This window comes from Stegodyphus dumicola, chromosome 2 (genome assembly GCF_044657685.1).
Source record: "Stegodyphus dumicola isolate Sdum_Otavi_A_Nest chromosome 2, ASM4465768v1".
Classification (NCBI taxonomy): domain Eukaryota; kingdom Metazoa; phylum Arthropoda; class Arachnida; order Araneae; family Eresidae; genus Stegodyphus; species Stegodyphus dumicola.
In genome coordinates this window covers 181,493,596-181,611,215 of record NC_140769.1, presented here as the reverse complement: position 1 = coordinate 181,611,215, position 117,620 = coordinate 181,493,596, and the positions used below count along the sequence as shown (strand labels likewise).

General features: G+C 33.4%; 1 protein-coding gene across 2 annotated transcripts; it reads right to left on the bottom strand.

The window, feature by feature from the left end:
- Positions 1 to 8,641: 8,641 nt before the first annotated feature.
- Psn (presenilin) lies at positions 8,642 to 61,330 on the bottom strand. Of its 2 annotated transcripts, none has more exons than XM_035360180.2 (12): positions 61,193 to 61,330; positions 51,879 to 52,073; positions 47,404 to 47,525; positions 35,813 to 35,971; positions 31,811 to 31,952; positions 31,601 to 31,668; positions 28,358 to 28,578; positions 25,436 to 25,534; positions 23,321 to 23,413; positions 17,859 to 18,029; positions 9,627 to 9,739; positions 8,642 to 9,349 (listed from the first exon to the last, which is right to left on the bottom strand). In XM_035360180.2, the coding sequence occupies exons 2-12, from the start codon at positions 52,068 to 52,070 to the stop codon at positions 9,194 to 9,196; spliced, it is 1,536 nt and encodes a 511-aa protein (XP_035216071.1). In that variant the 5' UTR covers positions 52,071 to 52,073; positions 61,193 to 61,330; the 3' UTR covers positions 8,642 to 9,193. The 2 variants fall into 2 exon arrangements, with proteins under 2 accessions (XP_035216071.1, XP_035216073.1); XM_035360182.2 differs by having other exon boundaries at positions 35,813 to 35,968.
- Positions 61,331 to 117,620: the final 56,290 nt, after the last annotated feature.

The following is a 117,620-nucleotide window of genomic DNA, read 5'->3' as shown; positions in this document are numbered from 1 at the left end:
TATAAAAAAAAAAAAATCACCTGCTTAATTTTTTAATTCAAAAATGTGCAATTAATTTTAATCCCAACTTAGTTTTTGAAAGTATAAATTATGATCTGCTACTTGACGGTTTTGTTTTCATGCAAAATGGCGCTTTTAGAGAAGCAATGGATGGAAGACTATGTTCTTTCCGAAAATAATTATTCCTCTCTAGTTATAAGAAAATGCTGTGAAAGCCATGGTTTTACAATATCTAAAGCTACGATAGGTAATGTTATCAACAAGAAGGGGAATAAAACTTCAAAGTTTGGCTTCAAGTGGAAAAACTGTTCAAACTACATATGCAAAGAAAAAAAAAAAAAAAAAATGTTTCGATTGTTGCAAAGCAAGATCTTTAATATTCTAAGAAAATCCGTCAAGTAAAAGAACAGTTTCAAAACCATTAAAATGCTCAGTGCGAACTGTAAACAAAGTGATTAATGCTGATTTGAATCTTAAAAAGGGGGAAAAAACATAATGTGCATCGTCTTTCTAACCGACATATCGCCTAACGCAGGATGCGCTGCAGAATTTTTTATGAGAAATATTAGGTATTTTTGGAAACAGGTAAGATGAAACATTAGCAATGCCTTCGCTGGGCGTCGAACCGCGGACTTGTGGAATACGCGCCCAGCATGCAGACCACTATACCACGAAGGCATGCCAAAATGGCGGGAGAAATACCTAATACATTTATTCGGGCAAACATCGAGAAAGTTGTCAAAATAGATGAATCTTGGGATCATTTAAATAACTATAATAAAAATAGATTCATTTATTATCATCAAAGAGAAGTAAAAAATCTTAAAACATAGTTCAAAGAATCCAAAGGAAGTTTTTCAGAGGGATTTATGCTTGTTCCTGATTTTTCACATAGCGGCAGATTATAAATAAAGAGAGTGGAGAACAAGGTCAAGATCAACTCTATATATTATCAGGAACATATTTTATAATCAGTTTTTAAATATGTAATACTTTATCCACAGTGCCATCAATCCGTAGGACAGCATATCAAGACAAAGCAAGCAGCCACACGTCAAAATCGAGTGTTAATTTCTTGAAAAAAAATGAAACAAGATACGGATACCTCCACTCTGTATCCCGACTAAATCTCTTGGTGTATCTATCAGCAAAGGATTTTTGCGCCTTTGAACTTTTAAAAAGCGGATTGTCGAAACGTCGACCTACAACCCTCCTTGGAATTTGGGAAGATGTTCAAGAGAAATGGGAAAAATACCCAAAAAGCTTTATTGTCTTGGAAATTACGGTGTAGAAAGAGAGTGAAGATTACCAAACAGAACATTTAAAACACAAAAATTTTAGGTAAAATACTTCTGTAAATACAATGAAAATTGTCTAAAAAATGTTTGAAGAGCCTCTGTATTTTGTCTAAATCTCTTTGCAAGGGAGTGGGACGTAAAATGTTTTTTCACATATCAGGTTTAAAACAGAACTTCCTACTTTTAAAATTAAACTTCCCAAGTTCTCTCGCGAGGGTTTATACTCATATGTATAAATTTTTTTTGCTATGAGATTGTCGGTGCAATAAATTAAATTGATAAATTAGGCGATATTTTAAAAAAAGGCCAAAGGTAAAGTTTCAAATACTGCATTTGCTGAATTCAACACTGTTTCGACTAAAAGCTGTGGCTTCCGAACTATGCGGAAAATAGCTCTCATCTTGACACGACAAGCAGACTCTTATGAAACTAAAGAAGCGTTAATGATAGGTGATGCAGTTTCATCAAGTAATTGCAGTAAATCTTAAGAGAAGATTCTTGCAATATAAGAACTTATATACAATACCCACCGGAAATTAAAATTACTTCCATTCAAAACATAGTATTTGAGTTTATTAAGCAGCTGATTTTAATAAATGGCAATTTCAATTTTGCAAATCACTGTACCAACTTTGAACTTATTAGTAAGAAAGTAACAAAAAATTCATCTAAAAATTAAAAATGTAATAATTAAATTATTAACAAAAATTAATGCTAAAATTAAACTATTTGTGAAATTTGGAAATTTTTTTTTATACAAAAATTTTATATTTCCACACATAATGGAATTTTCAACTTTTAGAAAGTAATGCTCTTTACGTTTTATTTCAATTGTATTTTGAAGTTCGTAATATTGGTAGCTTTTCTGACATCCACCTTTCAATTCAAGTGTTCTTAGACTTTCTAAGAATATTTTTTATCCATTAATTCTTGTTATTACAGTAAGTTAAAGGTAAATTCTTGACTTGTTTTGAACATAGAGATTTTCTTGCTTTTGTGGAAATAACCAATGCTTTCTTCTTAATTGTTGGATCCATATTGCACATTCATAGCCCATTAACTTGTTCTTTTAATTTCTTAATATCAGCTGCTGCTTCACTTTTAAACATCAATGTGTGCTCCGGTGATGCTTTGTAAAACAGACCAGTTTCATCTGTTTTATAAATTTCGTGTGGCTTGTATTCTTTTAGAAGTTCAGGTAAAGCGTCTTTTATCTACTTCTCAGCCAAATGATGATCTGCCCCTTGCTTCTCTACATGTAGTTTCCGATAAACACTTTTATTTCTCTCTTTCCATCTTGTAAGCCATTCCCTTGCTTCTCACCATGTAGTTTCCGATAAACAATTTTATTTCTCTCTTTCCATCTTGTAAGCCATTCCCTTGCTTCTCACCATGTAATTTCCGATAAACAATTTTATTTCTCTCTTTCCATCTTGTAAGCCATTCATCAGCTGACACAAAATTTTCTTTTAGTCAAAAGAGCTCTAGAAATTGGAAGAATTTTTAGTCTTATAGCTTGAAAACATTCTAGAAGACTGGTTTCAGAAATTCTCAATTTCCATCGATTTTGCGTTTCTTTGAGACATTTGCATTTTTTACTAGTTCTTTATCACTTTTATTTTTTTGTTTAAATAAAGTGCACAATGTTGTTTGAGAAATTCTCATTTTAAATGCTGCTTCTTTTTGGCTACATTTACCAAATACATCATAAATCTTTCAGCAATTTATCCTTTCCTTTTATGCTTAAATAATTTCGTTTAGCCATTTTCGTCATGTTACAAGTCATGTACACAGCAAATGAAAGATGTTTCTACCAGCGATTTGTTCAAATCCAAAATTTCCATTTCCAGCAGAAATATTGCACTTTTTCTGCTTAGTCAACCTGTCACTTTATGGTTAATACAGCTATAATTAATGCATCTTCCTTTTTGCTTCAGCCAAAAATAAAGACCCACTTTTCCAATCAAAAATTAATAGCGTAGGATAATGGAAGGAAACACTTCATGATTCATTTTCTGAGAACATTCTGCAAAATGTGCACAGGCACTTCTATGCCCTATCAGCTGGTATTCGAGAGAGTACCAGTGCTCACCTTAAGCACTACTTTTCCTTTAATCCTGGGAAACACTCACTCATTTACAATCAAAGAACTTGCTTAAATGTCTCTAGAATACTGCTTTTGTAAATAAGATAAAGATGCTCTGCCACTCTCAGCTTTAGTTCGGACATAGAGATTTACAAACAGTGCCTGACAGGGACTAAAGAAGGGCACTCAACACCCCCAAGTGATCTTGATTCTAAATAAACTGGCCAAAATTTCTGCTAAACCCATTTTATTGAAGCACTACATAACTGAAAGATAAATGAATGAACTACAATTAGCTTTTATCAGCCACAAACAGTTTATTCTAGATCTGAAGAATCAGTCTTTTTCAGTTTTAAGTTTCATCAAGTGTCAGAGGTAAGTTTAACAAACAGCAGTTTTTCCATTGATTCATACATATTTTTGTTTTGGTTCATGGAAATTTGAACATAATAAGCAGATGAATTTAATAAGCAACACGCACTGATAACAGATCCTTCACTTTCGAAATATCAAGCACTTTAATAATTAAGTGCAATTATTGTGATACATTGTGCAAGGTTGAACATTCAAAAAAAAAAAAAAAAAGGGGGGGGGAAGAAAATTTCAAGTGACAGCTATGTCTAATTATTTGGGTTTCGATCATATCTCAGTGTTTGTTAATTGTCTTGCGTAATTGTTTACATTATTATTTTTTATCATTGGGGGGTCTTTTTATTTTTAAAAGCATTTTTTTTTATTTTAAATGTATTTTCAGTGAATTTTTAGGTTATCAAAATCCAGGCTCTGCTCATAACACTTGAGCTCAGTATTTTATCCCTGTTTAGGGCAATATTGCTTTCAATGATCTAGTCCACATTCAACACATCAAATGCTAATTTAAAGTCCTTGCTTGTGTGATGCAAGGCACTGAGATACACCAACCTTCACCTTATATTTCTCTATGGTAACAACCAATTGTAAGATCTTTGGTTTCAGATATTTTTCCATGCTCTCTTCTGGGAAGATTTACACAATGGGAAGTGAATGCTTCATCCGCATCTGAAAAGTAGCTCCCTTTTGGCTTTAAATTAACTTTTGGCAAATTCGATTCAATTTCATATTCATCTGCATCAAGGGAAAGCCCCTTAACTAGTATTTTCATAGATCACTCCTCACTCCACTTATTACTGTTGGAAGTTAATGCACACTGTTAGTTTTCAAAAGCATAGCTGAATTCCGGAGACTGAAGATCACTGCAGATATAGATGGCAAGATGCAAATATCATATGTTACAACTAATCATGATTGACTGTCCAATCATATGCTAATTAGGCAGTTGTTGAAGACATAAGCATTCTGAAGAGTTTGAAGAGATTCATTTAAATGCTAGAATGAAGTGTTTATAACTTTGATAGGATAATTTTTTTTATGATAGTCGTGTTTCTGTGGCTGAAAAAAGACAAATGGCAAATAATGAGTGCTGGTATACTGCAGATGCATTGAAACAGGACAGTCAGTCACAGACATCACTCTTATTTTTGGCGGTGGTCATTCAAAAATTTCTCAAATAGTAGCTCCAAACAATTCATTGTCTAGAAACCTAAGCCCGGATGATTAACGGTTACCACTCCTTTCGAAGAACGGTATATTGCTACAGAAGTCAAGTAGAAATTAAAATAATATCTGCCAATACTTGTGTGCATGAATATCAAGTGTTTATGTTCCACTAACTGACGAATCCAGAGGGGCAAGATTAAAGAGATGTCATCAACATCTTAATAGCAGTTTTTCAGACTGGTAATTACTCTTTTCATGGATTCTTTTCTTGGAATCAGATGATAAATGTGAAAGGGAGTGGGGAGAATGAGGCATACAGAAACAGGAACAGACCATCATGCATTCAAATGTGTCAGCATCATAGTGTGGTCTGGAATTTCAATAAGGTATCGCACCCAGCTTAGAGACTGTTCTGTGGCAGCTGTGTAGCATTGGGATGGTTAGTCCTATACCTGAATCTGGGAATGTACGTTGCAGCTGCTGGTCCTAGCATTGCTAACATCTACAGTAATTGATCCTCTTATTCAAAGCAACAGCTGCTCCTGAATCCATTTGGACGATTTTTGTGCGAGTTCTGTAGTACAGATACTAGAAAGGACTCTTTTTTCCAAAACAGATTGTAAAATAGATTTAAAATGAATTTAAAAGGTTTTTTTTTTTTTTCTTTTTTTTCTGACGTATGTATGCATTCCACACAACTCAAAAACAATCAGCCATGGAACATTGAAATTTTGTATGTGGGACTGCTATAACAGCTAGTTGTGCGCTTCCTTTTTTTTTTTTATTGCAATCTTTCATTCTTCAATTTTTTCATTACATATATAGTATCAAACATATATATGTAATGAAAGCACAATTTTGAAGCATTGATATAGGAACACTGACGCATAGAAATACTGATAGCATAAATATTTAATGCATAGTGTTGACTCATATTAAGTCCAGCCAGATTAAATTCTGTTTTATTTAAATTCACATTTGTGGCTACAAATTCACTTGGCACTCCAATTGTACCTATTTCCCAAACATTGACATTTTTGATACTATGGCGATAAGAAGCAGCATAGCAAAGTATCCATGCAGCACAGAAGTTGAAGCTAAAAGTGGTGCATTTATTCAATATGCAAGCTCACCAAGAGGAAGGATTTGGTTTAGTTCAGAAAACGTTTCAGTTCTCAAAATTGTGAGTTCAGGTTCTAAATTAGATGTCATAGCGTAACGGAAACCGTGCAAGACGGATTGATCTAGAAATTATGCAATCCAGAGAAGTTATTACGATTTTTACAATAGAGAGGGGGTTAGTTTCAATTATAATTTTGATTTATATATTATCTCATATACATACAGTACAAAGTCTATCATCCGGAAGTCCATTATCCAGAATGATCTATAATCTGGACATCAAAGCCACAAACTTTTTTTTTTGGTATGCTTTACGCATGCACGTTTAGCACAAAAAACGAAGCAACTTAAACAACTTGCATTGAAAGAAATGTTTAATAAAGTAAACAAATAAATATTAAGCTTTTTTTTGTAAATTTTAATACCCTTTAGATCATAATTGCTCTTTATTTCATAAATTACGATTTCATATTTTAATTGTATAATTTCTGCATGCCATCTTACCAGATTTAAATTGATGATCTATAGTCCGGAATCACCGAAGTCTCGACGAGTACGGATTACGGATTTTGTACTGTATACAAAGGCTGGGTAAGGATGTGTGTTTATGATATACCATATACAGTCAAAAGTCGTTAATCCGGACTCATCGGGACTTCGGCGATTCCGGATTATCAATTTTTCCGGATTATAGATCATCAGTTTAAATCTCGTAAGATGGCATGCAGAAATTCTAAAATTAAAAATATGAAACCATAATTTATGAAATAAAGAACAATTATGATCTAAAGGGTATCAAAATTTACACACACACACAAAAAAAAAAAAGCATAATATATATTTGCTTACTTTATTAAACATTTCTTTTAATGTAACTTGTTTAAGTTGCTTCATTTTATGTGATAATACTTTCTCTTTAATTCTATAAACAGACATAATTTCTTGTTCAGTTACAAAGTCCCGCTGTTCAAGTCCCGTTAATTGCTGTGCTGAGAATACCGACTAACTTGTCAATCGAAATTTTTTCGTTTTCACTAACCTCTCTGTCATATTCTTCATGTCTTTATCCATTTTTTGCAGCAATTCCACTTTTTGTTTGTTGGACATCGAAACATACTTTCGTTTTGTAGATCCTTTGGAAGTTCCAGCATCGGAAATTCTATTTGACATAATCGAAAATTCAAATTTACTTTTATAAAATTGCTCTTACAGTCTGCAAAAAATAATAAGCGGGATCCAATTCGAAGATTAAGGAACAACACAATCATTAACATTAACTGAAATAGATAATTAGATAATTTTAGCTTACACCGTCCGTTATACATTAAATGCGCAGGCGAAAACGTACTCTGCCCTTGCGTACACGCATATGCGCAGTAGTCAAGGTCTTGCGCGCACGCGTAAAATGCCTGTGCGCATGTGCCAAAGCGGCACATGCGCAGAAAGTTTTTAGCTTTGAGATCCGGATTATGGGTGTCCGAATTAATGACTTTTGACTGTATACACATATATCCTTATCCAGCCTTTACTTTTGCAATCATTGGTCGTAGTCATATACTTCCAATAACAGTGTTTTAAATGATAAAAATACTCATGTTTTGGCAATGTCAAGTTTTTAAAAAATTAACTTTCTCGTTCATAACTATCTCGTTCATTTACGCTTTTATAGCTGAGGATGATGGTTTGGTAAAACCATCGAAACTTATCCTGCGAAAATTTGAAAATATAACGCTGATTTTTGTTGTTTGATTTCTGAATTAACTTAATATCAGTTTACTGTTACAAATATCAAACAATATTTAATGTCAGTTTATTACTGTTCTGAAAAGAATATTTCACAAGCCCTACAAGGAAGTCAATGCGGTGTTTTCAATAGATTTTGTTGTTATTGTTTGTTGTGTTTTAAAATGTCTAGTTACTCTTCTCACTGCATGTTGATCTCTTTGATGCAGATTATTACTATATCTGCTACATATGTGTATTGGTACAATAATATCTGGATTTGTGATAGGTGATATAGAATATAAGATTTCCAATAGTCTGGTGATATTTATTATTAAAAGGTAAATGATTTTCTTACTAAGTTACAAAAATATGTTTCCTGGATGTATTAGAGGATTTGGCTTCTTCAGGTTAGCTTATTTTTCTAAGATAGGACACCACTTGCATTTTTTAAAAAATTATTTCCATTTTGACGAAATATTTAGTTTTACCCAGATCTGTTAATTGACAACTTTTCCTTACATCTTTGATTACTTGAGAAATTGATGTGATGCTTTTTCACTAGTACTTACTAAAATATCATCAATATAAAAAAAAAAAAAAAAATCAATACCATAAAATATCATCAATATATACAAAATTTTTGAAAAGTTCAGTTATGTGCTTCCATTTCTTTAAGATTTTCAAGTGATGTACCTTTTAATAGTATAAGTTTTATAAAACTTAACGATTTGGTCTACTAGCAGCTGAGATGCTAAAACCATGAAACACCATAATATTACTACTGAGTGCTTTTACATTATACTGACTATATTTTATATATAAGTTTAATAAAAAGTGAATCCATACACACGGTTAATTAAATAAATTTTCTCAATGAAAGATTGACAAATATTTTATGAAATCCAATGTTATTACAATCTGCATAATAAATTATGTTACATGTGAATTAAATGAACATTTGCACAAATATGATATCTTTAAATATCAACAACATGAATGAAAACAATACAGAAATAGAAGAACACTGACTTCAAATGACCTAATTAAAAACTTGAAAATTAATAAGTACGAAAATGAAAAGCAATTTTAAAATTCGATAGTTTTATATATAAAATAAAATGCTTTGACGGTGTTAGTTAAGTTAAAAAAAACAGCATTCCTTTTAAACCATATTAATAGATTTATAAAGCTTGCCCCAAAAATTAAGATAATCAGGCAATTATTTTCACAACGAACATTTAATGCAGGTCATTTTTAAAATAAAACCGAGTCCCTTAATTAATTTATAAAAACTTCAATTATCTTACATCATGCTTTTACCATTTAAATGACCTAGGAAGTAAGAAAATAAAATACAGAAATAAATATGTTACAACATATTGACATTTACAGAAATAAAAAACAAAGTCCAGTTTCAGAGTTCATTTTAGATGTATACTTGTTCACTAGCTAGACTGTCTGCAAAGGGCTGCACCAAGGAACTAGTGGTAAAGTAAAATATTAAACCAAATGTAATGGAAATTGGAAGAGCTGGTAATGCCTTCTTAAAAATTGCCAGTAGCAACAATGTCAAACATAGACCCTAGAAAATACAGATCAAAATGTTTAGCTGAATCTTTTCTGAAACAACCCACAATTTAATATATATATATTCATAAAACAAAAGAAATTTATTTTGAGAATATCTTAATATATCATTAGGAAACTTTCTACAATATTTAATGCAAATTACTCTTTTACAATAAACAAAAAATACATAATACTGATAACTAATGTTTTATCATTTGATCAAGCTAAAATGTAATAAATAATGAAATGTGCTAAAACATATTTAACATGAAGTATCATTTCAGACTTACTATTAATATTGCAACAAAGCATGCCAGAGTTGTATTCCAGTCCCCATATGATGATGCTTTCCCAACTAGAACACTATAAAATATGAAATCACCAAGACCAAGTTTCACACCTCCTGGAAAAGTATAAATATTAAGTTATAACTAAATCTGTATTTTCCCCATTTCAAATACAAAAATTCTCTAATTTACATATAACACAATGCTTTATATTAACAGAAATGTATTAGAAATTATATAATATTGTAGGTTTTGCTAAATTGCTACATCTTTTGACATTTTATTCACATGCAGTCATATTTTTTAGGCCTTTCCAGCAGCATAAAATAAACAGTCTGAAAACCTTAAACATTTTAAAGAAAGTTTTATGAAGACAAAAAAGCTTAAAGGCACAGCACTGATGCTAGACCGAGAGCTATTTTTCTGCAGAGAAGTTGGCTTTCATGGAGGAATATTACAGGCAAATGTCCAAATTTATATATACGTGGGAAAAAAAAACCCATGAAAATACTTAACAAACACATTGTCTTACCAAGGTATAGAATGCATAATAAAACTGTCAGCCCTTTACAGTATTAGTCTAGTGACTACAAGAACCTTAAAGAAATTGGCTGCATAATAGCTTTTTAGCAAACTACTACAAATCCAGATTAAGCACTTTTGAAGTAAACCAGTAATATATTTAATAAAGCAACCAACAGTTCTCAGCCAACATTGCAATGAACTTGAAAGCTACAAATGCAATACACACTAATAACAGCAATTAAAATCTAATAAACGCAAAAAACAAGGAATTTCAATTTCATATGACTGTTAGAAATTTTACATTCATATCTAACCAAACATGATTCACTTATTATTCTTTAATTATCACATCACAACACAAATTAAAAATGTCTGAACAGGTAGGCTTTCATTGTTTATTTGATGAGTTACAGACTACAGCATTTTTGAAAACTAGAAATCATTAAACTCAAACTTACCGTCTTTTAATTTGAAATGCTCTTTCACTTAACACTGGACCTTATAGGAACAATCCCCAGCATTAAGTTAGGTCTTAATGTATATGGCTGGCAAAATGGCAACTGTCTATCTCGAAAGGTTGAGAGTAGAACTAGGTCACATGTATCTCAATTTGAATACTTTTGGATACTTTGCTCAAACATTTGCATCAGAAACTTTAACTTTTGCAATGGATTGTCCTTGTAAAGTACAGTGTACTCTTGGTTATATGAAAGCAGATTAGTCAGTTTTTGAATTATCATGCATGCACACTCAACACTATACATGAGAATGTATGAAAAACAAACACACACAAGTCTGAGCATTCTCTATAAACAGCTGAATTGCATCTTTGTTTAGTTTCAATGATTACCTCATGTAATTGATTTTGCATGTGCATAGTTGAAAGCACTGTTTCAGTTGATCACATGGATATTTTGTTTCATATGTATTTCCGTGCATATTTTCTTTTTTTCATTCTTTTAAAATTTATCTAAAATTTTAGAGCTAAAAAATTAATAAAGAACATGCTGGAAGTACTTAGTGTAAAAAAATTGCTTTTTCAAAACTTTTCAAAAAATCAAAAGATATGAATATGATGAACTGACGATAAAATTCAATGAATAAAATGGAATTAGAGAGAAAACTGTTAATGATATTATTAAACAAAAAAGGGGGGAAGAAATTAGAGGCCTTCACAAGAGATTATGAACCAGAAATGCGCAGAAATGTCAATCAGTGGTCAAATGTGCATGGAGAAATCAAAGGTCAAGGTCTTCCATGAAAAGTTGGGATTACAAGGCAACCTTAAGACCTCATCAAGATGGCTTACAGAATTTAAGCAAGAATATGGTATAAATTCATAATACAAGGAGAACATCTCAGTGGTTGCATTGAAACTGCTGATAGATTCTGCATTGATTTTCAAGAATATTTGAAACAAGAATATTTGCTACTTAATTGAATCTATAATGCAGATGAGACAGGCCCATACTGGAAGTGTCTGCCATGAAAAATGTTTGCTTCATCAAAGGAAAAGTCCACTCCCACGCACAAATAATCTAAAGAGCATATTACAGTCATGGATTGTGTAAATACATCAGGAACACATAAAATAAAATTTTTTATGATTAAAATAACAATGAAGCTTAAACTGAAATTAGGAAAAAACAGTCACCAATTGCATCCCTAAACAATTTGGCCTAAGGATCATAAACTTCATTATAACTTTAACTGAGCATATTTCAACATTCACAGTAGCGCTGGTAAAATTCAAATCAAACTTAATTCCACAGTATGCAGGTCAATGCAGCCAGGTCAAAATGTGTAGGTTAGTGCAACTATTCAAAATGAGATGTCCATACATAGTGTGATTTTGCCACTTTTGAATCGATGACTTTCACAGATATTTTCAGGCTTACTACATGTTTTACTCCCTCTAAATAAAAATGAAAACTTGACTCCAATTCACAAACTCCAATCATAAAGTGAACTTGATTTCTATTCATGATACTCATGACAATCTCTGCACCTATGCAAATGGGTTCATTTAGCAGTGCAAGTTAAGGGGATATAAATCATAGGTTTCCTAGCATATAGTCTGTCACTCATGGTACATCTGGATAGTCATGCTAAAATAGCTGCAACAAGCATCATTGCAATATAGGCTGATGTCAGTTGATCATTTTGTATGGCAGTCATCATACAAATAATGGTTCCAAGTGTTTATTACAACACGTTTTCAATTTTGACCAGTTGTCTGAATATGCTTGTCTTTTACGCAGTGTCTTTTAACCATTTCCAGATTAAAGATGAGCTTTGGGCTACTTTCAAATTTTTACAGACCTGTGTCAGTTTCTGTCCTGCTTCCATTCTCTCAATGGCATGCCATTCTCCACAATCCGTCAAATAATTTCTCAACAACATATTCTACTTACATGTGAAAATTTTATCCAATTACTTTTATAATTCTTGAAATTAGAATATGTTGTATGTTGTTAGAATATGTATGTATATCTTTCCACATATGTCCAAAAAAAAAAAAAAAAAAAAAAAAATTACAGAGTTTTGTGCAGCAAAGGTGAATTCCTTTAGACTATATGATAATACTGACCTTAAGCTACCCACTTCTTTTCACTGGACTTAACAGAATTTACATAAAGCAGCTTTTGAAGTTTGTTGTTTCTTTAATTTCCCCACTCATGCATATAATTATTTACTTCATTTATTATTTTCATAAGTTTCCTTTCATTTAGATCTCATTAGATTTAGATTAGATTTAGATAAGTTTCCTTTCATTTAGATCTCATTTCATTTAGATTTCATTAGATTTAGATATAGATTAGTATGATTTAAGCATATAAGAATATGAACTGTTGTATCATAAATTATTATACGACGTTTAGCTTAAGAGAGCTTCTCCTGACGCATGCGCCATTCGCGTTTATCCGCGCGGTGATGATGACGTAACTGTTCATTACGTATGTATGTATATGTATACCATTCTTACTTCTTTGCCCTTTTTCTCTGCTGTATGCAACTATGTTTAAGTTAATCTCTGTCATTAAAAATGTTCATTGATATTACAATCTATTTAGGCTCATTTATTTCTTCAATGGTTATGGGCCCAGGAACGTTTCAACTGTGCCTAATTAGCAAAAATTTAAAATGAACATTTTGAAGTTTTCAAGCATTGAACTCTTAAGCCTAATCCAGTACAAGAACTGTTACATCTAATCAACGGTAAGAACTGATCAGCGTTCAGTTAAGCCTATTTTTATAGTGCTCAATCTTTTTTTTTTTTTTTTTTTTTTTTGGCTGTGAGAGACTGTATTATATTATGTTGCATTTGACTACTATAGAAAAGCTCGGAAAAGATAATTTTGACAGTTGGAAATTACAAATAGAAGCAGTATTGATTAAAAACGACCATTGGGATTATGTGACCGGTAAAGTGCTAAAAACCTGCAGAAGGAACCGAAGACGAAAAGAAATGGCTCCAAGCTGATCAAAAAGCTCGCGCAGATATAATTCTTGCTATTAATCCTAGTGAACTGTGTCATATAAAGCATTGTGTGACATCAAATGCTGTGTGGAATAAATTCAAAGCCATATATGAATTGAAAGGACCTGCGAAGAAGGCTACATTATTAAAACAGCTTTTATTTAGAAAAATGGTGGAGAACATTTGAATAATTTCTTCGAAATAGTTGATAAGCTTAAACAAATGGAAATTGACATAGCTGATGATTTATTATCGATTCTTCTGCTCTATAGTATTCCAGAAAATTTTGAAAATTTTAGATGCGCCATCGAATCAAGAGATCAATTACCTAGTCTCGAATCTTTGAAAATCAAAATGTTAGAAGAATGGGAAACAAGAAAAGGGAAAACGTCTCAAGATTCAGAGAATGCATACTATACTGATTATAAAAGACGAAATCAAGAACAGAAGAAAAATGAAAAATGGAAGGTAAATTCAAACAAAAATTTTCCTGCTGAAAGAAATTTTCAAAACTTGAAGTGTAATTACTGTTCGAAAATTGGGCACAAGGCATCTGAATGCAGACAGAAAATAGCTGATATAAAATATGCACAATCAAATAAGGGAAATGAAGGTTCTATGATGGCTTCTAATTATGAAGAGCAGATTAGTTTAGCAGTAAACAGTGCTTAGAAGACCTCCTCATGGTGCTTAGATAATGGCTGTACATCTCACATGTGCAATGACAGAAGGTTATTTTCAGAATTTCACCCTCGAACGAATTCAACCATAAAGTTAGCAGTTGACAAAACAGCAAAAATTACAGGAATTGGAACTGTCCTTATAACAGTACCTAACGGAAATAAGACAATTAAACTTACGCTTAAAAATGTGTTATGTGTTCCGGAATTAAAATGTAATTTGCTGTCAACATCTAAAGCTACTGCAAATAATCGTTCAGTGATTTTTACAGAACGACATGCTAGAATAATAGAACCAAATGGATCTATACTAGTGCAGGCTATTCATCATGGTGATCTTTATTATTTACATCCAAGCACTGAAACAGCTGCAATAGCACAGGTAAGTGATTTTGTAAAGTGGCATCTTAAATTAGGTCATTTAAATGAGTCTGATTTGAAAAGACTTAAGTCTGATAACATGGTTAGAAATTTAAATTTTAATAACACTGAATCTCTAAAAGACTGCAAAGTCTGTATCCGAGGTAAACATACTGTGCAACCTTTTCAAAAAGAATCAAAATTTCAAAGTGATGAATTACTGAACTTGATTCACTCAGATTTGTGTGGACCTATGAGAGTCCCATCCATCCATTCGCGTTATTTTGTTACTTTCATAGACCACAAATCGCATTATGTCGAAGTCAGTTTTCTTAAAACTAAAGATGAAGTGAAAAATGCATTCATTAAATACAAAGTTGCGGTTGAAAATCGTCTAGGAAAGAAAATAAAAATCCTTTGGACTGATAACGGTTTCGAATATCGCAGAGAAGAATTTAATAAATATATTCAAGAATGTGGGATTAAAAATGAGAATTCTCTGCACCAATGACTCCTCAACAGAATTCGAGAGCTGAACGCATGAACCGCACTTTAACTAAAATGGCCGGATGTTTGTTACTACAAAGTAATCTTCCCCAATCCTTTTGGGCTGAAGCCTTGAACCGATCTGTTTATATTCATAATCATTGCCCGAATCCAAGCCTGGGAGTAAACAAAACACCTTATGATTTATTTTTTGGCATCAAGCCAACTGTATCTCACTTCAAAGTATTCGGACATAAAGTTTTGTACTTAATAAAAGGTCTAAAGGGAAATTCGATCCTCGATCAAAAGAACATATATTTGTAGGATACTCAAATGAATCGAAAGCATACAGGCTGTGGAACAAAAATTCCAGAAAAATCGTTATAAGCCGAGATGTTAGATTTATTGAAGAATTTGAAAACTGTACTAATTATGATAAAGATTTAGAAGTTTTATTTCTCGAAAATATTCCTGATAAAATGAAGGAAGAACCTCTGAATGTAAAGCAAATATCAGCTGATGAAATAACAGAAGACCCCTTAAATATGGCAGAAGCATCTGCTGAATCATCTGATAATGAAAATTCTGATTCCGAAGCACTACCTGAAATGCAGATTAAAAGGGGGCCAGGTCGTCCAAAGAAAGTCAAGACTGGGAAGCCAGGAAGACCAAAAAAGGAGTACCACAATATAAACATCGAAAAGGAAGAAGCACAAATTGCTGAAGAAGATACAAATCCAACATTAGAAGAAGCATTAAATGGAAGTTATGCTGAAGGCTATGCAAAGTGAGTATGAAGCACTTGTTAAAAATGGTGCATGGAAATTAGTAAAGCGACCACAGAACAAAAAGGTAATAGGATGTCGCTGGGTTCTTAGAACGAAATATAATGCAGATGGAACAGTTCAAAAGAGAAAAGCTCGATTGGTTGCTAGAAGATTTGCACAGGAACCTGGAATTGATTTTAATGAAACTTTTGCTCCAGTGGCCAGAGCAAGTTCTATAAGAACTGTGATTGCATACAGTGCTGAACAAGACCTTATGTTATATCAACTAGATTTTGTTATGGCTTATGTTAACGGAGATTTAAAAGAAGAAATTTTCATGGAACAAGCTAAAGGTTTTGAAGACCAAAATAATCCTGATTATGTTTATGCTTTGCAAAAGTCTCTTTATGGTTTGAAACAAAGTGGATGACAGTGGTATGAAAGATTAGACAAAAAACTCAAAAACTTTGGATTACAACCATTACAATCAGATAAGTGTGTATACAGGATGAAAACATCTCAAGGTGAGTTAATTCTAATTTTATATGTGGATGACTTAATAATAGCAACAAATAGCTGTGATTTATATGCTGAACTTAAAGGTTATCTTTCTAAAGAATTTCATGTTAAAGATTTAGGCAAACTTCATTATTGTCTTTGAATAGAATTTAATCAAGATGTACATAATAATTCTATTAGTTTATCTCAGCAGAAATATGTTGATAATATTCTACGAAGGTTTAATATGCAAGATGCAAAACCGGTAGCAACTCTTTTAGATCCTAGTGTAAAATTAAGTAAAGAAATGTGTCTGTCTGTGTGAGAAATGTCTTCTGAAACTGAAAAGGAAGAAATGAACAATGCACCTTATCGCTGTCTAATTGGTTCGCTTATGTATCTTTCTGTGTTTACTAGGCCGGATATTACATATGCCGTCAGTCACCTGAGCCAATTTAATAACAATCCTGGAAAATTACACTGGTTGGCTGCAAAGCACATTCTTCGATACTTAAAAGGAACTAAAAAATATTGTTTAAAATTCGAAAGACTGGAAAAGCACTTATTGGATATACCGATGCCGACTGCGTCTGATGTTAATACTCGAAAATCATATACAGGTTACCTATTCAAGCTTGCTGGAAATCCAATAACATGGGAATCATAAAAGCAACAAACTGTTGCATTATCAAGTACTGAAGCAGAGTACAGCAGCTTTTCAGAAAGTGCCAAAGAAGCAGTTTATTTACGTCGTTTCCTTAAAGAATTAAATTTTACTGCTGATTATCCAACCATTATATATTGTGATAATCAAGGTGCACAAAAGCTTATGAAAAATGCTGTTTATCACTCACGCACTAAACATATAGATATTAAACATCATTTCATTCGTGAAATTTATGAAAAAAATGAAATAGACGTTAAATATGTGCCAACACAGAAAATGCCTGCTGATGTATTGACAAAAACATTGACTGCTTCGAAACATTCTAAGTGCTGTAAATTAATTGGAATCACTGTAAATGATTAATGTTTATTTTTTTTCAGCCGCCAAACGTCGAAAGGGGGATTGTTGTATCATAAATTATAGTACAACATTTAGCTTAAGAGAGCTTCTCCTGATGCATGGGCCGTTCGCGTTTATCCGCACGGTGATGATGACGTAACTGTTTATTACGTATGTATGTATATGTATACCATTCTTACTTCTTCACCCTTTTTCTCTGCTGTATGCAACTATGTTTAAGTTAATCTCTGTCATTAAAAATGTTCATTGATATTACAATCTATTTAGGCTCATTTATTTCTTCATGAACTATTTGAATAACAGGGCTATATAAATCTGCTACGAATCTCACTGCCAGATTAAATGTGGCCCTATTGATCAGAGGATTAATTCTGAAAATGCAAAATTATAAATAAAAATAATATATCTTACTTTCATCTTCTTCTGTATGCACTTCTGTCTGAGAAGGCAAAGGGTGGCTCCCACTACCTGACGGCCAACCTGTGGCACGGCGACTTCTTTCAGAGGAGCGATTGCTGCCTTCAAGATTATGAGGTCCAGTCTCGTTAGGAATGTCAACTTCATTTGAAGCAGCGGCATTTTCTGACAAAAAATATTTAAAAAAAACCTAAGACTACACAGGTATATTTAAAATGAAAACTTATTATGCTGACTACCAATCATGAACTGAACTATCACATTTTAATTATGTAATTATTTAGGCTTTGATTTGCATATAAATAAAAACCACTGTTTGTGAATACCTTTCTTATGTATTAGTATTCATAGTTTTATTCAGTTCCCCTAAACTTGACACCAAACAATTTTGCATTATAAATCAATTCAGCAGCATAAAATTTGAAAATAAATTAAATGTAATCCACTTTTCTATTTTTCTTGCATTCTCTTCTATTTCTTGAACTGACATCACATTACTTTAGAATATTTTCTGACATTATATGTGAGTAAAATTATAAGTGTGTTTTACCAATAAAAAATTACTATTCCCACAGAAATTTAATAAGTACATAAATATCGAAATAAACCTATAATTTTGTATACAATTATTTATTGTCAAAAATGATATAACTCTGCACTAACAGGAATAAAAATGACAAATAATGGTGCACATAATAAACAATACACATGCCAGCAATGTTGACTGAAATGACTAAAAAAAATGTACTATTTCCCATAAAATTGCCACATCATGATAAAAAGTAGTAAAACCATATTTATTTTATGAAAATATCATAACAATACGAAAAATGACTAAAACTCAGGCAATTTTGAGTATGAAATAAATTTATTTCTTGAACTGACATCACATTACTTTAGAATATATTCTGACATTATATGCGAGGAGAATTATAACTGTGTTACCAATAAAAAATTACTATTCCCACAGAAATTTAGTATGTACATAATTATCGAAATAAACCTATAATTTTGCAAACAAATATTTATTTTCAAAAATGATATAACTCTGCACATAACAGGAATGAAAACGACAAATAACGATGCAAATAAACAATACATGTGCCAGCAATGTTGACTGAAATGACTAGAAAAATTTACTATTTCTCATTAAAATTGCCACATCATGATAAAAAGTAGCAAAATCATATTTATTTTACAAAAATATCATAATAACAAGAAAAAATGACTAAAACTCAGGCAATTTTGAGGTATGAAATATACAAAAATTAGTAACCTAGCATTACTTATCCATCCCTGGCCATAATAGCAGCTATTATATGACTAGGTATGGAAAACATTACAGATCTTGGATGACAGCTGCATATAGCCTTCAGGTCTACTCTACAGTTGCAATGATTCTTAACATTGCATTAGTTCATCTGTTGCAATGATTCTTAACATGTTGACTGCTGTGAGGGTAACCAGCACTCAACTAGGCTACAACATCGTGAGTGCCACCGGTGATCGGCACTGCGACCAATACCAAAATACATAATTAGAGTAAATATTGATACTGATTTTTAAATAGTAATCAGTAAACAAAATTTTAACAAGTCGATATTCTAAATTTTAAGCTACACAACATGTTTTGGTTTTATTAAGTTATTGGTTTGTTATTGGTATATTTTGATCAATTTAGTTTATCTGAATTTACATGAAAAGATTAGCTAGCATCGTTCTTTGTCCACTTCGCTTTCTCACTCAGACAATGGATATAGGTGACCAAGTAATAAACTTGGTTTTTCATGACCAGAACTAACTTAAACCTTTTGCGTTTGATATCATTAGATGTAAAAAAATTACATCTTTAATTTGAGATTACTTTTGGTTTTCTAAATTCAATTAAAGTTAAGTTATGGTTATTAACAGATTTTTGCAACGGCTTTTGTGATTTCAACTTTGGGGGAGGAAATTTCCCTTTCCCAGCAAAACGCTTAGTTTTTGGGTTCTTCAGTGTAGTTTCTCTGGGACGAAGTCCAGGGTTGTCAAGATTCCAACGTTCTCCCCTCTTCTAGGCATGGCCTTGCTGGCGGGTTTTGGCGAGTTGGGAGATCCATTGTAATTTCAAACTGATTGGTTTTGGTGGAAGTTTTGCATGCAGGAAGGTGAGTGTTATAACTGGTTTTCCCCTTGGCGGAGCGTGATTGATGCCAAGTTGGTGAACCCGCTCGTAACTTCAAATCGGGTGGTTTTCAGGCTGAGGGACACACTTCTTTCACTTTTCGTTACTCTATGATTGCTGCTCGATTTTGTCGCATGCTCTTGCACGCTCGGATTGAGTTACGAAATGGCGGTGGTTCTTCCCGCCGAATCTACGGGGCCATTCGCCCATAGCAAGATTTCACGGGCACTAAAATATTAATTGTTCCTGCTTCTCAAATTCAAGGCAATTACTATAATAGCCATGTTTAACAGTTTTTCCCGAGTGCATTTTCATCATCCTCCTGTCGCAGTTATTATTTATATCTACAGTCCATTACCATGTGTAGTAACTTAGAGAATCTTCTGACTCACTGTTAAATATTTGATAAGGGAGAACGACTAACCGATGAACACTTTCATGGAGCCGGTTCTAGGAGAGCTGTCTGCATCTGGATAATTTGATGAGACTAGCCACCGGATTGAACATCAACGCTGCAGAATTTTACCATCTATGCTGTGGAATCTCAGTCGTCCAAGTTTCAGCATTTTATCGTATGAGCTGAGGTATGCTCATGGTTGGCTTGGTCATCAAGATGGGTTGTTCTTATGGCCCAGTTCCGGGAACAAAGTTGATCCAGCTCCTGACGGAACCTGACATGATTAGATAAGTTTTTTTTTTTTTTTTTTTTTTGTTGTTGTTGTCAATTCTATTTTGTTAAATCATCACACATGTTTCTTCTGAAAATCAAAATCAGTTTCCCATAGAATTAATCACCTTAAGTCTGTTTTTAATTCTTGTATTTCGTTCTATTAAATCTTGGTTAGGAAGTATAAATGCAAATTTTTCTTAGTGACAAGGTTATTAATAATCGTGTTTTGTTACTATATGGAGCTGTAGGTGGGTTTCACAAATTGAATATTTTCTAAATCCCAAATATCTTAGTAATTATCAAATTCACCTTAAACGTAAGAGTTAGAAAATGTTTGATAAGAATTTGTCACGGTAAAATTTAAAATTGTTTTAACTCTAGAGAAGTGCTAAGTCTTTTCCATTCTTCATGAAAAATTGAGTTGTATGTGCAAAAATAAGTCCTGATATATTAACTCTGGTGTGAGAATTAATACTAAAAATTAATTATCTCTTATTGATCTGTTAACTATTCTTGAATGATGGAATCTAAGTGCTATTTGGCTTTTACTTCTAGCGTTAAACCAATTATAAGCAACTATTCTTCAGAAGCCAATTAATGCATTGTTACATTAGAAGATTAAATTTGTATCTAAGAATGTAGAACAACAGAAATGAGCAATAGTATAGTAAACTTATGTTTCCCCCCCTCCCTTTTCTTTGATTTTTTCTGGGAATATCTATTTTTTTTATTTGATTTTATCACATGATTATTTGAATTAATAGATGTTCATTTCTAAATAAACCAACTTATTTTCATTGAAATATTTAAGTGTATGTTTTATTTGATTTGTTCATGTCATTCACCAGGTCACAAAAGTTTGAATTAGGGGTTAATCTGGTAAGCATCAAACACAACACAATTTCTTTATTTGAATAGGAGTTAGGTTAGACAGCTAGGAAAATTTAAATTTTGTGTTTCTGTGCCTTTCCTAAAAAGGCACATAACATTCTGGTGCCACGAAAAAAGGCACATAACAATAGCATCATTGTTACTATAATGGTTTGAAGAATAATAAATCGTAAAAATTTAAATTATAAATCGCAAAATGGTCTTGGGGGGTCACCCCAAACATCTGTAGACCACCACGAAAAATGCACTAAGCACGATTATGTAAATCACATTATCTTCTGTAGATAATATTTCAACATAATATACATCGCATAATAAAAATTTCAAGTAGATGTCATAGGCAAACCACGTCAAATGCGCGTGGCAGTCAACGTGTTAATGCTGTCATTCCAGTCTCTTTGAAAACATTGATCAGATGCTTTAATTGGTGAGAAATTCGAAGAATATACCAACCAAAGCTGGAATCAAAACACGTTTTGTACTTAAGAACTGTAAGACTGTAAAAATTTAGTCTTGTACCGTCTTGTTGAAAAGTGGAGAGATGGAGACCCTGAAGATATAGCACGGCCATAGGCATTAAATTAACAATGGCTGGTCAAAGTACTGGATATGCAGACTAGAGGTGAATGAGATGGCACACAATATCATGAATCCAGATGCTGGGTCAGTATGATGTTGAAGAATGAAGGCTTCTAACATTCATTCTTCTCTGTGCTTCCATACATGGATATAGCCATCGTGATGCTGCAAGCAAAAGCAGGATTTATCAAAAAGTCAATGATATGTTCATGTGCATAGCTGAATTCATCATTGTAGGTCCTGATTCTTGTGCTGTAGCATCAAGAGAAGATAAAACTATGGTCACTTTGCTGAAAATCTGTGGCATGTAGTACTGCTATCATTTGCGCACATATTTGCTGCTGTTCAACACCCAGTATCGTGATCTAGGGTATATGATGTGACGGTATGATTTCTAACAGTGATGCAAAGATATCTGTCATCCCAAGTAGTAGTGTGTGACTCCTGTTCAGATTCTATCCATCGCTTGTGTGGCCCTTCTTGACTTGGTGACTGCACATTCTCATAATAGTTAATAAATCTTAACTAACATCAGCATCCACTGCACAATAAGGTCCCGGCAGGCTAACATTTTCCCACACTCCAATTCTTAAATGTGCTGATATGAGTTTCTTCTTACATGAAGCAGAACATGACTTCCAAAATAAAAATTGGTTAGTTAAAGTAGTTAAAGTTAGTTCAGTAAAAGTTTATTCTTGAATGAAAAAACAGTCTTTTTATACTTCTTTGAACATAATCATTACTCTTGCCTATAACATGTGCATTCCGTGAAACGCCAATCATCTGCATATCCCAGAATGTCCTAAATTTCATAAAAATTTTTGGTTTGTTGCATGTTCCTTCATATTGTTAACAATTTTAATGGCCAGAGGTATGATTAACAGGAGCGGAGTAACTAAAAATGAAATGTATAACATTTCAGTCTAAATAAAACAAATTTATAAAACTGACAATTACAATCTCTAAATGAACATAGATTTGGACCAAACCTGAATTTAATAGATAAGCACAAGTATATACAAAACAAAGATAACTAATGTTTGAAAAAAAAACATCTGAAAATAATTTTATAGCAAATTTGAATTCAGTACAAGTAATTCATAATTCTTACTAAGACTTATTATTATAAAAAACACGGTATTGTTAATTTACCTGGCTCATTAGGATTTCCGTCTCCATCAGAATGTCTTCTGTTTCTAACAGTATGATCACTATCACTCATTGTTACATACCAAGCCATAGCAGCTAATGTTGTTGTAAAACACAAAAATCAGAAAACTATGTAGATAAAATCAACCAAACAAAATTTAAACAATAGTAATATTATAATTTTTCTAAATTGTTTGCAACATGAAAACACTGTTTAAAAAATAAATAAAAACTATATGGGAAAATCTTGTACAACAGCTCTAGTTGAATTCGTAAAAAAAAAAAATACTATTCAGTCACCTTAAAAGTAGAATCTACTGAAATGCATTACTGTCATTTCTAGAAGTACTGAGAGAATAACCTCTTTTGGTTCCTGTCATAGATTAGCAATCATATTGTTTTGGATACATTGAATTGTCCAAAAACATCGACCCATACAGCCATATCGATAAAAAGAACAGTGGTGTCAACGACTGAATCTTTGGTGATTCACTCGTTGACATCACTGTTCTTTTCATCAATATGGCTGAATCCGAAACAGTGTCAAAGACCTGGCCAATGGCCAACGTGACAAGGTCTGTTTCATATCAAGGAAACCCAAGCATTTTTACTCAAAATATGACAACATGCCAAATGGGTGAAAGATAACTGCATGCTCATTTCCTCTAAAACATGAACAAAGTTGTCATTAATGGTGTCATTTTATACATTTCTGCTACAAAGAATATGCCAATACCTTTTAAGAGCCAAATTCATGCACAGCAAGTTTTATGCCCATGCACATTTATCATGAATGTTTTGAACAGATGTGTAGAGAGTTAATTATTTAGAATTGTGACATTTGGAAATTAGGTTAATTATTGTAGAATACACAAAGGACCAAGTGCCGCTAATAAATAATTTTTCTAGTCTAACCATATAAACAGAATAGTCTAAAAAACCTTCAGTAAACACTTGAAACATTTAAGTTTAGAAGAATTTGGAGTACGCTGGCCTTCATTTATTATGGTTAATCAGTTCCAGACTCTATTATGATAAGTGAATTTTCACAAAGTAAGATTCTTTATTTATAAATCGAATATTTTCATAATTAGAGCATAGAATACCTATTTACGATCTAAATAAGTTACTTTTAACATTATTAGAGTCTTTAGAAATGAAATAACACCTTTTAGTCAGCATTACACTTGTATTATCCAATATATTAGACAGTTTAAGAGACAATTAAACATACGATTAGACATTATAAAAACTGCACTTGAAAAAACTATGATAGAGTGAAGTTGCAAAATTTGAAACATGAAGTGGAAAGAGACAATTATATGCTGGAAACAAATTAGTACAGACATGAAAAAAATATTAGAGGTCTAATATATACTGAGCAAAAAGTTTGGCTTAGAAGCAGTTAGTTCCATCCAAATAAAGTACGTATAGACTACCCCCTCTCTCAAAAAAGTTTTTTACCTCTATTTCTTTTCTTGTTTGCTTTTGTCCCAAAATCTTGTAGAGTATATGTTAACAAATACTGATGTCCAATGATCTCATACTTAAAAAAACATTCCTGATGACACAATACTAAAGAAAACAGCAGCTGTAGCTTTGTCCCCTTTCAGCTAATTCCAGGATAGAAGGCATGCTTGCTGCTAGACTAAAGATAATGATAATTTGACCAACTTTTTTAGTTTTTGTTATGCTAAATTATTTAGAAAAACTTTAACTAATAAATTAGATGCCTTTGAGTTCTTTAACAACTGCTACTTTTCAGATAATGATTCTCAATCTGAACCCATTATGCAACACATATTTTTATTGCATTTACTTTATGAATCTGGTTTATTTGTTATAGATGATAACAAGAACCTTTCATCATATTAATTAAAACTTATCTATATGCAGGCATAATAAATTTTGCCAATGAAAAAGGTAAACCTTCTATTATTTTCTTCCAAAAGTCTTTTTTATGCAAAAAAAATTATGCTAATAAAATATTGAATATTATTATACACCAAAACTGACATACATTACCTATATTTATATACTTCGACATAAGGCTTCCCAGTACCACGAAAGAAACTACTCTTACATGAACAGAATATAAAACAAAAATTTAAAACTTACAAGAGTATATCAATGCAGGGAAAATTGGTTCATTTCGTTCTTGAGCAGTTTCAACTAAAATTCTTAAAGGTCCTTTAGGGCATAGCACAGCAATTAAATCTGAAATCAATACAACCAAAAATATTAGTTTGAAAAACATATAACTAATGAACATGAAGAACAAGTTTATTTTTTCTTTTTCCATTTTATTTTTTTCTTGTGTGATTATCTGCACTTTAATAGGTCTGAACTTATATTCACACAGAATTTTCTGATTGATAATTATTTTCAGAATAGGGATAACAGATGTATATAACAGTGTGTAAATTATATAAAGTACCTGCCACTTGCTTCCATTCCAAGTATATTTGATTTATTAAGCAGCAAGTTTAGTAAACTGTGATTTGTGCACTGCAAATTGTGATACAGTTATAATTTTATCTAACAAAATAATAACTAATTCAATAATTAGCCTGAAAATACTATTAAACTATTTATGCAATTTTGAAATTCATTTTTTAATTTTTGCTTTAAGCATTTTTATAATTATGTTCTAGATGAAATTTTATCTTTTCCAAACTTATGTTTGTTATGCATTGTTCATTAACAATTTTTCAATTATATTCTCAATTTTGTAAAAATCCTGATAGCTTTCTTGATCAGTACTTTTTAGGGTAAATGCAGTCTCCCTGGTGCAATATGGCATTTTTTTACAGATGAAAAGATAAAAATTATCTATCAGGTGCAAGTTCGTGGCTTTTGTACTTCTTTTTAGAAAGATTCCCAAACTATTGGTATTTATCATAAGTCAGCAAACATTATCAACATATGAAAAGAAAACATACTTTAGCAATTTAAAATACAAATATTATTAAATAAGGATTACATGATACAACACTTACATTCTTCCTCAAATCTTTCTGTAATTGTTTTGTGCTATTATTCTCTCAAAGTACATGGCGATCTGTTTTTGCTTTAAAAAAATCAGAGAATTTCAGAGATTTGGCTTCGTGCAACTCTCAGCAACAGCGGCTGTCAAGGAAACACATTTCCTTGTAGTTAGTTCCCTTTAGAAAATTTTCAGCAAAATTCAGTATTATTGTAGAAATTTTACCATAGTTTTTTTTTTTTTTTTTTTTCCATTGCTGGCAAATTCCACAAGCTTATATTTTAAAAATAAGGCCAAAAATATCACAATTTGTTTGTAAAAATGACTGGCTGGAAATGCAAACAAAAAAAATAAAAAAAAAAAAAAAAAAGGGGGGGGGCAGCGTTCCTTTACTAAAGTTAATATCTCACCCAGTAATTCTTTTTTTTTTTTTAAATCAGGAAAATGTTTTTTTAGGCCCACTTGTAAATTCTGTAAATGCTGTATTGTACATTTCAGAATATCCACATCAATTTTATCAGTTGAGCTTATAAACTCATGATGAGAGGAGAAATGAGACCACTTCTCCACTACCAACTCTCTTTTGTAATAGTTGCATTCACTTTATCTCGAACATAAAACAATGAAATTATTTGCCTTGCAATGGTAAGTTGAGATAATTTATAACAGAGAATATATCTAATAAATATGCCAATTTCCAGATTTCCAGTCATGTAAATAGTTTTCTTCTGAAATAGATCATTAAAAATAAATAAATAAATCTGAGAGCTTCCAGATTTTATACTGCTTCAGTGTCTCTGAAATTTTTATCTCTTTTGCATTTCCTTAAGGCATTTACATTTATATCAGCTTATGATTCCTTGTTTAAGTAAAATGCCCAGTGCTGTTTGGGAAATTCCCAGTTAAAATGCAGTTTTTGTGTGTGTGTGGCTGCACTTGCACATAATGTCAATACATTTTAACACTTTATCCTTTTATTCCAGGCGCAAGTTGTTTTGCTCTTATTTTTGATACGCTACAAGCACATGACAAATTTAAAAAAAGAAAAAGTTTCTTCTAGTGATTTATTCAGTTTCAAAACTCACGTTTTTAGTTAACATAAACCCTGTAATTTGTCTATTTAGCTGATCTACCATTTCATGATTACAGGCATGACAAATGCTTTCTTTGCTCTTTCTTGAGTCTACAGTTATCAAGTCTCTTTCCATTCAAAGAATATATATCAATGACAAAGCTATAAAGATTCTGAGATGTTTTTGAAAATTCTCTGTAAACATAATGAACATTTATATCAAAGAGAAATTTTTGAATGTGGAACAGTTAAAAGACAGGATGCAAGAGTTGCACTTCCATTTGTCTAATTTAAAACCTTAATTTACACATTCTACACTTGAATTTAAAAAACAATTTTTAGCAAATCTTGAGTAACGATTACTTCCATTAATTTTCACTTAAAAATGGTTGTATATTTTAAACCTTTTGCAGCGGCAGTGCCAAACAGGCAATACAAACTAAAAAACTCCAGACAAAACTGCCAATTGGTGAAACAGTAAATCTGCACGACAACCTTACGGGCTGATGGGGAAAGACGAGTTTTCTCCGGCAGTCTAGTCTGTGTAACTCTACTGTCTGTGCAACTTCTTCAGTCTTGTGCTTCACCAGAATAAATAAATTTCGACATCTGTGTTTGTGTGGGGACCATACTCTTTCTTAAGCCATTAATATATCTATGTTAATTTTCCTTATTAAATTTCATTACTAACTGTATATGCCTCTCTCAATTATGATTGCTGTTTTTCTAGGTTATGTTATCAATACTTTTGTAGGCATGTGTTACTCAGGCATACCTCACTTTTTTTAACCTTTTTTAAACCTTTTAGCATGTTTTCACCTTGCATAACTTCTGAAGTAAAATTTCCTTCCTCATTCACTTCATACCATGAATATACTTCAAATTAATGATAATGTTTTAGAATACTTATCTCTAACTTGACAAAAAAAATCAATATTTCTCATCACTTTCATAATTACAGAAAACAAATTGCAATGCATACCCCATACTGAAATGACTCCTAAAACAACCCATGCTGTCCAGTTGGGCAAATATTTGATGAACACCAGAGCCATTAGAGCAGAAACTAGAATGAGATAGGCTTGTTGCAAAAGCAGAGGTCCTCTCCAATGAATACATATCATTCCAACTACTCCGAAATTCCACATGATGATTGATACAGTAATATAATCCATAGGAATATTATAAGCTCTGAGTACCTCACTGTAATAATCAATAATCTATAAATGGCTGCAATATTTACATAAAATATAAAACTTCTTACACTTGCAAAAACATTAGGAAGTTTACTAATAATATAAAAAGAGATGAAAATTATTGGTAAATAAATTAATATCTTCATTTATGCAAATTTTTAAAATGATTATCTGGCTTATTTTAGTGAATTTTATTTTAAAAAATTATGCAATTGAAATATAATAAGTCTAAAATACAAAAATATGTCATGTGCTTACCATAACATCAATTAGTGTACTATGCATCGTTTTCATTCACAGCACAAAGTTGTAATGTCATTTATGTGTATGGCATAAAGGAATTAATGATGATTACACATGTATAATGTTAACTTCTAATTAAATGAGGTGAAGTATTATGACTAACTGATATTAAAATTCCACATTAGAAGTGTAGAAACATTTAAATTTTTAATGTCTGTGAAGAATCATTCTAAAAAATTACAATATTTGTTACAAAATTTCAAACCTTTGCTTTAATAAAATATTCTGAAATAGTAGATTAGTGAAAAAGCCTAACATTCAGAACTTGATGCAAGAAAAATCTAGTCCCCATAATATTCTAAAAATTTTTGATAATGGATGAATAAGAGTTTGAGTTCTGGAACAATACAAGTAAATGTGGACGGGATACCAAAATTTGACAACTGGCCACACAAGTATAGTCCCACTGCACTAATTGTCTAGTTTCGCCCCAATTTTGAGAGGGGTCTGAGGGTCTCCTACCCCTCTTCCTGTATACGACCAGCCTCTCGAGAGGTCTTTTAGACTGCCGTGTATTTTTAGTGCCCCCTTGCTGCATAGACACTATTATTATTCCATTATTTTTTCAGAATTTGAACCTGGGTCCATCGGCACAGCTGTCAGCACCACTAACCACAATGCAGTATCTGCCAACCTTGAAAACTGAGAAATTGTGTGATTTGTGTGTGTGTGTGAAAAGAGGGAGAAACTAGGAGATTTTTTATGCTTTATTTTTTATGGAGATTTTTTGCAGCAATGCAAGCGAATTTCAAACAAATTCCATGTGTATTGAACTATTAATAATACGAGTCTAGTGAAATATACAAATATTTAATTAGATATTCTAAATTTCCTGTTCTTTGACTAATTTTAATTATTAATATTCTTACACTTTTATACTAAGAAAATCCTGAGTAGGGAAAGAAAGCTTTAATTTATCAGAGTTTTAAAATGATGATGATGAAATTAACAATTAATGTGGAGAGTATTTGTGGATAAACTTTATAATGTACCATAAAGTAAAGTAAAATTAAATTAAATATGAATATTAACTGATTAAACATTGTTTGATCCTTCATATAAAGGTCTACAAATATCTATAGTGTGTTAAGACAATTTGGGATCAAATGAAATTTTAATAAGAAAAAGATTGTAAATGCAATAGAGAAAAATAATACAATTTACATGAAATAAAATTTAGGAAGAAAAATTTTGAAATTCACTATGGGTGCAGTTTGCACAATTTAAGCTTTATAATTTGTAATTTGTACAGTTACAGTTCTCACCGTAATTCAGAAACATTTTGCTTAATATCTTTCCTTAATAAAAGCTAAAACATTAAAAACCGGAAGATTCCAGGAGAGTTGGTAGCTATGCTGTTTTGTCTTGGCGGCCATGAAACAATACAAAAGCACATTCAGATTCTGTGAATCTTTCAAGCATATCCTTTGCTGACTATTTGACAAATTCAAATCCAAGCTTAATTACGTCAAGCCTAGATTTTGCTTTAATACTATATTTGACACCGTCGCTGTGTGCAAATGCACTTTAAAATATTATTCATATGTTTCTGTGATGGCACTTTTGATACAGACGACAGCTTTTGGCACTAGTCTATAATATATTGCAGTAGCCTGTCAAAGCAAATCCATGCCTGTGGGTGAGCTGACAGAAAATTTATAGATACATAACACCCCTGACAACCACTACTTGCCTAGTTTGCATCTAATGCAAGCTTTAATTGTTTATTTTGCATGACATATCCAAAAATTATCCATATCAGTGTGCAGAAGCTGCTGCAATCAATAAAAACCGATGCTTAGCTTAATTTCATCATTAAATGAAATTAAAAGCAATGTCTCTCACATTAATACTAAGCATAAGCAAGTCCAGATGAAGAACGAACTGATATAGCTTTAGCCAAAACAAAGGCATAGTGTAAACTCATGCTATGCTTTTGACAGGATTCATGCTATTCCTATTACACATCAGCATTATTACCAGATTACATTGTCAGTTACTTTGAATCTTGCTAATAAACTCAGAGAAATAAGTTTACAGAATTCCTTCAGGATTTTTACTTAACAATATGACTGCATATAGTTAGGATGGAAAAGTTTGTTTATCTATGATATAATACCATTTTCTGCTGAGAGATTACCACACTTTTCAATTGCTAAGCAGCAAACTTGAGGAATGAAGCTTGAAAAATCCAATTGAGATTACTTTAGTTAGGATGGAAAAGTTAGTTTATTTATGATATGATACACATTTTCTGCTGAGAGATTACCATATTTTTTCAATTGCTCCGCAGCAGACTTGAGGAATGAACCTTCATCAACAAAATCAACCTGAATGAATGGCTAAGTCTCAGTTTCTAAGCCTGTTCATTTCTAAAGGAAGAGAATCCAAAATTTCCCACAAAAGGTGGCAGAATGAATTATGGACAGTGCCTACTTTTTTCAGTGATCAACTTTTGATTTTCAGTGATCATTATAGATACAAATATATGATCCTTTATGTTTGCAAGATAGATAGAACTTTTCTGATAATCTAATATAATTACAGAATGTGCTAAATAACATATACTGCATATCTTAGTAGCTAACTTGATAGCATGATCAAACTAATGTTTCTGGGAGCAGAGAATTTCAATATATGTCAAAAAAAAGTTATTTTTCACAATAAAGAATACAATTTCAAAACAAAGAAAAAATTTTTAAATAAAATAAACATAACTTTCTTACCCCAAATAAATGTATGCAAAAAGAAACAACAACATTAAAGAAGAAACAATAAGCCATCCGTGAATAACCTAAAATAAAGGAAAACTATGACTATATGGTGGTGATACATATATTTCATATTTCTATCACAGAGAAAACTGCAATTGCAGTTTGAATGCATAACAATTTCATATTCACATCTTTATACCTTATACTCACACATGTACTTACCTTATACCAACGGAATTTATACAGTAATATTAGAAGTATGGTCATGCAAACAATGACACCCATTAGGATAAAAGCATTAGCAAAGGACTGCCATACTTTTGTTGGTGTGTCGACAGTTTGGTCAGTAAATGGTGTATATACTCTAAAAGGAATAAAAAATTCAATTTTAAATCAATATGCCATTATTTAAAAAAAAAAAAAAAGAGTTTATTTTAAGAAAAGAGAACATAAAGAGTATGAAATTACTTTAATGGTATTAAAAAGTAATATTAAAAATTAGATCAATATTATACAGCAATGTTTAATTTGAATAAGACATATAGAAGCAGAAATATGCATTCAAAAACACATAAAATTACAACTGAAATATAAATAACATATTACCTGCATTAAAACTTCAGACAATATACATGATCCATACACAACCCACCCCCCAAAAAATCTTAAGCCCTGACAACTGTAGAGACGTATAATACCTTAAAAATTCAAAACAAATTCAAGTTTTTGCAAGTTTTTTTTTTTTTTAAATATTTTTATTTTGACAGGCATTTTATGCATAACAAACTTGCACTTGCTCTTCTGCAATACAATACTGATTTTTCAGTATTGTAATTATTAATTTATTTTTTTAATATCGACAACTCCTTCCTATTTGTTATTATTATGATCTTTGCAAAGAAAGTACTTTAGAAACAAACTTCTCGGCTAGCTATACATCTAGACCAACTTTTCTTAAACTGTGGGTAGCAACCCCCACCTGCAGCAGGGGGTCGCCAAAAAATTTAGCAGCTTTGGTATTTCTTTTAATTATTATAATAATAATTTTACAATTACCAAATATTTTTACACAATGTATCTGAAAATAGATAAAGACAATACAGACAAAGAAAAACATTTCAATGCATTCTTTTTATAATAGAAACTTTTATTTTACTTGCTTTGCAAGTGACGCTGTCACTTCGTCTGTTACTTATTTAAAATTTACACATTGTTCTATGTCTTAAATTTCGAAATTAAAGTTAATGACATAAAACTGCAATAGTATAATACAGTACAAGTGAAAAAATTGACAGTTTCACACATGCGTGAGTCGGATTTGCGCAATGCTTATGGAATCCCACAAAATTTTCGGAAATATTAATGGGTCCTGGGGGTCACGAAAGAATCTCGGTGATAAAAAAGGTTGTGATTGAAAAAAGTTTAAGAAACCATAATCTACACTAACAGGTTATCAACATTTTTATAGCATAAATTGACCCAACTGCAACAAATGATTACTTTGCATAATATGCATTCCTCACAATATCTAACTCTAGCTTTAACATTTTTCTCACCAATTTAACAAAATATGGAGATAAATTCACCACTTATATACCAAATTTCCTCCCTTTATTATGTGCTTTTAAGTCTAGTACATCGTTTTAATATCAATCCGTTTCCTTTTATTTACATTTACTGATTACTTCACTAACATTCAAGGATGTACTTAAGGAATTTTTAAATACCAATGAAAAAGCAAAACCTTTTGTTAAGTTACTTATTTCAGAAAACATAATGGTCTTTCATAATTTATATCAATTCGAGAATAAAAAGTTTAATACAACAAATTGCAGATTAAGCTGTTCTTTTTTTAATTTCTCTTTCCTAGTTTAATAGGTAGTTCTAAAATTTTTACTTGTAACTTTTGCAAACACTATGTTATGCTGAAAACAATGACAAATCACATTCATACAAAATTTTCAATCACTTTCTCATCAGAAATAAATTTTAGAGGTTAAACATCAAAATTTTTAATGTAATCTTAATTTTAAAAATCTGAAATTTAATTCTTTTTAAAGAAGCACTGTTTTGATGATTATGATTAAATAACTCTTACATTAAAGTTCCTTAAATAATTAAAAGTACATAAACATTATATATCAAAAATTTTACATCTACCTCTGATTTTAACTATTTTAGTTATGTCAACATATTGTTGTGAGCAAGATAATGCCATCATACACAGGAGTAATGTCATAAAGCAGCAGATCAGTCAATACCAGATCAAAGGGTTAGAGTGGCCACTTGGATTCTGGATTGCAAGAGGTTTAAGTAAGGTGTGCTGTGCATATGTTAATGATAAACTATGCAAGTGCATACACATTAAAGAGCCAAAACATTATGACCACCTACTCAATACTACACTGCATGACCTTTGGCCTGCAAAACAGCTGCAACTCACTTTGGCATGGATGCCACAAGTTTTTGGTAGATGACTGGAGACATTCAAGCAGCAATCATGCAAAGTAGAGATATTCTGACATGGTGGTATTTGAGCTCTGAGCTGCCACTCCATGACATCACAAATGTGCTCCATTGAGTTAAGATCCAGCGAATTACGTGGCCAGGACATTAATCATTATGCTCCTCAAACCACTACAACACAATTCGAGCCTTGTGATATGGGATATTGTCCTGCTGGAAAATTCCATTTCCAGTTGGGCAGACCGATGCCATGTAAGGGTGCAACTGATCTGCAATTATGCTCAAATAGTCTGGAGCTTTCATGGTCTGTTGTACCATAACTAAGGGTCCAACAGAAACTCATGATAATGTCCTCCAAAGCATAATACTGCCACCACTAGCCTAAGTATGACCTGTTCAAAGGGAGGAGCAACTGTTCTCCTGGAACACGGCATACCCTGATATGACCATTGACGTGATTAATGAGAACTCATGATTCATCCGACCAGGCAAATGTCTTCCATTTATTCATGGTCCAGTCTCAATGTTCCTGGGCCCACTGTAAGCCTAGTTGATAATGATGCTTGGACAACAGAAGCGCATGAATGGGTTGTCTGCTGCACAGTATCATATCCAACAGTGTCCGCTGAACAATGTGTTCCGAAGCACCTGTACTTGGGCCTAGATTTTATTGGGCTATCAGCTGAGCCACTCTCTAGCACTGATTTTGCTGTACCAAACGGGACAGTCTCCAATGTACTTTTTCTCTGATGATGTGTGGACATCCAACACCTTGGCATCTACTGCTGGTTTCACCATCATTTATCCACTGGGCATAAATATTAATAATGGCAGATCATGAACAGCCTACCAGTTGCACAGTTTCGGAGATACTTGTTCTGAGTCTTCGAACCATTAATCTGCCCTCTACCAAATTCGCTTATGTCAGCAGCCTTTCCCATCATTTGCAAAAGTAAGTGCAAGAATGATTCCTTACCTTCTCCAGCAACAGTTAAATACCATTCCCACTTAATCACGTGCCCTCAACATAATCCAGAAGAGTTCAATGAAAAATGCAGAGATGGTCATAATGTTTTGGCTTGTCAGTGTAGAGTAATTCAAGAAAGCAATAAAGTATGCACATGATTATTGAGATAAAACTGCTTCAACAGCTGATGAATTCATTGCAGAACTGCATTTATTACCTTGTTGCAAATAAAAGATGACCCAATACTTATTAAATTAGCTTACTTCTTAAATTAGCTATTTTACTGTTATTTATTGCGAATTTAATGAGTTTTCTGGAATGACATTTATTCTGATGTAGTATGAAATTAAATTCTCAACAATACAAACACTGAATAGTCAAAATTGAATGTAAAAATGCCACAGATAATTTATTTAGAATGTTATGTAATGTAGAAAAATTGGTTTAGAAATAAAAAATTTGCTAATATATTGAAATACTTAAACGAGTGGAGATATGCAGTCTTGCAAGACTATTTTACACATTATTAAAGAAAACATTCAAATGAAATTCTTATTTAAAATTCATGCATATTTTAATATAAAATACAAAAATAATAAATAAATATATTAATGCAAATTTAAATACTTTCACATAGTCTTAGAAACTAATTTATCACATTAACCATAAAAATAAAATATTTGTCTCCGAAGAAAAAAAAATGACTGAAAAACATTTCAACAACACGAGTGTTTTAAAAAATGTCCTTTTTTTCAAATATCAGTTTTCAAAACATAAGGGAAGTTACTTACAGATATGTATTAGTTTGTGTGTAAAATGTTATAGAACTTGTAGTAGCAACCACTACCAACATGCACAGAGAAACAGGAATGAAGAGCTTTATTACATGCTTTGCACCATATTTCAATTCCTCCTCTTCATCTTCATCCCAAGATTGAAGATTAGGCCTACTGAATAATAATATTTAACAGATATAAAAGTATTACATATATACATAGAGTTTTAATTCTTTAATAACAACAAAAAATAACAAAGGAAGAAAAGAATGGAAAAATCAAATTATTATAAGCTGTTGCAATTAGTGAATATATACATCAGTGCTCCGCAACCTTTTCTCACCTGCGACGCACAAAAAATCTTTCTGGAATTTCGTGGTACACCAAAGAGTTCCGAGTTATCAAGGAAGTGCCAAAAAAATTCAAATGCTGACACACTTACAATCACACACGCAACCACACAACAGTGAAATATATAAAAACATTTAAAATAGACATTATTAAGGAAAAAAAATTGTCATTGTGTATTAAATACATGATAAAAAATTGCAAAATGTCAAATACATGTATTTGATTGCAGCACACATATATCCTACTCATGGCACCACCGGTTGCGAAACACTGATATACATCAAGGCCAAAAAAGTTCTTGCCAGACCCTTATTTTGACAACTATTGTTCATACACATACATTTCCAATAAAAAAAATACAAATATTCTTGTTGTAGCAATTTTAAATTTAATTTCTTATATACTTTCCCTCCATCTCTATATTTATGAAAACAAAGAGTCTGGATGCTTCTCTTGAACACTTTTTTTTTTTTTTTTCTTTTTCTTTTTTTCTTTTTCTCCCTTCTCAGTAGTTAATCATGCTCTAAAGTACATTGGATTAGTTATGTAAACCAAAAAGTAAAATTGCTCTAAATATTTACTCAAAGATGGATCTTTCCTTGTATGTTGTTAAGAAAGCAACACTGTCACACTACAGTTTATTAAAACTTATTGCAATGACATTCTACTGATTAAGCAAGTAAAGTTATTCTGCATACATTTTTATACTATACAAAATTTGTTCAATATGCAATTCAAAGTTTTGCACATGCTTGTCTTATTTCATCATATTTAAGAAAATATGCAACGTATGATTGAAACTCTCTTGTAAATTATTTCTTGCATTTAGAAATTCAGACTTCAGTCCATCCCTTTTTCTTGTCACCAACTATGAGAATGACATTTATTTTTAAACTACTTCCATATTTCTACAGCATATGTTGTCAAATCATCTGGTGTTACATGTGTGTATATATACATATACATGTGTGTGTGTATAATTTTCATTTCAACCTTTATTTATATATATATGTAATGATTTTTAAATGCGTAGGAACTTTAAAAGCTTACGATACTGCGTAGATGACCGAGAATATCGTAGTGGGTTGAAGGTGGTAGATAGGAAAGCAAGGAATTGAAGGTAGCATGATGATGCACTTTAGCACAACGTATCTTGAAAAATAATAATCTTTATTTTTTTTTATGCATATCAAATCATCCTTTTCCAGACAAGATGTTTCCTAATTATATTTGAATACAGTAAATTGCATTTTGAAGTATGATGTTGTTTTAAGCAAGTAAGCAGCAGCAGCATAGATAAAAAACATCTTGCCGGCAGGAGAGCTTATACGAAAAAAAGGGGGAAAATATTATAGCACTTCAGAGGAAAAAGGGTGGGACATGGAAAAGTTTCAGTTCAGAGTTTTGGTTTACAATTAATTTGATTGAACAAGAGGTATCTGCATTAAAACATTACAGAAGATAGAAAAATCTGGAACCTGTGAGAAGAGATGAATTTAGGGGCAGATCACCAAATTTAGAATGTTAATTTTGAGGTCGCCAATTATTTTTTTGAAAAAGCTATCATATTTTGTTATATCTTACATATATATATATACACACACACACACACCAAATAATGATGATCAGAATCATTTTTATATGACTTACATTTTTAATATACTTCTCGTAGTATTATTCATTTTATTTTCACAAATCACAAAATCATCTTTGTTACATTTCTTGGGTTCTACTACTGCTCTTACCGCAAAAGAAGCTCAGCATGCCAGTTTTTCGCCTCCCTTTCTGTGCCACAATCAACTGCTTAAATAGAGAAATTTTTCTTTACAGACTGAATACTGCATGCAAAGATTAGATCATTGAGTTAGATCAGTAATAAAGAACAAAAATAATTACTCCTTCACCTCAGTATTCTTTCCTTCAACATCAATTTAAATAGCATTTTTCATCATCATCATAAACTTTATTTAGCCAATTTCCAAAAACTATTGTCTATTTGAAGGAACATTAACCAGATCTTAGATTATTCAATTGAATTCTGCATTTTTAAAAATATTAACAGCAAAGTTATGAACATAAAAAATGTCTGCTACATTCTTCCAATCATGTTTCTGAGAAATTGTTGATACATTATATGAAAATATAAACCTTTCAGTTCTACTGAAAATTCAAAGTTTTGTATAACTGTTTGTAACAAATGCTTCTGCTCTCATTATTTTAGTTAGAAATCCCAACCGCATATCAGGAATACTAGCTTAACTTATGGTTTGCATATTTTCATGGCAGTTTTTCAAATGTTTCAATTTTTACTGCACTTTTGATTGAAATGTTGCTACAGTATTTGCACTTAACTTTTACACCCACATACTTAAAATCCATTGAAAGTTAGTATGCAACAAGCTTTTCTTCAGATACTAGTGCCATGCTTATAGATAGATGTATTAAAATCAGAACAAACAGCAATTTTTACTCAATATTTAATTTTTTTCTGATTATAAAATCAATAGTATTTTCCTTCCGACTAACCAGATAAGCATTAATTATTCTCAAACTAAAGAATAAAATGAAATCATGTGATAAACCAATGAACTGGAGTTTGTTAACCTTCCATACTGGGTTTCAACAAGCAAAAACAAACCATTTTATTATCAGTAGAGAGAAGATGAGAGGAGAAACAGAAGGTGAAGTTTTGAGCTACTTTTCTCCAAATGTAAGCAGAGTTTATTGTACAAGATAATTTATTTTCCCTCTTTATATATTCATTTTTATTAAGATGCATTGTTAGTTCTAATAAAAAATAAATGCATTGGTGGAAAAAAAGAGGGAATTAAGGAACATATTTTTGTTTTACTACTGTTGTAATGGAATAAAATATACTATACAGACACATTAATGTTATATGTTCACATTCTGGTATACTTTCATAAAAAGTTACACGTTGAAATATTTTGATAAGAATTCTTTAATCGTCAATTACCAAAGACATATCACAGATTAAATTTTGTTTCCTGTGACCTAAAAGAAATTTACATTTGAACAATAACTTACAGATCATATAAATATTGTGCTGATGATATTCTGAACAAGAGCCATAATGTCATTACCATTTTATTTTCAAAGCATACTGATAAGTACAGTACTGGAAATTAATAATGCAAATCAAAAAGAGGAAAAGCCAATAAGCCAAAAAAAGGCCAGATTTCTTACCAAAAAAAATTAATATAGTAAAAGCTTGACTATCCAGCATTCGAGTAGCCAGAAAGCTCAAGTAACTGAAATATTTAAGAATTTTTTAAACAAAAAATTACGCCTTTGAGAAACTTGTAAAAGCATTTTGCAAAAGACACATTTAAGACTCAGAATCCCACTTATAACATTTAAAATGTGAATGCAATTACACATTTCAATTTAAGATGTTGCTGTCAAATAATCATAAGATCTAAGTTAATAAATAATCATAAGTCTCTATATCTTAAAGAAGGATACCTGGGTTAACTGCTTTGACTTTCCCTTGCAGTTAGAAAATATGATTAGTTATGGGATTTTAGTATCAAGAAAAGTTGCATTAATCAGCATACTATGCAATTTTACTTCAAAATGTATAAATAGAAGCAATGCATCACAAAAAAAATTATAATAACTAATTTAAATTCTGTATACGACATATTCTTAACTCACATCTGTTAATCATCTATAAAAAGTGGTTTGTTTTTTCAAATTTTTGGCAGTATGGTTGGTGTAAGTTTGGCAGCATCTCCATTTGCTTTCATTATTGATGGAACTTTTACAATTGGTTACTGCTTTCAGTTGTTAGCAGAACATTATGACCAAATGTGAATTGGCCTATGAAAATACATCAATTTTTATGTCTAAAATGCTCCCCCCCCCAAAAAAAAAATCTTACATAATATTAAATGCAGGCTTTTAATAACAAAGACACTAATTTTATAATTTCAGACCAATTTTTTTTCTTCCATTCACCTGGCATTGCAATTTTTATACACTCCATTATTTGACATTTAGCATTTCCTGAAGTTGGTCAAACTTAGAATATAAATAAAAACCAGTTGGTGTAGGTTTTTTTAATAAGATCAGCTTTTGCACAAGGAATAATAATAAATGACAGTTTGCACTTAAAAAATGGTTGCATGCAAGACTCATCGTATACAATTCTATTTGTCAAGTTGGAAGGATTAACTGCCCCGATAATTGAAGACTTAAAAAGTCTATGTTATACTATCTGGTGTTGTTTTTCATGAATGCTACAATAAATGTATAGGTACAAGAATGTCTTTGCGCATTTGATACATAACAAGATAAAGTGAATATCTTATGGTTGCTTATCAATTATTCCACTTTACATTTCCAATTTTTTTGGCATCAAGAATCTTTTTAGTGGCAGAACATCATCAGTGACATTTTAGTTATCTTAATCAAATTATCTCTAACTATGAAAAGTTGTAATATTCTTCTTCATTTAAACAATTAGCATTTAACAAAAAGTAAATATATCATATAGATTTTGCTGTGATTAAAATCAGAAATTACAGTTAGAGATAGTTTGATAAAGGTTGCTAAAATGTCGCTGATGATGCTCTGTCTATTAAAAATTTTTGATGACAAAACTTTTTTGCCGAGAAAATGAAAATGTAAGCTAAGATAACCAATTGAATTGATGTACTGAAACTGCTTGATTGAACCAATGTAATTGAAACTGATGTATTGGAAGATCAGAAGAAATAAAGCAAGTTATTGTAAGCAGACTATCCCTTTTATAGCTCTCCCCCCCCCCACACACACACATACGGGAAAAAACTAGAGCTAAGAAACAGTTAAAGATTACCAAAATGAAACTAGAGAAGCACTGTGGCCAAACAAAATCAAAACACTACTTATGTGTTATCATAACCACCTTAGTAGAAGTTGGCAAATTTTCAGAATGAGCCAAACTCTGCAGCCATATGCATAACAATTCTTCAAGTAACCATGCTCCTGAAAAATCCTCTAGTCAAGCAACATTGCCATTTTCACATGTGTTCTTTCTGTTGTATTCCAACAGCTTTTATAAGGAAATCATATTTTATGCACTTGTGGAATTTACCAGCAGTGTAAGAATTGCAGTAAAATTTCTTCAGAAATGCAGAATTTACATGTAAAATCTCTAAACAGAGATGCCTTTGGTAGGTAGCCGATGTTAACGGAATTCGGGAGATGTCATATTTCTGTTTTTTTTTTTTTTTTTTGTGTGTGTGTGTGTGTGTAAGCAGATCATTGTGGGGATGAAAATAGTGCAAAAAAATGGGAGGAAAAAAAAAAAAAAAAAGTTGTGAAAATCAAAAACTTGCACTTGATAAGTAACTTTTACTTTTTCATCTGTAAAAAAATTTTCAAATTGTGAAAAAGGTGAATGAATATATATGCAACTACCAAAAAACATTCTGGCACCAACAATTTGTTGTCAGGCCTATGCTAGTTAGCATAACAAATAAGTATCCAAAATACTTTTAGAAGTTAATTAGACTGACAAAAAGTGCCCTTCGTTTTGCTGAACTTTGGGTAATATTTTAAACATCCTAGAAAGGATATCATCAGGACTAGGAGCAGCAGAAAAAATTTTAGGACTATCAAAAGAGCATTTTAACAGTATAGAGAGTTTCTGCACAACTACCACTTCCAATACATGTAGAATCTGAATTCCATGAAAATATTATGAATTATCTAAATGATATTTTAGCCGCTATAACATCAAAATAAATTAATTTAAATATAATTACATAAATACAACAAGCATATATATTAAATAACGCAGGAGGCTTTGGACAGCTCTAAATTCTTTGTTCTATGTTCTTCATTCAAAGTCATCACATTAAAAAATACAGTTTCTGTTTAAAAAATATTTAAAGAACTTTTTAAAATTTCAAAAAAGAAAAGATTCGAAATGAACTTCAAGGCTTGAAGGAGTAAAAGAATACCAAGAAACATTAAAATTTCTATACATGATTGGATGGTTAGGTTTGTAAAAAATTCATAAACAATATCTCTCTTTGAATTTGATATTTTAAACTTAAGTTGTTCTTGCTGAGTACAATTACAGTAAAGTAAGCACATGCAAAAGTGATTTCATTATGTGTTGCAGAATGCGTTATTCAGCAATTTTTATTTCATACATACTATCTTCATTTTCCACTTGCTTTGCTGATCACTTTCTGTGCAATATTCTTAGTCCATTATCAATAACATTTTATGAATCTACAATTTCTTCAGCTATTCTTTGTGCCAGGCTTTAGAAGAAAAAAGAATATTGCATAATTTTCCCCTTCCTTGATGTGTTCAGAGAACGAGCTTCCCTAAATTTCAAAATGGATTCTTGCTCATAACGATTGTTTTCATCTTACTAACAAACACAAACTCTTGCAAACTACCTCCTTATCTCACGCCGACCTTCACTTCTAATTGTTGAACTTTAATGCCAGCCTAATACAAGAACCAACCAATCATAAACTGACATCCAATCTGCAATTTCACTAAGTCAGCCAAATATTCACCTTCTTTAATTATTAATTCCTAACAGAACTTTATTTAGGACTGAGAATTCATAGTTAGAAGAAATTTATTTTGACGCGTGAGTACTACAAGTACACTGTAATGCGAAATTTTGGAACCATGGGGGAGAGAAAATAATCATATTTACATAGCAAAATTTTAATTAAATTTTTTAAGTTACTTGCAATTAATGGTGTCACATCTGCCAATACTCAGTTTAATGTTGATCCTAATTTGATTTAATACTTAAAACAAGAAGATGCACTAAGGAAGACAAATTTAGAGCAGACCAAGAACTAGAAAATTTCCAGAAACTGATATTGAACTGCTGAATTATGTGACAGTGGAAAAAAAAAAAAAAAAAAAAAAAAAAAAAAAAAAAAAAAAAACATAAGTGGCATAACTGTGTCACATTAAATGATATAAATAAAATTTAGAGATGAAGAGAAGAGAAGAAATTATATTACAGCCCAACAATTTAAAATGAGCAAAGGATAGATTAATATGTAAGAAACAGGTTTCTACTCTGTTCAACAGATGGTAGTGCTTATCAAGCACATTTTGTAATTTTACCTTGTTACTGAGCATGTACTGTCAGTGTCAATCGAAAATATATTTTAGTGGTGGTTAAGATATCGTAGCACGAAGCTTCATGCAAAATATGATCTGAAAATAAAAGTATTTACTTTTGTAAAATGGTATTCTTTATTCCCAAACATGATGCACAGGGTATGTGCAGGATCTATAATCTGTTCTTGAATACATTGTGGTAGTGATTACCATATTGTGAGATGAAACGAATTCAGTTTAAGGAGAAGAACAATGCTTACACAATGGCTACCTAAGGTTTGTGAAAAAAAGATGTTAGACTTTCTCAGGTTCAGGATCCAGCAAAAGATTACAATTACAGTCTTAGAAGCATAGGAAATCTAGATGCATAGAAACAAACTCTTGGATTAATTTACACTCTATAACAAAACAAAATCAACGGACCAAGAAGGAGTTGTCAGATGGAGCAAAAATTGGTGGATAGCAAGATTATGTACAGAATAGAAAATGATTAAATTTCAGAACAATTGAATGATTTATTTCAGAGTCACATAGTTACAAAGTACTATATTATGTACTTATGATAGTATGAGCTCAATAAGGTATTGACCCACCTCCAGCCTGAGTGCAAGCTGCCACACAGCGTGGCATAGATTGACAAAGCTCCCAGATGGTCTCCTGCAGTATTTCTTGCCAAATTTGCTCCAATTTTTGGGCTAGGTCATCAACATTCCCTGATAGATGCAGTAGCCTTCCCATCATATCCCAGACATGCTCAATGGGTCATTTTGCTGGCCAAGGAAGTGTTTGACAAGCTGTAAGACAGTTCATAGCAATACGTGCCGTATGTGGTTTGGCATTATCTTGCTGAAAAATAAGGCCAGGATACTGCAAAAGGAACAGTAGCAAAACGGGTCTCAGAATGTCGTAGACGTACCGCTGAGATGTAAGTGTGCTTCTAATGATGACCAAAGAAGTCCGGCTATCAATGGAAATGGTATCCCAGACCATAATGCCTGGTTGAGGGCCTGTGTGGCATGCAATAGTGAAAGCAGGATCAGCATGCTGTTTCTAAACACGTCTTCGATGATCATCATGACACAGTTGGAAGTAGGATTCATCGCTAAAAACTACATCCCCAGTCAGTGAGATTTCGCTCCATCAGCCATCTGTGAATGGTCATGGTGGACACTCATGTCTGATGGTTGCGATGAATCAGCTGCTGACAACCACTCTGCCCTCCCGATCTATTTTGGAACTAGGTCGACCATTATCATCATGACGCTGAAATCTGCTATTGTCTACCCATTCTTGCCAGCATCTTCTAATCGCAGCATCACTTCTAATCACTAATGTGAGTCAAGACTCTTATGTCAAGCAATTCTCCGATTTTCCCAAATTGCCTCTTTCAATCCAGTGATACGAACCATTTCAAACTCTAAAGTTGCTCGTAATGAGCTCAAATCTTGCAGGGAGGCATTTTTTCAGTCATTGAAAGGTATCCTAAATCACAATGCAAGAGAAATTTTTAACAACAGTTCAAGAACAGCTCCTTATATACATCTGCTGGATGTGCAGTTCCAATGCGCTGGAGATTGCATTATTCATTCATTGGACACCAAATTTTAATCAGTTGCATATTTGGTCAAAACATTTATGCATACAAAATTTCAGAGCAATTGGATGATTCCTTATTGGTGCAGCGATTTTTTTTTTCTTCTTTTTGTTTGTTTGTTTGTTTGTTTGTTATAGAATGTATATGCCTAATAACATTGTGGTTAATCAAAAGAATTTCCTGGAAGATGTTTAAAAAAAAAGAGAGAGAGCAGAGCATACACCATTCTGTCATTATTCCAGAAGGGCTTACTTCATTTCTGGAACCATCGAATGTATCAATGAATAAACCATCCAAAGACTATCTCTGAAAATTTTACAATGAGTGCCAGTAAGGTCAAACAATTTTACCAGAATTGGAAAAATCCAGAGACCTTCCATTAAACTGACTAGCTTGTGGATTTGGGGATACATGGGCTCTGATTTATTAAGCAATAATAATGAAGAGCTCTGACTAAATGGGGATATTTAATGCACTCAAAATCATTACATGTAGGAAGACAGATTTAGTGCTAATGAAAACAATGACAATAATAAAAGTTGTAGCAGGTGATGAGAGACAGTAATTCGAGCAACAATGAATGATTTGAGGTCTAAGGAGTAGCAAGGACAACAATAAGATACAATAAGGACAACAATAAGGCGAAATTCAAGTTACAGGGAAGTAAAAATGAAGATATTTTATTAGATACTGTAATGTTAATAATGTTTACTGGAATAAAGGGTACTATTTCGTTCTGAGGACCGTAAAAAAATTGCAGCGAAAATGTAAAAGCGCCAAATCTAGCAAACGCGCCCATTTAACAGCACACGAAATCTACCGTACCCGCTGATTTCAGATTGCGTAAGTTTATACAGTTCTATATTTCTTAAAACGCCATTGAAATGCTAGTTTAATTTTTAAATCCTTTTTTTATTTTAAATTCTTTTTTGATATCTTATGGATTTAACAATGTGGAAATTGGCCATGACAAAAAGTGTGCAATAGAATTTTGGGTAAAGTGCAGAATCACCCACTGCTCGACATGTTTTTAAGAATTGCACATACTCGGTATCCATGCACACATTAACCTACTTTCACTTCAAAAAAAAAAAAAAAAAATCCCAGAATTGCACAAAAATGGCACTGTGCACACCCTTGACTTTATCTATGTACACATCGACCTATTTTCACTTAAAAAGTAAAAGAAAATTGACAAAAGTCCAATTGTTTTTACCCTTGTAAAAAGCAGCAAACAAATAACTGGACGATTCTGCACTTTACCGAGAATTGTTTCAAAGAAAAGGCATCATTCATTATAGAAAATTATGTTTGAACAACCAACGAGATGAAACTATGCTTTAGCGATAACTTGGCAGCAAAATAGCAATGCAAGCATCCATTCAGTTATGTTTAGCAAAATAAATTATAATAATGATTTAAAATAGTTATTTACTCTTATGCTTTAATTCAGTCATGTTTAGCCTTCTTTATATAAATTATAATAATAAAAAAGTATTACATGATATTAACCTTTCATCTAAATTAAAACATCAATGTTAAATAGTTATTTACTATTATACTTCCTTTTTTGTGTTAGGGTTGGCGCAATTATTTTTGGCAGCACTGCCATCAACAATAGTATGCTGATTTTTTACGGAACTCAAAACCAAATACAGTTTTCTTTTAAAGAAATAATATTGTGATAAATATATGTAGTTTATATAAGCCCAATTTTTATTTGTTAGGTTATTACTGTAATTGCGTCCTTTGCAAATTAAACTATTCACATAATTTTCTCCTCTCAGTTTTTGAGCAATAATATTAGTAAAAGAAAGGGAGGAATATCTGTAGAAATACAGTAATACTTTTATATAATTTTTTATGTGGAAATTATATAAAAGTATTCATCTATACATTCATCTGCGAAAAAATTACAGCCTGTGATAGAACTAATGTACATAATACATTGGTTTATTATGTCCCTGTAAAAATTTTTTCATGGGTGTTAATCACGGATAAAACTAATATATTTATGTGCTAGGGTTATGTCTTAATTTCCAATATAAATTTTACATTAAAAATAACACTAGCTATTTTTCTACTTTTTGTTACCATTATGTTACATTACCTAGCATTTATTATTCAGATGAAATCATAAACCTAAAATTATTCATGCAGCCTGGTAAATGCCAGTTCTCAATGATGCTGTTATTTAACACTGCAGTACTTATTTATCTCTCAAATTAAAACTGTACATTGCTAAATTACCCAAGTGGGACAAAATACAAATCTTGATAATTTCTAACTTTATTTTTCAATATCTCTAATTGATACAATTTATGAAACACCTCTGCATCATTAGTGCAATACATTTAAAAAAAAAAAAAAAAAAAAAGATGTTTAGAATAACACAGAATAATCGTTTGCAAGCCATTTAACACAATTAATTTTTCATTAATTTAAATGATATAAAAAGATATATTTACAGCTTTTTTTCATTAACTAGCTAGTAATAAACATTTTGAACAATAAAACTGTATTCAATCTCACAAGAGGGAAAACTCACCTATGGACCCTTGGTGACCGATTCACCAGCTGAGTGCTGACTACAGAATCTTCTGAATGAGTGTGACTAGATTCTCCATCTCGAAAAGCCACGTCAACACTGGCTGGTCCATTTGGCTGATGCTGCATTTATATCACAAACAAAAAAAAAAACAAAAAAAGATTTTTACAATATCGGAAATTAAAATTATAGTAACTGATTCAAAAAAATCAAGATGCAAAGAGATCTAATTATCACCATGAAAAGCAAATTACTTTATCACAGTTGTACCGCTTAATAAAATCAATCACTTATTGAATCAAAACCCAAAGAACAAATTCAAATGAATACAGTATCATTATAAAATAACCACTTAATAAAATTACTTTTGAAATTATAAAGACAAACACCCAAGTTTGTGTTTCAAGTTTAGAGATTTTGCTCAAAGTCAATTCACTTTTGCACATGGAGGTGCAAATGCTAGAATTTCCTTATTTGGGATTGTCAAAAACCTTCAAGTCTGTATTTCAAGGCCAGTGATTTCATTCATGATTGATTCACTTTTACACGTGGAGCTGCAAATGCTAGAATTTTTTTATCTGGACCAAACATGGGTGGGGGTAGATTACAAGAGGTTTGTCAGAATTGGTTGAGACCAGCTGGGGGAAAGGAGAAATATAAAAAAAAGGCATGTGAGGAAGAATCTGTATAAAAAAAATTGTCTTTTTTTTTTTTGTTCACACAGTTCATTCATTTCACACATCCACATCATGCTTTCGGTTGTGCCTCAAAATGTCCAAATGCAAAGATTTGAGCATAAAAGATGAAGAATTGTCTGAAGCTGTCTGAAGGACATCGAGCATTTGCCTGTGACTTAAAACAACAATAAGAATACTTGGATGATAAACAATATTTTTAGTGATTTTCTTATAAAGTGGGATGGAGAACTTGAGCAAGAAAAAGTGACGCTCTTGTTAGATAATTACACTGCCCATCCAACTGATCTCTCGATGAAGAACATAAAATTAGTTTTCTTTCCTCCTAACACAACTTCCATTCTTCAGCCATTAGATCAGGGTTTATAAAAGCATTCAGCAACAAAGCATTCACAAGCATAGTTTATAAAAGCATTCACAAGCATAGTTTATAAAAGCATTCACAAGCATTCAGTCATTACAGGAAGGAAGTGGTTCAAAATATCATTAATGAAATTGATATGACTGATGTAGTTTATTTTTCTAAGTACACTATTAAGTCAATTTCTCTCTTTGATGCCATGCATGCTACTTTAAATATGTGGGATGAAGTAACTCCGTTAAACAATTTCGAATTGTTTTATAAAAGCCAGCTTCCATCCAAAGCAAATTTCTGGAAACTCTCAAGATGTAGCAGAAGAGAAGGATGAAGAAATGCTTGATGAGATCTTCCTCAAATATTTGAGAATCGATGAAAATACCTAGACTTGTTACCAAAAGAAGAAAAAGAGTGTTGCAGCGATCATTGAAATTATCAGAGAAAACAAAGGAATTGGTGAAAATGAAAGTGAGTCCGGAGATAAAAATCCCAATCCAGTACCAACAGCTCGACACACACTAAAAATGTTGAGAAGAATGCTTGAACTTAAATGCAGACATACAGACAGTTACAAGCAATGTCATGTCTTGCAAACCACTGTTGAAAAGCTACTAACAAGAAATATGTAACAAACTCGGATAAATTTTTAAATAATGTTTGACATGCTTACATATTGTATCGATCTGTGTAACAGGTTGAAATAATTGCAGTTTTTCTGAACAAAGAAGGCTTCTGTCATCCACGTAAAAAAATAATGAAAGTTTTATAAAAAAAAGGGTATGTAACTTGCATATTAAGCAGTACATTGAAAAAAAGTATTAATCTCAACAATATGGCCATATGCAAGGAGAGAGATGTTCAGCTATCATCTCTCTCCTTGCACATTTCATTCATAAAATTTTCATGAAATCTTACATAAAATAAGTCTATTTTCAAAATTTTTATTTTTATATCCCCCTCCTCTCAAAATATCCAACCTTGTACTCTAACCAAAATGAAATCCTGTACATCGCCCTATGCATTAAAATTGGTATGTCTCAGTCACTAAAACTAAAGTAAAAGTGTAAACAATAGTTTTAATGAATATTATTTTCGTTTCGAGAAATTTTTAATGAATTTTATAATTATTTTATTGCATCATTTTTAATGAAGTTACATTAATCTTCTTTATGTTACAGGATGTTTTTATTCGCAATATTACCATTAAATAACTAATACAATCTGAAAACTATAATCATACGGTTATATTAGTTAATCAGCTAATAAAATTGGGTAATATCATATTAAATTGTGCTGTAATTTATTTACGTCTATTAACACAAAACTGGGTTCTTCTGAAAATTTTTACTTTCAACAAGATATTATACAAACATAAAATAATTTTTACCATAAATAGAAAATATTTGAATATATAAAGTAACAGGGGAAATAAAACTTATAAAAATAAAAAATTTCCCTTAATTTTTTATTTTTGAAATTTACATTGCTCGTGTCCCACAACACGTTTTCTCTATAAATATCTATCAGTTGAAAAATTTGAATTTCGCTCCAATGAAATAGCACTATTTATTATTTATTCCAAAATGAGGAGAAAAGCATGTGATCACTCAAAGCAACCTTATTGGCTAGAGACACCGATTTTATTGTACACTAGTGAGCAGTGAACACTGGATCCGAAATCGTAGGAAAAAACATGATCGATTTTTGGCGCATGCACAGATCCTTAAAATTGTTGCTCTACAAGAAAGTCAGCTGGGAAAATCGCTACGTGTAGATGGGCCTTTAAAGATTCATTACTATAACTGATATTTTATTGCTACTACAAAGCATAGAGTAAAAATTAATTTTCAGATCGAAGGCAAATCCCGAAGAACAGGAAATTGTCTGTTGACAATACCAGCATTTTCCTTTTTTTTTAAAATCTAATTTGACAAAATGATGCCACATATTGATAGAGGCTTTTCTATTCATAACGGCCCACATTTTGTTCTGCTATCTTGAAAAAAATTATGTTTATAAATATATACTAATGCTAAACATTAAAGAGAAATTCACAGGGCTTGATTACAAGAAGTTAAAAAATAAGTAAATAAATAAATAAAAATATAATTTACTATTTTACATAAATATTACAGTAATATTGTATAATAAAAAGGTAATACCTAATATACATAGCTATACTATGACACAGCATTTAAAGAATCGAAATGAAACTCAAAGGAACAGCTCCAAGAAAGCGAAAAGAGCAAATAATCAAGACTTTGCAGAAGCCAGATTTGGAGCTAGAGCAGGAGCAATGAAAAGAGCGAATAATGAAGATTTTGAACTACCCAGATCTGTGACCACCTGATAGTTGGAAATCCGAAAAATTAGTTCCTATAACCTACATACTCTAAATAGATCCTCGCAGCGTCAGATGGGAAAGAAAAACTCCACACATTTGTAAATAGGGGTGGTTAGTTTATTTAATGTTTTGTTTTTTAAATACTACATGAAACACAAGTCAACCAAAAGCACAGATATATACATACATAAAACACACAAAAAAATAGGACAGAGACGTTTCTGGTAAATAATAAAGGAAAGAATGCTAGTGTTTGCATTAAGAGGAATCAAATCTTTTGACATGCTTCCTAACAACAGCTCTTGGTGAACTGTTAAAGAACTGCTGTTCTGTTTTTAGCGGAGTACTGATCCTTCATTCAATAATATGAATTGGTTCCAAAGTGGATCGTACATCTCTACACTGAATAAGAATGTTCAAGACATGAGTATACTACGTTTTGGAAAGTATAATACATACAAGAGAAATATCCCAACATAAAATTTGTTATTCAACCAACATTACTGACTTTTTCCTCTTCTTACCTAGTGGAATCACACTTTAAACAAATCAATAATTAACTATGGAAAACAAGAAATAGGTTGAATATTTTTTAACTAGGTGATTTAAAAATTTAGATAAGCAATCATAAGCCATATCCTAAACCACCATAGCCACTATATTTTTTAAAACATTTCATATTCGTGAGATTAAAAATAACCATAATATAAAAACAATAAAACATAAATCTGAAAAACATTTTTTTTTCAAAACTTTGTTCATATTTTTAGTCTAATGGTTATCTTTGAGGTATTTATTTATCTGTTATTATTTGTATTATGATTTGTCTTATGATGCTGTACATTATAGAGAAATATGCAAGGACATCAATGAAGAAAACCATTCTTTTAAAAGGGTTTGATGCAAGAAAAAGGTTGGGATCCTGATTTGCAGCATAATAGAATAAATATAAACAGCAAAATAAATTTTGAAAATAGTTTTGTGTATTTGGCATGAAAACAATTTATTACATGAAAAATTTTTAACCAAAAGCATACGACATGAGAAAACACATACAGACATAGAAAGAAATACATACATTCCTTGATGGAGAATAAAGTTCATTATGACCGACGGTTGAAGGATCAGAAACAGACTGCGGCATTCTATCTCTTGCTGAACCAGTTAATATAGATTGAAGACTACTATCAGTTTTAGAATATTGACTATTCACAAAAGATGTCATTAGTTTTGTATACTCAGTGGCTGAATCTCCGTCACTTTCATTCATATGCTGAAACAATAGAAATTTTTTAATAGTATGTATTTAGACAGTAACAGCAATCCCCTGAATTCCCCTACCAACCGACTTAAAAGTAAAAAACAATAATATTTTAACAAGACATTGTTATAGATTCTATGGTACTTTTCTGTTTTCAGGACAGGATTCAGAAATTTATGTATGTACATTGTGTGCATACACATACATACATACATACATTTCTGTGTTGTGCACACACATAATGTGAGTGTACAGACACATACATTTCTGAAGTCAGTCCCAATAACAAAAAAGTACCGATTTTGCTTACACTGATTCAAACCATAAAACATGCAAATGAATTTTCAATACTATATGCCAACTGTGTAAATAAACAATAATAATTAATATATATATATATATATATATATATATATGAACTTAAATCCATTTAGTGCGAATACAAATCTTGCCGACTGATATAATTCAAAGCCCCTACTGCCGCTAAGAATTTTCAGACACCCTACACTTCTGAGTCAGACACGAAGAGAACACACTACCAACTCCCCCACTAGAAAGAATGTAAGTTACTTAATACCTTTCTGGCCTTTATATCTTCATGTACATTCACTGATCTTATTTATATTATTTTCTATTTTATTTTTATATTATTTTTATATTATTTTTATGTTCTCTTTGATTTGTTTTTGCAAAGTTTGCATTATTTATCTTTTTTATAATCTTCTATGTTTATTTCAACTTTACTTTGATTTCGATTTCATAATGACAATTTCCAATGTTTAATTTCTACAAATAATATAGTACTCAAATACATAATGATGATAGTGTCGGGGACGATTACTCGAGTTTTACAAGATTTCTCTACAGTAATTGATTTTTACTCCAAATTGAATTGACTAAAATGCTTCATGAGAATCAGTTATTTGAGTAACAACTATTCGCGGAAATATTTGGCCTGACTAGAATTGCCGGTTTGGCTTTAATTTATAACTCGAGTAAAGACGAAACACTTTCATATTTACGTATTTCTATCAATTATTGATCATTGAACGGGAGTTGGTTTGTTCCCCTTGAAAAGTCAACTAATTTCCGATCAATGACAATAATTACATGTTTTAATTTCTACTTTTGCAATTGTAATATTATTCTTCGTGATGATTTAACTCCAGTCCCCGTTAAAACATTATTAACATTTTGCTTTCAAATTACTTCAAAACATCTTTCAAAATATAACTTACCAGTATGGATGCACACTTTTAAAATAATTCTACTTTAATTAAACTTAGGAGATAATATAATCAATTAATCAATACGGTTTAGGAAATAAATTATTATATATATATATATATATATATATAAAAGAATGAAAGTATCACAAAATAGAGAAGAAAATTAACCTCTTACAGTCGCATACAATTATTCTATAAATCAGGCATTAGCCATCATATGCAAATAGTTGAATAAAAAGTAACGGTACTTTTCCGTTTTGCCGGCACAGGCGATAAAGTTGCCAAAAATAGTACAACCAATGGCAAATGGAATATCCTCGCTGGTAACCTTTTACGCCTCACTTTCAAAACAGGTCGCAGCCATTTCTTAGCAGATTGTTTCTTTCAATAATGGCATAAAATTACATAGAATTTTTATTAGATAGTTCAATTGTATGCCCTATGGTCATTCGCGGTAGTTAAGTCAATTAGGATGCAATTACACTGCTCATCCGATGCCAAAAGTACAGAAAAGGCAAAGTAAAGGGTTAAATTATTCAATTCTAATACGAATGCACTAGCGAAGTAAAGCACTGCAGTTTTACATAATTTCTGAGTAAGCTATTCATACGAATTAAAATGATTCTTGCATTTAAATCCATATTCAGATTTAACTTGAAATTAATGTGGAATGAACAAATAACTGTATAACTTGAAATTAATGAGAGAATTAGATTTTTGTAGCTTAGTTTACATAAGATGAGATCTCTTCAAGTCACATGATATGAACCAGCGAATCAGGATGCTGTACCATGAAAGCATAGTAAATTCTTAAATTAATTTCGTTTTACAAATTAATTGTCTTTATTTATTGCCCTTTTACAAAATTTTAAATGATATTAAAATGTTTATGCCTTCAAAATAAAAAACCCTTAGAACTAACATTTGTTAACATGTTTTATATGTATACCGTGTGTTGTCGCCAATAAAGTCTGCTTGGCGAGATTTGTGCCGGCGAAACGGAAAAGTACCAAAGTAACTTTTACTGCAACAATTTAGCAAACTCTTAGAAAACAGACTTAGCTACTACTAACTTACTACTACTTAGACTACTGAAGCTAAATATAAAGAACTGATTTTGTATGCATAACAAAGTCAAGAGCAATTGTCGAATCAGAAGAGAAAAAAATAATGTTAAATAAAATTGCAAAAAGAATTAATTCTAATCATATTGCAAGAGATTTCGATACTCTTCTGTTATCAGAACTAGATTCAGTAATGTATTTATGAATGCTCATGTGTGTGTATACACAGACATATACAAGGTGATTTGCTACTAGACCAACACACCTGCACGGAATTACGTAGGGATGCAGGGTAGCAAAATTTTGTGGTAGACGGTGCTGAATGGAAGGTTGCATGAACACTGATCCTGCTGGGAGCCGTTATTTGCAATCTGTTTCTTGATGTAGTAGGATGAATGCATATTCAAATGATGAACTTGTCAATATGCGGATCATGTATGGAGCTGCGAATTGTAACAGACATGCCGCTCAGTGGCTGTACCAGAAATGTTACCTGAACAGGCATGCTCCACATCACACGACCATGACCTTTGCAAGCAGGGCTGTGGAGTCGGTAGGGAAAATGACCAACTCCCTCATAGACAAATACAGTCAAAAGTCGTTAATCCGGACTCGTCGGGACTTCGGCAATTCCGGATTATCGATTTTTCCGGATTATAGATCATCAGTTTAAATCTCGTAAGATGGCATGCAGAAATTCTAAAATTAAAAATATGAAACCGTAATTTATGAAATAAAGAACAATTATGATCTAAAGGATATCAAAATTTACCAAAAAAAAAAAAAAAAAAAAGCTAATATTTATTTGTTTACTTTATTAAACATTTTTTTCATGTTGTTTGATGTAAGCAGTTTAAGTTGCTTCATTTTATGTGATAATACTTTCTCTTTAATTTTATAAACAGACATAATTTCTTGTTCAGTTACAAAGTTCCGCTTTCAAGTCCCGTAATTGCTGAGCCGAGAATACCGACTAACTTGTCAATCGAAATTTTGTCGTTTTCACTAACCTCTCTGTCATCTTCTTCATGTCTTTATCCATTTTTTGCAGCAATTCCACTTTTTGTTTGATGGACATCGAAACATACTTTCGTTTTGTAGATCCTTTGGGAGCTCCAGCATCGGAAATTCTATTTGACATAATCGAAAGTTCAAGCTTACTTTTATAAAATTGCTCTTACAGTCTGCAAAAAATAATAAGCCAGATCCAATTCGAAGATTAAGGAACAACGCAATCATCAACATTAATTGAAATAGATAATTAGATAATTTTAGCTTATACCGTCCGTTATACATTAAACGCGCACACGAAAACGTATTCTGCGATTGCGCACACGCATATGCACAGTCGTAAAGGTCTTATGCGCACGCATAAACGCCTATGCACATGTGTCAACGCGGCGCATGTGCAGAAAGTTTTTAGCTTTGAGGTTCAGATTATAGATCATTTCGGATTATGGGTGTCCGAATTAACAACTTTTGACTGTATATATATATATATATATATATATATATACGTAAACATATATACATGGGTTACAACTTATTTTTTTAATATAAAAGAAGTAATAGATGCTACAGCAAAGAAATTGATGGCATAGCAAATTATTTATATTAATTAGCATTGATTATGAAATGGAAAAACTGGCATAGTTATTTCTAAGAAGCAGTATAGCTTCGGCAACACCTTCCTTGTTGGAGGGCCATAGATCCAATTTGATAAACTTCAGAACTGAGATGTCTTTCCACACCAACTCTAGTAGGAGGAAGAGCTATTACTGTTATGGCTACTTCTTTTAACTTAGATAAGGATAGATTTTTATAAGTTTTAAAAGAGGTGTCTTGCAAGCGCAATCATGTTTCACTATTTCTTCAAAGCCCGTGTAGAAATCTTTTTTCTATTTTTTCATTTTTATATCTAAGGGCTCTTGGTTCTTTATTTTCATTCACTTTGTCTTAAGCCTTTTCAATATTATCCAAAAATATTTCTCAAAATTTAATTCATCTTTGGAAGAGGATGATAGAGACTCAATTGCAATGTCTGTGGTTTGATTGTTCTGAATCGAATTCTCCAATTGTTCTGAGAATAATTTCATTCTTAATGAAAGTTCATAGATGGTGTTCTTTGCCTTTTTAATTTGTTATTCATCCAAGAAAATTCGGTGTTTTGGATCTACATATATTGAACACAGCAAGATCTCATTGTCTAGCAAACTAGTTTCTCTTTTCTTCATTGAAGAAATAATTTCTTCTGCAATAAACCCTCCATTTCAGAAAGAACAAACATCACATTCATCCATTCTAGGCTCCTGTCAATTCTTCAGATTGCAGCTTTTTTGTGGCTACATATGGTGTAGAAAGAAGAGTTTCCAATTCTGTAAGATCATTCCGCAGTCTTCCTGTTAGTGAAACATTAGGGTTATCTACATCTTCTAAAAAAGTTCTTAATTCTAACAAACTTTTCATCATCAAATATGTACTTCCTTATCGCATTGCTAGATCAATAATTGCTCCTTTTCCTGCTTGCTTTCTGAGAATGGCATCCATTTTGGGAGTTCTTGCTGCTATTGGTGCTTACTCAAATTTACCAGTGTGACTTGTAACTAAACGAACCACTAATGACAAATATCACATCCATCCTCCTCCATTATATTTATTAATATGTCAATAAAATAAAAAATAACTATTTATTAATGTATATAGTTCATAAATAAAAATAATAACTCAGCTTGTCATTAATTTTTTTCAATTCATTTTAATTTCATTTCAAATTCAAACTGTCCAACAAAACTGGAGTCGGAGTCAACCTGTTTTTAGCGACTCCAGCTCCAACTCCTTTTACCCCAAAATCTGCCCGATTCTGATTTCGACTCCATGACTCCGACTCCACAGCCCTGTTGCAACTGTGACCAAAAGGTTACATGAGACTGGTTGTTTAACAACAGCTGCAATGAACTGAGAGCGAAAGATGAGGACACCTCGCGATAGTGGGTTTATCTCAATCCATTGTCTGGAGGATACTCGGAGCAAACCAAATGAGCGCACACCATCTTCATCACATCCAATTATTAGAGCCTGATGATTATCCACTCCGGAGGATGTTTGCTACATGATTCTGACAACAGAGTGCTATGTTGGTATTATGCATACTTCACACCTGAGGTATGAAGCATACTTCACACTTGAGGGAGCCTTCAATCAGCATAGTGCCCCTATGTGGGCCTTGGAAAACCAACCCTCATCGTATGCAACCACTAGCAGCTCAAAAGCGCTTCTCAGTCAAATTTTGTGTCGGCATTCTTGGAGACTACCACAAATAACCGTACTTTTTGCCCAGTCCTTTCGACGGTAGGGCACACCTGATCTTGCAACAAGTCTTGCCCGAACTTCTTGACACAGCACATGTTCCTCCGTTGTTACGCTGCTCTATGCTACAATAATCATATCTGATTGCTGGAAATCATATGCATGTTTGAAGGATGAAGGTTTTCAACATCTTGCTGTGAACCATAAGTATCATTTTAAAGATCCTGAAACAGGCGCACATACGAATACAATAGAGGGCACGTGGAGTGCTATAAAAAGCGCCATTCCAAAGCATTGTGATAATGAGAATTTTGCTTTTTATTTAGCAGAGGAAGTATGGAGGAAAAATTCGCAGAAAAGAAGAATTTTATTAAATCGATTAGAAAATTTTATCCGCCACGCAATCAAGATTCTGAAGAAGATTAGGTAAGATAGTATTTTTTATTATTTGAGGATATTATTTTTATGCATTGTTCTAAATGTAAGGAGTAAATAAAGTAATATGGTATTATTGGAAAATTGTTATTAGCAATGATTTAGTTTAAAGTAATTAGGATTGTAAGCTAATTTTTATTAATTTAATGTATGTGCTTATTTATATTTTAAGTAGTGTTTTTAATTTAATTATATTTTAATTAAATGACAGTTATTTTGTGAATTATATGTTTGTAGGAATTTGGTATATGTTTCAGTGGAAGTAAACGTGCATGGCAATAATTTAAGTATTTGACACTAAGTATTTGCAACCATTTTTAATGTTTGCGTTATGAATTTGTTGGTGACGTTTATAATAGATAATTTAGAGGTAAAAGTTTTTGGATATTTTATTTATTTTATACGTGCAAATGTTCATCCTTGTAAAGGGTATATACTTTTTCGCGATCAGGTAATTTCATATATGTCCTTTTTACCGGATTTAAAGATTCACAAAATTTTCATGCATTTTCGTGAAATTTTTCTAATTTATGAGAAAAAAGCAGTGTACATGGATATAGTGAAGAGTGTGCGCAATGCCATTTTTGTGCAATTCTGGGATGTTTTTTTAAGTAAAAATAAGTCGACGTGTACATGGTTTAGTTATATTTTAATTAAATGATAGTTATTTTGTGAATTTTATGTTTGTAGCAATTTGGTATACGTTTCAGTTGAAGTAAACATGCATGGAAATAATTTAAATATTTGACACTAAGTATTTGTAACCATTTTTAATGTTTGCGATATGAATTCGTTGCTGACGTTTATAATAGATAATTTAGAGGTAAAAGTTTTTGGATATTTTATTTATTTTATACGTGGAAATGTTCATCCTTGGAAAGGGTATATACTTTTTCGCGTTCAGGTAATTTCATATATGTGCTTTTTACCGAGTTTAAAGATTCACAAAATTTTCATGCATTTTCATGGAAATTTTTGTAATTTATGACAAAAAAGCAGTGTAGATGGATAAAGTTAAGAGTGTGTGCAATGCCATTTTTGTGCAATTCTGGGATATTTTTTTAAGTAAAAATAAGTCGACATGTACATGGTTTATGTGTATGTGCGATTCTGAAAAACGTGGCAAGGAGTTTGCGATTCTGCACTTTTTCCGAATTTTGCAGTTAATATTTGTCATGATTAAGCTTCTGTCTTAATTATGATTATGATTATGTGTCTTAATTATGATTAAGCAGTTTTGTTCCATAAAATTTCTAGCATAAGTGTAATTCGGATAGCAGATTGTTGGAAAAAGTGTTCAGTAAATAAAAAAAAAAAGAAACATCTCTTTACTTCGTGAAGACAAAATGGCAGCGAAAAAAAAATAGAGGGTTGCTGTAGCAGAGTTCTATAATCCAAAGATTAACCAAAAACGGTTAAAAAAAATGCTTTCAAACAGATAAAAAAAGGTAGTCAGCAAGCATGACATGTAATTCATATTGGATGAAACTACTGATAAGCTGTAAAGACAATCTTGAATACTATACTGGTGTTTTGGTTCAATAAGTAACACCCGTATTTCTCTAGGTGTGTCATAGCAACAATAATACAAGGTTAGGTTACTTTATTCAAATAAAGCAAAGCACCCAAGGGATATCTTTATGTAGGACTTTCTAAGGGAAATGTATATTACACATAGAAAACATGAAAACTAACCAAGCAGCCAGCTCATTTGCGTGGGACTGAACCCGGGTTAAACTACCGATATTCAGAGGTCTTAACCACTTGGCCACTGGTGCAGCACAAGAATACAAGTATCACTGAATTATTGTATTGTAATGCAGTTTTTCCATAATTCTTGCACAAAGCTGTGGCTGAAAGACACACAGTACAAAAACATCAAGCTTGTGATAAACGATCAAGGTATTATATGCTTTTGATTTTCCAACAGCTGAAGGCATGACAAATGACAAAAATCAAGAGTTAAAACATTTTGCAATGCATGGCTTAATAAATACACTGATATAACTGAGTTTACAAGAAGAATGTATGGGAAGAAAGAGAAAAATAGAAGAAGTCAACACTTGATGAATGGTAGCAAACTATTTCTTACGAAAAAAAAAGTGAATCTCAACAGTAAACATAACTTTGGTATTATATTTAAGGCCTTTAGAGTGAAATTATTAATCAAATATTCTCCACATTTACCTTTTATTCTCGGTACACTTGTTTTTCTTTATTCTTCTAGTTCAAACAAGACAAAAAAGCAACAAACTGGTAAACTTGTTACCCTGAGCAAAAAAGGGGGAAAGTATAAAAGCATTACTTATAAACTAGCATATAGGGTTCTACCTTCCTGATTGCCCTTTAACACCTAATACACTGTATCGTAGCTAGCAATTAAATATGGTTTAGGAAAAAGACAATAAATTTAATATTGATGCTTAAAAATTTTTAGCTATAGAGCCATAAAAAAACTAGATAAATATGCCATTATACACTGTTTTGCAGTTATTATTATAAGAATTACTTTAGTTTATAATTACAATAGCAGCTTGCTTAGGTAATTGAGATATTTCTTTTAACATCAAACTACTACTGAAGCTTAATGATTTCAAAGTAAATAATTATTTAAAGTTTTATTTCGCTTTTAAATAAAATTTCTCTGCTATTTAAAAAGAAAGGGAGGATCTTTAACTTTTTTACTGAAATTGTGGTAGATTTACGTTTTAGAGAAATTAACGGACGTTAAGAAATAAGTCTTAAGAGAATATTACTGACCGTTTTAAAACTTATTCGTAGAAACATTGAGCGTACTTGATTCTGAACGCTGATCAGAAGCCAGAGATTTCTAGAGATAATGGTAAACTTAATACACCAATGCAAAAATGAAATTATATGGATTATTTTTCTACTCAGACAACAAAAATTCAAAAGTTCTGATTGATAATTATCACTACTTCATGACATAAAGTATAATGAAAGATACTTTCAGTACTGATGAATATATGTTTTACAAATAATAACAAACATAACTAAATCCGAAATGGACGTGCTGATGAAGTGTCCCTTCTAAAATATTATACGCGTATTATTTTAATAATAAATAGAAACTCACTTTTCAGTTGAATGCTTACTGACAACCCGTGTTTACAGAACTTTCGTAAAGTGACTGTTGCCAAATTAGCAGCTAAAAATAAAGCATGTGTTTCTCTTATCTCAAATCATGATGAATACAAAGAGATGAACAAATCCATGGCTATTATCTTTTCGAGATTTAGCCAAATTTTTCGAACTGATACAGTAAAAATGGAGCATCTTCTATTTAAATTCATAAAACTTCTTATTAATAGATAACTTACACAAAATAATGCATCCAGATAGATGCCGCATCATAAGCCGATACTTCAAGCAACAAAATAATTCTCAAAATCTTGACAGGAAATCGAGATCCTTTAAAAACCAAACTGAATTTATTTATTAGAATATATAGAAGTACACAAAGCTAAACTAATTAGAGCTATCTGTCTAAGTAAAGATACGTTGAAACTTGCTTCAAGCATATGGAGAAAACTACTAAAGAGGTTTATTACACATGGCTACAGTTCCTGCTAGACGGGACTTTTCTGAGCAACGAGATTCTTGTAGTACTGGTGTAAACAGAAGGATTCCTAGAAAAAAGAGCCCCGCCGGAAGCGAAGTCCCTTCTAGCTACGGAAGCAATGTTGCGGCTACGCGGGATTTTTTCAAACCTCACTGAAAATGTCTCGGGTCCCGAGTAGAGACAACTAATCAGACGAAAGTTCTGCTTCTGAAGGATCACGTGATACCGATTTGAGCGACAATCGATTACTGTTTGGCGTTCAAGTCTTTGTAGTAAGGGAGAATGGTAATCTAGCTACGTGTGTTTTCTGGAATTGTACGGGTTCTGAGAAATTTCCGAAATATAATATGATTGGGACCTAAAACATCCACGCAGCCAGGATTCAAACCCGGGCTGAACTATCAATGATCAGATATCTTATCCGCTCAGCCATCAGTGGGCCATGTACAAATACAAGAAATTTAAAGTAAAATAAAAACAATTTTTGCCCTGTAAATGGTGTTTCGTTTATGATATATCTGAACTATTACTATTGCTGTCGTACAATTGGAGTCTTCAAAAAGAAAAGAAAGTGGATTTTTTAGGACTTTTAGTTAATGTATACCCTTCTTCCCCAAGTTATCGTGTCGGTGTTAGTGACAGGAACTATTAATTTCCAGCTAAAGTTTCGCCAAAAGCACACACGGCATAATACGGGTTTATTAGCGACTTCTCAATCTCTTGATTTTTTATTCATCTTCTTGCGGATTGGAAACTCTGTGAAATAATGACAAATCGTATTTATTGTCTATCAAAAGCACATGATATAAACACTGATTAGGACGACAAATCCAGCACCATCATCATCATTGGAAATAAGTAAGGAGTCTGACCGCAAAAACAAATAGGTTTACTCAAAGAAGAATCAAGAGAAAAAGTAAGTTGTTACGAAACTAAATTTGCTTCATCAGCCTAGGAACTACAAAGCATAAGCGAAAACTTTGAAAATCAGTTTCTCGCCACACCTGAATCTAGTTTATTTGACTCCAAACTTGCAAGCTTAGAAATACAGATAGAAGTCAAGGCTCGACTCTTTACTAAAAAGCTCGACAGGACCTTTACCAAGCTCCGGGCTTTATCAAGCTCGACAAGAAATTTAATCTCAAAATGCAGAAATCTTATCATCAAAGCTCACAACCAGGGTTGGGCATTCCGTCGATCACCAAGTCATTTTACAGGGACCGCCTAAGACCTAAGTCGCGCATACTAAGAGAAACATATTTACAGAATACCGATGCCAGCTAGACTAGAGAATCGACTCTTCACAATCGATGAGACTGTGTTTTCTTAAGCAAATGATTCGATGAATTTGCAGACGACACATGTACAGTCGGTCACAAATGTATTCGAACGCTGAAATCCATTCAGAAAATATACTTTTCAGGTGAGAAACAAAATGGTGGCTCATGTCAATCTTGGTTAGGTTGGAAACAAACAAAACGGTTCAATCTGAGTTAGGTGTGGAAAAACACAAAACGATTACTTTAACCTAACTTGGTGAGGTGGGAAACAAAATGGTTGCTCAAACTATCTAGGTTTTAGAGCAGAGAAAACACAAAATGGTCCCTCCAACCCGTGTCGGTTCGAGAAGAGAGAAAAAACAAAATGGCCTCCCCAGTCGATCTTGGTGAAGTGGAAAACAAAATAGTTGCTCCATCTTATTTTGGTTCGAGAAGAGAGAAAACAAAAAATGGTCGCTCAAACTCATCTTGGTTCGAGAGGAGAGAAAACTAAATGAGTGCTCAAGCCAATCTTGGTTGGGAAGGAAAGAAAGCAAAATGGTTGTTGCAGTCCAACTCGGTGAAGTGGAAAACAAAATGGTAGCTCCAACCCATCTCGGTTAGGGATGAGAGAAAACACAACATGGTTGCTTCAGTCCATCTTGGTGAGGTGGAAAACAAAATGGTCGCTCCAACCGTTCTCGGTTAGGAATGAGAGACAACAAAAAATGCTAGCTCAAACTCATCTTGGTTCGAGAAGAGAGAAAACAAAATTGTCACTCAAGCTAAGCTTAATTGGGAAGGATAGGAAACAAAATAGTCGCACAAGTCTATTTTAGTTAGGCGGGAAACAAAATTTCTATTTAGTTCTCTCTTTAAAGCCTGTTTCGTACTTAAAAGTATTCCAACAAGTTTGGGCAAAAAAATGGTTGCAATTTCACAGACCATGCAGGAATCTGGAGTCATTATAAATAACCTTTCGCTCTTAGTCGTTACAGTCGAATAAAGTGCTTTTCTTTATGGATTTCGAGAGAAAATAGAATTCAGACTCGTCATGAGCCAACTCATAGCATTGGGTAAAAACACCACACGTGTAAAAAAGTAAAAAGTATTTGGTTGAGGGTCGAGTAAGTTTCATTAGACTAGAAAATCATTCAGTTTATAAAGATATCCGTAACAATGTTCCATGTTTTAGTCAAAATGTTTTTCCACATCTAAAAACTTCTATGTGAACAGCGTTCATAAATAGCACAAACACTTGTCTGTTGGGAGGAATCCAGACTGGAGGAGCATGTTGTAGTGAATCTGTCTTGCTGAAGAGCACGCAGCGATGTAATCCGTGAAGGGAAACAGGGAATGCTTTTATAGAGAAATGCTAAGTGGATTGTGAAAGCCAAGCCTTATCGGCTGGAAAAATTTTCGCAAAGAAAATCTCTGCTTAAGAATTTAAAAAAAAAAAATTTAACATTAATGATGTCTTTAGACATCATTAATATTAACTGTACACCCTTTATTGTTTGAATGATGTCTCAATATGTTTTGACATACTCTGACATCATTGAAACAAAAAGGGTTAAAGAGTTTGTAAACATGTTTTGGCCTTTACTTTCACTTTCAACTCCTCTCTTATCTATAAAGGCATTTCGAGTTTCAGTTCAGATCAGTGCGGGTTGTTCAAGATGCAACACGTCTCTCTCTATTCAATATAGATCCCATACCCATGAAGAATAGATGTTCTCAAGAGGAATTCTTTGGCCTGAAATTTGAAAGAGGATGACATGGCTATTGGGGCATTAGAATGAATGATGATTTTGTGTTATTGGAATGGGGCAAACCTTTTTAGATCGGTCCCCTTCTAAACATCCAAGGTATTGTTTAAATGGATGAGCGAAACAAAACTAAAAACAGATCCTACTCCTATGAATGCCGTTAACATTCACCGCGAAAATCGTTTCATTCGAACCTTTTGGAACCTCATCGATGTGGTTTGAAATGGAGTGAAACATGACGATCTGAGTGAGATGTTTGGGGATGAAGGAGAGAAGAACTTGTCCTCGAATGGACACAAGTTCAATAGGTAAGACATGTGACATGTGTTCTTTCAGAAGGGTATTAAGAAAATGCTGAAAAATATTTTTCTTAGAAAATGATCTGGCTTTGGCTGAAGCTCTTTCCATTCTGTAAATGTTTCTACCGAGTCTGAGTCTTTAACAGCCCGGAAAAATTATATTGTGGCCCGTAAAGTTCATTTTTGAGCCGTCTCACCGACTGGGAAAATGTTTCTGAGGTTCCCCAAAATGTTATCTGAAGGGATTAGGTAAATAAAACGGTTTGACACATTTCTGCAAAAATATTCCGATGTCTTAAAGAAAATCTGAAACACAAATGAAGAAGACGTGTCTTCTTTTAGAAGGGGAGTCATTTTAAAATTCGGTTGGAAGCTATTCTTAATAATATTAGAAAATTTCTGGCTCGTGTAGCATGACCTCTCAACACGTCTCTCATACCTTTCTAAACCTCAAGAATGTTGTCTGTACTGGAAATGGAAATTTATATTACGGACTGTCCCTCACACCTTAACTGTATGGTTTGAAGTGGAAACTGAAGTGGATAACATGGTCTGTCTCTCTGACTTTTCTAATATCCAATGATATGGTTTCAAAGGGAAACGGAACATGGCCAATAAATCTTTAACCACCCCAATGGTATGGTTTGAAATTTTCCAGCCGACTTGATTAACGAGACATTCCAATTTCTTTTTAGAATGTTCTCTCGCTTATCTATTTAAGTTATCCAAGTTTCAGTTCAGATCGGTGCGGGCTGTTCAAGATGGTCTGGAAAGAACCCCCAAGAAAAGGGATTTTCTTAAAACGAATTCTTAAAAGCGACATTTTAAAGAGAATAACGTCGCTATTGTAACAGTGTTGTTTGAAGTGGAAAGAGAAATCCTGGCAAACCAATCTGTAAACACCTCAACAGTATGATTTGAAAGGGAAAGGCCAAACAAATCTGTTGACACGTCAACGGTATGGTTTGATAGGGTAAAGGAAATTCAGAACATGGTAGACAATTTGTCTCTCACACCTCTCTCAAACCTTAATTATATGTTTTAAAATGGAAAGGGCAAGGAAATCTGTGAACACATCAATGGTATAATTTAAAGTGGAAAGAGAAATCCTGGCAAACAAATCTTTGAACACCTCAGAGGTAAGATTTAAAGTGTAAACGGAAATGACCAACAAATATTTAAACACTTCTCAAGTCCTCATCCCTTTCTCAAACTTCAACGGTTATGGTTTGAAGTGGAATGGTAAACTAATCTTTGAACATCTCAAAGGTGTTGTTGGAAGTGGAATCGTGGCAGACAAATCTGTAAACACTTCTCGAACAACCCTTCTCAAACCTCGACGGTATGATTTAAAGTAGAAAAGGAACATGGTAACAAATTTTTGAACACTTCAACAGTATGATTTAAAGTGAAAACATCTCACCGACCTGGAAACCTTTGAACGCGTTTCCTGTTTCTCAAACCACCACGGTATGGTTTAAAATAGGAAACGGAAATCGGTAGACAAATCTATAAACACTTCTCGAGTCACCTTTCTCAAACCTCAAAGCTATGGTTTTAATGAGAAACGGACATGGTAGACAAATCTTTGAACACGTTTCCAGTCTCAACCACAACAGTATCCACTCTTTTCGAGTCACTCGAAAGCTTTCATCGTTCATCACCCATCCGGACACTTTGTCAGCGGTTAATCTACCCCCTCTCAGGAAATGGTAATCCCGGTACGAAACATTTCTTTAACTCCATATTTGAAGATGGTGTCGAATGGTGAAATTTTAAAATCCATTGACTAGAACAGATGATTCTGATAAACGGATTCTTTGATCCAAAAGAATTTGAAGATAGTGTGTGTCTTTAAACACAATGGCATCATATGCCAAATGTTGAAGGAGTTTCTTGAACTGTGCTGAAATCCATAGCATTGGATAGAGCAGATGCGGTGGGTTACGATAAACGGATGGTGATGAAACCATTGGCTAGAACGGATGCGGGAGATTCCAATAAATAGATGGTGATAAAATTTCAGACCATTGGCTAGAACAGATGTTGCAGTATAAGTGCGGACGATTCCGATAAACGGATAGTGATGAAATTTCAGAAATCCAGACCATTGGCTAGAACAGATGTTGCAGTATAAGTGCGGGCGATTCCGATAAACGGATAGTGATGAAATTTCAGAAATCCAAACCATTGGCTAGAACAGATGTTGCAATATAATCGTTCATCTGACAGTTGCTGACAAATGATGGGAAAAAGGGGCATTTGTACAAGACCACTCAGGATTATATCATTTACAGAATCCTATGCGAACATGAAGTGGACCAAGTTCCAACTATTTTTGTCACGGGTCCTTATTGAATAACCTTTCCATTCAAGATGCTAGTGTCGCGCCACGATCAAACTGCATGAGAGGTAAGTTTCTCTGTTACGGAATGGCAACGAGAGAGATTGTTGTTCAAAAGATGGATGATCGAACTGCGTCGTAACGATCATTTTTGTGGATGTTGCGTATTGTAAAATGAACCTATTACACTGTGCTAAATAGTATTAAAATGATATATATTAAAAGATCTTTCATCTGATCTAAATTTTAACAAACCGCTCATTATTTTCTCTTAAACTCACAATGGTCACGACATTTCTGGCGCCCCCGGGTGGGCGCGTTTGTTGGAAACATGTCGGATGAAAGAATAGATAGGGTAAGTTGATTACCTTATACTTCCGTTTTGAAGTTATTGATTATTGTTTTACTGAAGTTTAAAATAATATTCTTGCCTAATTTTTATCTGAATATTTTAAACTTAAGACAAAATGGAAGTGATGAAAAGAAACAAAACTGCGCAACGTTCAGCTTTTACTAAAGCATATAAAAGACTAAGTGAACTTTTAAATGATGTTAATGTTGATTATGAAGAAGCAGAAATGTGTTTTTATTTGTTCAAGAAAAAGGCAGAAACATTAGAATTGACGCACAGTGCTTATTTAGATACTATAACTGATGATAAAGAATTCGAAACAGAATTTGAAATAACAGAGGACTATCGAGAAAAGGCTGTTAGGATACAGTTAAAATCGGAACGATTTCTCGATAATATTAAGAGCAAATTAAACGAAATCCAAAATACATCGTCAGAGAGTAGTCAGAAATTAGTTACTGATGAAAATACATGTAAAACTTTGTGCCAACGCCTACCGAAAGTAGAACTTTATAAGTTCGCAGGTGATTTAAAAAATTGGCTTACGTTCTGGAATCAGTTTAAAAACATACATGAAAATAATAACTTAACACTAACAGACAAATTCCATTATTTGATACAGTCAACAAAAATTAAATCAGAAGCTAGAGATATTGTAGAATCTTTTCCTGTGACGAACGAAAATTATCCTTTGGCTATAGAAAGCCTCACTGAGAGATATGGCCTTAAAGAACTGTTAATTGATTTTTATGTTCGACAGTTAATAAAACTTGTTTTGGATAACGCAGCGAAAAAGAAGCAGGATTCTTTGAGTAGTTTGTATAACAAACTTTCAACACAACTTAGAACCCTGAGCAGTCTCGGTGTGACAACTGATCAGTGTGGAACAATTTTATACCCTCTTGTAGAAAGTGCTATTCCTATTCATGTATTGCGATGACTTGAAAGACAACGAAAAATTGTTGAATCTGAACAAAACATTTCGAGTCTTGATGCAATAATTGAATTTCTGAAAAGCGAAGTTCAGTCAGAAGAAAAAATAAAATTAAGCAGAGCGGATATTTTTTCTGTGTCTGATCGTAAGCACTTGGCAACTAGCCAAAATATTCCCTCCGCGTCGGATTTGATGAATCATGAAGCAATACCTTCTTGTTCGTTTTGTTTAAAAGATCATGAAATGCGTAACTGTAAAAAGGCGTTTTATATTCCGTTAGATCAAAAAATGTCTGCGGTAAAAAAGAAAGGTTTATGCAGAATATGCTTGGTTAAAGGTCACCTCAGTAACCGGTGTCGATCAAGTGTTAAGTGTCAGATCTGTTCTAAAAGGCATTTGAAATTTTTTTTGTCCTAGTCTTGAATGTAATAAGTCTAGTAAAATGCATAACCAGGAAAATGATGAGAAAAAAGAGAAAACAATCGATTCTTTGCATTCGCGTGCTAGGAATGAAGTTTTCCTTCAGACCCTAGTTGTAAACATAGAGGGTAAGAATAAAAGGCGTGAAGTTAGATTAATGATTGATACGGGTAGCTCAAAAAGTTATGTTTTAAAGTCTACCGCAGAAGAAATGGGTTTTGACTTGCAATGGGAGAAAGAATTTAGTCACTCTTTATTTGGTGGAACGAAAACTGAAATTTATAAACATAAATGTTACAAGATTTATTTGGGTAGCCTTGATGGCAATTATTCGTGTAAATTAGATGCTGTGGACATGATGTTATTTGTAATGATATTTCAAGCATAAGATACGGTTCTTGGATTCGCGAATTAGGAAATAAAAGAATACGCTTAACTGATACCCAAGGGAATCCAGGACCTATTGAAGTATTGTTAGGGGCAGACGTTGCAGGGAAGTTATTTACTGGCAAACGAGAAGAACTAAGAACAGGTTTAGTGGATATAGAAACAAAATTGGGTTGCACTTTGATGGGTAAAGTACCTCAATGCGAACATCAGCACAATGTAAATATGACTATAGTTTCTATGTTATCTCAAGAAGACCTGCCTATTTCATTGTTGTGGGCCTTAGAATTATTGGGTATCCGAGATCCTGTTGAACAAAAAATTACAGAAGAGTCGAGAAGAGCTGTTATGGTTCATTTTCAAGAAACAGTTCGTCAATTAGAAAATGGTAGATACGAGGTTGGTATGCCTTGGAAGAATGAGCATGCAGTCTTACCTCACAATTATGACCTATCTTTGAAAAGACTCGAATCTACTACGAAGAAGTTGGAAAAAATCGGATATCGTGAAAGGTATCATGAAGTCTTTAATGAATGGCTGCAGGAAGGAGTGATTGAAGAAGTTCCCCAAAAGAAGTTGTCTTTACCCGTTGTTCATTACCTCTCACATCGTCCAGTCATTAAGGAAACGTCCTCACTATCTTCCATGAAAATTAGACCTGTTTTTGATGCTTCGGCAAAGCTTCCTAATCAGCCATCTCTAAATGATTGCTTAGAGACTGGAATTAATTTGATTGAAAATATTCCCTCTATTCTAGCAAGATTTCGCTTACATGAAAGTGTGATTTCAGACATCAGAAGAGCTTTTTTACAGATATCTCTAAATGAAAGAGATCGAGATTTTTTACGATTTCTTTGGTATGGTGATGATGGTAGAGTGAAGACATTTCGTCCGACACGTGTGGTATTTGGCATTACTTGTAGTCCATTTTTGCTGATGGCGGTTATTGATCATCATTTATCCAAAGAATCGTGGAAAGAAAAATATTCTGAAGAGCTTCTTAAAAGATTACAAGATAGTTTTTATGTCGATAATTGCGTAACTAGTGTACAAAATAATGCCGAACTAGAAATATTCATCGACTCTGCAACTAATGTAATGAAAGAAGGAATGTTTGATCTCAGAGGATGAGAAAGTTCTGGCATTCCTGCATTTTCAGAAAGTACAACATCACCTGTATTAGGACTGATTTGGGACAAAGATTTAGATACCTTAGAAATAGACACCGAATTTTTGAAATTTGATGACAGAGAGAAGGTAACTAAAAGGAAAATACTTTCACTAGTTAGTCGAGTATTTGATCCCATAGGTTTCCTTGCACCTGTTATGATTCAGCCTAAGATTTTGCTGCAGGCCGCTTGGAAGAGCAAAGAATCATGGGATGATGAAGTGAATGATGAAATAAAGAAGAATTTTTTTAAATGGGGAAAACAACTGAAGTACCTCAAAAATATAAAAATTCCAAGATGGTTAGGTGTGATGAAGGAATCCAATTTAAGTATCCATATTTTTGTCGATGCCAGTAAAACTGCTTATGCGGCATGCATTTTCTTAAGAAGTGAATCCAGTATGGGTTCTGTGACTGTTCAATTACTTCAAGCCAAATCACGAATAACTCCAACGAAGACTATTACTATACCACGTCTTGAATTAATGGCCGCTACCATAGGTGCTAGGCTGTTTAGCTCTGTGAAGCAAGCTCTGAGATTTCCCAAAGTCAAGACTTACTTTTGGACAGATTCTTCCACAGTTCTTGTGTGGATAACTCGTCTAGAACAGTGGTCGGTATTCGTTACAAACAGAATAAGTGAAATTAGAAAATTGACAACTTTGGAAGATTGGTTCCATATTTCAACTGACCAGAATCCAGCAGACATTTTATTAAAAGGTTGTGGACCTAGGCAACTTCAGAAACGCAAGTGGTGGCAAGGGCCAGCATGGTTGAAGAATTCGAAGGAGCAGTGGCCAAAGTCAGCTGTAAATATTAACGAGAAAGAAGTAGAGATAGAGAAACGTAAGTCAATCATCTCTGCTAGTAACACAGAGCTAGAGTCAATTTCATTGCAGTTAGCCAGAAGATTCTCTAGATTTTCAAAGATGATTAGGGTTATGGCTTGGATACTGCGCTTTCAACCAAAGGCCAAGGACTTAAGGAAATGTAAGGAACTTCAAAATGAAGAATTGTTAAATGCACAAAGGACTATCTTCCGTGTAATACAAAAGGAATGTTACTCTAATGAAGAAACACGAAAAAAATTTGAAAGGTCTTCTAATATTTGAAGATGAAGAAGGAATTTTACGATTGAAGTCCAGATTGATAAATGAGGAAGAATCGAAAGATTTTATTTCTCCAATAATTCTACCATCGAAACACCTGGCAGTGAGAAGATTTATAGCCCAAGAATATATTGCTAACAAACATGCTGGGACATTAACTCTACTGACTATTTTACGGGAAAGATTTTGGATAGTGAAAGGAAAAAGAACTGTCCGGAGTGTTATCAAAGAATGCTTAACATGTAAAAGGCAAAAGGTAAAACTCCTTGAGGTACCTTTTCCGTCTCTTCCAAAAGACCGAACAGAAGTAGCAGCAGTTTTTCAAGTATCAGGTGTAGATATAGCTGGACATCTGTTGACTAAATCTAAACAAAAAATGTGGATAGTACTTTTTACTATCGCCGTCTTTAGAGCCGTCCAACTTGAGCTAATACCTTCACTGAGTACCAATGACTTCATCCAAGCTATGCGTAGGTTTATAGCCAGAAGAGGACGAATTTCTGTGATGTATTCAGACAATGGTACTAATTTTACAGGACTAAACAAAGCTCTGAAACAATTAGATTGGACTACAATTGAAAGAGAATTTAGAGTCAACGAAATTCGTTGGAAGTTTAACCCAATCTCCTCTCCATGGTGGGGAGGCTTCTGGGAACGCTTGATTGGGATTTTGAAAGATATTTTAAGAAAAAATCTTGGACGCTCCTGTTTGTCTTACGAGGAATTGCAGACTCTCGTCTGTGAATGCGAATTTATCATGAACCGCAGACCATCAACTTACATATCCGAGGAACAAGATCTGAAGACCTTGACCCCCTCAATATTTCTTCAGGACATTCCATTAAATGATGTTCCTGATTTAGATCAAATTGAAAAGACTAATATTGTTTTGAGCTGGAGACATATTCAAAAGGTTCGTGAAAATCTAAAACGAAGGTTTAAAAGGGAGTATCTGGGTTTCCTTCGTTCTTCAGTTAGCAAAAGAGAAGATAAGATACATGTAGGTGACATAGTGTTAATTGGTACAGATGATAAAAAAAAGGCACCATTGGCTGCTAGGGAGAGTACTGGAACTCTTTCCAGGAAAAGATGGAATCATCAGACTTGTGAAACTGCGAACTGAAAAGGGAAACATATTAAGACCAATTCAACGACTGTACCCTTTGGAATTGACACCAAATTACAAGCAAGTCGTATCGGAACCTCAGAAGGTTCCAAAATTGGTAGCTGAAAATCCTGAGCTTAAAACTGACTCTAATGAAACTGTTCGCGTGTCTCGCTCAGGACGAAAAATAAAACCAGTTAAAAGACTGGATTTATAAACTTCTAAACAAACTTTTGAACTTTCTGTGTTTGAACTCTAAAATATTGATTTCAATTTGCATTCTAATATTTTGAAATATTTCTATTATTATTATGTACGTTATTGTTATCTCAAAATTGTATGTATGTATTATCATTATGTTATTGTTTTGAGTTTGTATCCCCAAACTCAAGGTGGGGAGAATGTCGCGCCACGATCAAACTGCATGAGAGGTAAGTTTCTCTGTTACGGAATGGCAACGAGAGAGATTGTTGTTCAAAAGATGGATGATCCAACTGCGTCATAACGATCATTTTTGTGGATGTTGCGTATTGTAAAATGAACCTATTACACTGTGCTAAATAGTATTAAAATGCTATATATTAAAAGATCTTTCATCTGATCTAAATTTTAACAAACCACTCATTATTTTCTCTTAAACTCACAATGTTCACGACACTAGTCATTCAAATTTTTCCACGAGATTGCTATCACTACTGTGGGTTATTTTAAAACTAATAAGGTCCGTCGTAACAAAGAAAAGGGATTTTCAGACCCATTCACTTGAGATTGTGTTGGGGGATGGAAAATAGAAAGGGCTCCTTTTTTGATATCAAGACCACGGTGAAGTGAAATGGTGAAATGGATAAAAGAGTCTTCAGCGCTATTGTTTGGAATAGAATCCGCTGCAATGTTTTCTAAATGATCTCCTATGGAATCCATTGTGTGGACCTTTGTCAATTCCAATGGTATTGTTTAAAGCGGTAATGAGTAGACAAATATATCAACACTTCTCAAGTTCTTTCTGAAATGATGTTGTTTGAATGGAAAAACCAATCTTCTCGAGTCCTTTCTAAAACCTCAACGGTATTGTTTCAATTGGCAGACAAATCGATAAACATTTTTCGAGTCCTTTCTAAAATCTCAACGGACACGGAAATGGGCAGATCTCTCACAAATTTCTAAAACCGCGACGGTGAACCGACATGATATACAACACTTCTCGGGTAAAACCTCAACAGTATGGTCTGAAATCGTAGACAAATCTCTAAACACTTTCAAGTGGAACGTAAAAGAGTTGAAACGAAATGGTAACATACCTTGATAGAAATCCTTTTGATAATGGTGAAGCTTGTATCCAGGTTGGTTCCCCGCACGGACTGAACTGAAGCGAAACTCGGAATGCTTAAAAAAATAAAGGAAAGTCCATTCTAAAAAAATTTGAGATGTTTTGTTGATCGAGTCGGCTGGAAAAAATTTCTGAGCTCAGAGAAAATCTCTGGCACAGAATTAAAAAAACCCACCTTTTTGTTAATTTTAATGATGTCTTTAGACATCATTAAAATTACTCCATTTTTGTTTGAATGATGTCTAACCATGTTTCTAAAAATACAACATTACTCATTCGTTTCTTGGAAATCTAGCTTTAGAAACATGTTGAGACATCACTCAAACAAAAAAGGGGGTAGAGTTAATATTAATGACGTCTAAAGACATCATTAATATTAACAAAAGGTTTTTTTTTTCTTTTTTTCTGAGCCAGAGACTTTTTTCCGAGAAAAATTTTTTCAGCTGACTCGTTCGACAAGTATCTCTTTCACAATCATATCAGCGTTCTTTATAAAAGCATTCCGGGTTTCACTTTACAGTTCACATAGCTATGTACCTTCGTAAACTCCACTTTCAATTTCTCTCTTACCTATAAAAGCATTTCGCGTTTCAATTCAAATCAGTGTGGGCACCCAATATGGAATTAGGTCTCAAAGGGATTTCTTTCAAGCGACATCTTAAAGAGGATAACGTGGCTATTGTCACGAACGATTTTCTGATGCCATTGGAATCTTAATGGAGGAAAAAAGGCCCCTTCTAAACATCCAAAGTGTTGTTTATTTGGGATGACTGAGGTGAAAAGACTCTGAAGAATCTCTTACAAATTCTCAACTTTAGACATTGAAATGACGAGCTGGATTTTCGTATTTCGAAGCAATTTTTCAAAGGAGATTCCAATGGAATCGTTTATGGATTTTGAACATGTCGCCTATATATCTATTGAAGATTGGAAAAAAAAATGTCATTTGAATCGATACTGGAACGCCCCGAGATTGTTCAAGCCAAAATCGTTCTAGGATTAGAATGCTTTTCGAGATCTAATCCTGCTTTCGCTTCAGCGTCTGGACAGAAATGATTTTCATGAAAGGTATGTAACATTTCCTTTTCAAATTTTTGCTTAAAGTAATCTTTTAACCACTTCCGAATGAAGCATTGTAAGATTTCTGTTTTTAATGGACCTATAATAATTTTATTTCCTAGTGTTTTCATATGTCAGTTCATATGTTTCACTATACGTTTTAGATGGGATAGAAAAATATACATGAGTCTTAAACACGTGTTTCATGTAAAGAGTTGAAATCGTGTCCCCAAATGAATTATCATTTTAAAACATGTGTGTGTGATGGCTAGCTTTCTCTCTTACCAGACAGTCTTGATCAATTCTCTTCTCCATTGAACCACGTTATGTTTTTATATCTTCTCCAACGTCTCGTGGAACACGTTTTCCTGAAATAGGTCTCAAGCGAAACGAAAATTGAATGGTTTTAGACTAAAGTTATTTCCGTTCTGAAGATCCAGGTTGGAGGCTTCCCTTTACGTTAACACCACAAGGAGCAATCTATATTTCAAAGCTGTTACTCGTCTTCTGGAAACCATTCACGAACACCTTATCAGCTACGAGGAAACCAAGCATCCTGAGCGCCGATCTGAAGAGAAATTCGGAATTGCTTCTATCGATAACGTTGAGTTCATTCTTTACCCATTTCTAAAGGATTTCAGAGGCGGGGTTACTTTGATATTTGGTTGAGAAAATTTTCTGAGCTCAGAGAAAATCTCTGAGAGAAATACATATATTATATAATATACCTTAACTTTAACCATAATATTATTTTTATATGAAGACATACAGTGTGTCTTTTTTGTGTCTTCTCCATTGAACCACGTTATTTTTTGGATATCTTATCCAACTACTCGTGGATCCCTGAAATGGGCCTCAAGCGAAACAAAAATTGTATGGTTTTTGACTAAAGTCATTTGCGTTCTGTAAATCCAGTCTCCCCTTTACTCTGCGAAGGGAAGAGTTGCCATCCAAATTTCAAAGCTGTCACGTCTTCTTGAAACCATTTATCGTATCAGCTACGACGAAACCGTTATCCAGGCAGCTGCGATCTGAAGCGAAACTCGGAATGCTTCTATAGATAACGTTGAGTTCATTCTTGACCCATTTCTAAAGGATCTCAGAGGAAGGGTCATTTCGAGATTGGGCTGAAAAAATTTTCTGAGCTCAGAGAAAATCTCTTAGAGAAATATATCTTCTCCAACGTCTCGTGGAACACACTTTCATGAAATTGGTCTCAAGCGAAACGAAATTGTTTGGTTTTTGACTAAAGTCATTTCTGTTTTCCAGATCCAGGCTTTCTTCTACGTTAACATCACAAGGAGCTATCTATATTTCAAAGCTGTCTTCTTGAAACCATTCACGTATCTGCTACGAGGAAACCGTTATTCAGGCATCTTCAGCAGCATGCTCCATAGAACGTTGAGTTCATTCTTGGCCCATTTCTAAAGGATCTTAGAAAAAATTTGAAACGCAAATTTTCGGAAAGCACGGTCATTTTGAGACTGGGCTGGAAAGATTTTCTGAGCTCAGAGAAAATCTCTCAGAGAAATACACATAATATATATATAATTTAAAGTAAAGTAGATAGAACAAACGATAAAAGACCTATGTATAATATATACCTTAACTTAATAACCTTAATATTCTTTTTATATGAAGACATAGAGTGTGTCTTATTTGTATCTTCTCCATTGAACCACGTTATTTTTTGGACATTTTCTTCAACGTCTGGTGGACACTGAAATGGGTTGCTCTTTCAAGCGAAACGGGAGACGCCGTGAAATTTCCAAACTGTCACGCCAACCAAATGTCAAAGTTATCTTGACCCTCTTGCCTACCAACGGCAGTTATACATCGATGCTTTTTCCCGATCAAGGCAAGTTTCTTTGGCTAAAAGAATTGGACTCCAAAGAATGGGATCACCAGATTGTCTTGAAATCGAATGCAGCCGCTTACGTCGCCCAGAAAGCCCTGCGTAACGAGCTCCTCTTCCCTTGGATGTGTAAGATCTTCATGGAACCTCTCGTCGTGGAGGATGGTGAAACTTGCATTGTCCTAAGAGACACTGTGGAAGATGAACAATTAAAAAGCCCATCATCTTCCTCACTCAATTCAGGGTCCCCGAAATCATAAAGAAGCAACAAGAATGAGGTGATGATGCGCAATGGTCTCCAGTCGATTGGTGAAAAGGAAAGCTTCTCCACTTTCCCTATTCAAAAGGCTGGAAAGCTGAATCTCGAGACCAAAAAATGGGTCTTGGAAGGAATGCGTGCATGCATTATATTCCTTCCAAGACTCATTTTTGGGGGTCACTCTCTTATCCAGTCTTGGAAAAGAACTTTGTCCTATTTCTATACACATTCGAATGTAAACAAATTTAAAAGACATCTTTTTTGGGATATGGTTGAATTTGTATAGGAATATACCAGAAACAGACTCTGAAGCCCGTTTACAGTATATGGCTATACAAATTCGGCCGTAAACAAAAATAAAAAAGACATCCTTTTTTTGGATACGGCCGAATTTGTATAGGAATATACTAGAAACCGACTCTAACGCCCGTTTTTCAGTCTATAGCTATACAAAATTCGAACGTAAACAAAAATGAAAAAGATATTATTTTTTGTTGACGGTGGAATTTGTATAGGAATATACTGGAAACTGATTTTACATAAACGTAAAATCAAAACACCGCAAGGTTTGTAACATTAGTCGTAAAAATAGAGAATAAATATCAAAATAAATCATAACTCATCGCTTGACGACCGCTTTTTCCAAAGAGTTGTAAGAAGTCGAAAAGTTCTTTATAGACCATCCACTATGGTCTATACAGTGGCGCCCGAACTAAAAGGGTGTTGGATGATGATTCTCCTCACCCAGGATTTGGCGATTGGGTCCCCTAAAAATCCCAGTCGCCCTTTAAAAGGAGGAGTATATTAAGTTATTTCTCCCGCCTTCCTAGCGTGCCTTTGTGGTGTAGTGGTTCTGTACACTAGGCTGGTGTTCCAGATGTCAGTGGTTCGATTCCTGGCGAAGGCGATTGCTAATTTTTCCGCTCTGGCTTCGAAAAAATCCTAATATCTCTACACAGTGACTGATATTAATGACAGTTTTAAGTTTTTGCAGTATATACTTCTTTTTAAAATTCATTCAAGTCTGCAGTGGAAGAAATTGTTAATGAAAAGCATTGTTTAATATGCTGACTTCGAAGGTCCAGTTCTGTATACCAAGTTTTATTATTATTTTTATATTCTATACACAAATTAGGATGACCTCTTTGAAGAATTTAAATTAATCAAGATCCATTTCCTGCTTCCAAAAACGACTCCTTTACTGCAGCGCATGGACAAGCAAATCATTCCAAATTTGAAAACATTTTACGCTAAAGCTATTTTCGAGTGTTGGAGTTGACTGAAGCAACCAACCTTACTCCCATAGAGTTTTGGAAAGACCATTTTCACATCGTTGCGTTCCTCAAGATGATCGACTAGGCATGGGAGGTTGTCACTGAGAATCATTATTTCTGCATGGAAGAGGCTTTGGCCGGATAGCTGTGCCGAATGTGATTCCGGGGGCTTTAAGCAAGTACCTGTGGAGCCTGTATTCGACAATATTGCGTCTCTGGCCAAGATTATGGGGCGAGAGGCGGATTTCAAAGACACTGGTGAGCTAGTGGAAGAGCATAGCTAGGAGCGTATAGATCTGCAAGAAGAAGTCCTGTGTCACAGCAAAGAAGTTGTGGAGGATTTCGTCAGGAGAGGAGAAGATAACAGTCTCAGCAAAGCAACAAACCTTCCCCAGTAAATTAAGGAAGATGCTGAAAGCACGATGCTCGTAGACTATTGCATCGTATGCCGAAAAGCATCACTAGTATTTAGTCGCAAAGCAATTTTATTTAGTGATAATGCTGCCTCATTTTCGTTAAATTTTAAGGCATAGGCAAAAACAAATGTCTTTAGATAACTTTCTTGTAAAAAAGGATGTATTATAAATAAAAAATTACATTATTATAATTTTTTTTTGAATGGACCGCATTATTTTATTTATATTGATTCCTAAGGAAACACTATTTCGCATAAGGAGTGTTTCGCATTACAAGATTCGGGAAAAAATTACACCCGTTAAGCGAGGTTCCACTGTAACGTACTAAGGGGCAACAATTGCTGCTATGCTTATTTAGACGACATCCTTTTTGCTTCTAAAATCTTCACGATTTTAAATTAAAAAAAATATATGAAAAATTAAGCAAATTTATATTTTGAAACTTTTAACACAAAGTGTGTTTCTTAAAGTTTGTATTTACGAAAAATGAAATTTAACAAATGATGTCCCCTTTCGTAATAACAAATTAGAAGCTCTTTTTAGCACATCTTCCATCTTCGCAGTCTTTCTGCCTTTCTTGGGTCTCCTACTGATCCTGTTTCTCCAAATTTGGCTACAAGTTGCAATATCGCATGGTTAGAAGGAGCATTTCTGATGTTAAAAAATCGGAAGTTTCTCTGAGTAGAAATAACGCTTTTCCGTTTTTATTTTGTAGACGTATATCGCCCCATATCGAAACTCCTAAGCATTTATTTTAACCTCAAAAAGGAAAACTCTGTAAATATTAATTCCAGAAAGAATTATTGAAATTAAAATTCATAAAAGTACTTTTGCCCCACCCCGTACTAAGAACTTATAAAGGTCGATCTGGAAAAGGTATTTAAACGGTTAAGCGAATTTCGAGTAGTTGTCAGTTCAGACAAATGCGTCTTTGGACAAAAATTATAATCTATATATTTTCAGTTGTGCACTAACAGTATATCGCCCTTTCCAGACTAGGTTAACTTTGTAGGATTATCCTTTACCGTCAGCTATTGTTGGGTTACGACTTTTTTTAGCAAGTTCAAATTTTTATCACTGGTCTATCCCCATTGCTGCTCAATTATAAGTTCCGTTGTACGCTATGCTTAAAACGATAAAACACAACTGATTTGGTCTACGACCGCAAAAATTTCCTTTGCAGCATATTAAAATTCGATATATAATGCTATTGGATATCGTATTGCAATCTTAAATCTAGGTTGTATCTTTTTACCATAGCCGAAGCTAGGTGTTGTGAAATGAGCTGAAGTAATAACCGGCGCGAGGTGCTGCTGTTTGTGACGTCAGCCTGCGCGCTGAGTGTTTCGAATGTTTTGCTTATAGACGAACGAAAGCTGATCTCGGAAGAGTGATACTGTTACGATGGAAATAAAGAATGACTTATTAAGAATTTTTTTGTCTTTATTCATAATGCATCCAGCCTCGGGTAGAGGCATCCCGCAACTGAACGAACTGTTTTGAATATATTTGATTTATATATTTTCTGTGTTCTTCGCAACATAGTGGTACCCTCGGCAGGACCGGGTGCTATGAATTAGAATTTTCCGATTTTGAAACTTTTGATTTTGAATTTCGATTTTGAATATACTTTGAAAATGGATTTGATCGCTTTAAAGGCCCAAAGAAAAGGACTTAGAATTGCGTTTTCGCAAACCTCAAGGAAAACCGAAAGTGAATTAACTAAAGAAGTAAGAGATTTAAAAATACTTTCGATTTTGAAGTGTCAACTTTGTGATAAATTCCAGAGACTTGACATATGCCAGAGTGCTATATTGCAGCAGATTTTGCAGACTGAAGATGGAGAAAAATTATTTAGTGATGATTTTCAAGAAGCGGAGGATTACCGAGATAAGTTTCTAGAACAGTGTGCTCAAATAGATGCGGAAATACAAGCCTCCTCTCTTTCGAGCAATTCCGAATCTAGGAAATTTAAATTGCCTAAAATTGAGCTTAAAAAGTTCAGTGGTGAAGCTAAAGATTACCTGACTTTTTGGAGTCAGTTCCAGAAAATCCACGATGACAAAAGTATCGCCGATTAAGATAAAATGCAGTATCTATTGCAGGCCATGGAACCCAAATCGAAAGCAGAACGCCTAGTCCTTAGCTTCCCGGCAACAGCAGCTAATTATCCTAAAGCCATCGAACAACTAAGAGAGCGCTTTGGACGCGAAGATTTACTTGTGCAAATCTATGTGAGAGACTTGTTAAGCCTAGTGATGAAGAACGCTGCAACCGGACGAGCAAAAACGGATCTACCCTCCCTGTATGATGAACTAGAAGGAAAATAGCGAGCGTTGGAAAGTTTGGGGAGAACCCAAGAAAATATGGGGATTTTTTCACCCCGTTAGTGGAAAGTTGCTTACCAGAAGAAGAATTGATGGCATGGGAAAGAAGCAGAAATCATGACTCCATTGAAACTAAAGGGAATCGATCTTTGAAACATTTAATGAATTTCTTAAAACAGGAAGTTAAGGGGGAAGAGATGGTTCTCCTCGCAAGAACTAGTTTCGCTTCCCAACAGAACCATCGGAAGAAAGATTTTAACCACGAACAGGTAAAGCAAAATGAACCCGTAACAGCTTCAGCTCTAGTAAGTCTTGAGAATCCAGGTAAGAGTGTTCCGAACTGTAATTTTTGTGAAAAGAAACATTTTAGTGAAAAATGTTACTCTGCAAAAAAAATGACTTTAGACTTTAGATGAAAAACAATAATTATTGTTGAAAAAAGGTGCTTGTTTTTCTTGTCTGAAAAGAGCGAGTCACATTAGTAAATTTTTTCCTTTGAAAGGTAAGTTAAGTTGTTTTATTTGCAAAAGTTGTAATCATTTTGATGTAATGTGTAATCAAAAGCTAAAAAATAATGATCAGACAAATGTTTCAAAAGAGAGTTCTCTTTCTAACTGTGGCAGAAGCGAAACTGTATTTTTGCAAACGCTTTGCGTTCGAATTCGGTGTCAAGGTCGCGAGAAAATTATTCGCTGCATAATTGATAGCGGAAGCCAAAGCAGCTATGTTAGTGAAGGTATGATGAGTTAGCTTAAAGCATCCCCACTTCGGGAGGAGACAGTTATACATGCACTGTTTGGAGGGGACGAAACGAAACCTAAACAACATGAAGTGTTTTCGGTCGAGGTCAGCAATTTAAAAGGAACGTTTGCATGTAGTTTTGAAGCACTTTCTGAAAAAAAGATTTTCGGTTTTATTCCTAAGGTTAACGATAAAGAGATTTTGAATGAATTAAAAGAAAAAGAAATCGAATTTTCTGATCCATTGCGAAAGGAAATTGAAATTAACCTTTTAATCGGAGCAGATGTTATAGGAAAATTATTGACCGGAAATTCTATTGAATTACAGTCGGGGATAACGGCTGTCGAAACGAAACTTGGGTGGACGGTATTTGGAAAACGAAATTCGGGTGAAAAGGATAATATTTTGAAAAAATTTTCAATGCATGTCAGGAGAATTCCTCTGAATGAGTTATGGAAACTTGAAAAAATAGGAATATGCGCTTCAAACTAAACTGTTAAAATGAATGAAAGTTTTAATTTATCTGAATTTGAGAATAAAATGAAAATTCTTCCAGGTAGAAGATATGAAGTAGAACTTCCGTGGAAATGTGATACGACACATTTAACCGATAATAAAGAATTATCCTGGAAAAGGTATCAAAAGATGATCTATAAACTCAGATGTAGTAAATTTTTCGATGATTATCAAAATGTGTTCAAGGAATGGGAAAGGTTGAATATTATTGAACGCGTACCAGAAAACGAACTGAATAATGAATGTCATTAATAATGAACTGAATAATATTTGCCGCATAAGCCTGTAATCAAATTAGGAAGTGAAACCACGAAAATTCCTTCTGTTTTTGACGCTTCTGCATCTGAGAAAGGGAAACTCTCTTTGAACGAATGTTTGTGTAAAGGAATAAATCTTATTGAATTAATACCTGATATTATTGATCGTTTTAGGATGTATCCGGTAGGTATTAGTGCCGATATTGAAAAAGCTTTTTTAATGTTATCCGTCGCATTTAAAGATAGAGATTTTCTCAGATTTTTTTTTCCATGCAATGAAGGGCAATTAATTTATAGGCATTGCAGCGTTGTGTTTGGAGTTTCTTCCAGCCCCTACTTGTTGGACGCATCTATAATGCATCTATTAGAAAACTGTCCACGTCAATATAGTGAAGTTGCTCAAAAATTGAAATCGTCATTTTATGTGGATAATTGTTATCTAGTGTTTTTAGTATTGATGAACAGTTTACATTTATTGAACATTCCAAATTAATCATGTCAAATGGATGTTTTAACTTGCGCGGTTTTGAAAGCAATGTGGCTGGTACAAATGATGACAAACATTCAGGGGATACTTCCGTTTTGGGGGTAATTTGGAATTTGGATAATGATACGCTGAGGTGCTGCACAGATACAGATACATTGGCCAGTGATACGAAAATCAGAAAGAGGACGATTTTGGCAATTGTGCAGACAATTTTTGATCCAATTGGTTTATTAACGCCAACTACATTGCTTCCAAAACTGTTGTTGCAAAAAATTGTGGAAAGTGAAAATTGCATGGGATGATGAATTGTCTCCAAATGATGCAAATATATTTTTGAACTGGTTTAAAGAACTTAATGTTTTGAAAGATGTTACTTTGCCTCGATATTTGTTTGTCAATGACACGTCTGAACTACATGTATTTGTGGATGCTTGCAAGGGGGCGTATGCAGCGTGCGTCTTTGTTCGATCAGTATTTAATTCTAAAGTAAAAATAAATCTCGTACGGGCGAAGTCTAGAGTATCGCCTTTGAAATCTTTAAGCATTCCTCGCTTAGAATTAATGGCCTGTTGTATAGGTTCTAGACTTGCAAATTCTATTATCAAGGCTCTCGGTTTGCCCGATTTAAAAGTTACCTTCTGGTCTGATTCAACCACTGCCCTTTGGTGGATAACACAGCAAGAAAATTGGTCCGTTTTCGTCGAAAATAGGGTTAAAGAGATTCGAGAGTTGACGCGAGGTCATTCATGGAGGCATGTCCCAGAGAAACTGAATATTGCTGACTTGTTATCGCGCGGATGTTTTGCGAAACAAATGCTTCGGTCTAGATGGTGGGAAGGCCCCTTGTGGTTGCGAGAAAGCCCTGAAAACTGGCCCACTGGTGAGATTATTTGTTTGCATGAAGAAGTAGAATTGGAGAGGAAAAAGATAAAAATAGTGAATATTGATCTATCGAAAGACGCACCCCCTTGGCATCGAATCGATGTATCCAATTATGACAAATTGATTAGAATATTTGCATGGATATTTAGATTTATAAATAATTGTAAAGGTGGTTCTGAAAAGAATGGAAACATTGAACTCTCACAGTATGAAATTGAAAACTCTGAGAAAAATTTAATTCTTTTGGTTCAAAATTATTATCTGACTGATAAGAAATCTTATAATTTGATTGAAACGCTCAATTATGATGATGGTATTCTAAGAGTTAAAACGAGAATACTAAATAGAGATGACCATGAATCTTTTCTGTACCCAATACTGTTACCAGAAAAATGTGATTTCACTAAGTTATTAATCCGAAATGTACATAATAAGAACTGTCATGCTGGTCTTCAGATGATGCAATGCATATTACGAGAAAGATTTTGGATAGTCAGAGCTAGAAAGGCCATTAAAAATGTCCTCTTTAACTGTATCGTTTGTAAAAGATTTAAAACTAAGGATATGTCAAGCGAACCGACACCTCTGCCATCAGACCGAGTTACGGATTGTGCGCCCTTTGAAATCATAGGGATTGATTTGGCCGAACCGCTGTTTTTAAAAAATGGAGGAAAGGTGTGGATCGCGCTGTCCACCTGCGCTGTGTACCGTGCCATTCACCTTGAACTCGTAAATTCTCTTTCTACTGATGCGTTTCTTCTGGCGCTTCGACGATTTGTTGCTAGGCACGGACGCCCTAGAATAATCTATAGTGATAACGGGACAAATTTTCGGGGTGCATGTAATGATTTATCAAAACTAAATTGGGCTAAAGTATTAAAGGAAACAGGAACTGAAAGGATACTCTGGAAATTTATTCCACCTACTGCAGCTTGGTGGGGCGGCTGGTGGGAGAGGTTGGTTCGTATAGTAAAAGAATTGCTGAAACGTACTTTAGGTAAATCAGTGTTATCATATGAAGAACTTTATACTATTATTTGTGATTGTGAAACTATAATTAACTGTAGACCCTTAAGTTATGTTTCTGAAGATCCGCAAGAATTAGTACCTCTGACACCCGCCATGTTTCTTATCGAGAACAGAAATTCCAATGTTGAAGATCTTGATGAATTAAATTCACCAAGTCTTAATAAGAGATTAAAGTATAGAACTGAATTGTTAAATGATCTGAGACAACGATTTAGAAAAGAATACCTTAGTCAACTGGTTCAAAAGCATAATGAAAAACGATCTCGGGAACCTGTAGTAGGAGAAATAGTACTGATGGGGGATGATAACAGAAAACGTTTATTTTGGCCTTTAGCCCGAATTACAGAATTGATCCCTGGACGTGATGGAAAGATTCGTTCGGTTAAACTTAAGACCCGGCATGGAATAGTTATACGACCAATACAATGCATCTTTCCTCTGGAGATACAGGCCAATGACAGAAACATAATTCCTGATAAGAAACTGGGTGTAGAGGAATCTAATTCTAGCGCTGGGTGTACGTTAAAAGGGGGAATTGCACCTGATAAAATGGTGATGCAACAATATTCCTCCTCTGGACGACTTGTAAAAGCTCCAAAAAGACGATCTTTTAAATAATGTTTGTTATGAGTTTGAGACTCAACCTGAGTCTCAAGGGGGGGGGGAGGATGTTGTGAAATGAACTGAAGTAATAACCGGCGCGAGGCGCTGCTGTTTGTGACGTCAGTCTGCGTGCTGAGTGTTTCGAATGTTTTGCTTGTAGACGAACGAAAGCTGATCTCGGAAGAGTGATACTGTTTTGATGGAAATAAAGAATGACTTATTAAGAACTTTTTTGTCTTTATTCATAATGCACCCAGCCTCGAGTAGAGGCATCCCGCAACTGAACGAACTGTTTTGAATATATTTGATTTATATATTTTCTGTGTTCTTCGTAACACTAGGGTTTTCAGCGCCCCTTTCTGTATGCCAGGAATGGGAAACATTTCATTCTAAAATTTCGTAACATCAATTTAGTGTTCCCTGGATGCTGCGCCAAGGGACAGATGTCCCCTCCCATTTCTCCCACCCTTTAGTTATGCCAGCTCCCACCAGTTATGCCACTGGGTTTTTACAGAGGCTTTAAAATTTGCTGTCGTTGCAGAAGCATATTGATAATCGCGTCGAACCTTTGGCATTTTTCTTTCGAAAATTAACGTTGAATGATTTATGATACAATAAGGCCTCATTAAGACTGAAGGAACACATTTAATTCTTTTTATTTGAAACTTACATTTTATGAAGTTTCTTTCACCATGTGAACAACTTCGGGCTTTGTCCTTTAAATTTTCTTGAATTCTCAAATCTTGTTAAAGAATATTACAATACCGTAAGTGAATGGTGCTGCCATCTATTGGACATCCAAACGTGTATTGAGTAGCAAAGTTGAGTAAAATAATTTGATTACCCTTCTTTTTTATTTTTTTAGTCAATTTTCTTTTGCATAGTTTCAAACAGTAGTCCGTTACAAGATATTTTTGTTTTATATTTAATGATGAACTTATCAAAATGGTGTAAAAAGTCATATTCCTTCCTGAACGGGGAGGGGTGGAATGCTGGATTTTTTCTAAAATTATTTTTTATAAGAATTTTACACAGTTTATTTACTTTCTGTAACGAATCATTTTAGACAATAAAAGGAATAGTGCACACTGAAATTTCATCAATTAATCCACTTTGTCTCCCATTATTATTTTCGCTTTACACATCCTAAATGAAAAGTTAAAAAGAAAAAGTATAATAAAAATTAAATTCATTTAATGGAATGGAAGAAAAAGGTATCCATACAACAAGTGTCGAAAAGTAAATAAATAAAGAACAAATTTATGTGAAAAAATAAAAATAAGTGGTTACAATACTGAACTATTCGGATTCCGATTGCTGAGGTCATTGATCGATTTCAGATAGTAATTGATTCTGTACTCGGGTGGTCTTTTTATTTCAAACTTTATTCACTTATCTATAGATAATTCATAAATTACCTATAAATTTTAAGGCAGTTATTCTTAATTTTAAAATGTGTAAATGATTACAGTCAAAAAGAAATTGCGTTCATGGTTAGTAAGTTTGTGTAAAGATAAAAGGGAACTTAGGAATGTTTTAAAAGTTAAGGGAAACAAATTTGGCAGAATTTTATGGTGATGATATTTAAAAGATATGAATGTTGAAATCAAGAGAAGTTCGTTGTACTTTCGTTAAAAAAAATATATTCCATGTATCTGGTATTAAATAACTTGTAATCTCAGTGGCCGAGTTATGATGTACGGACCCAATTAATTTGAACTTTGGTGCTCACTCATCTTAAGACAGACAATATGCTTAATAATTTTTTTTCTCCTTTTAAAATTGTCGGAGAATAGTTAGAAGGCTGGGTTATCGTGACTGCGACTTTTATCAAAGCATAAATAAATTTTGCGGTCAAATTATTTAGAATTAAATTAGAAATTCAGGTTATTTTCTAATACCTTGGAAAAAAGTTTATAATTTCAAAATAAATAAATAAATAAGTGCACATAAAAAACCAAATTATCGCTTCTCTTTTTAAGTAAAAATAGCATTTTTTATTCTGCCCTATTCTTCAAACTATACATTTATTGCTTAACAAAATTAGAGCTCTACTCAAAAATGACTTCAGTTTTAAAAGCTATATTTGTTTCTATGTTTTATTTTTCAAAATAAAACTATAACTATAAAAACAAAATTGCAATTTAAAAAATTAAAAATATAAATTTATAAATATTGATGTATGCATGAATGTGTGTATGTATGTTTGTATGTATGTATATACATGCATACATACAACTTTACCTGTACATATATATAAGATAAAAAATATATAAAAAAATTCTAATTTTAATTTCCAACAGTTCCTTAAGTCTCCATTTTAATTTGACTATTCTCCTTTCCATTTTAAAAACAGTAACTGCTGATAATAAACTGTTCTAAGTTGCGTCGTCATAATATTAATCCCCGTCATATGATTCTGACGTAACGCCAATAACGCAGGCTCTGATATTAAATTTAGGAATTGAAACTTTTAACAGTCAGTAATATTTACGAAAGATTAATCTATTAAGATAAGGCAAAACAAAACTGAAATCACTTTGAACCCAACTTTCATTTTAGACTCGTCGCATTCGCTTTCCGCTTTTCAGAGTCTCTAGGTTGCTGTTAGATATTGCTTTTCAAACCGCAATGTCAACAAAAATATAAATGATCTAGAACAGGCGCCCTTACTCTGCCCACTTCATCTGTGTTGGCTTAGAAATGTTTGTCAATGAGAATGAAAGGAATATTAAATCTCGGTCATGACTTCAACTATGCATTAACACGGCTATTGACATCTAAATCATTCAGTCATTTATAATGAGATGTATGCCAACAATAAAAGAAATATGAAAATCTGCCTTTACAGTTGTTAAAAGCTTTTTATGCATTAGGCTTCATCGCTTAGCAAGTCATGTTCTCCGCTTTGGTATGTCATCAAATTATCGATCGTCACATTTATTTTAGTCGGACAGTGTCATGCTTATGTGAAGAGTAACCATACTTCGCCGAAAACTCGTCTACTGACTTAAGAAAGAGTATTTGTCTCATCTGCACGTTCAAACGCTCTAACGTCGAGGAAAAATTATGCTCTGCCATCGTCTGTGTTTAAATAATTGTAAAAACACGGATATCTAGCGTTTCAAAATTTAATAGGGTATTTCTGATAATCTAAAAGAATATCATTTAATGATACTTGTATTTAATGAGAGTTTTAAAGATTCAAAATTCCAGTGCTGTGAAGATCACCAGTTTGTGTTTACACGAAGTGCTTGCCATTTACATCCTCACTTTTCGCGTTACGTTCATCAAAATTACATTTACATGTATTAAAGTACATTTTCTCTTCAGTGAAACAAATTTGTAATATGTAAAATGATTTTAAATTTTACATCTGATGCTTCCTTTCGAATTTCTACTATATTATTTGTTAACTTAAAAAAATGAAAACTTAATAATATATATTATTTTCTTAAATTGGTTTTTAATTTAAGAATTTTGAGTGTATTATATATTGTTTCTAAACATTTTTACAGAACTATGAAGTGGGTAAGTTATTTATTCATTAACTGGTGCAGTTAAAAATACTTTTAATTATAATTAAATTGCAGATTGATAATTTTTCTTACCATATCAAATTTCAAAAGCGTAGCACCTTCTAGGAAAAGAAAATCAAATTAAAATTTTGTCATTTCAGAAATTTTATTTTTATTAATAAATGCTAATTAAATTCAGTAAATAAATTTAAAAAATTTCAAGCAATTCATTTAAGAAAGGTGATTAGAGCAGGAAAATATATAAAAATAGTGTTTTAGAGTTATAATCTAGAAAATATTAAATGTTGTAATAAGGAAATTTTTTATAATGAATAAAATAAATATTAATAATTTACGAAATTTGAATGATGATGATAAAACTGAATTGGGGTAAGAACGTTTAAAAGTGAAATATAATTACGTAAGAATTTTGTAGATGACTTGAAAATTCGAAGATAGCATAGATACATAAATGATACGGAGAAGAAGAAAAACTTGCAGACGTTGGCGTAGATAACAAGACAAAATTTTATTTCTAATTCTGAGTCATATTCTCTTTTATACGTCACTATGAGTGATACAAGCACCCCATAATTCTGCATCTTCTTCGTCTTCTTCAGCAACCACTAAAAGAATATTTCGAGAAGAAAGAATGAACAAGAATAAAATAAGAAATGAAATGCAAACTCGTTTAAACAATTACTCCATATAACAAAAGAAAAATGAGCATATTCATCAACCACAAGTTTTAGAATTCCTTGAATATATACATAATTATCATGTTAAATAAATGAGCTATCTATATGTAAACTGTACATAAAAAAACTAAAGTATTTACGTATAGATAAAACCTTTAAGCTTCATAGATGACTACAGTGAGTTGAGTCCTGACATTTTTATTTTCATATTTGTTAGGAAAATGCTAAGTTAGCTCTTTTAAGTTAGGTTTATCTGTGACAATTAGACAGTGTTAGCTTTAAAGAGATGAAATAAAAACAAATAGCAATTTAATACTTTTTTCCACATCTAAGACCTTTTGCATAAAATTAGTGCAAAATATTTATGCTGGGCGGTCATTGTACTTTCGACTAACTCATTCGCCTTTAAGAACGATAAACTGACACTTTTTTATTAGTAAAACTCCAAAGTACATATCTAAGCATAAAATCAAGTTCGAAAATCTTGGGAACTGGATTCATGTAAGCTGTGCTTTTAATTTTATCATCGTACAAACATTCGTGACTTTTACACATTGCAAAGAAGAACTAGTTTTCTGTCCAATCACCCGATCTAAATATTATTTAAACATACAGAGCATTGAGTAAAGAAAATATCAAGACATTTAACGAAATTAAGATACTTTGCAAAACTCTTAGGAGGAAATTAAATTTAATATTGTCAAAAATCTCGTGTTTGCCAATTGCTATAACATTGCATATATTCACAAATTCGAAAAGTTCTAAAAATAATAATACAGCTTAAAAATAGAGATCAAATAGTACTCGAATCCTCAAATCTAACGAACCTTGAAACAGATTAGAGATTTGAAAACTAGAAACTTCGCCTTTTTTTTATCGTAATTCAAAATCTTCAAACCCTAAAAAAAATCTTCGTTAATATTTTAATTTAAATCTATGTAGTTAGCTCTATTTTAGCTAAATCTGCGTGAAGACACATTTTTTATTTGTTGTATATCTGTATTATTTTTTTAAATAATCCTGTTTTATTTATACTTTATTCGATTTGAAAAGATTTAAAAAAATGCAAAATATTTGGCAGGAGTATTTGAATTACTTAAATGCACTTTGCAAAATTATATCTAGGAAATTAACTTCAAGGTTTATGAGTTTTGATTATTATTATTCATTAATAAAATTTCATTTCTTTTCTTAATAAATATTATTGTATTCATGAAAACTGTGCTTTTAATTTTATTTGTAATTAAATGAAGCTTGAAATTTTGCTTTAAATGATAACTATTAATTTTAAGTTAATTTCTTTCTTTTTGATTTCTGTTGTCACGTGAAGGCTTTGAGAAATTCGAGAACTATTTAGGATATGTATTCGGATTATGGGTTCGAGAAAATTTACGATTCATCCTTTCTCTACTTAGAAGTATTATGAAAAATTATTATTGCATTACATGCATATGCAATTTTCTGATGTGTTAATTAACGCACATAACCGATAACAGTAAATGATCCATTAAAATTATAGCTAAAGCTCGAGTACAGTAACAAGTGTGAAAATAATTTTTTAGGGATTTTAATAATCAGTCATTCACATTTCTGTGTTTACCATAACTTCTCCTTTCCGTATTCCTCACCAGAAGACAAATTATTTATGAGTAGTTAAGCTGAGGTTTGCATTTGCGCGCTGTATGGTTAGTTTCTGCCAGCTCTAGTAGCTGTAATTATTTGGCCTTGCGCTCGCTCGCTGCCAATATGCTTATCTTTTCCTTACTTCTGAATTACCTAAAGGTATGAATTTATAGAGTTTGCTTTTCTTTGGTAACATAAACTGGTATCCAGACTGCTAGCAGTCTTGGAGCGAATTATCGCTCGTCTGAAAATAAAGATGAGAAGATTCAAAATAATCCTTTTAGAATAAAACTTTGAACATAAACTGCACGTCTCGTGTGTCAACTACTACTTAAAAGTAGCAGCCAAATTCAACTTTAAAACTAAGACTAGTACCCAAAGGCTACAGAATTTGATTAACGCGAAGTTGGGTCAAAACTTCTCACCGGCATAACAATTTAAATGCTAGTAATTTTAATGCAAAGTCGAATACTACAATCTTATCTAATGTAGCGAAACATAATAACATAGCCTCAATTGGCAGAAACATGCTCTGTCTTAAAATCTGAAATCCTCAGCGTAAATACTCCTCAAGCGAAATTTGCATTCTGGTAGGGAAACGGAAAGAAGAAGAGACAGTAAAGGTCTAAGTCATAAAATAACTGTTAATGTAAAATTATAATAACCCTACAAATTTTAGCATCGAACGCCTTCATTTTACTCACAGTAAGATCCGTGGAATCCAGCTAAAGTTATTTCCTTGCCTCACTAGATGGCACTGGGGGTACTGTTGATAAGAGGATTGTAACTCATTTTGTTGGCATGTTTGGCAACAATTTTTTTTCGTTGTCTGACACAAGACGATAGGAAATATCGATTCAGGCCATTTCGCCCTTCTTTATTTTTACAGCTAGTAGAAAATAAAACGAAACAGACAGTGTGTTTTACGAATAGACAGTATTAAAAAATAGCAGCTAAATATACATTTTCTTTTAATGCTTCTATAGGGCGATGCGTACAACATGATGTGATAGTGCCGGCAAAATAACAGTTTGTGCCACCTACCAATGAAGATCTCTTTTGCAACTAAGACTGCACCACGACGTACCTATCAATCCCTGTCAACAACAAAGAGGTAATTAAGTTTTCATACTTATTATTAAAAGATATAATTATCACCGAACCTGCATTGGTCAGTTTATTCTGACACCATTTGTCAAAAGTAGCTGATGACTGATTCCAGTCCGTCTAACTCGAATTTGCATAACAGAGCATAAAATAAGAGCATCAAAGGAAAATTGCTTTAATATACAGAAAATTGGTGATTTTCTTACAGTTGTATTGGGAAATTTTATGACCGAAATTGCATGAAGATTTTATACACTTCGTAGCTAATTTACCCAAGATTTAATTGCTTACAGAATACTTTAACTAAGCATCAATTGACACACTAAACTAACACATTACCCTTCATCTTCGCAGAAATTCAAACATAGCAGTGTTGAATAATAACGAAAGATAAAAAGTTTATTAAAACAAAGCATTCGTGTCTATTTACTATTACGAGAGCTCCTTCTTTGAGAAAAAAATGTTTCATTGCAACGAAAATCCAGGCTTAACGTAAGCCAGGCTATCAATGTATTCAATTTCTTGGATTTAAAATTAAGAAGCAATTGCCGAAATTCAAGGATTTGTAGAATATTAGCAAAGCATGGGTGTCATCCATCTCGCTCGCGATTGCCGATGGATGTTTCTGTGTTAAAAGAGCAGGGATGTTTAGCGTTATTAATGAATTGCATTTGTAGATGAAGTTGAGTATTTGATAGTGGTTTCTCTTCCACATATTCAAAATTTATGAAAGTATTTTTTTGATTTGTAACAGGTAGTGATTCTAATGCTAGTTGCTCTTCATTTCTTGAAAATGCCTGAGTTTGATTCATGAATTACATCCGCGGCAAGCAAAAAACGACATACTTTTTTAGACATACTCAAATTTCGATAATTATCATTCAACATACATAAAAGTTATATTATGTGAAAATCGATGAGAAATTATTATTTAAAAGTAGACAAGCATGAAAAAAGTTGCTGTCATTGCTTTTAAAATTGTCATATACTCTTTTATTTGTTGATAGAACAAAAGCAATCGACACTGAGTGTGACGTGAGTACAGTTTAATCGCTTGAAATTATATTTAGTTTGTAACCACTTTAGTATGAGAAACAGGATCTGACAGCTGCTGTAAACGGACTGCTTGAGACAATACAATGCTACTAATATTGCATACAATGGTAAATTGCCAAGAAGGAAAGTGAAATAGTATAAAAAGTTACATCGCTTTATAGAAAATTAAAATAAAATACACCACTAACAATGTGACTCGTCCAGCTTCATCCGCTTACGTTTCATTTCGCAATAACCACCCCGACAATACAAATGGGTCAATGATACCGAGAACAACACAGCAGAGGAACTACGTCACAAAGGTGAGGCTGTGCATACCTCCTCGTATTGGTTGTTGACTGCTACAGCGGGAAAATGACATCATTGACTACGTAGAGCGGCAGATTTCGATAACGAGTGCAATGTCATCCTTATCGCCATTGTCAAATCATAGGTAGCCGCCAATTGCCTTGAGAGTTGGTAAAATGCTTTCTTCCGGGTTTACCGCACGTTCTAAATCCTTAAGGTGAGGGGGAGTTGAGGTGAATCGCACTGACGTTTCGTTTTGGCCAGATAGGGCCGTTAATTCTTTTACAGTTTGAGGTAAACATATCCTAAATCTATATTTTGCGGTGTCCTACGACCTAATTTGGGGCACATGCTGACATGTAAGAAATACGTATTACACCTACGATTGACATTTCAAGCTATGTCCTTATAATCTCACATAGCAGATTTCGGAAAAGTGTTTTGACCGCATTTTTAAAATTGCTTTCAGCAATAAAAGTTACTAGTTTGAGAACTATGTATAAAAGCAAATAGTAACTGATAGTTAGGCTGACCACAAGAATTTTTTTTTCAGCCTGCATATTTTTAATATTCAATTACAACAACAAAAATTACTAGTTTAGAAATCTATCCTTAAAAACAAGCAGAAAATCAATATTCTGCGGCCGAAGTTTGCTATATATGGAGTTAAAAACATATTTTATCAGTTAGGTCCAACTCTATAAGTCTTTCTAAATTTTTACATCAGTTATTCTCTAAATTATATTAATCTACATCAATTGCTATACTCCTTCGTATTATGCATAAATTATATATGAAAAAAATTTGCAAAATGTATCCTTTTGCAGTAAATTATATCAATTAAATAATTAAATAAAATGCTTTTAAACTGCTAAATTAATTAAACATGATAATCTCTACTTTGTTTTAAGTTTGCAAATTAAAGACATTACGCTGTCTTAAATGGCAATACCTCTCAGAAATGGCAATGTGTCAGGTCGCTTCAATGATTAATTTTGTGATAAAGTAAAATAATATGACATGTCATTTGTGAGTATTGCAGATAGACATAAAAAATCGTAATGTAAAAAAATTAAATAATTAGAAGTCCTTTAAAGTGGCGGGAAACATTGAAGGAACAATAAAAAATGAGTATAAATCACTTTATTTCGCAGATTAGAAAATATGAAAATTTCACAATATATTCATAGGATATATAATACACTTCTTTCATAACTGCGAGCTCCACCAATACGTTGAGTAAAAGAAAAAACATACCCATACATAAAAGTCTTCCAACAGTCTCTAAATTTAAAAACAAATATGCCGTATGATAAAAAAGCAAAACTTATGAACGTGCAGAGCAAGTCTAAAGATCAAAGAAAATATGCACGCAGGGTTAACAGCATAAGGCAAAAGTAGTGCTGGATGTCTTTGTAAACAATTTCTTAAGAGACACCGGCTTCTGTTCACATCATACATGGAGCAATCATGAAAACAGACATGCAGCTAATTAGGTCTCTGAGATTTGAACTAGGGTCGAACTACCAGTGTTCAGCAGTCTTATGAAGTATTCTAGATTTCATTCCGAAACTCAGTCGTAATTTAATGAGTTCCACAGAAGTTGCATCACTGCCTGATCGAATCGGTTTGATAATAGCGCATACGACAAAAGCGCATAAAAATAACCCCACTGTCATAACTGCCCATGTGACAAATACCCATACAGATAGCGCGCATAGTCAGCCCACACTAATAAAAGCTTACATTGATATAATCCCAAACTGACACTGATAGAAGGATGCCCACCTAAATAAAAGGATGCATGATTTTTATCAATATAAAATGAATTTATTGATTGTAATTTACAATAAATGGAACATCTGAGCCTGATTTTTGATGTCTCAAAACTGTGTTTGTTTATATATTTTACCACTATCTTATTTGCTTATTATCGAAAACAAGCTTTCCTGCTTTCTGATTAAATGGTTAGCTAAAATTTTTCGATGATAAATCTGAAAATTTACTTATTTTATGTATTTATTTATACTTTGTGTGCATGCATGTGAAAAAGGTTATCGGCTATGTGATTACGGCAAAGCCTGAAGGGCTATCTTCCTAAGTGGAGGAATGTCTTCGTGGAGGACCTTTCTAAGGAAAACTGGCTCGTATACATGTTACACAAAGGGAATACCACGAGAATGCCTATGTAGCCAGCCTGTTCGCAGGATTCGACCCTTGGACTAAACTACCAGTGTTCAGCGACTTTATAGCTCGGCTGCTCGTCAGCCTGCATGTAAAAAGGGAAAATGCCATTGTGAAGTTCCTCAAAAGCTATTTTTAACAATATATGTCTGAGACTAATTATACATAATGTTTCAATATTAAAAACTCCGTGGCGGACACCACATGACTTCCTTGAACGGAATATTAAATTATACGCATTTTTTGTTGCATTTCATTTAAACTTATTTTCTCAAAATTCATTAGAGATATATTTCTCATTGAATTGATTCAGTTCTCACTTCGCGGCAAAGCAAAAATACATAAAACCTCAAAATATCTTCATTAAAAATTGAAAAATATAGAAAAACATAAACCACAGAATCCAGTTAAAAGAATGAAAAAATTAATTCTTTCAATTAAAATTAGACTTTCTACGCAAAAGCAAGCAATTCGGCCAGCAGGCAAGGAGGCATATTTTTTTCGGTCCACAAAACTGAAAGTTTATTTTTGGTCCCACTCTGCAAAAAGACACTGAAGGTGCAGAAACTGACTTAATTCACTATTCTGCTAAGTTTCAAATGTAAACAAATAGGTTTAGCCACAATTAAACAACTTTTAAATTGTTGATAATTCTTCAACTATTGCATGCAGATTGACTAAAGGCAAAATACCTTTAATCGGAAGAGAACAACATAATTCTATCATTTTGAAAGCAAAAAATGCACAACTTACCGTCATATAAGAATATTAAAAAAATTAATTATTGAGCTCATGTAGATGAGTAACGGAGTGGGTATACTTTTGGTGCAGCTGATTGCAACCAAAAATGGAGGTGCATAACTACGTGTTATTACCAGTCTTATACAAAATTTCCACGTTCTGAGACTACTCGTTTCTCAGTTATGCGAGACACATGCATACATATGTACGCATGTACAGATGTCACAAAAAATCTCTTCTGAATCCATTTTAAATCAGTTTTATGATCCATTTGGAAAAAGAGAATCCTTTATTCTGTTCTTACGTACAGATGTCAGGCAAAAATATCGTTAAATTGCATTCGATAGCGATCAAAATTGATATTTTCGTTGAAGTATAATACCCGGACTTTTTTTTGTGATTACAATACTTTCTTTACAATTAAAAATCAGGAAATAAAAAGAAAGTAAAAATTAGATGTCTAAGATTAATTATACTTTAATAATTATACTTAATTACTTACACTATATTAGATTTCAATATTAAAAAAGAGGAAAATGTTATTTAATCAATCAAATAAATTATAGAAAATTAAATTTTTTTTTATAGTTTATTTCAACAACCTCTATTAGTTTGTGAAATATAATATAAAATATTATCTCCAAGGATAAAATTTTAAAATAAAAAAACTTCAAAGGGAACTTTTAGTAGCAATGGTAGGATTTTGTTTCTAACTTTAAGAATTGCTTTTACAAACATCCCACCATAAATTAACTTTATTCTTACACTCATCTTTCCTATATAATACATAAACGCACGTGGTAATTTCACAATATAATTTACACTTTAAGGTGCTAAATGTTAAATTAAGATCCTAATTTTTAAACTTGCAATAAATTTGCTAAAGGAGAACATTTCTCTTTTTAAGACAACTCTCTTTTATTCTAATTTTAGAATAACTGTGTAACATTCAACTTTTCGCAGCTAATAAGTTGTTTAGAATACTAAACTATTTGCAAATTTATAGGAATTCCTTTAAGCACGGCTATTTTCCGATACATTAAATTCTATTCTAATTACATATACACTTCAGCTGTTTGAAAATATGATATATGAAGCCATTCTTAGCATATTGTTCAGCTGAACATATTGTTTCTGATTTTCATGAAGTTATTGATCTGTCCTCATACAACGGAGCTGAAATAGTAAAACTGGACGTGTGGAAATGGAAGAAACACTTTAAAATTTACGTAGTTACAGTCCACCCAGTAACACCAAACTTGACTTAGCTTTTTGACTCTCTTCAGTAAAACAATTCTTTGTGGTGATTTTAATGCCCATAGTCAAATCTGGAATTATAAAGACACAAACTGCTGGATTGGTGATGCAGTATCTTTTGAATTCTGTAAATTGGAGCTTCTGTATAATGATTCAGACATCCCAACCTATCTGCACTATAAGAGCAGTGGGACCAATCCAGATTTGACTTTAGCTTCTGCATACATCTCCGATGTTCCTGAGAGAGAAGTAATTTACGATCCTGGCTCTGGCCATTGCATGATTGTTACTACTTCTAATTTTACCTCTAAGAAATCACTAAGGAATTCCGTTAGGCACTGATGGAATTTTACTAAACAGAAATGGAATGCCTTTAGTCTAGATCTTGAATCTAATTTTGGATCTACTTCTAGTTTCTGCGAAGCGGGCGAGAGATTTACTAATACTGTATTTGATATTGTAAAAAGTAGGATACCGAGAGGCAAGCAATTCATCTATAAACCTGTAGAGACATTAGGTATTTTTTTGAAAGCAGGAGAGATGAAAAATGAGCAACGCCTTCGGCGGGAATCGAACCACGGATCTCTGGAATACGCGCCCAGCGTGCAAACCACCACACCACGAAGGCACGCTAAGAAAACGAGAGAAATACCTTATAAACCTTTTTGGAATGAAAATCTTGCCATTCTTAAATAAAAATCTTCTATGGCTCGTACTGCTACTTAACAATCCAAAAGACCTGAGGACATTCAATACTGGAGAACGTGTGTTGCTATCCTTCTTAAAGAATTCTTTCCACTAAAAGAAACTGTTTCAAAGATTTCAATTCTAAAATTGACTATAGGAAGGATGGCAAAAGAGTTTATAACTATGTGAACAAATTATAGAATAAGTAGTGCAGTTACCAAAGAGTCGTTGAAAATTGATAGTCGTGTTTTAACTGAAGACAGAGATATTTCCAACGCTTTTGTTTCTTTTTATTCTTCTAGACAATGCTTGAGAGACCTCAAGATCCAACAGAAGTTTATTAGACGGGAAGTTCGTCACTCCGCCTCTTCCCTAAATGTAGACATGAGATTTTTTATCAAGACTTTAATACAGCAGAACTTTTAGAAGCTATTAGACGTGTCAAGAGTGGCTAGAGCCCTGGTCCATATAATTTCCACCCCAGTTTCCTGAGGTACTTTGCCAGAAATACACTCTCTGTATTATTGGAGCTACTACTACAGCTAGAACTACAGCTAGAACTGGTGTTCCAGCGATTTGGAAAAAGGCGATCATTGTTCCTATAAATAATAACAATAATAATAATAAACTAATAAACCACCAGATAATTTAAATAGTTATCGTCACATTTCTTTAACTAGCGTTTTATCCAAGGTTATGAAACGAACGATTACATCTCGTCTGAGTTTTTCACTAGTCTAATAACCTTATATCTCCAACTCACGCCGGATTTAGGAAGTGGATGTCCACAAAACAACAAGTTACCTTGCTCAGTCAGTCCATAAAGGGCGCTTTCGATCAGAGATGCTCTGTTTTGGCTGTGCTTATGAACTTTGAGGCTGCTTTTGATAAAGTTTGGTGACTCAAATGTATCCAGAAATTACAAAATCTGGGAGTGTGCAGTAATATGTTTTCTTGGATCAGGAGTTTTCTTTCACAACGTTTCTGCTCCACTCATTTTGGTTATTCTGTGTCCAACTTTAAACAAAGTGAAACTTTCCTACCACAGGGCACTGTGAATCAGCCCTTATTTTATTTAATAGCTTTATTGATGACCTACAGAGTATCTTGACTTTGCTGACTAATGAACTGACTAATGCTGCCTTAACGATCTTGCTGTTTGATGCTGTGCACCTAAAAATGATCAATCCAAGCTAAATACTGTCCAGAATAAGTCTCTCGAGAGGCTGGAGAGCTGCAGTTTGGAGAATAATATGACTATAAACATGGGGAAGACTACTAGGCAGTATTTTACTATAAATAGACAGCCTTTCACCTCTGATCTTATTTATAGAGGTTCCCTTGCAGCATAATGGTGTTTCAGTTTATTTGGGTTGCACCTTTGATAACAAATTGAAATGGACTAAGCATGCTGAATACGTCACCTCAAAAGTTAGGAAGAAATGTCCCATTCTTAAGAGACTAGAGGGTGCTAAATGGGGATGTGGCAGAGCTACCCTTAACACTGCTTATAAGACTTATGTTCAGCCGGTTTTAAATTACTGCAATGAAGTACTGATCTCTGCCTCGGATAGAGTCTTGGGAACGCTTGATGTTTTCCAAAACCAGGCTTTGATCACTGGGAGGTGTAAAAACTATTCTCGTACTTGCTATACATTTGCTTTGTGACCTACAGCCAATGACTAACCTGATTCGGAGGAATGCAGCTATCCTTTACAATAGACATACTACACTCCCAATCGTTTCTTTTTGACTTAAATACGATTTTAACAGAATACATTATCAGGTTCAATGTTCCTTCTTACCTTCTTCGGGAACATACAAGGACCTGACTCGGAACAGAGAGCTTACTAAAGCTATGTTCACTAATTGTGGTAAGTAGACAGGATACAGACGAAGGGTATACAAAACCCTTTATTTTTCTCTATATACAATAACTTCCGTACTTCGGAATACACCGACCCGCTACTCGGGGTCTAACGTAAAAGTATAAAAATAAAACTAAACTCTAATTTAACTTTAGAATAATAAACGTGGAAGATTGGCCTTATATTAACAGGAAGGCGTATGTAGTACAGATAACTGAGAACACTACAATGCGTTTAAAAGTTATCAAGAGGATTAAAACCTCTGGCCTGGAAGGCAAACAGCAACTGCGTAACTTCTAAGGTAAGCGGCCTGCTTTGACTCAACTGCTTCCTCTCTCTCGCTTGGCAAAAGGCCACAACTTAAATACTTGGCGTTCGCCAGACAAACTTTGCATAAAAACCTTAACGCTTATAATTCTGGCCGGAAGTAGAAAATAAGAAGTGATAGTAAAGATTTAAAATAAACGTTAGTAAAACTTAAGATCCTTACTTAAGATCCTCGTACTTCCCGCCAGAGTTAATTAGTTTGAAACTGAGGTCTAAAACGACCTTGTTGAAAACTTTTAGCTCTAGAATCTAACGCGAGGCCAATCTTTTACAAACATACTTCGCTAGAAACTAGAAATTTAAAAGAAAGAAATTTGTTTGTTTTTTTTACAATAGCAGCTCCCAGGATATACAACAAACTTTTTTTTCATCTGTACTGCATCTAAACAGGAGCTTTTATTCAATTCTGGTTCCTTCCAGAGATCTGGAAGGAAAACTAGTTTAATGAAATGTTACACAATGAAATGGCAAGTAACATGTATAATTATATTTCTCTTAACATTCTTATTTCATTCATGACTATTTTAATTATCTCTCCCCGTGCTCTCTGACATGTGTTGTAAAAGAACACCAAGCACGAATGTGTTTATGTCTATGTGTTCAACACTTCCTCCTACAATCAAAACACTAACGTGTTAAAATTCAACATTACAAGACCTCTTAACACACCCTAATTTCAACTCTAAACCCTGAGGTACTATTCTAAAAGTGGCTAACTCTAAAGTGTAGCGTCAGAGAGCCTAACTACATCATTCAACCTTTAACACATATTCGCCATGCTTTAGTCTTTTTACAGTCACACGAATAAAAAAATTTTAACATTCACTTTTACCATATCACGGTATTTCTTAACATTTAAAATAACAGTTCACATTGTATATAAGAACATATCAACATGCCGTTAATTTTACACATTTGAAAACATACATTAGTAGTACATTGTTAACTTCTATTCTTTTCAAAGCAAGTGCCAATTCTTTCTACATTGAAATAATACATTTCAAAAAGTCTTTCAGACTAAAACTTCTCTCTTGCTAGAATGTTTTAAATAAAATTTATACAATAACTTTTTTTTCAATATTTAAGTCTTTACACAACGCTATTATACATCAACTTTAGTTTTACGCGCGAGTAATTTAAAAACATAACACGAAAATCGGTAACAACTCATTTCTCGCCCTTTTGGCGATAAAGGTAGACCTCGCATGAGGTAAAACTTCTTCAAATCTGCCACTTGCAGTAAGAATGAAAGATTAACTTAAGTTTGCAAAGTAACATAAAATTTTACTTATCTTTGTGATATTCGGACATCCTTTTCTGGGCCCAGTCTTTAAAGGTATTGCAGATAGTTGTGTGATTTATCCTCCTTCTTGTACGGGCTCGCCCTTCAGTGCTTTCCTCTGGAAGCTTCCTTTTTTCACCAGTTCGGCCACCCTTGAATACCTTCTTTTTCTCCTCTGCTTGTGGTCTTGGCCGTTTGATGGCAGCTGGTCTTGGCGGAACCGGGAAACTTCTGTCGTGTTCCTGCTTGGACCTCGTTGTTGGCCGTTCAAATTTTCCTTGTAACTTTTCCTCCGCCGCTGATGGCCCTTCCGCAGTTCGGCTACATTTACTGCGGAGAGTCCTGTCGGATGAGTCGATCTTCCGTTTTAGAGCCGGGTTATAGTTGCCGTCATTTCTCCTGGTTCTCTTCACATACGTCGTCCTTCTCCCTTCTTCATTCTGGGGGTGTTCATGAACTCTCTTTTCTGGACGGTGGAACGGCTTCTTTTTCTTGCTACCTTCAATTTTTCCGCGGGGCAATTTTCTTTTCACTTGCTCCTGCCTCTTATTGGCTTGCCCTTGTACTTGTCGTTTTTCCACCTCTGGAGCTTGTGCCTGCGGTGTCTGCCGTGCCGGATCCTGCAAAAGATCTGAAAATATTTGCATTTTATTACGATCGAAGTAGGGCTTGATTTGATCAATGTTTGCGGAACAGGTTTCACCATTTCTGGCTTTTAACACTACTACAGCGTGAGTTATTTTTTCTATAACATATGGTCCTTCAAATAGTAGAAAAAATTTGGCAGTTTTATCTTCTGGTGCTGAAGAAAGTGAATGCTTAATTTTTGAAACTTCATCCCCTACTTTATACGTTACTCCCCGTCGTTTCAAATCATAATAGAACTTCTGTTTTCTTTGTGCTACTTCCGTATTCTTTTTTGCTTCTTTTATTAGTTTTTCTATATCACCCATTTTAAATTCTGGGGCTCTTTGTTGCACATAAAATAATTTATCTAACGGTGTTATAATCTTTCTGTCTAGAAATAACTCAGCAGGAGTTTTGCCCGTTGTATCATGTTTTGCGGTCCTAAGGGCGAAAGCAAATTCATTGACATAGTTATCCCAGCTTTTATGAAAATTTTTAACATAACTACGGATAATTTTCACTATATTTCTATTGACCCGTTCCGCTATATTTGATTGCGGCCGATACGGGACCATTTTTAAATGACGTATGCCCAGTTTTTGGCACATGTCTTCAAATATATTACTTACAAATTGAGGACCATTATCCGATATAACTTTTAGGGGCGCCCCGTATTTTAAAATATAATTATTTAAAATAGAATCAGTAACTAATTTCGCGGAGGCTCGTTTTAAGGGAACAATTTCGGTCCATTTGCTAAAATGATCAACCATAACAAGGAGATAGCGACTTTTATTTAACTGACATTTTGGGAAAGGGCCCAATAAATCGATGCCAATTATTTCATTTGGAAATTCGGATTTAATACTATTTAGAAACCCGGCCGGGCGGAAATTAATATAATTAACTGCTTGACATGTTGGGCAGGACTGGACATACGCCCTTGTTAACTTTTGCAGTTCAGGAAAGTAGACTGCCTCGCGTACGCGTTGGATAGTTTTTCGAATACCAGCATGAGAAGCTAAAGGGCTGTCATGGAGCTCCTGCAGGATATTTAATCTAAGACTAGCTGGGATAACAGGTCGAAATTCGTTGTTGGAATTCGTAGTTTTGTATAGAATAATAGACCATCTATTAGTTCGTAATGGGCCGCCCTATTTCTTATCGCCACAATATCTTGGTGGCTAAAATTTTCAGGATCCTTCAAATACTCATAAATGCTTCCAAACTCAGGATCCTTACCCAGTTCGGTTATTACAGTTTCTCGGGAATTTATTGTACATGCTGTAAGCATTGCCACCTTTACGGTATTTCCTTGTTCGTCTATTTTAATTCTTGATAGGGCATCTGCTACGATATTTTCCTTTCCAGGGGTATGCTTAATTACCAGATTATATTCTTGCAGCTTGAGTGCCCATCTTATTAACCTGGGGGATAAATTTTTCCCTGAGTACAATCTAGTTACCGCCGCATGATCAGAGTACACTGTTATCGGCGCCTTTCCAAAATAAACTCGGAACTTTTGCACTGCTAACAGAACTGCAAGTGCCTCTCTCTCGGTCGCGGAATAGTTTCTTTGTGTTTGATTTAAAGTTCGGCTAAAAAATGCCACGGGCTGCTGATTTTGCGAAAGTACCGCTCCTACCGCATAATCCGAAGCATCCGCTGAAATTTCTAAATTCTCATCCTTTTCAGGAAATTTCAACGCAGGGGCTTGCGTTAATGCTTGTTTTAATTTTTTGAAAGCACTATTAGCTTCGGCCGTCCACGAGAATCTTGCCTTTTTCCATTTTTATTTTAACAATGGCTCAGCAATAGCTGCAAAATTTTTTATAAAGGACCTATAATATGAACAAAGTCCTAGAAAAGAAGAGAGCTTCTTTGCCGTGTTTGGAGTCGGATACTTTTGTACAGCGATTATTTTTGATTCATCTGTCTCGATCCCTTTTTGAGATATTTTGTAACCTAAATATTTTAATTCAGGGGCTGCAAATTTGCACTTTTCGACATTAACTTTTAGACCGGCCTCATTTAATAAAGAAAACACCTGTCTTAAATCCTGTACATGTTGGTCGAGATTATCACTAGTAATAATGATATCGTCTAAATAGATAAATGTGGACTTTCCAAGAACAGGTCTTAACACAATGTCCATGCATCGCTGAAATGTTGCCGGGGCCCCTGAAAGGCCAAACGGCATACGCAAAAATGCATAAGTGCCAGACTTGGTTATAAAAGCAGTCTTAGGCACGTCCTCAGGCCTCACCCCTATTTGAAAATAAACAGTCGTTAAGTCTAAAGTCGTCATAAATTTGGTTGATTTTATGTTCCTTAGAATTTCTTCTATAATCGGTAACGGATATACCTGATATTTAGTTATGGAGTTTAATTTACGGTAATCAATAGCGAATCTCCATCTTTTTGGATGCGTCAAAGGATAGTCATTATTTTTCTTACATAAAACCACCGGGCTAGCATAACTACTTGAGATGGGCGTTATGATCTTTTTACGTAGCATATCGGTAATATGCCATTCTATAATTTTTTCCTTATTCTTATCATACCGGTATGGTTTTTGATGAACTGGCATTGCATCTCCGGTGTCAATACTATGGTTAGTAACCTGAGTAAATCCTGGAATATCACTAAATAACGAAGCAAATTCACTTACCACTTGTCGGATTCTTCCTTGCTCGTCATTAGGGAGGTGGTCAAGTTTTAACATCGGCGGTTCAGCGTTTTCTGTACGAACTGGTTTCATTGTCAGCTTAAGGGACGCTTCATTAAAATTCAGCGTAGCTTGTGCTTCTGAAAGAAAATCTATTTCTAAAATTAAATGTGCTTGCAGATTCTTTACTATAAAAAACATCACCTTTACTTGTTCGTCCTTGATACGGATATACAAAGGTACTTTACCTACGCACTTACATTTTTCTCCTTGCGCCGCTAACACTGTCGTATTATCCGCATTATATATGCGGTATTTGCGAAAATACTTCCTAAAAAACTCTTCTGCCACACAGGAACACTGCGCGCCGGTATCCAGGAGTGCGGTGGCTGGGATATTATTCACCAAGACTTCAATCTTCGGAAGAGTCAAATTTTTCACCATTACTGTATTTAACTTGTAGGAAGAGGGGTTTTCGTGGCCTTCGGATTTACGCACCCTCTCGTCAGCAGAAATCCGTTTTAGTTTAAATTATTTTTCCTTTCCGTGCTTTCCTTCTTTTTCCACTGGCCTTGAGACTTTTTTTCTGGGTTGCTATTGAACTGTCGACGTTCGCCGGCTATTTTTGAATGCTCGGGTTTCCTTGCTCACTGATTCGCTTTTTCTCCGTAGCCATGTGCTTGAGTTTGCTGTAGTCTTGGCGTACCAAATTGGTTTCGCTGTTGATACTGGCGTCTTCTTTCGACGTCCGCCGTTCTTCTACTTTCAAACTGGATTGCTAGCTCAAATAACTTTTCCAGTGTAGTCGGATTTCTTAATTCAATAAAGTCTTGCACTTGGGGTAGTAACCTCGGCAAAATCACTTGAATTATTTCAGGATCCGGACGGTTTCCATACAAGAGCTTGAAAACGTGAATTTTTCTTAAAATAAAGCTCGAGAGGTTTTCAATTCTTTTTGATATATACTGAAAAGTTCCGTTTCTAATTTCGCACGATCCCTTACAACAGGGAAGGCTTTTAGTAGGGCAGTCTTGAAATTTTCGTAAGTATAGGTGGGACTTCCTGCTTGACCCAAGAGACTTCTGCCTATACATTTGAACCAGTTAAGCGCTTGGCCCCTCAAAGCGCTGGTAGCTAAGGTAACTTTTTGAAACTCGTACACGGGGTAGAGCATGAAGTGGTCATCCAATTTTTCCAAAAAACTGGTTACCGGTGTGACATTTTGGGAAAGGGCCCAATAAATCGATGCCAATTATTTCATTTGGAAATTCGGATTTAATACTATTTAGAAACCCGGCCGGGCGGAAATTAATATAATTAACTGCTTGACATGTTGGGCAGGACTGGACATACGCCCTTGTTAACTTTTGCAGTTCAGGAAAGTAGACTGCCTCGCGTACGCGTTGGATAGTTTTTCGAATACCAGCATGAGAAGCTAAAGGGCTGTCATGGAGCTCCTGCAGGATATTTAATCTAAGACTAGCTGGGATAACAGGTCGAAATTCGTTGTTGGAATTCGTAGTTTTTGTATAGAATAATAGACCATCTATTAGTTCGTAATGGGCCGCCCTATTTCTTATCGCCACAATATCTTGGTGGCTAAAATTTTCAGGATCCTTCAAATACTCATAAATGCTTCCAAACTCAGGATCCTTACCCAGTTCGGTTATTACAGTTTCTCGGGAATTTATTGTACATGCTGTAAGCATTGCCACCTTTACGGTATTTCCTTGTTCGTCTATTTTAATTCTTGATAGGGCATCTGCTACGATATTTTCCTTTCCAGGGGTATGCTTAATTACCAGATTATATTCTTGCAGCTTGAGTGCCCATCTTATTAACCTGGGGGATAAATTTTTCCCTGAGTACAATCTAGTTACCGCCGCATGATCAGAGTACACTGTTATCGGCGCCTTTCCAAAATAAACTCGGAACTTTTGCACTGCTAACAGAACTGCAAGTGCCTCTCTCTCGGTCGCGGAATAGTTTCTTTGTGTTTGATTTAAAGTTCGGCTAAAAAATGCCACGGGCTGCTGATTTTCCAAAAAACTGGTTAACCTTAAATGTTGCTTCTGGTTTCATCGAAGCGCGCATGGTCTGGACGATGTAACCAAATCCTTCCAGGGCGGCAGCTGGCATTTCTGGATTCTGAGCCGTTTCTGCAGGCAGCACAGGTTCTTCTTGAAACTCGGCCATGGTTATTCTTCTTCGTTGGGCGCCACTATCAGGTTCAATGTTCAATATCAGGTTCAAACCTACTTCGGGAACATACAAGGACCTGACTCGGAACAGAGAGCTTACTAAAGCTATGTTCACTAATTGTGGTAAGTAGACAGGATACAGACGAAGGGTATACAAAACCCTTTACTTTTCTCTATATACAATAACTTCCGTACTTCGGAATACACCGACCCGCTACTCGGGGTCTAACGTAAAAGTATAAAAATAAAACTAAACTCTAATTTAACTTTAGAATAATAAACGTGGAAGATTGGCCTTATATTAACAGGAAGGCGTATGTACTACAGATAACTGAGAACACTACAATACGTTTAAAAGTTATCAAGAGAATTAAAACCTCTGGCCTGGAAGGCAAACAGCAACTGCGTAACTTCTAAGGTAAGCGGCCTGCTTTGACTCAACTGCTTCCTCTCTCTCGCTTGGCAAAAGGCCACAACTTAAATACTTGGCGTTCGCCAGACAAACTTTGCATAAAAACCTTAACGCTTATAATTCTGGCCGGAAGTAGAAAATAAGAAGTGATAGTAAAGATTTAAAATAAAATAAACGTTAGTAAAACTTAAGATCCTTACAACATAATCTAAAGACTCGGGAGGGTTTTATTCAATGTGTCCAGAAGAATGCTCAATATAATGCCATTAACGACAAGGCCTATGAATTGTTATCTCATATAAACCCACCGGAGCTTATGGTTCTCAATGCCAGATTGGACATGACTGAATGTGGGGAAAAACGACCTATAGCCAACTGCTCTTCGTGCCATCGCTTTGGAGACCACTAATACCCGCTATTCTTGTGAGTGGCTTCATATCTACACTGATGGTTCTTTTTTGGATTTCACCCAGGGCGCTGGTGCTGGCGTCTTCTGTGATCTGTTTTCCTTTTACCTACCTGTTGGCTCTCATACAACCCATTTTGACGGTGAAGTCTAGGGCATCCATTTAGCCCTTCAACATCTTTCTGTTCGTCTCTATCTTCTTGATATGGCTGTAATTTTATCGGACTCAAGTTCTGCTCTTTAGGCCTTAGCGAGTAACCTAGTGAAAACAAAGTGTTCGTGTCCAGAGCTGCTGGGAGCTGTTGAGCTGTTTTGTTTTAACCTGACATCCTCATACTTCATGTGCTTTGTGTGATTCTGAAAAACCATGGACGCTGCTTATTGGACGTATGCTCTTCTCTTAAGAGTTTGGACTATATTGTAAAGAATTATTGGAGAGATCATTGCCTAATGACCCGGTAGTCACTGACCTGGCATTTGATAAATAAAATTTCTCGAAAATCAATGTGATTTGGGCAGATTTTATAAATAGTAAAAGGCGTAAGGTGAGTTAGAATTAACTGTTTATTTTTACATTATTTACATTTTTACATTTATTTTTACATTACACTGTTTATTTTTCTTTTAAAAAATATAAACATTAGCAGCTACATTATATAAACAGATAAAGTAGGGATGGATATAATACTCAAAATCAAATTTTGTTAAAAAGGGCATATCAGAAGAAACATGCAAGTATAATTATGAAGTAAATTATGAAGATACAGTTAGTTACATTACTCGAATTTGGGCAAAGCGCACGAGTGCTATCTGCTTGAAGCTCGAAATGCCTTCATGGGGGGGGGGAATTGCTATGGCAGACTGGACCATATTGGCGTTACATGAAGAAAATTAAATCATGCAGCTAGCCCGTTCTTTTAGGCTCAGATCCAGGTCAAACTACGAGTATTCAACTGTACTAACCACAGGCGGACCTAAATTATAAAGAAATGGCAATGTGTATTTTAACTAAATTTCTGAGTCTATTATGTTTACTATAATTTAAGATTGCGTATAATATTGAATTATCAGCATAGCTTTAACAACATTTAATGGCCAAAACAAACTGCTACTCATATACATACCATAAAAGTAATTAGAAATATTAAAATCTGGAATTTTATGCTTCAAATAATAGTATACTTGTTACTGCTAGAGTACTTGTTATAAACACAAAATTCTTTCTTAAGTAACGAATAAAATTATTTGCGTTATATTATACTAATAAAATCTCAGGAAATGGATTGCTTTTTACTTCCTTGTACGAAGCAAAGGGAGTATTATAATCTCGAAAAATTTCGGGTATAATTTTTCAACGAAAACATCCATTTTGTCTTCTCTCAAATAAATTTGAACGAAGTTCTTGCGTCACATCCCTACGTACGGGCAGAACAGGACTCTTATTTCCAAAACGGATTGTAAATTGATTTAAAAATGGATTCAGAAGGAATTTTCTCGTGACGTCTGTACGTACGTATCTTACATAACTGAAAAACGAGTCATCGTAGAACGCCGAAATTTTGTATATTGGACAGCTATAACATGTAGTTGTGCATCTCCCTTTTTCATTGAAATCGGCTGCATCAAACATACGTATACATACACACCACACACACACATATATTGCCACTTTGTTACCCCGTTCAGTGAGGTTAGCTTTTTTTGTTCTTACATGTTGATAAATTGTGCCTTTTTTTGTTTAAAAAATGATTGAATTATGTTGTTATTAAGTTCCCGTTAAGGTTTATATGCCTTTAGTTTATCTGCAATAGTTGTAGAATTGTCAACAATTTAAAGGTAAGTGGGGCTAAGCCTAACGATGTCGCCATTTGTTGGCATTTGAAACTCTTAGAAGCAGAGTGAATTAAGTCAGATAATGAACCAAGCTCAGTGTCTTTTTACCCAGTGTAACCAAAAATAAATTATTGGTTTTGTGCACCGAAAAATTTCGCGTAAATCTTCCTACGCGCAGGCCGAATTGCTTGTTTATGTCCAGAAATTCTAATTTTAATTGTAATTTTTTTTTTTTTTTTTTTTTTTACAGCTGTTTTTAATTGTATTTGGTCTTTTATGTTTTTCGGTATTTTACAACTTTTAATGAAAATATTTTGAATTTTTACGTATGTTTGCTTCGTCGCGAAGTAAGAACTGAATTAATTGAATGAGAAATATATATCTCTAATGAAATTCGAAGAAATAAGTTTAAACGAAATGCAACAGAAATTTGTATAGTTTAATAGGACGCACAAGGAATTCATGTGGTATCCACATCAGTTTTTTTTTTAATTTTAAGAAATCAATTTTTAAAAATTACGAAATCTAACTATTTATATATTTCTCCGGTACCCACATTTAAAATCAGGAAAATTTTGTGCTCGTTATGAAAAATATAGCGCAAATGTTTGATTTCGGTACGATAAGAATTGACCGAGATATTTGATTGTAAAATCGGAGATCTTATTTAGGAGTCGCTCGCAAGCAAACTGAAGAACGAAGTGTTTGTATTTGTGTGCGCAACAAATTTATAATACCAGTTTAGAGAAGGGATTTTGATATTAAGAGATTACGTGGCGATCATTTACATACAGGTTATTGTGAAAAATATTAATCAATTTGAATTGTTTCAAAATGGAGATGTTATTCACAGAATATTATGAAATTCGTGTTCATTGGCAAGCTTCTGTACTGGCACGTATCTAACTTGTAATATTATTTGTATTAATTAAAAATGAAAAAATATTCTTATTTTATTGAATGTTTCTCATGATTGCCAGAATATGTTTCTAAAGCATTAAAACTTCACGAGAATAATAAAAAATTACAAAAGAACATGATTAAAAAAAATTTGAAAGAATTCAGATTTGAACTTTTCACTAGAGGGTTTGCTAAGTTTTTTAATGCTCTCGCTGAGCATCGTAGGTTACCAGTCTGCTCTTGGACTCACTTCTGCTAAGACATTTTAAAAAAAAAAATTTTTTTAGCTATATTAAGCATCGTTTTCTTCGCACTTACGCCACATACAATTCAACAGCAAAATAACGAAAATTTTCAAAGCAGCTTATGTTTAGAATTTGCAATAGAGTATTAAATATTGGCATATATTTTTCAATTGTTTTCATCTTTTCTTAGTTTACTATATGTGTTCAGTTTGCTTTCAAACATGACATTCAAAGCTCTTTTTGTCTCTTTGTTATTCACTTTTGCCTTTATTTAACGTTGTTTATTAAATATGATGCACTTAAAAAGCGAAATCATATAATATTTAAAAATAGCATATCTTTAAAAATCCTGATAGAGTGTTAAGAGTTGTTGTATACATTTTTATTATTAGGTGCATTATTTCTTTAAAAACTAGCTGTTTGTGCGGCCAGCCGCCTAAATCAGTTATCATGAAAGAGAAAATTAATAATGATTTTAAAGAGTCCTGTTTTAATTTTATAAAAATACTTAATATTTCTTATGATACATCTCATGATTTTTATTCAAGTCAATCATATTAAAATGTAGAAAAATATGCTTAAGAAAACTGTGTTTATTGTTTTTAAATCGCTTAGGCCGGAAGTTTAATTTATTAGGCTTTACTGAATGGCAACACGCTGGGGCACAAAAATAAAATTATGTCATTTCCTGCAATGGGAACACATTGCTTTCAAATACACGAGTTTGTTGCTTAAAATTGAAAGTTAAGTATCTTACATTTTGCTGAGCCGCCCAACTGGTATAATGGTTAGCGTTGCTGACTGCGGTGCCGCAGAGCCCAGGCTCGAATCCCGGAGAAGGTATGAATGCTTGTAAACGTACAGTGTCGGTGCGGCATGGCGGCACTCAAAATATGCGGAGAAGTCGAATAAGTTAATAATAATAATAAGTACTCTCGTGTGGTTTGGTTAAAGGGGGAGAGAGGTGGGAGAGTCCGTCCGGGGTGCTTTCCATCAAAATTGGGAAAGGAACTGAGCTGAATCGCATTGTCACCTGAAATGCTCAAGGCTGTTGGCAACGGCAGGCGTAATCTAGCGTTCCTTCCTACGAGGAATTTCGTGGGCATCGGCTGAGTACGTCAGACAAATGAGTATAAGCAACAACAACACAACAACATTTTGCCGAATGGTAATAGTTAAGAGCGATGGAGATAAAATTGTTTAACAGTTTTGTCAGTGCTCAAAATCACAGAGTACCGATTACACGATTGCCCATTTTTATTTTAAAGTAATAAAACTTGGGAGGTTATTCGGTAACTATAATTCTACTACATTCGGTAACTACATTCGGTAAACTACATAACTCGGTAAACTACATTCGGTAAGTGTAAAAATGTTGTGAATTAATGACAGTAGTTTTTTACAAAAGAATATAATTTAATGGCCAAAAAATGAACTAAGAATAATTCAAATTAATTTGTTAACCAACCCTTCAATGCAAATTGGAAATAACACAAAAATTCGTGAATTTTGAAATTAAATATATTGGTGAATTTTTGTTATACGGGTTGTCTACTTTAAAGTTGATTCCTTTTCACACAAAAAAATTTTACAATGAAAAAAACTTAATGAAAATGTAATCAGAATGAAAATAGACAATATTTACTCTTCTACTGAGTCTTACTAAGGAAAAGCATTTAAGGAAACTTTTACGATGTTTAAATTAAATATTACGATTTAAAGGATAATGATGATGATGCTAATAATACTTTTTATTTTATTCAACGTTGTATCGCTATTGCACAAAGGAACCCAAAATATATAACACGTTGCTCTCATCATAGAGACAAATGCACACCAATTCAGTTTATTGTTTGCATTTAATTTATAGCCTACTCATAAATTTCTGAGTTTCCTCGGGATCCTACATATTTTTTGAAACCACAGTATTTATTTAAACGAAGAAATATTTGATCACGAAATGGATTTGAATTTGGTATTCGTTTGTAATCGCTCTCCTCATGACATAAGTTTCTGGGAGCCTTCAGCACAGTTTTAATACAAACAATGACTCATATGAGGAAAATTTCAAACACTTCACTACAAAAAAAACTTCACCAGAATGCCTTAAATATTCAGTTTGAATACATGATAATATTCTATGTTTCGCAAGCCTGATATTTGAATACTGAATATGAAACTCGTAAAAAATTTTTGGGATCTTTGGTTTATACTGCCTAATGCAAAGTTATGGATAATTATGAAATGTTTATTAAAAGCTCTGTGACCATGCATATTCTAATCTCATTTTACTGTAATTAGTTTTATAGGATAAAAAGTTATACAACAGAGTAATGCAACATTAGTCTGCTGCAAGTTTCTCTTTGAATGACTACGTCTTAATCTTTTATTCATAACCATCTTAATTCTGTTTTTGTAGAAAGAGATTAGGTTTAGTAAACTATGATTTTATGCTTAGTGAATTATACTTTCATGGATGATTTTCTATGGAACACAGATTTATTGCCAAACATCGTGGGGGGAAATGAAACAATCCTCGTAATTAGGTATTTTCATCAGAAATCGCGTCAGCACCGGTGTTAGATTCTACTGACATATTAATGTAAATGTTCTTCAGTAAGTCCAGTTGCTATAGTTTGCTTATTAAACATAATTGATTTTTGCTTTTCGATAGTTCAGTGCAATCTTACCATTAAATACATCATGCGTTTTGACGCACGTTTAATGTGTTTGAAGACACCAGAATTTTGATACAGCTTAATTCAATGCAATTAATCTTTAAAGAAATTAAATCAATAATCTTAAAATTGTACTAATTCAATGAAATTAATCTTTAAATCTTTCGAAATTAATCTTTTAATCTTTAAGGCTAATTAATTAGGCACAAAGATTTTGTGTTACCCGCAAAGGAAAGAATATGTAACGGTTAAGTTATACATAAGTACAGCACGTTTCAAAAAGAATATACGTATTTCGAATGCATATATTTATTAAACTGTATGACATACGAATATGAAACTTTACACACATATGTACGAACCTCTCAAGTTCAGATTACAGATGTTACAGAAATTCAATATGTCCTCCATCAGCGACACGAACAATATTACATCGATATTCAAATTCCTCCCATACTAGGACCTGATGTTATGGCAGTACGGATCCGGTTCTTCACCTCTTCCAGGTTCTGTTGGAGTGGTGGTACATAAACGTTGTCTTTAATGAAAGCCCACAGGAAGAAGTCACAGGATGTCAAATCCGGTGACCGTGGTGGCCAGTTGATACATGCTAAGTCGCCAGCTCCTTGACGACCAATCCAACGATTCGGTAGAGTTTCTTTCAGATAATCACGCACTTGGCGACACCAGTAAGGGGACTCCGTCTTGTTGAAAAATGAAGTTGTCTTCATGCAGCCTCGGATACAACCAGTTTTGTAACATAGCGAGATACTGCTGACCGTTAACCATGTTTCCATCAAAGAAGAATGGGCCCGTTGTGCGAAAGTGTTATCATTGTCAACAGCATCAATAATCTCGTTGCAAAATGCCACACGTTTGCGTTTGTCATCAGGACCAGAGCCTGTAACAAATGTAACTTGTACGGCTGCATAACCAACCGACATCTCAAAACACGCCGAATTGTTGTAGTAGGCAGTTGTAACTCCCGACTGGCACAACGAGATGATTTTGAAGGACTACGTTGGAAAGCAGTTTGAATTCTTGCAACATTTTCGTCGAGAACACGGACTCTTTCCTTTACATACACATCCTGTATTTACAAACTGTCGATGCCATCTGCGAACATTTCACCCATTCAGAGGATCACTTTGGTAACTCAACTTAACAATACTGAATATGAAACTCGTAAAAAATTTTTGGGATCTTTGGTTTATACTGCCTAATGCAAAGTTATGGATAATTATGAAATGTTTATTAAAAGCTCTGTGACCATGCATATTCTAATCTCATTTTACTGTAATTAGATTTATAGGATAAAAAGTTATACAACAGAGTAATGCAACATTAGTCTGCTGCAAGTTTCTCTTTGAATGACTACGTCTTAATCTTTTATTCATAACCATCTTAATTCTGTTTTTGTAGAAAGAGATTAGGTTTAGTAAACTATGATTTTATGCTTAGTGAATTATACTTTCATGGATGATTTTCTATGGAACACAGATTTATTGCCAAACATCGTGGGGGGAAATGAAACGATCCTCGTAATTAGGTATTTTCATCAGAAATCGCGTCAGCACCTGTGTTAGATTCTACTGACATATTAATGTAAATGTTCTTCAGTAAGTCCAGTTGCTATAGTTTGCTTATTAAACATAATTGATTTTTGTTTTTCGATAGTTCAGTGCAATCTTACCATTAAATACATCATGCGTTTTGACGCACGTTTAATGTTTAAATAAATTAAACGTCTTTGCACTGTAATCACGGAATTGCACTTTGTAAACTCGAGAACACAGAATGACTTCTGCTGCGGAGTAGCCACGTTAAATATGTGACGATTATGACGCAAAACAGAAGATAACTGACATCTAGTGGCTATTAATATAAACTAGACTTGTATTCGTTTCGCCAATAGCCCAGCCGAGGCGCAGCGATCAATAGTTTGGACAAAATAACACTTTGTAATATGTATATTCTTTTTGAAACACGGTGTATACACGCCTACACTATACACTCAAAAGTCAGTCGTCAAAGCTTCCTTAAAAGATTCCTAAAACAAAGTTTAAAAACTAAGAGATGATCTGCTCAACTGCTGCAGGCAGGTTCGGAAAAAAATGAATTTTTTTAAAAAATAAAATAAAAGAAAATAGTTGAAGCTCAAATGCAAGTTTACAATTTCTATCCCATGAAGGTCCTAACCATTTTGTATCTCAAAAAAGTCATACTCAAAGGTAGTGCATGTAAAAATTAAAATATGGAAAGCATTACATATTAAAATGAGAAAAAAATAAATATTAATCTCCTCAGTTCAACGCTTCAAACAGATCGTATCAAAGGAAAAGCGTTTTGAAGCGCGGAACCAAGTTGATCAATGAGTTCTGAATATAAGTTTCCTTCTTCTGAGACATTTGAGATTCAGGACCGTAAATTTTGAAATAAATATTCAATTTAAAATAACTTTCAATGGTTCGCAAATGCTCAGACTTTTTCCCGACTTGCATTCGCAGCTCTTAAGACAGCAAAAATTACAATACTCAAGAATAAAATTACAATACTTATGCAGAAACAAAAAAGTACAAAATAAGATTAAAAATGCATAAAAAGATTTAAAAATGCATAAAAAGATTTAAAAATGCATAAAAAGATTAAAATAAAACCCTCTAAAAACTCGTTTGAGGCAGTAATCTGGAAGAAAAGAAAGCGAACAGTCTGAAAACGTCAAATGAATTAATTACAATCATTTACAACAAGGGGAAACCTTAATAAACCAACAAAAAATTAGAAAAAAAATTTCCTAAAAAAGAGGCGGCTAGAAAGCGTGTTAAATTAGCATTAATCTAAATCGAAAAAAAAAAAAAAAAAAAAAAAAAAAAAAAAAACATAAATTTTGAAATTAAAAGCAGCTGAGATAGCTCGTATATTTATATTAAAAGCTTAAAAAGATACAAAAGACGTTACCGCGAAATACGAAGAAATTAAAAAAAAAAAAAAAAAAAAAAAAAAACTAAAGGAAAGCCTCCCAAGACTAAACGAAATCAAATTCAGAAGGTTGCTGACAATCAATAAAGATTATAAATAAAAGTTATTCAAATCCATTTCCTAAAATTCAAGAAGAAAACGACGAGAAGAAATGCAGTTACTTAAAAAAGAATGAAGTT

What these genes read in the sequence shown, in the direction of transcription:
- Psn (XM_035360180.2), bottom strand. Translation starts at nt 52,070, where the DNA reads ATGAATGAAAGTGACGGAGATTCAGCCACTGAGTATACAAAACTAATG. An exon ending in TTTATTCTCCATCAAGGAAT is followed by an intron (nt 47,526 to 51,878) that starts GTATGTATTTCT and finishes ATATAAATGCAG; the next exon opens with CATCAGCCAAATGGACCAGC. An exon ending in CGGTCACCAAGGGTCCATAG is followed by an intron (nt 35,972 to 47,403) that starts GTGAGTTTTCCC and finishes ATTATTATTCAG; the next exon opens with TAGGCCTAATCTTCAATCTT.